This window comes from Pogoniulus pusillus, chromosome Z (assembly GCF_015220805.1).
Source record: "Pogoniulus pusillus isolate bPogPus1 chromosome Z, bPogPus1.pri, whole genome shotgun sequence".
Lineage (NCBI taxonomy): Eukaryota > Metazoa > Chordata > Aves > Piciformes > Lybiidae > Pogoniulus > Pogoniulus pusillus.
The window spans coordinates 70486712-70630890 of record NC_087309.1 but is presented as its reverse complement, the minus strand read 5'-3'; the positions used below and the strand labels follow the sequence as shown (position 1 = coordinate 70630890).

The window sequence follows — 144179 nt, the reverse complement described above, 5'->3', positions numbered from 1 at the left end:
GAGAGGTGAGACATCAAGCCTTCTTCAAAAAGACTCCAAAAGATTACAATGACATGTCACTGAGCATGTATGAAGAGACAGGATGTTATAGAAATGAGTTCCAGGAACTGATTGTAATAACTCCACCTATTCCCTGAACTAATTGTTCTTACACTAACCCTGTACTGAATATGTATGATTTTGAGGCATAAATATTTCACCCGAACAAGGTGAAGGGGCAGAAGGAGTTTGGAAGATGCCCTCCCCTTGTCACCCAGCACTGATTAAACATACCTTACCTGATAACATTTTGCATGTTGTGAGGTGTCTTTCCACAAGTGGAACAAGTTGTCCACAGTGTTTCCACAGTGGGGCAAATTGTCTCCAGGGCCACTGGCCTCCTGAGCTGGCAGATGGAGTCAGGGATGAATATAGTCCCCCTGTAATCCAGGAGGAACCAGTAGGGGACCTGCTGAGCCACGTGGATCCTCACAGGTCCATGGGACCAGATGGGATCCACCCTAGGGTGCCGAGAGAGCTGTGTTGCGGAGGGCAGGAATTAATTCGTGGCCGAGTCGAGAATTTATCAAAAATAGTTATTTTTTATTTTCCCAAAAACCCACCCCCACAACTATATATACAAAGATTAATTTAGTTTAATAAACAGGTTCAGTTGCATGAGAATTAATCTACAAGGATACCATCAATAATCTGACTATATTAAAAGTCAGAAGTTGGAAAAGGACTCAGCTATTAATTAATAGCGGTTTCTTACTAAATTAAGCTAAGCCAAATAACTCACTCAGGCTGGCTCCTGCGGTCTGTGTTCCTCTTCCTTTTCAGCGGCTGCAGGAGTCGTTAAGGGTCGTTAAGGGTCGTTAGGCACACAAAGGTGTCGACAGGAAAGCGAATTCCTGAAGGTCTCTCTGCAGTCCAGCTGAAGGGAGTGTGTGAGCTCAGGCAGACACATACGTCCAGGCACGGGCAAAATCCAAAGCGGGAACCCCAAAGGCGGGAAGACCCCCAATATTTATAACCTTCGCTAGACAAAGGGCAGAGTTACCACACCTTAGGCGCGAAAGCGCACGGCCAATACCAGCCTGGCTCCAGCGCGGGAACTCACGGGGCACTCACCCCCCCCTTCACGGGGTAGTGCTCCCCCCCTTTACGGCTGCAGGGCAGGCAAGGGTGGGGGGAAACCAGGCGGCTTTTCCCCTTTCCGCCCCGAAGTCCGGGCAGGAGAGGAATTTAGGGGTACAGGACTCCAGGACATCCCACCCCGCTGGTAATGAGCATCTTTGTCTAGAACTTGAGTGATAGGTGATCCCCCTTCAATTTAGTAACCTATTAATATATATATAGCTTAGCCTTTTCCAACATTAACAATATATAACACATTAATCGCCCCAACAATATTTAACAATACTTAACAAGGCTTAACAATAGCCCCAAACAGTATTAAATAAAGCTACACAGTCAATTGAAGATTGCTCTGCTCCTGGTAGAGCAACCAAGTTCATGGCAGAGCCTTAGATGCTCTGAGTCCATGGCTGGAGGTCACAGTCCGTGGGTCCTGATGCCATTATCCACTGGCCACCCCGGTGATATGACTCCATCTCTCGTGTAGCTGGCTCTCCCTTTCCCAGGTGCTGGTCAGGTGGTCAGGAACTGGTCCTCTGCCTCGACCTTAACCTATAAGGAGACAAAACCTGCCTCGGCCTATAAAGGCCAGGCTTGACAATTAATAATTGGGGACAATCCACCGTGCACTGATCCGGTGGCCTTTTCCATTTGCATCTAGGGCTTCCCAGGCATATAAGGCTCTGGGTTTACCCCGTGCCATTGGCACTACCCCAATAGGTTGGCCTTTTGTACTGGGGCAGGTGGTCAGTGACCACGTGGCTCACCTAGGCAGCAGGTCTTTATTCTGGGGGCTTCTGTAGCTCTCCCCGTGACTGCTGACCATTAAAAGCTGCCGAGCCACCATTAGAGTAATTTAATGCTTTGCCTCCCGTGTGGGAGACGAGAAAGGGTTAACCTTTCTGTCTGGGGGCGAGCTGCAGTTCCCAGCGGGGGGGCTGCCGCTTCTGGGCGAGCCGCTCCCGGAGCCACCGCTGGGCGTGCTGCTGCCGCTGGCCCTGGGCTTCTCGAGGCTGCCTCTGGATTTTGCAGCTGATTTCTGGAGGCACCACACTAGATCCTTCAGCTGCCAGTCTGCCAGCTGCTTTAAGGCAGTTTTTGGTACCCCTAAAGTCAGGGCTTGTAGATACCAACTGTTCTTTCCTCTGGGTCTCCAGTCACTCTGTTGGTCTCTGCCCCTTCCCCTCGGGGAGAAACCTGTAGGACCCATCCCCCGGCGGGGGGGGGGGGGGGGGGGGCAGTCCTGCACTAGCCGGACCTGCCTGCGCAGAGTCCTGGAATTTTCTGGGGGAGAAGCATGAGACTGTCTCTCCCCAGCCGCTTTTCCTTCAGGAGACCCAAACCCAAACTGCAGCCCGTGGGCATTCAAGTCGGTTAACAGTTCAGCCCAAGTCATTACGTGCTCTTTAGCATCGTCCTCTGAATTCTTTGCAATCACACGTTCAATTTTCTCAACATTCTTCATTACTTGGATTTGCAGAGTTGCTGGCAAACCCTTCATAATAGGGTGCAGTCTCTCCGGGTCCACAGGGGCATAAAATGGGCAGTCATGATGTCCCTTATCATAGATAGCCTGGACACAGGCAAGTCTGCGGAGAGCAGTGATGAGCTCAGAGGAGCTGGTGACTCTTAGTTCCGTCGGCTCCCCCCGGTAGGCTGGGCGGACGCTGCTTGCCCAGTAAGCTATCCGGGTGGTGAGGCTGTGTGTCCCCTCGGGTTCATGTGTCAGGAACTCATCATCCCTCCAGTCTCCAGCCACTTCCTGTGAGTCTAGAAGGACCCGGTCCCCACCGGCTCGGGACACTCGATACACATAATCAGCGATTGAGTCCCCAGGATCTCTCGCATATTTGACTTGTAAGTCACTGAGCTGTGCGTCTGTAAACTGCTTTTTGATAATGGTGGTCCCTACACTGCCTTTTCTGCCCTTCACGGACTGAGTCCTTATTACCGGCAGCACGTGCTTCTGCACCATGGCGCCCTCCTCACCGGAGCTCTCTTTGTCGCTAGCCACGGGGGAGTCCGGTTGGGACCTGCGCTTTCTGCATGGCTTTGAGGCTTTCTGCCGCACCGAGGCATGTGCAGAGGAATTCTCTGAGTCATTAGCAGAGTCTTTTCTGCCTGGTTTCGGGGAACTCCTCTCCCCCGAAGAGCCCCTTGGGGCATTCTCTGCCTTTTTCCCCGATTCCTGCGAATCACTCCATTCAAATTCAGACACGGAGACCGAAGAGGTAGTGTCTGCAGGCATTACAAGCCTTTCTTTCATCTGGGCAGTCAGTGCCGCGGTCAGGCTCTTTGTCTGCACCAGCATGTTCTCCCAGATATTTTGGCTCTTAGCTTTTTCTGCTAATAAATCCTTTTCCAAGGCCTGAATTCTTTTTTCATAATTTTCAAATTCGGCCAGAGTCTGGGTCACGACTGACCCCAGGACAACAGAGAAATGCTCCATTGGAGACTCAGTAATCACAGGGTCTGAGCACTCAGCTAATTTCTCCAGGATTTTCTCTGGATTTTTACAATTTTTCTGAGCCCAAATTAAATCAAGTCCTGTGATTAGGCATCCCTTTTCATGTAGAAATTCTATGATTGAACTACCCTGCATACATTGCACCATAATGTTGCGGAGGGCAGGAATTAATTCGTGGCTGAGTCGAGAATTTATCAAAAAATAGTTATTTTTTATTTTCTCAAAACACCCACCCCCACAACTATATATACAAAGATTAATTTAGTTTGATAAGCAGATTCAGTTGCATGAGAATTAATCTACAAGGATACCATCAATAATCTGACTATATTAGAAGTCAGAAGTTGGAAAAGGACTCAGCTATTAATTAATAGCGGTTTCTTACTAAATTAAGCTAAGCCAAATAACTCACTCAGGCTGACTCGTGCGGTCTGTCTTCCTCCTCCAGCGGCTGCAGGGGAATCGTTAAGGGTCGTTAAGGGTCGTTAGGCACACAAAGGTGTCGACAGGAAAGCGAATTCCTGAAGGTCTCTGCAGTCCAGCCGAGGGGAGTGTGTGAGCTCAGGCAGACATATACGTCCAGGCACGGGCAAAATCCAAAGCGGGAACCCCAAAGGCGGGAAGACCCCCAATATTTATAACCTTCGCTAGACAAAGGGCAGAGTTACCACACCTTAGGCGCGAAAGCGCACGGCCAATCCCAGCCTGGCTCCAGCGCAGGAACTCACGGGGCACTCGCCCCCCTCTTCACGGGGCAGTCCTCTCCCCCTTTACGGCTGCAGGGCAGGCGAGGGGGCGGGGAAAACAGGCAGCTTTTCCCCTTTCCCCCCCCGAAGTCCGGGCAGGAGAGGAATCAATCGCTGATTATGTGTATCGAGTGTCCCGAGCCGGTGGGGACCGGGTCCTTCTAGACTCACAGGAAGTGGCTGGAGACTGGAGGGATGATGAGTTCCTGACACATGAACCCGAGGGGACACACAGCCTCACCACCCGGATAGCTTACTGGGCAAGCAGCGTCCGCCCAGCCTACCGGGGGGAGCCGACGGAACTAAGAGTCACCAGCTCCTCTGAGCTCATCACTGCTCTCCGCAGACTTGCCTGTGTCCAGGCTATCTATGATAAGGGACATCATGACTGCCCATTTTATGCCCCTGTGGACCCGGAGAGACTGCACCCTATTATGAAGGGTTTGCCAGCAACTCTGCAAATCCAAGTAATGAAGAATGTTGAGAAAATTGAACGTGTGATTGCAAAGAATTCAGAGGACGATGCTAAAGAGCACGTAATGACTTGGGCTGAACTGTTAACTGACTTGAATGCCCACGGGCTGCAGTTTGGGTTTGGGTCTCCTGAAGGAAAAGCGGCTGGGGAGAGACAGTCTCATGCTTCTCCCCCAGAAAATTCCAGGACTCTGCGCAGGCAGGTCTGGCCAGTGCAGGTCTGCCCCCCCCGGGGGATGGGTCCTACAGGTTTCTCCCCGAGGGGAAGGGGCAGAGACCAACAGAGTGACTGGAGACCCAGAGGAAAGAACAGTTGGTATCTACAAGCCCTGACTTTAGGGGTACCAAAAACTGCCTTAAAGCAGCTGGCAGACTGGCAGCTGAAGGATCTAGTGCGGTGCCTCCAGAAATCAGCTGCAAAATCCAGAGGCAGCCTCGAGAAGCCCAGGGCCAGCGGCAGCGGCACGCCCAGCGGTGGCTCCGGGAGCGGCACACCCAGATGCGGCAGCCCCCCCGAGATTGTTTCAGCTGCTTCTCCGGGCAGGAAGGTTAACTCTTCCTTGCCTTCCCAGCAGGAGTCAAAAAACTAAATGAGGCAGTGACTGCGTCAGGCCTCTGTCACCGCTTTGTAAACATCTGTCAATGGTCTGACAACGATGAGCCCTTTATCCTAATCCCGACTGGACCCAGTAGAACAGCCGTAAAATTCCTAATTGACACAGGTGCTCAAATTAGTGTTTTAAACTTAGAATTGGCAAAGAGCCTGGGGATATATCCATCCCGTAAAAGGATAAGAATACAAGGTGTTACAGGGGCACCTGATAGCTGCTACCTAGCTAAAACAAGGGTGTGGCTCCCAGGGGACAAACGCAGCACCTTGGTGGAAGTTGCCTTAAGCCCCTACCTGGGGAATATATTGGGGTTTGATGTGCTGGCTGGCAAGAGGTGGCATCTTCCAAACGGCTCTCTTTGGAACTTTGGTGCCTACGGGGTGGAGTCAAGGAAGGTGAGAACAGCCCATGTAAACACCTTGCAGTTGGCTCCAGCGTTACCTCAAGCTGGCATCACCTATGCATGTCAATATCCCTTACCTGCAACAGCCAGGCAAGGCATCTCTGAGGTGATTGCTGACTTGGAGAGGAGACAGATAATCTGTAGGACTCACTCTCCATACAATTCCCCGGTCTGGCCCGTTAAAAAACCGGATGGACGCTGGAGACTAACAATAGATTATAGGAAGCTGAATGCTAATACTCCTCCCCTCGCAGCAGCAGTGCCTAGCCTAACCTCAGTGGTCACAGCCATTCAGGCTGCATCCCACTCGTGGATGGCTGCCCTGGACATCCGGGATATGTTTTTCATGATTCCCCTGAGAGAGGAGGATAAGCCTCAGTTTGCTTTTACCTGGCAGGGGATTCAGTACACCTTTAATCGTTTACCCCAGGGGTACAAGCACTCTCCTACCATTGCCCACAATGCACTGGCAGCACTTCTGGACACTATCAAGGTCCCAGAAGGCGTTGTCATTTATCAATATATAGATGACATATTAGTGGGTGGGGACAACAAAGACCAGGTGGGCTCCGTAGCAAAAGCCATCTGGGAACTGCTGACCCAGAATGGGTTAGACATCCCCTCTGCCAAGTGCCAAGGCCCAGGACAGGAAATCAAATTCCTTGGGGCCTGGTGGATAGCAGGAGCAGTGGCAGTGCCTGCTGACACCCTGGAGGAAATTGAAAAGGGCCAAATCCCCGGGAACAAAAAGGAACTGCAGAAGTTATTGGGAACCCTTGGATATTGGAGGAAGCATATTCCCGGCTTCTCGGTGATTGCCAGGCCACTGTATGATCTGCTGAAAAAGCACAGGGCCTGGGACTGGACAGCAAAACACGGTGAGAGCCTTAAAACCCTTAAGGACGAGTTAAAGGCCTACCAGAAACTGGGCCTACTACACCCACAGGACCCCTTAAGGGCAGAATGGGGCTTCTCTGAACATGCTTCCTATTGTGGAATCTATCAGAAGGGACCTAAAGGACCCACTACAGCGTTCAAGGACACTGAGAAGAGGTATTCTGAATGGGAAAAGGGGCTCCTTTCCCTTACAAGGGCTATTAAGGAGGCAGAGAAGCTTCGCACCACACAGGATATTGTGGTGCAAGGACCTTTCCTCCTGCTTAAACCAATTCTCAAGGGATCCCCTCCACCAGAGGGGATAGCCCAAAAATCCACTGTAAGGAAGTGGTATGCCTACTTAGAGGGAATTGCCCACCTCATGCCTCTAAGAGAGGGCCCGGCCAAGGTGTCCAAACTTCAGCAGCCAGTAAATCCAGATACAACTTTACTGGGGCAGCCCTATAAGCCATCTCAAATAGATGTAGCTCCAGAGATAACCACAGACTCTGACACGGAGGGAGCGTGGTTCACCAATGCCTCTTCCCAGAGAGTGGGCTCACAGTGGCACTACAAAGCAGCAGCTTTAGAAATCAGTACAGGCAGGACTGTTACTGAGGAGGGTGAAGGCAGTGCTCAAGTGGGTGAACTGCGGGCCCTCATGTTAGCTGTAGAAAATGGTGCCAAAGCCATCTACACAGACTCCTATGCCACCTTTAAGGGAGCTACGGAGTGGATTTGCTAATAGGAGGCAAATCAATGGGAGATTGGCAGCACCAAGGTCTGGAGAGCTGGAGATTGGCAGACTGCTGGAGATAGGCCGGTCGAGACCCATCAAGGTGGGGTGGGTCAAAGGGCACTCTAAGAAGGAAACCCCTGCTGCAAAATGGAATCAGCAGGCTGACTACCTGGCACGTATCCATGTAGTGGGCAGTGGGGAAAAGGATTGGGAGAGATTAGCTGAATGGTTGCACCTTAAAAGGGGACATTCAGGCAAAGCTGATCTCTACTATGAGTGCAGGTCTCGGGGATGGCCAGTCTCACTCTCAACATGTGAGACCATTGTTTCAGCCTGTCCACAATGCCAGATAAGGCTGAAGGCCAACCACCCAAACCTTGCACCAGCCCAGCATATCCGCCAGGACAAAAGTCTCTGGAACACCTGGCAGGTGGATTATGTGGGACCCCTCAAGCCATCACATGGAAAAAAATACATACTGGTTGGCGTAGAAGTGGTCTCTGGTCTAACCATGGCCACTGCCACCAGTGCAGCCTCGGGAGCTCAAACCGTTGAGACTCTCAAACACTGGTTCGGCATCTTGCCAATGCCTGAGTGCATCCAGAGTGACAATGGATCGCACTTCACTGCAACCTCAGTGCAAGACTGGGCACGTAGTGAAGGGGTGAAATGGGTGTTTCATACCCCGTATTACCCCCAGGCAAATGGCATTGTCGAGAGGGCAAATGGCCTGATAAAAAGACATGCAAATGTGTCTAAGGGTGGCTGGGACTTGCGTTTGGCCCAAGCAGTCTTTACAGTCAATAATAGTTGGGGAAGCTATGGAAGCCCCAAGATTAAGGCCTTCTGCCCAGCTGAGACAGTAGTGGACAGTGACCTTGTACCAGGGGGAATTAAGGATAAATCCTTGTCCCAGATGCAAGTGGGCCAACCTGTGCTTGTCAGGCTACCCTCTATAGGGGTGGTGCCAATGACACTGGGTAAACCCAGAGCCTTATATGCCTGGGAAGCCCTAGATGCAAATGGAAAAGGCCACCGGATCAGTGCACGGTGGATCGTCTCCAATTATTAATTGTCAAGCCTGGCCTTTATAGGCCGAGGCAGGTTTTGTCTCCTTATAGGTTAAGGTCGAGGCAGAGGACCAGTTCCTGACCACCTGACCAGCACCTGGGAAAGGGAGAGCCAGCTACACGAGAGATGGAGTCATATCACCGGGGTGGCCAGTGGATGATGGCATCAGGACCCACGGACTGTGACCTCCAGCCATGGACTCAGAGTATCTAAGGCTCTGCCATGAACTTAGTTGCTCTACCAGGAGCAGAGCAATCTTCAATTGACTGTGTAGCTTTATTTAATACTATTTGGGGCTATTGTTAAGCCTTGTTAAGTATTGTTAAATATTGTTGGGGCGATTAATGTGTTATATATTGTTAATGTTGGAAAAGGCTAAGCTATATATATATATTAATAGGTTACTAAATTGAAGTGGGATCACCTATCACTCAAGTTCTAGACAAAGATGCTCATTACCAGCGGGGTGGGATGTCCTGGAGTCCTGTACCCCTAAATTCCTCTCCTGCCCGGACTTCGGGGAGAAAGGGGAAAAGCCGCCTGGTTTCCCCCCACCCTTGCCTGCCCTGCAGCCGTAAAGGGGGGGAGCACTACCCCTTGAAGGGGGGGGTGAGTGCCCCGTGAGTTCCCGTGCTGGAGCCAGGCTGGGATTGACCGTGTGCTTTCGCGCCTAAGGTGTGGTAACTCTGCCCTTTGTCTAGCGAAGGTTATAAATATTGGGGGTCTTCCCACCTTTGGGGTTCCCGCTTTGGATTTTGCCCGTGCCTGGACGTATGTGTCTGCCTGAGCTCACACACTCCCCTCGGCTGGACTGCAGACCTTCAGGAATTCGCTTTCCTACCGACACCTTTGTGTGCCTAACGACCCTTAACGACCCTTAACGATTCCCCTGCAGCCGCTGGAGGAGGAACACAGACCGCACGAGCCAGCCTGAGTGAGTTATTTGGCTTAGCTTAATTTAGTAAGAAACCGCTATTAATTAATAGCCGATGCCTTTTCCAACTTCTGACTTCCAATATAGTCAGATTATTGATGGTATCCATGTAGATTAATTCTCATGCAACTGAATCTGCTTATCAAACTAAATTAATCTTTGTATATATAGTTGTGGGGGTGGGTTTTTGGGAAAATAAAAAATAACTATTTTTGATAAATTCCCAACTCAGCCACGAATTAATTCCTGCCCTCCGCAACAGTAGTAGGCTGAAGATGAGCCAGCAGTGTGCCCAGGTGGCCAAGAGAGCCAATGGCATCCTGGCCTGCATCAGGAACAGTGTGGCCAGTAGGACAAGGGAGGTTATTCTTCCCCTGTACTCAGCACTTTGTCAGGCCACACCTTGAGTGCTGTGTCCAGTTCTGGGCCATTCAATTCAAGAGAGATGTTGAGGTGCTGGAACGTGTCCAGAGAAGGGCAACAAAGCTGGTGAGAGGCCTGGAACACAAACCCTGTGAGAAGAGGCTGAGGGATCTGGGGCCGTTTAGCCTGGAGAATAGGAGGCTGAGGGGTGGCCTCATTGCTGTCCACAGCTACCTGAAGGGAGGTTGTAGCCAGGTGGGTGTTGGTCTTTTCTGCCAGACAACCAGCAACGGAACAAGAGGACAGTTTCAAGTTGTGCCAGGGGACATAATGGCTGGAAGTCAGGAGGAAGTTCTTCCCAGGGAGAGTGATTTGCCACTGGAATGGGCTGCCCAGGGAGGTGGTGGAGTCATCGTCCTTGGAGGTGTTGAAGAAAAGCCTGGATGAGGCATTTAGTGCCATGGTCTGGTTGATTGGTGAGGGCTGGGTGATAGATTGGACTGGATGATTTTGGAGGTCTCTTCCAGCTTCATTGGTTCTATGATTCTATGATAAGCCACTGGCTTCCAGCTGGCTACTGACGTGGATGTGTGCTGTCCGTGGAAGACGTGAGGCTAAGGGCCTGACTGTCTGGCATGAGCTGCGGCAATCCCTGGAGCAGTTGGGCTGATCAGGGAGGAGCAGCCAGCAGCAGCGGGAGGAGGAGCAGTGGGCAGCCTCACGTCATCTTCCCGAGCTGTGTGTTTCCATGGACATGAAGAAGGTGGTGCCGGTGGCACTGCCACAGCCACTGTGGTTGCTGTGTGATAAGCCTCAGACTGTGCTGTCTCCTTATCCTGCCACCCACCTGCCCGCCTGCCCCCACACCTGCTGTGAAGAACAAGAAGATCTAGAGGCAGGGAAGGCCAAACTTGCCCTGTTCAGGCCGAGGAAGGCATCAGGATGTACTTGATTTCTGTAAAGAACTCGCCTAAGTCAAGTTCCAGATTTAAACAAGCCTACACTTTCTCTTTTCCTCAATAAAGCCAGCTCCCAGTGAAGTACTCTGAATGTTTGCAGATCGGTTAAAGGACACTGCCGTCTCTTACAGTTGCTGGGTTTGGGTGTGTGCTTGTGAATGTGGTACCACCAAGAGGATGGTGTTTGAGTGTTTTTTCATGCCACCTGATTGTAATTGTGGTGTTAAGTTCTTAAAGTGCCACCTTTTGTTTGTGGCTTTGGAAAAAGAAAAGGGGTGGGGGTATGTTGTGGTAAGCCTCATAGGCCCCAAAATAGGCTTGTACATGTCCTGCCTTGCCTAGGCATGATTTTCTGCTCCACCAGAGACGTAAGCACAGAAATGGACACAAAAGGACCTGGAGCCATAGAGTCTGGCCTGCCCAGGGTCCTGTGGTGTAAGGTACAGACACTCAGCTTGTGCCTGCCTAGTGCAAGGCCTGTGCTTTTCTCAAATTAGGGAAAAGCAAGCCTGTGGCTTTGCCTAATATGGTATGGTTTGGCTAACTGCCATCCTGATTGGCTATTCCTGTGTCCAAAGGGCAATTAATCTCAGCCCACTTTGATAAAAGGAGATATGCAGATGAACAACCTGCTTTTGCTTCCCTGCTTTGCTTCCCTGCTCCTTGCCTGCTCTCTCTGCTGTGCCCAGCCGTGCTGCTGTTACACACTGCCTTATTGCTTGCCTGGTAAACTCCACTGCTGTGAGTTACCAGGAGCAGACCCTGGATGTCTGCACGTAATAGGCCTGTGTGGCCAGTGTGACATTGTGCCAAGACTGCAGAAGTCTGCCTTCTGCACCTGAAGGTCCTGCCTAGAATTCCTGGACATATATACACAGATTGTCCAGAAGAAGCCAGGAGAACAAAGTCCTAGGTTGTCTGCGTCCTTTCCCCAGAAGCCAAGAAGATTCAAGCCTCAATGTCCAACAAGACAGAGTCCCTGAAAGCATTTGGGCACTGTCTGGACTGTGGCTAACCCCCACGAGGGTAATAGTAATAATTTGTGAGTAAATGCTTAAATGCCTCTTTGTAATTCTCTACTGCCTTCTGCCATAGAGCAGAAAGAAGTCCTTTAGCCCATCTAGTGGGCAAGTGGAATTTGACCACGGGAATAGTCTCTTCCAGTTCAATTATGTTTCTATATTTTGCTGGTTATATTAGATGTAGATATTGTCCATAGAGTGTTTCCATAACCGTGTAAGAACCACAATATTATTAGAATCAGTGGTCGGGGGTGGTGAGAGTTCTGAATAGCAAAGTTAATAAACAATATTAATTTTGGAAAATATCATCTCACATTAATTAATTTCCCCTCCCCAACAGGGTAGAAGTTGCCCATGGAACCTCCTGATAAAAACATTCAAGTTGTAACTTTGTAACTGTTTTGCTGTATTGAAATGGCTGTAGAAAAAGCTTGCAGCTAATCAGGCAATGTTAAGCGTGAAAAGTCTTCTTCTGTTTTGTTAAAGAGAAACTCGGAATTTAGGTTTTCTCCCTGTGTGTGTGTGGGAAGGACTGAAAAGCTGAAGCTAAGTGTTAATTGTCCCAACCAAATCATTAAGACCTTGAGATAAGTAGAAGTGTAAAATACAGGAAAGTATAGTAGTAAGGAATATTATATAGAACGTAGAAGCAATAGCCACCAAATGTTAAGTTTAGTTTGAAGTAATTTAAAGATAATAAGTTTTGAAATATTGTGTGGGTTATCAATTGGGGAATTTTTGTCTGCAAAATAATGTTCTCTTTTAGGGAAAACAATTGAAAAAAAGCTGTGAAATTGTCTTAGGAACCAGAGCTGAAGGACCACCTTGTTCACCCCTTCAGCCCTGGGAACTAAGTCATTTTAAGAATTTGGGTGAGAAGTGGAGCAGATCCTACCGGCTGCTATGAACTGCAATCAAGACAAGAACAACCAGGTGGGACATATCACCCCTGAGCGGAAAAACCTTCAGATATGGAAATGAGCAATATCTGACTTGTGTAAATCTGTAAATACCGCTTTAATTCTGTATCTAGTGAAGAAAGGAACACTCTATTTAATTATTGGTTGTTTCTAACAGTATATGCAAGGTTCCTGTATTTGTATTTCTTATACAACTTTGACAAGAAAGCTTCTTTTCTGGGATTTAACTTGCTGTTGATCGTATGAATGGTGTTACAGATCTGCTTGTTGTATGTGAAAGAGGTCTTGTCCTTTGAAATGTAGTGATGGGTGAAACTAGCATTTGCAAGTTGAACTTTTGAAGGCAGTCATCAGAACACACATGTATATCAAAGTATCACACAGTATCACAGTATCATCAGGGTTGGAAGAGACCTCACAGATCATCAAGTCCAACCCTTTACCACAGAGCTCAAGGCTAGACCATGGCACCAAGTGCCATGTCCAATCCTGCCTTGAACAGCTCCAGGGACGGCGACTCCACCACCTCCCCAGGCAGCCCATTCCAGTGTCCAATGACTCTCTCAGTGAAGAACTTTCTCCTCACCTCCAGCCTAAATCTCCCCTAGCACAGCCTGAGGCTGTGTCCTCTCATTCTGATGCTGGCCACCTGAGAGAAGAGAGCAGCCTCCTCCTGGCCACAACCACCCCTCAGGTAGTTGTAGACAGCAATAAGGTCACCCCTGAGCCTCCTCTTCTCCAGGCTAAACAATCCCAGCTCCCTCAGCCTCTCCTCATAGGTCTTGTGCTTGAAGTCTCTCCCCAGCCTCGTCGCCCTTCTCTGGACACGCTCAAGCATCTCAATGTCCCTCCTAAACTGGGGGGCCCAGAACTGGACACAGTACTCAAGGTGTGGTCTAACCAGTGCAGAGTACAGGGGCAGAATGACCTCCCTGCTCCTGCTGACCACACCATTCTTGATGCAGGCCAGGATGCCATTGGCTCTCTTGGCCACCTCTCTCTGCTAAGTTTGTGCTGGAATTAAGAACTTACTGGCTATTTTTATCTAAGTTTTAATTTGTACACTAGTTTTTAAGCTCTTTTGAGGCAGACTGGGTGGAAGATTTACAGTATATGTTTCAGTCAAGTGTTGTTAATCCTTACAATTGAAAATGCTGCTTTAGTTCATAAAAATATAGGGCATATCAAGTGATTGCTACAATATTATATTTAGGTAAGACTGCCCAACAAATGTGTCAGTACTGTGAAGGTAATAGCTGCAAGTTGACTTGTAAGGTCCTATAAGCTTTTGCATTCAATGTGTGTTGTGTTTCCAGCACTTTCAGTCTCTAAAGTTAATAAAGTAACTTGAGCTGTGTTTCTAAACACTCCTATTCAAATTTACATTACATGGGATGGAAGTGCTGTAGTTCATGCAGCCAAATTACAGTGTATTCTGAACTGTTTGCTTAACTAGAGGCTTTGGATGGGTCAGAGGAGTGAAGATGTAATGTATTTGTACTGACATGAGTGATCATGCCAGAATGCAATTTAATTCCATGTTGAGATAAGTATTTCTGCCTCTGTGATGGTTTGGGTGTTCCCCGCCCCCCCACACTTTAGAAATCACCCAGACTAGACTTTGTTGGCTCTGGAAATATGAATGAAGCTATTTATTTACAGCTAGCACAATATACAAGCAGATATTTACAGTAGGTACAGTTATATACAGAAATATACAAGGTGAAAGGTAATACAGAAACACAACTCCCCTCCCAGAAATATGAGTCCCCAGGAGGGGCTCTCAACCACCCCTGCTCCTTCCCCCTGCCCCTCTCAACCTTACCCCAGTCCTAAGGAAGAAAAGAGGTTCAGCCAAGAGGTTAAGAAGCAAAGGTTGAGTGGAGGGTGTGTTAGAGAGATGCAGCTCAGTAAGCAGCCCAAGCCAGAGTAAGAGAAAAATGGCGAGAGTGTTATCTAATGTTTTTGTTTCTTCTTCCCAAACTCCTCAGCAAGACGGTGAGGGGAGCAGACATCACCATTGTTTTCCTTTCACAGCCTGTGATCTACTTCTTCTCACCAAAACATTCTAGCTAGCTTCAAACTAGCACAGCCTCCTGACTGTAACTGTTTGGAAAAGAGCACTGTAATAGAAACACTAAATATCTCAAGTGAGTTTTCAATTCAGATAAAGTTAGAGAAGAGAATTGAAGACACTGAGGGAAAAAGAATCAAAAATAGTTGGTTGTTTTCTTTTTTTTTCAATCAAAACAAAAGAAGAAATGCAGGGGCATGACAGCTGATAATTCTATGCTTCCCGCCATATAATATACCCCAAAATTTATGTTCAATGAAATTGAAACAAATGTACTCAGGAAAATGAAATAAAGTCTGAGAAGCACCTTAAAATTATTTTTTTCTGCTACTAGATAAGATACCACAACAGGTGGGGTTCCTGATTTTCTAAGGAAAAGCTCTTAAGATTTCAATATTGCAGAATCTACACTAATGCAATTATATGGTCTTCCACCAGAGCACACATTTCATCAAGAACAAACACCTGCCCGCAGCTATTACACAGAGCTACAATGATGACACATGGTTGAACCAGCCCAAATGTGATGTAATGTTCTAGGAAACACTTTGACCTCGATAAAATGTGAGGGACATACTTAACCATCTGCGAATCTGTATGAACTAAGAGCATTTTGACTATTTTGAGTAGAGAAATAAGACTATACTGAGGTATTTAGGGGGTGAAGGAGATTTTGAAGTGTAGGAGGAAACAAAATCAAGTACATTAATGTCCACCTTTGCTAAAAAAAATATCCACCAACACAGAAAAAAACCCAGCATTGTATTTTTATTATGCTTCAATTGGCTTGTACCCCTGTACTAGGATTGCTTGGACAAAGTCACTTTTTTGCATTATCAGCTGGTCCAGTACTGTGGTTTATAATTTTAACCAAAAGAGCACTGATAACATACCAGTGCTGCAGTTTTTGATGAACAGCATCATAGCCTTCTCTCTTCCTCTGTCCTTCAATAAACAGTTTAGGGACTGAGAAATAGCTGGGAGAGCACACAGCCAAGCAGATGACCTGAGTTGGACACAATACTCCAGATGAGGCCTCACCAGAGCAAAGGGGATGGAGTACCTCCCTCGACCTACCAACCACAGCCCTTCTAATACACCCCCAAATAGCACTGGCCTTCCTTGCCACAAGAGCACACTGCTGGCTCATGGCCATCCTTCCATCCACCAGGACACCCAAGTCCTTCTCCCCTTCACTGCTCCACTGCAGCTGTTAATGCAACTCTTTATGTGTATTACAACCCTGTCATATAGTTACGTAATGGTTATTATAACTTGTCTATATAAAAGACCCAAAGTTAAAAAAGCAATCAGAATAACCTTCCTTAACAATTTTTACTGATATTTAAGGTCACCGTAAGGGTAATAAAACAATCACAGATGTGTTCCACTACTTCATACAGTATTATGTTCTGCAAGACATACATCGTGTTGAATCCTACAATTAAGAGTAAAGAGTTATAATGAGCTAATAGCTACAGAGGAAAAAACACATCTCTTGCTTGGCTAGAGTGAATCCTATTTACTCTGAGTGTTTTAGAAAATCCCATTTCTCTCATGGTCTTTGGTTTATAATGTAGCAAACTATTAATATATGCTGGACATATAATGTAGCAAACTGTTAATATATGCTGGGTAATTTCAGTTGCCCTTTATTTTTTCAATGCTATGGCCTGCAAGGTTTCCTGTGGGAAAAAGGAATACTCCATGCATGTATCAGCTTTTGTTCCACTAACATGAATGAAAAGATGCCAACTAGGAGTTGTCTCCATGTCAATTTAACATTGGAATATGAAACTAGTCTCTTAAAATACTGTTCAAGTTTCTTCCTTGACCATTGACTTTTAATTGTTCAAGACCATTATTTGTGCTTTTGACTAGGTCCTAAACAAGACGTCAAAGCTGCCAAAGCTGTATCGAGATGTCCTGGAGTCCTGTATCCCCCTAAATTGCTCTCTCTGCACAGCTTGAATGGGAGGGAGAAAGGCGTGAAGGGGGTGAGCAAAGGGGTCCTGCCCGCACGAGGAGTGCCCCGTGCAGTGCCCGCGCTGCGATCGGGCAGGGATTGGCTGTGCCCTTTCGTGCCTAAGGAAGTGGTAATTCTGCTCTTTGTCTAGAGAGGGTATAAATATTGGGGGTTCCCGCCTTGGAGTTTGTCCCTGCCTGAACCTTCGTGCCTGCCTGAGAGTTCTCCCCCCGCCTCTCGCCCGCCTGGATACTGAAAGAGCTTCAAGGACTGCTTCACCCATTGACATCCTTTGTAAGCCTAACGACCCTTAACGATCCACCTGCAGCTGCTGAAAGGGAACGAGAGGGGCAGACTGCACGAGGAAGTCAGCCTGATCGTGAGTTATTTTGGCTCAACTTTATTAGTAAGAAAACACTATTAATTAATAGCTAAAGCCTTTTCCAACTTCTGACTTCCAAAATAGTCAGATCATCGATGGCATCCCTGTAGATATTCTCAAGCAACTAAATCTGTTAATTAAACTAAATCAGTCTTTGTATATATAGTTTTGGGAAAAAGAATAATTCTATTTTTGTATAAAAATTCCTGACTTGGCCGCATTAATTTCCTGCCTCCACAACACAAGATCAGGATCAGACAAGTAAAAAGTAATCTGCTCCCACTTCACTTGTGCCACAGACACCAAAAATGTTCATTTTGTCTTTGCTGCTGTTGAGGACCCAATCCTGCAATTAAACCTGAGGGAGTTCAGCATGGTTTGCATTAAAAAACCCGTGTCTGCAATCCATGTCTGCAGTCACAAAGTGTGGCTTACTCACTGCACAGCCTGTGTTGATAAAAAAAGAGGTGTCTCTTGAAAAACCATTTACATAAATGGCAGAAGTTATATTTACTGAAGAAGTATAGATGAAGTTTAGTTAATGAGTTTCAAAGTTTGCTTTTTAAGCTGTAAATTTAAAATACTGTGTTCATGCTTTCTGTATTAGTTTTGTTTGTGCAATATTTTCTGGCAGCTGCGGAAATTAACTACATTTAGAAAAACTTACATAACTACACTGCTGTCCACCTAGTATTTTCTTATGATTTTTCAATTACTGTTATTGTAAATGCTAAAGAAATAAAATACAACCATAGCTTATAAAATTCCAAGATGTGATGCCTTCAAAATGACAAGTTAGTGTTATTTTAGGATAGTTGACATTTTCGTGCTCTTGTTCTATGCAATCATAGAATCACAGAATCAACCAGGTTGGAAGAGATCTCCAAGATCATCCAGTCCAACTATCACCCAGCCCTATCCAGTCAACTAGACCATGGCACTGAGTGCCTTATTCAGATTTTTCTTCAACACCTCTGGGGATGGCAAATCCACCACCTCCCTGGGCAGCCCATTCCAATAGCAAATCACTCACTCTGTGAAGAACTTCCTTCTAACATCCAGCCTATACCTCCCTCTGGACAACTTGAGACTGCATCCCCTTATTCTGTTGCTGGTTGCCTGGCAGAAGGGACCAAGCCCCACCTGGCTACAGCCTCCCTTCAGGTAGTTGTAGACAGCAATGAGGTCCTCCCTGAGCCTCCTCTTCTCCAGGCTAAACAACCTCAGCTCCCTCAGCCTCTCCTCATAGGCTTTGTGTTCCAGGCCCCTCACCAGCTTTGTCACCCTTCTCTGGACACGTTCCAGCACCTCAACATCTCTCTTGAATTGAGGACCCCAAAACTGGACACAGGACTCAAGGTGTGGCCTGACCAGTGCTGAGTACAGGGGAAGAATAACCTCCCTTGTCCTACTGGCCACACTGTTCCTGATACAGGCCAGGATGCCATTGGCTCTCTTGGCTACCTGGGCACACTGCTGGCTCATCTTCAGCCTACTATCTACCAGTACCCCCAGGTCCCTTTCTTCCTGGCTGGTCTTCATTCAGTCCCCAGCCTGTAGCACTGCTTGAGGTTGTTGCAGCCAAAGTGCAGCTGCACTTGGCCTTGTTAAATCTCATCCCATTGGCCTCTGCCCACCCCTCCAGTCTGTCAAGATCCCTCTGCAAGGCTCTCCTACCCTCCAACAGATCCACACCTGCTCCTAGCTTGATGTCACCTGCAAACTGACTCATTAGTGGGAAGACAAGAATAATCCTATTACACTTTGTTAGGAGCACCTCTCAGTAGCCTTGATAGGCCAGCCCCATCAGTGTCCTAGGACTCATTACAAAGGATTAATTCCTGGCAACTCTTGTGTATCAGTGCCTTCATCTGCAAGTGCTTTATGAAAATAAAGTATATTTCATAGTAAATAAATGACAGATAAAGATCTCAGAGGCAGTCCATGGAATTAATATTTTTTTCCTGAAGGGCAAAAGTGTTTCTCAAACAGCAAGATATTTAACAAACATTCTTGGTATTTGCTTGGTATTTGCCCAGCTGCAAAACTCTCCACTAAAGATGCCAGCACCACTCATAGCTCAGTCAGTTCTCCTATACTAGGTCAAAAATTCTCATAAGTATGAAAACATTAGGGTAGTTCTGAAAACTTTTTTTACGCAGGCAGAATTCACAGTAGTCATTAGAACCTGATGAGCTAATCCAGAAACATTAGTAAGAACATGATTTGGTAGAACAGTTTGTTATTAGCAATAATTCAGCCCTGAAGATGTACTGAGGTCCACTTGTATTTAAATAAATTAAAATTCTATTTTTTCCAAGAAGAAATACTAAAACCAGTATTTTTAATCAACAGTATAAAATAGCAATTTCTATGCAGCACAGAAAAAAAATCAAGCTATATTGATTTTCCAGCTTGAGTACTGCTTCTTGTGTATTCAGCTAGTTTAATAGCTCTTGCAGTTTAGTCCTATGTAAAGCACATCCTGACCTTTCACTGCCCATAAAAATGTTTATTGTTCCCCATAATCAATGTGACAGTTCCTTTTTGTCCAGCAATAAAGTATGTCCAGAGCTGTTTCGGGTTGCTATGGAGAACAACAACCTCTAACATTTGATTCATTTATACTTCCTTTAGTGTTACAACAAGCAGTCGAAGGCTCTTCTTACACTGCTTTAATGCTCTCTTCTGTGAGGGAAGTACACAGATCCAAGCACGTAAATGGCAGTAATCAACACTGAGGGAACAGTGCAGTACAGCTTAGGACAAGACAAAGGTTGCAGCGCTGCTTGCTGAACAAGAAGCAGCAAGGGGTAGTGTCAGAACGGAATAAAACAGCATGTCTGCACATTCCATCAGTTACCTCAGATGTCATCTCTACCCTGCCTCAGGAGTACTGACATCATGGTTAATCCTCAGACCTGCTGCCCTGAACTAATCATGGTTACTCAAAAAAAGAGTTCAAAAGCATTTCTTGTCATACGATCTGTACATATTGGAATCTTAGTTTTCCTAAGAACTTCAGTAACATGAGCAGATGAGCAAAAATTCTTTTTCTAGGGCAGCAGATTTGATGAAGGAAAGCATATCACATGCCCAAATGATTAAAGTACTTGATCCAGTTTTGAGCCACTTGAGAACTGTTTGATATAGTAATATTAAATGCAGTGATTTTATAGAATTGACTGACTGTGATATTATACTGTGGAGTACAAGCCAGGGACAGGCGAGAGTGCACGAGTTCAGAATTACTGACAGAGGGCTGGAATGACCTTAGAGACTGGTGTAACAAATGCAAACAAATGTAAGCCTGGAGTCTCTGGTTTTCACCTACCTCTGCTGACAGAATTGCCTCAGACACAATACACGTGATGTTGAGAGAATATGAAGAATGTCTATGCCAATTACTGTGTAATCTTAACATAGTCCTAACACAAGTGTATGTAGCCAACTAGAGTCTGACATGAGTTGTAACCTTATATAGCCTTCTGATAGAAAGTATATACACCCATGTTTGGGGTGCAGTAAACAGATTTGGATTGGATTGGCTTGTATCAAGCTTGCTTCTCCCTGTCTAGTCTTCTGATACCATGGTATCTCAGCCTGTGGTAGAGAACTTCTGAGAAGATGTCTGTTTAAAATCTTAGCCATTTCATATCTTGAGTCAAGATTTGACATCTATGTGAAGAGCAGAGAGCCTGACTTTTGGGAGCACAAGCTTTGCAGATCGTGAGACAGTTGGTGTTTTACAGGACCCATCATTATAAGAATGCTTTTCTTTCACACCTCACAACCAACATTAAAAAAAATATTGAGACCAGTTATCAAGGCAAACTTCAGCACATAGTGCTCAATCTGCTTGATGCAAAATGGAATGATAAGCCACAACAACAAAAAACCTGAGACACACACAGAGCAAAAGGAGAACCCAGTTTCCCCTCCTTTTTTGCCTATTAGTGTTCTATTTCACCATGCCCATTCCAGCAGGCATTACTTGTTTCAGCCTCTGATGTATCGATCTGGAGATGATGAGTTAATATAAATAGCATGGACGCTCTTTGATTCCTTGTAGGAAGAGGCTTAGGAGACTCAAAAGCTGACTTATATTGCAAGAGTACCTAGAATTTGCCCTGAGAAGCATCAAACCATCTTTATAAAAATACTGTGTGCTGTGAGTGGAATTTGAGATCCTTAAATCGCCCTTGCAGTTGGAAGAGCAAATCGTGACTTAGATCAGGGCTGCAACTCTTAGCTCAAATAAGGCTCAGGCTCCTAGGTGATGCATATGTACTGCATATGCCAGCCAGCCAACTCCTAATTAATTCCCCCATAAGAAAAGCAGGCAAATCCTGACTAAAAGAATTACAGGCAGGGAAAAAATACGTCAGCTTTTTGCTAATTTGTTGAGGTTTAGACAGAAAAGCATAAAGCATTCAAGAACTGCATAACCAAACTACAGTAATTGGCATTTCAAGAGAAGATGACAATAAGCACAAATATTTTTCTGTACAAAAACATGAAGTGCTTTGTAAAATTTTTATCTGCATAGTGAAACAAGTGTGAAACACATGAAAAGCAAATCTAGGTCAGAAACATTTTGCACCATATCTGAGAAAAATTACAATAGACAGTGTGTACTTTCAGTTTTTTTCACCAGCGGTTCCCACACTTATTAACCCTGTTCTTTTTAAGTATACAGTCCAGATTCCTCAAAAAAAATCCTCAACATCCATGGTATTGAATTAATTACTATAACAATATGCACACAATAGAGAGACTGACAGCTCTTTCACCTGGGAGCCTGGTTTTAGCAACACGTTTAAGCACAGAACCTGAGAACCTTCCTTGGCAGATAAATTGATTAACAGATGGGTAGGGTAGGGGGTGGAAACGAGCTGTAGCCACCTGGGTGGTGAGTGTTTTACTGGTACTGACTGCTTCTTTATGCTGTGTCTTCAGTGAAGACACTTCACTTTATCTGCACTTTCACTGCAGATAAAGAGTTGATATCAACTGTTAGCATTTCATGATGGAAAGAGGTACTGTGGAATGGTCTGATCTGCTGAATATACATCACACTCTTGCTTTGTACTTATGTGATTCCAAGGAATGTGGTCTTTAGGTACTTCCTGAATTCAAATGTAAAAGACTCAAGGAGGGGATGGAGGAAATTTCCTTAACAGTTTTTGTGGAGCAGTCTCATTCTCAAGCCTAGCACAGTATCAAGAAATATACACAAGTCAATTTTTTTAAACATCATATGGCTACTAACAAGCCACATCACTTAGCAATCTTTAATTAGAATATGTGATCTATTTAGTCAAACTGTTTTACAACTGCACAGTAATTAGGAAACTTAGAGTTTTCAATGCAAGAATATGCTGTGTTAAATTTTAGCCACCACTACAGCTCCTGAAGGAATTGGTGGAAAAAAGAGGGTGTATCACCTCTGGAAGGAGGGGAAGGCTTCTCCTGATGTGTTTAAGGAGGTAGCCAGATTATGCAAAAGAAAAATTAGAGAGGCTAAGGCCCAGCTAGAACTTAGGCTGCCACTTTCGTGAAGGCTAACAAAAAACACTTTTATAAATTTATCAACGCTAAAAGGAAGGGCAAGAAGAGCCTCCACTGCTTACTGGACCAGGAGTGGAACACTATAACTGATGATGTAGAAAAGGCTGAGGTCCTGAATGCCTTCTTCGCCTCAGTTTTCAACAGTAAGGAAGGAGGAGGAGAAGAATGGCCTCTTGAACTGGGGGATGGGGTCGGGGAGCGGTGTGTTCCCCTGGAAATTCCTGAAGAATTAGTTCAGGACCTGCTGAGCCACCTGGACACCCACAAGTCCATGGGACCAGATGGGATCCATCGCAGGGTGCTGAGAGAGCTGGCAGCTGAGCTGGCCAAGCCACTCTCCATCATTTTCCAGCAGTCCTGGCTCACCGGAGAGGTCCCAGGAGACTGGAAAATGGCCAACGTGGTCCCCATCCACAAGAAGGGTTGGATGGAGGAACCTGGGAACTACAGACCTGTCAGCCTGACCTCAGTGCCAGGGAAACTGATGGAGCAGGTTATCTTGGGGGTGATAAGAGCACACCTAAGGGATGGCAAAGGGCTCAGGTCCAGCCAGCATGGGTTTAGGAAGGGCAGATCCTGCCTCTCCAACCTGATCTCCTTCTATGATCAGGTGACCCACTTGGTGGATGTGGGGAGGCCTGTGGATGTGGTCTATCTGGACTTCAGCAAGGCCTCTGACACTGTCCCCCACAGCAAACTGCTGGCTAAGCTATCAGCCCATGGCTTGGATGGCAACACTCTGTGCTGGGTTAGGAACTGGCTGGAGGGCCGGACCCAGAGAGTGGTGGTGAATGGTGCCACATCCAGCTGGCGGCTGTCACTAGTGGTGTCCCTCAGGGATCTGTGCTGGGCCCCATCCTCTTTAACATCTTCATAGATGATCTGGATGAGGGCATCGAGTCAGTCATCAGCAAGTTTGCAGATGACACCAAGCTGGGGGCAGATGTGGCTGGGTTGGAGGGGAGAAGGGCTCTGCAGCGGGACCTTGACCGCCTGGACAGATGGGCAGAGTCCAATGGGATGGGGTTCAATAGCTCCAAGTGCAGGGTGCTGCACTTTGGCTACAACAACCCCATGCAGAGATACAGGCTGGGGTCGGAGTGGCTGGAGAGCAGCCAAACAGAGAGGGATCTGGGGGTGCTGACTGATACCCGCCTGAACATGAGCCCGCAGTGTGCCCAGGTGGCCAAGAGAGCCAGTGGCATCCTGGCCTGCATCAGGAATGGTGTGGTCAGCAGGAGCAGGGAGGTCATTCTGCCCCTGTACTCTGCACTGGTTAGACCACACCTTGAGTACTGTGTCCAGTTCTGGGCCCCCCAGTTTAGGAGGGACATTGAGATGCTTGAGCGTGTCCAGAGAAGGGCAGCGAGGCTGGTGAGAGGCCTTGAGCACAAGCCCTATGAGGAGAGGCTGAGGGAGCTGGGATTGTTTAGCCTGGAGAAGAGGAGGCTCAGGGGTGACCTTATTGCTGTCTACAACTACCTGAGGGGTGGTTGTGGGCAGGAGGAGGTTGCTCTCTTCTCTCAGGTGGCCAGCACCAGAACAAGAGAACACAGTCTTAGGCTGGGCCAGGGGAGATTTAGGCTTGAGGTGAGGAGAAAGTTCTTCACTGAGAGAGTCATTGGGCACTGGAATGGGCTGCCCGGGGAGGTGGTGGAGTCGCCGTCCCTGGGGCTGTTCAAGGCAAGATTGGATGTGGCACTTGGTGCCATGGTCTAGCCTTGAGCTCTGTGGTAAAGGGTTGGACTTGATGATCTGTGAGGTCTCTTCCAACCCTGATGATACTGTGATACTATGATATTAAACTTTTATTGACTGTATAATGGGTTTGTTATTTGCGGACAGATTGTTGGAAATAACTCGAGGAACAAAAGACCTTAGTGACTTGTTGAGTATGTCAGCACATTTTGCGAGGTGCTAAAGATTCTAAGTAGCAAATGGTATACATACAAAATCTTATAGGTGTTAAAAAAAGGATATATTTGTAAGAATTTGGTTATTTGGCAGAATCACATTAGGCTGTTGGTTTTTTTTTTAATATGGCAACAGAAAAAAAAAAAACCCAACACTTTAAAGGGAGCTCACATGTGTAAGTGTAGTTACTAAAAATGCTTCCTTATAATAAATCGTAGGTAAAGGTTAAAATATATATTCCGCTTTCACTGAGGTTCCTGCAGAAGAAGTTTGACCTTGTGTTGTCAGAGAAAGGATTTGACTTGTCAATTTCTAACCATGAAATTCCAAGTAACAGTATTACTTTTTATTTAAAGCAGCATATAAAGTAAATAAGTCAATCACATCCCAGTCAAAATTCAAATTGACTTTATTCAAGGTGAAGAAGAGGTTGGGTTGGGATGGAGTGTGCAATTGAAAAGAGCCGAGCCATGCCATGCAAAGGCATGCAGCAGAAGAAAAAGAGGTGCAGTTAGACTTAAAAATATTTTAGCAGTATGTCTGGCATCTTTGATTCTGTTTAGTTTGTCATTGATTTCTTAGATTCTAAGCCTTAACTCTACTGAGAGCCCAAGTGACATTTCTCAAAGGTAGCAAGCTTAGGTAACAGTTATTTAGAAGATACATTTTTCTTCAGTCCTTTAGTAAAGCCCATGGTATAGCTTTAAACACCACAGCGGGCAGATCTAAATGGCTACACTTTTAGTTTTCTTGAGATCCCCTTGTCTAATTGCATACTGCAATAAGGAATGGAGCACAGCAGACTGGGCATCTCAAACAGCTTGCAGTAATCCAGGAAACTACACAACAGCAGCAGTCTGAATACCTTTCTTCCTGATATGTAATTAAAACAGAGACAACTACTGTCTGCCAAAGATGGGGAAAATTCATTCATGACTGTATGGAGAAAGTGTAAGGGGAAAACAAAGGTAAAACATACCATTTACTGAGTAGAAAAAGGGAACTACGGAAAATGATGTTGTCATTAGGAGTGGAGACAAGGAGGGAGGTGATGGAACATGCTGACTTCTGAACACTTCATTTTAATTCTTGGTGTTAGCACAGTTAACCAAAATTATTTTATACTGTACAGGGAAAATGTAATTATGGGGGAATTGTTATGTTTTCCAAAACAAGAGCTTAACTGAAGACACATATTTTAAAGCAATCCTTCAGTATTAATGGTTAAAATTCATCACAGATTACTGAAGAGCCAGTTGAGATTGGAGAATCAGGCGGCTTTTGGCAAAATAAACATAACTTATGATAACTTATACAGAAATGGGAGTGTATGAATTACTTGCAAGAGGTACTAGAAGTGAAAGTTACAGCACTCAGTAAATACTGGGGCTAGAAAAGAGGGGACAACATAGTGATCAAGAATAAAGAACTTGATAAGGCCATTAATTGAACTAACATGCCTAAAATGAGAAGTGGCAGAAGAAAAAAAGATTACATATATAGAATATTACTTAATGTACCTACTAACACTACTTGTCTAAGGCAAAGTGTTCTGTTAGTTTGGCATGATTATAACCTGACTCAACACTCTTGGTATGTGCTTTGTGTACAAACAAGCAGAGTAACACAATTAATGTCATATTCCTGGCATTCTCTTAAGATCAACTTACATGTTGTGGGGGAAATTACAAGATTCCATATATTTCAGCACCCACTAAAAGGTTACTCAACACCAAAAGCAAGACTTAAGAGTAATTTAAAGAACAGGAATTGTAGGTGAGCATGTGTCCTGGAGTCCTATACCCCTAAATTCCTCTCCTGCCCGGACTTCGGGGGGAAAGGGGAAAAGCCGCCTGGTTTCCCCCCCCTCGCCTGCCCTGCAGCCGTGAAGGGGGCGGGGACTGCCCCGTGAGTTCCCGCGCTGGAGCCAGGCTGGGATTGGCCGTGCGCTTTCGCGCCTAAAGTGTGGTAACTCTGCCCTTTGTCTAGCGAAGGGTATAAATATTGGGGGTCTTCCCGCCTTTGGGGTTCCCGCTTTGGATTTTGCCTGTGCCTGGACGAGTTCGCTCACTCTCCTGTGCCTGCACTGCAGAGAGACCAAAGGACTTGCCTTGGTGTTAGGCACACCTTTGTCTGCATAACGACCCTTAACGACCCTTAACGACTCCTGTAGCCGCTGGAGGAGGAAGACAGACCGCACGAGCCAGCCTGAGTGAGTTATTTGGCTTAGCTTAATTTAGTAAGAAACCGCTATTAATTAATAGCAGAGTCCTTTTCCAAAAACTGACTTCCAAATATATATAGTCAGATTATTAATGGTATCCTCGTAGAATTCTCATGCAACTTAACCTGTTTATTAAACGAAATTAATCTTTGTATATATAGTTGTGGGGGCGGGTTTTGTAAAAAATAAAAAATATCTATTTTTGATAAATTTTCTTCTCGGCCACGTATTTCTGCCCTCCGCAACAGCATGCTAGCAATTTCAGATTTTACCATAATGCAGTAATTTGGGTATCACAGGCACCACCATCAATGTCACAATTATATCATGTATCTGTAAATACTCTAAACAGTTGTCTGGAAAGAATATTTTGGCAGCAGGTACTTACTGTGTGAGATCATTTAAAGGCTTTGATACAGGAATTTATGGAAATTCTCATGTAACAATGTGCTGTTTCTTGTAATTTTTTTGTATCCACTGCAGCAAACATTCATTCAGCAATGCCATGACTACCCTGTCTAAGAAATTAAGCAGAACTGCACACATTCAAGCTCTCCCTATTAAAGTTCTGTTGTTTGAATGTGAAATGAAAAAAGGTTTCTTTAGGTGCAAAAAGTTGATTAATGCAACTGTGAAATATTATATTTATTATTTAATATAAATTTGATTTTATTAATCAAATTAGCACACAATACTGTGTAATCCAAGGCATTTATTTTTGGTATGCAACAGTGCACTTATAACCCCATAGACTCCTTCATGATATGCAACAACGCTAATAACATTTACTGAAAATAATATGCTTTGTTATTTTTAGTGCAGCAATATATTAATCGTCCCCATGATGCATTTCTGTAAACAGTTGTATTTTCTCTGAATATTGACAGAGGTGCTGCAATGTTTCCTTAAAAAAAGGTTTATAATAACCGTAATATTGTAATTTTAATTCACTGTCACCTGGTCCATTCATGTACAAAAAGAAAACAACACTATTAAATAAGCAGTCATTCCTGTGATCATCCAAATTAGACCAGAGGGTCAGCAGCCTCCTCCATGGAATTTGAGTCGTAATTCCAGTGATTATTAACATTTCCTTTGCCTAAGAAACTGGAATTTCATCATGGCCTGAAGTCATACGAAAACTAAAACCAGAGTATTGACTTTCAGAATCAAATTAAAAGATTTGCTCCAAATAGTATCATAAGAATTATTCCAGAGTCCAACTGAACTGTAACAGTAAAATAAGTTCCTTTTACACTGTATTTATATATATATAAATTAAAAAAAAAAAAATCTGGAGTTCTAGCATCAAAAGAAGCCAAAATTTGGCAAAATGTTTTGATCACTACATTGTTTTTTTAACTTAACAGCATCTATTTTTGTGATATAACTACAGACCACTGTGACCATAACAAATAACTTCATTGCTTTTGTTGCTGATATTCAGGCAATTCTGTTTGTTAGAGAGGAACTACAAGGTAGCTGTTCGGTGTTCTTCGCATCTTGGTGCTTCTCTTTACAATTTTGGCTGACTCTCTCTCACTTCTTCTAGTTTAGAAAGAATCCACTGTATGAGGGAAAAGTAAAAAATAAAACATTTCCTTGGTAAAAAACACACAATGCAGCTGAAAATTAAACTGTGTTGGCCAGACACTTCACAACCTATTCTCTTCCTAACTGAATTCTAACACAGTGCTCAGAATCCTACTATAGCCTATAATCCCCTGATACTCTGATATGAAAAGGTACCAATGGAAGTACTAATATCTGACATTGGACACAACAGGTAACTGAATTGTTTAGGTTGTTATTTCAGTTTCCTCCTCTGTATTTCAATGAACAATATTGTGAGAAATAAATTACATCTTCATTTCACCCACGTCATTATTAATGCACTGCATTAGTCTACAACTCTAGACAAATCACAGTGGTAACAAAAGATAGAGGTTGCAGCAGTGTGCCTGTATCTAGAAGACGTCTTTTTTTAACTAGAAAAAGGGGAGGGCAAAGGAGGCACTGACATGGAAATCTAAGGTAGGAGATGAAGTTACACAAAGGGATTGCCACGAGAAAGCTACATAATGCTTTCAAGGAAATCAGATTCTGTTGCACCATCAGGCTCTACGTTACAGATCTCCACATCAAAATTGTGTTAGTTTGAGTTTAGCTGGGGTATTTTAGTGAGAGGAATTGGATTATAGGCTGTGAAAAGGAAACAATGGTGATGTCTACTTCACTCATAGGCTTGCTGAGATATATAAAAACAAGAACACAAACACAGATAATACAGTTTGTTCCCTGGCTTTGGGCTGCACTTCTCTCTCTCTAACTTGCCATCTGTCTGACTATTCCTTCTGCTTCCTAAGCCCCCTGGTCGATTCTCCAAACTCACCTTACACATAAGGCAAAGGTGGAAAGGAGGTGGAAGGGTTGTTGGGAGCCTTTCCTGGAGACTCTGATGTCTGGGAGGGCTGTTGTGTTTCTGTATTACTTTTTAACTTGTATATTTCTGTATATATCGTAAATACCTGCTTTGTATGTTGTGCTAAGATGTAAATATAGCTTCATTTTTTAATTTCCAGATCGGCTGAGTCTACTCTGGGTGATCTTCTTAAGTGTAGGGGGGTGGGTAACACCCAAACCATCACGTCTTTATTTTGGAATTTCCAAGTGGGGCTAATTAAATTTGATTGGTTTTTAACTCTGGAAATTAAGATGAAGCTACTGAAGTTACTTTACATTTTATTTTCTATTTTGTACCCGATAGGGGTGTGGCTCTTATACAATTTTTTGAAAGCCAGAATTGGTGCCCTTTTGTTTGACCTAGCTTGGAGGAATATTAAAGGAATGTTTTTTTATTTCAGAGAGGGTTGGCTTCAATATTACAGATGCTGTTATTGAATCTGTTTTTAACAAGTCAGGAAATAATACAACTGCTGGGATTTATTCAACACCTTTAGTGCAAGTAATTTTGCCTAGAACAGAGTTACCAAACCCCTGTGCCAAATTTTACACATGTGATACAGTGGTATATCTGTCAGGTGTGATCTTAGGTCTAATAATTCTGGTTTTGGCGTTAATGCTGGCATTATGCATGAGACATTTGAATGTGGCTCCTTTAAAAAAACACAAAAAGAGACAAGTGTCCTTGCACAGGGAGACAGAGGTAAGCCTAACAGAAAACAATGTCAGTATGGGGGGAGAGCAAGGGAGGGCCACCATGTGCACCACTGCACCTCCTCCTGCAGATTCTGGGACAACTGTCAAAGTCTTGGTTGTTGACAATAACATAGCAGGCAGCTGAAGAACAAGTCCAACTGTTCAAGTCTATGTTTCTTCACCTAGTTCAAATCCTCAGACAGCAGAAACCTTGAGCCCTAAACCAGATTCAAACTTACTGGCCAGGTCAGACACTTAATAATTCAGATCTGCTAGAAGGCACTTCCAAATCCTTTTCAGGTCCAATTTTTCTGGCCCCAGCAAAAGCACAGGCTAAGACAAAGCATTTGGTAAACAGTGGTTCAAGAGAGGATTTAAGGGAAGGGGCGTCTGGTACACAAGAGGAGGAAGAGGAGAAATACAGCCTTTAAGACTTAGCCAACATACTCAGATCTCAATACTCTGATGAGAAAAGCTTTGTGAGATTGGCTGCCAAGAAGGAGGATGGCTCTGAGAGGTTTAAGAGTGCTCTTAGGAAAGTTCTGTTTCTAGGCCAGGGACAATCAGGACAACCAGAGGAATAGGAGAAGGCTGACATCCAGGATTCCAATGATTCCCTTAAAGAGGTCAGGGAAGCTAGAAAGGAATACTCAAGGGCATCAGGAGAGCCAGTCCTAAGTTGGCTGGTGAGACGCCGTTCTATTGATGCAAATGCCCTACAGGTAGGAGACAAGCCTGCAAAGCAGCTAAGGCTGCTCAGCAAGGACAGTAGAGTGGACAAACACCTAGCAAGTCCTCTTGCTTTGGTTAACTTGTGGACACATCTCCTGTTGGCTGTGGCTATGAAATGTCCTTCCCAAGATGATATACCATGGGCAGCTAAGAAGTGGAACACCACTGAGCAGGGAATTAAGCTTCTGAAGGAGTTTGCTGTGAAGGAAGTGCTTTATGGAGATCATAGCACACATGAGCCTGATGACATTACTCTTGGAACAGGTCTCACAAAGAAGCTTATTAGAAGGGATAGTGGAGAAAAACAAATCTATTGGAATGTATTCATTAGGTGGCCTGCCAGTTCAAAAGTTCGGAAATACAGGGCTTTAGTTGACACAGGTGCTCAGTGTACTTTATTGCCATCCAATTGCAAAGGGACAGAGTCTATCACTATTTCTGCAATCACTGGTGGATCTCAAGAGTTAACTAAGTTGCAGGCTGAAATTAGTTTAACTGGTAAAGAGTGGAAGACACATACTATTGTAACTGGTCCTGATGCGCCTTGCATTCTGGGAATTGGCTTTTTGAGACAAGGTTGTTTCAAAGATCCTAAGGGTCACAAATGGGCTTTTGGAATAGCATCTGTAGAGACTGAGGATGGTAAATTGAAACTGTGCATTAGACCTGAACTTTCAGATGAATCTGCAGTTGTGGGACATCATGACATAGAGGATCTGGAAGTGCCAATTGCTACTCAAACTGTGCACCGCAGGCAGTACAGAACTAACCGTGACTCTTTGTTGCCCATTCATCAGCTGATTCGTCAACTGGAGAGTCAGGCTGTCGAGAAAGCTCATTCACCTTTCAACAGTCCCATCTGGCCTGTGCACAAAGCTAACAGAGACTGGTGTCTCCCAGTTGACTTCTGTGCCCTCAGTGAGGTGATTCCACCTATGAGTGCAGCTGTATCAGACCTGCTAGAAGTCTAGTATGAGCTGGAATCAAAGGAGGCCTAATGGTATGCTACCATAGACATTGCTAATGCCTTCTTCTTGATTCCCATAGCAAAGGACTGTAGACCTCCATTCACATGGAGAGGAATCCAAGACCAGTTAAACCATCTGCCTTGGGAGTGGCAGCGATATGTCACTTGGTGATCCGCAATGCATCGGAGAAAGGTAAAGCTCCAGAATACATACAGTTCATTGATTACATCATTGTCTGCAGCAAAATTGCTGAGGAAGTCTTTGAGAAACATAACAAAATCATTGACATTCTGTTGCAAGGAGGTTTTGCTATTAAGAGAGACAAGGTCAAAGGACCTGCCAGAGGAATTCAATTGCTGGGAGTGCGGTGGCAGGATGGTCGCCGTCACATTCCATGGGATGTGAAGAAGTCTCCACCATGGCAGTTCCCACCAATAAGAAGGACACTCTATCTTTCTTGGGTGCAGTGGGATTTTGGAGACTACACATTCCTGGATTCAGTCAAATTGTCAAACCTCTGCATGATGTGACTCGTAAGAGAAACAGTTTTGAGTGGGGACCTGAATAATGAGCAGCCTTTCATCATCAATAACCCAATGAGCAGGAATGGGTAATCTTGACCGACCTGGTCTGGTGGAGTTGATCACCAACTGGCCAGAAGGCACAGACTGTACCAAACCTCCAGAGGAGAAAATAACTCGTGCTGAGGAAGCTCCTCCCTATGGTGATCTCTCTGATCAGGAAAAGAACTATGCTTTGTTCACAGATGGTTCCTGTCGTCTTGTTGGGAACAAGCGAATATGGAAGTCAGCGGTTTGGAGTCCAACCAGGAAAGTTACCGAAGCAAAGGATGGAGAAGGAGAATCCAGTCAGTTCGCTGAGGTAAAAGCTGTTCAACTTGCTCTTGATGTGGCTGAACGTGAGAATTGGCCTATCCTTTACCTCTACACCGACTCATGGATGGTAGCCAATGCTCTATGGGGTTGGCTGAAGGACTGGAAGAAGAATGGTTGGCAGAGGAAAGGAAAGCCTATTTGGTGTGCTGATCTATGGCAGGACATTGATGCACGGATGGAGAGAACTCCAGTGAAGGTGCGGCACGTAGATGCACACATGCCTAAGAGCAGAGCTACTGAGGAACATCAACATAACCAGAAAGCAGATCAAGCTGCTAAGATTTCTCAAGTTGATACCAACTCTGATCTTGACATCGACCTCGATTGGAAACACCGTGGTGAACTGTTCTTAGCTTAGTGGGCCCATGACTCATCTGGACATCAAGGCAGAGATGGAACATACCGATGGGCTCGCGATAGGTCAATTGACTTGTCCATGGACGCTATCACCCAAGTCATCTATGACTGTGACATTTGTGCTGCTATTAAGCAGGCTAAGTGAATCAAGCCCTTATGGTATGGTGAGAGATGGTCAAAGTACAAGTATGGTGAGGCCTGGCAGATTGACTACATCACTTAAGCACATACTGCTTGTCAGAATGAGACCAAGGTAACAATAAAGGCCAGCACCGGATGGCTGGAAACCTATCCAGTTCCACATGCAACTGCACGTAACACCATTCTTGGCTTGGAGAGACAGATCTTGTGGAGACATGGAACTCCAGAGAGAATCGAGTCAGACAATGGTACTCATTTCAAGAACAATCCTGTGAAAAATTGGGCCAAAGGGCACGGAATTGAATGGATCTATCGCATACCCTACTATGCACCAGCTTCAGGGAAGATTGAGCGCTACAATGGTTTGCTGAAAACCACCCTAAAAGCCATGGGGGGTGGAACTCTGAAAAACTGGGACAAACATTTAGCACAAGCATCCTGGTTGGGAAATAGTAGAGGTGCAGTAAACAGAGCAGGACTTGCACAATCAGACTTGGTCCAAATAGTGGGTGGTGAAAAAGTTCCTGTTGTACATGAAAATAATCTGTTAGGAAAAAAAAATGTTTGGGTATTTCAGGTGAAGGGAAACCTGTCCGAGAGGTGGTTTCTGCTGAAGGTCCTGGTCACACCTACTGGGTAATGCAGGAGAATGGTGAAATCCAGTGTATTCCACAGATAGGTCTTTTAACTTGTATATAACTGAATATAATAATAACTACATATATTGCTTAATTCCTTAACTTCTAGCCAGCTGAGTCTGGTCTGGGTGATTTCACTGTGGGGGTGGGAGGGGCAGGTTAACTCCCAACCCATCACACCGGGGCATAGAGAATACTGGAACTCAATGCTGCCCCCCACCTTGCCACAGCCAAAACTGGAAAAATGAGGAGTCTCCAATGAGGCTCCATAGAGTACAAGCAAGGCAAATTCAGCACAGTGCTCTCAAGTACCTTGACAGTATTTATAATGCTTTTAGGCATAAGAGTCAAACAGTATCACTTAGCTGTGGTTAAAAACCTACACCCATGAAGACAAATGCAACATAAAACTGATGAGATCACAGAATCACAGAATGTTAGGATGGGACCTTGAAAGATCATCCAATCCACCCCCACTGCCAGAGCAAGACAACCTATACCAGGTCACACTGGATTGCATACAGGCAGGTTTTTAATATCTCCAGAGGAGGAGACTCCACAACCCCCTCAGGCAGCCTGTTCCAGTGATAAAAGTTTTTCCTCATGTTTACATGGAGAGATGCAACTCTCACAGACTGTTTCAAAGTGTAATCACAGGTTACCATATCCCACCAGTGTGAATATATACAAGACTAACTTATTGTTTGTGAAAGTGTAGTCAGCAGTTAGTTATGTTAATAAAGACAATGCAGGACTTTCACAACCTGTCTACCTCATAGTTCTGGTAGCAGACCTCAACCACTCATACCAGCTACTGTCATCAAAGTTAGTGATGTCAAAATGAAGAGATTGTATAGAACAAGATTATAATAGTAGTAGTAACATCATACAGCAAATAAACTATTTCTGCCTCTTTTAGGGACCTTCTTAATTCTTCAACTCAAACTGCATTTTTAAGATCAGAGGAATGTCAATCCACCCTTACAATATAAAAGTAATGATAACTTACAAATATGGTTTGTTCTACTAAAATGACCTATTTTAATTCGCATCCTTGATTGTGTAGGTTTTAGTAATGGTAGTTCTAACTCAGCTGTTTAACAGCTGTGATTCCAAGCATTTATGTAAGGAAAAGTTTCATTTTGTAATTGAATGTTTCTGAAATTCAGTACTGAATAAATCATTAGCATTTCCACCTGTGCTATGTGCACATGGCTAGGTGCAAATACTGAATTTTAAATATCCCATGAGTGTAACAGTATTTTGACTTTACCTTTGCATCCTCTGGACTTTTAAAATTAATAATTTTTCCAAATTCTTTGGCATGGAACACAGACTTAACTCGTTCCTAGAAAAAAAAAAAACACAACAGAACCCCAAACACACAGTAATTAAAAACTGAAGTTAGTTTCTTCAAAATTACAACCAAGAAGTTACTGACTATTAAAGCAGCTATATGGTTAAGACAGCCACACGTAGCCATTATACTAATCAAAGTATCTTCACATCACATTCACACACCCTGAGAGACTTTATTTTCTGCATGAAAGCACAGTATAGTGAAAAACTCCAGCAATGACAGACCTGCCCTTTTACCATGGAGTGGACTGTAAAAGTGTGTAGGAATGTACAGGGGTTAACAAAGTCCAGTATTCCACAAGGTTCAAATTTGTCATTCTCCTTTAAGCCACTGCCTGCATGGACATTCCACCGTACTGACTTGCAAGTAGTGTTATTAGGTAGTGAAAATAGCAACTTAGGCTTCAGAAACAAAATACAGTTTTCAGCTATTAATTTCAATAAGGAACATACTGCAGGCATGTGAATGGACACTGACAGGATTGCTGCATAGTGGTAAAGATAGGTATGTTATTCAGTACAAACTGAAATGGTATAAGTTTGCTTGCAGTCAGAAATCCAGTTTAGAGGATTCCAAACCAATGTGGTTCTGCCTTTCATGCTTGCTGCAACAGAAACAAATAATGTGATTGAAGAACTGAATAACTTTGCACCCTGTCAAGACTGTTCTGGTAACCAAGATGTGTTAATTAGACACATGAAGCTTAGTAAAAGCAGAAACAAAACAGAACAGTGGCAGGTACATTTATCAACTGTAATTAAATTCAGTTAGCATCTCAAGAATCTAGGAATTATTTTTTGTAAAGGAACCCTGGCTCTTTATGTACTCAGTCACTATCATCATCTTTTTCCTTATGTCCTGCACCAATTCACCAGGGAAAGTAAGTTTTAGTTTATTTTAAAGAAAAAATTGCAACTGACAGTAGTATTCTTCACTTTGTATTGACAGAGATAAGCATATGTCATTAGAATTTTTATGAAGATATTAATACCTTGTCATACTTTTGAACAATTGGATTGCTAGTGAATGAAACAAAACGCCAAAGCCTTCGAGGGTGGCATGTGCAAATGTATTGTTCAGATATTGCACTCTTAGGGACTGCAAGAAGGTAAAGGTCCACATATTAGTGTATTACCCTAGTGTCAGAGTGCATAATGAAAATACCCTGCAATCTTCTGAGAAACTTTTGTGGTATCACTATTTTCCAACCTATGAATACAGTACAAACTGGTGCATCACAAGAGGTTCCCATGCTCAGAGAAGAATCTGTAAACACCAAGTCACTGTTCTGCTCAGAACAGTGAGAAGGTTGCTCATGTCAAGTTTCAGCTCCCTTTTCTGAATGCATTGCAACTGGATGAGAGGTCAAGAATTGAAAGGGAAAAGAACAAGAATTCAAAGCTAAATCAACAGTAACACAAAGGGAAACCAAAACATTAGGTCAACATACCTTGGCTTCAATGCGTAATCTTCTGCCATCGATGATAAATGGTTCTTTGGTAAACTCATCATAAGTGTATTGCCATTCACATGTCAGCTGTCCAAATGTCCCTTTAGTCACAAATAACACACCACTAGGCACCAGAAAATACAATTAGTATTTTAAAAAATAACCTAGAATTACTTACAAATTGTCCTACCGCTAGTGAAGTCACTCCTTGTTCCAAAATAGTTCTCATCTAATAATATACAACAACCACACAGCATAATCTCCAGAAAGAGTGAATTCTGAACCTTCCTATTTAAAGTACTGTCTTTATACCAAAAACCTAACACTAATCTTAGCTGTACTACAGAAAAAGTTGTACAGATCTATGACACCAAGCTGTGTGGCACAGTCAAATTGCTAGAGGGCAGGGATGCTATCCAGAGGGACCTGGACAAGCTGGAGAGGTGGGCCCAGGCCAACTTCGTGAAATTCAACAAGGCCAAGTGTAAGGTCCTGCACCTGGGTCACCACAATCCCAAGCACAAATACAGTCTGGATGGCAAATGGCTGGAGAGCAGCACTGAGGAAAAGGACCTGGGGAGTCTGGGTTGATGAAAAGCTCAACATGAGCTGGCAGTGTGCACATGCAGTCCAGACAGCAACTGTGTGCTGGGCTGCATCAAAAGCAGCGTGACCAGCAGGGCAAGGGAGGGGATTCTCCCCCTTTACTCTGCTCTCCTCAGACCCCACCTGGAGTACTGTGTGCAGTTCTGGAGGCTGCAACAGGAGAAGGACATCGAACTATTGGTGTGAGTCCAGAGGAGGGCCACAAAGATGATCAGAGAGCTGGAGCACCTCTGCTGTGAGGACAGGCTACCAGTGTTGGGCTATTTCAGCCTGGAGAAGAAATGGCTTCGAGAAAATCTGATGGTAGCTTTTCAGTATCTGAAAGGGGCCCATGAGAAGGCTGGGGAGGGACTATTTACAAGGTTTTGTAATGACAGGAGGAGAAGTAATGGGTGTAAACTGCAAGAGGGGATCCCTGACAGTCTACTGTACAAGACATTACAGACTGTTCCTGTATTACTCTTTTTTCCTTCAGTGTGCTAATTTGTAAGTGAATCTCAGTTTCACTGACATCAGCCTAACCAAATTTCTTCCTCATTTAAAGAAATCATAAACCAAACATTCATTTTCTTTCCTTAACTGCAGAAACTACTATGACACTCAAAATAACACTCGTGTGCTGAACAATGGTGCTGCAGGACAAAATTAACAGCGCACTAAGCATACCTTCCCCATCATTCTATCTACATCCATGACAGACAGGTCAAAGCAGTTACTGTTCAATAATTATCAAGGCATGCAAATTTGGATTATAGTTTTGAGCACTTCTTATTCAGAGTCGAAGCTGTTTACCTTTTTGTTACCATTAAGAGATCTGTACTGTTGACCATAGCATGTGCAATGTATCTGAGTTTTGCAAATCTTCCATTTTCAATTTTCTAGAAGAGACAGAAGTTTTACAGCTTTGAATAGGGAGGTGCAAATTACTGTACTAATTCTGTGCTGAAAAAGTATTTATGCTCCCAAAGGCTAAGTTGTAACAACACACCTAACACATACTTTAAAATAAAAGGATCCTTTTATAAAGTCAGACTATGACAACAAGATCTGTGACAGCTAATCTGCACAGCTACATATTATATTCAGCTTTTGTTAACACAGATATGCAAATAAAGATCAGTGCTACCCAAAACTGGCAAGGAACAATGTAATTTCTCAGAGTGTTTCAGGACTCACTTTTTTTTTTAGTGCAGCAGCTTCTGCTCATACAGGTCTGAGATGACAGAAAACTAAGGATTCATTTCCTCATTCCTCATTTCCAAGTCACTTCCAAAGCATTCATCTTTTTACTGAATATTTTCCTACACCTGCCATGAATATTCTTTTAATGGGCAATAAATTTTAAATATGGTTGGTAGCAGGTTAAGTGAAAGGCTCTATAACTACAACATGACTTGGCAACTACAAGATTTCTGACTTTCTGAGCAGTAAGTGATTAAATTAGTGATGAAATTAAGACTGCTGCATTTTAGTTGGAAATAGCAACATGACTGCTTGCATACTTCCTATTTGTTACAAACTGGAAGGTAAAACAGGTTAGTATAAACCAGCACCATTCAATAAACCTTAGCTACAAACACACTGCTTCAGATATGTATGCTAGTATTTAAAAACACAAATGTTAGTTCTCAATGAACTTAAAATAGCAGAATCATTTAGTAAGTATTTCTCACCACTGTAAAATGATAAAAGACATTTAATAAGACATATTCTACAGCTTCTAATTGTGCTGCAAGGACAACTCCATCTACCCAAACAGATTTAAATTGTGCCTTGCCTCAAAGACATTGATCCTTCAGTGACCAAAATGGAATAATATTTGAGTAACAGATTTCCAAAAAGTGAGCTTTCCAGAAAGCTCTCAGAAAGTTCAGACTATTTCTCTCTTCTCAACTCTATTGGCTACAAAAATCACAGCTGTTGATTAGGTACTTACTTAAATCACTGCTTTATTTCTGCAAGAGCGAGTCTTAGGAGCAGGATGAATGCAGCAAGAATGGTATAAGAAACAGAAACTATAGGCTTGGAAAATGGATTATTTATTGAAACTTACTGAAGCTTTGTCTAGCGGTTGCCATGCCTTATGCCAGTCCTTCCCTTCTCTTTTACATGTAAGTTCAAGGGTCTCTTGCAAAAATAACTTAACAACAAGAGCAAGTGCAAGTTTCTATACCTGGGCTGGAACAATCCTTACTATCAATACAGACTGGGGGATGAGGCAATAGAAAGCAGCCCTGTGGAAAAGGATTTTGGGTTCTGATGGCTAAGAAGCTGGACATGAGCAGACAGTGTGAGCTTGTAGCCCAGAATGCCAATCACATTCCGGGCTACTTTGAAAGATGGAGCTCTCAGTACAGGAAGGACATGGAACTGAGGTCAGAGCTCCTCTGCAACAAAGACAGGCTGAGGGAGCTGGGCTTGTTCAGCCTGGAGAAGAGAAGGCTCTGGGGAGACCTAATAGCAGTACCTGAGGGGGGCCTCTAAGAAGGATGGAGAGAGACTGTTTACAAAGGCCTGTAATGACAGGATGTGAAGCAATGACTTCAAACTAGAGAAAGGCAGATTTAGATTGGATATTAGGAACAAGTCCTATACTATGAGGGTAGTGGAACATTGGAACAGGTTGCCCAGGGAGGTGGGTAGTTGGCTCCTATCCCTGGAGATACTGAAGGTGAGGCTCAACAGAGCTCTGGGCAACCTGGTCTAGTTGAGGATGCTCCTGCTGAGTGTAGCAGGGGGTTGGACTAGATGACCCTCGGAGGCCCCTTCCAAATCAGACCACTCTGTGATTCTGTGATCCTTCTAGTTTTAAAAAATACTGTTAGTGTGATGCAAGAGTCATAACATTTGATAGCCTTCTTTAACTCAACTGAAAGGACGTGTAAAAAACAACACTGTAAAGATCATCACTGCTTAAAAACTGGTTGTAAAACTGATAATCTGAACACTGAGAAGAGCAAGGTGAAGTTTTCAACTAGATTATCAGTCTTTCCTTACCAACCAATTACTCTTCAAAGGGGCAAGTTCTGAAGGCAATTCATGGTTGCTGTTAGGAACTCCAAGATCCCATGTATCACTCAGCTCAAACTGTAGTGCGGCTTCTTCAAACACTATAGAATTGCTACTTTTAGCAGGCTAACCCAGTATAATTACAAGTCCTAGTCACAGTAATGCTTAATTCTAAACAGTACTCCAGTCACTTGTTAGATCCAGCTTGAATGTGTGAATAAAGTTGAAAAAATACCAAATATAAAACCCAACCCACCCTCCATTATGTAAAATATTCATTTTTCTGCCTTCTTCCCTTTTATCAAAGAGAACAAATCTTTTATTACCCACTCCCTCATTCCAGTTATCTTAATGTGCAATCTCATTCCCAAAGTTTTTGTCTATGTGTTAGTGCTTGAATTCCAGGTTCTATTCAGTTGTGCTGAACAGTAATTCAGAAATCAACATGGCTTTGTTCAACAGCAATTTGCGGTCAAAGATAAAATTTCAGTTTAAGGCCGCAACATGCAGGGCAGTAGCTTTCTTTTGGAACACAGTTTCTACTTCACAACAGAGCTATTTCTCTATGCTGAGTGGCAGAACTGTCTTGGTCATTTTTTTTATCCAAATGCCAAGAGAATTAGTTTGATGAGCTGAATAGCTTATTCTTACTGATCTACACTTTTGTTATGATACCCACATCTAGACGTTCTATTTCCTGCATTGACTTGTAGCATCTATAATCAAAAGGGAAATTAAAAAATACTTCCATTTTCTCTTCTGTATTCTCTGTGAGCAAATGAGCTGGTGTGGGCTTTGGCTTTGATACTTTGTTTTTGCCTGCTTTTCCTCCACAAATACACATTTACACTTCAAGCACAAACAAGGTAAAATGAAACCGAGTCACTCAAGTTACTGTTACTGTGTTCCTCTGAAATATGCCTAAGCCTTCCATATACATACGGGCTTACATGCTACGGATCATGCTCTTCCCTTTAACCTACACTACAGGTTTACCAAAGGAGGATGGAGAGTCAGAGAATGTTAGAAAGAGACTTCTAGAGATCACTGAATCCAACCATGCTGCCAAAGTGGGATTGCCTAGGCTGCACAGGAATGCATCCAGGCAGGTTCTGAAAGTCTCTGGGGAAGGAGACTCCACAACCTCTCTGGACAGCCCATTCCAGTGTTCTGTCGTCCTCACCACAAAGAAGTGTCTCCTCACGTTGAGGTGGAACCTCCTGTGTTCCATCTTGTACCCACTGTTCCTTGTCTTATCACTGGGCAGAACCAAAAAGCAACTATGACCTTCATCCTGACACCCAACTCCCAGATAATTCAATTAAGGGACCAGCAAGCTAGATGGCATTCACGAATGGATATCCGGTAAAAGCAGTATCAGCACACTGTTGGATAAAATGAAGTTATTTTGTACTGTGGAAAATAATTTGTGCCTACAACTTTATGATTTGAGCCCAGCCCTAAGGTGGGTGAGGGATGGAAGGAAAGGAAGAGAATAGCACACTTTTCCCACTCTGCAGATGTTCTTCATAGCAGACTGAAGTTTGCATACTGAGAAACAAGAGTCCATTCAGCCCTGCTCCAACACTGTCACCTGAAGTTTACCTTGCAACCAAAAGAGGATCACTGAATTGAAAGCTGAATACCTCCAGCACAGTAGGACACAAGATCGAAGTGCAGCTTTTTGAAGGACTATCTTCTCTACAAGTTTACACCCACTGCAGCATAGTTGGGCAGCAACATAATAAAAGCACCCTCACAAGCTTATAGAGGCAAATTAAACATAAAAAAAAGGTTTTGAATTTATTTTGGTTTAGGTTAGGCTATGACACAGAAATCTCCATTGATGTCAGGATGCAAGTCTCAATGACTTATAAGCCTGAAAGCAGTGAATAAAGGTGAAAGATAGGCTGACAGGAAGAAGGTCAGTGATTTCTGTCAGGTCTACAGCTTCTGTAAATGACTAACAACACCACAGGTATAAACACTATTAAATGATGCCAGAAACTGCCTCCCGTATCTCTCTGCACTAATTGAACTCTACAGGATCTCTTGAGAAAACAAAAGACCAAAGAGCCCTGATCAAAAGGGGAGTAGTGGGAAATATTAAGGATAAAAAGAGAACAGTCACAAGGGGACACAGTCTCAAGTTGTGCTGGGGTAAGTATAGGCTGGATGTTAGGAGGAAGTTCTTCACAGAGAGAGTAATTTGCCATTGGAATGGGCTGTCCAGGGAGGTGGTGGAGGCACCATCCCTGGAGGTGTTCAAGAAAAGACTGGATGAGGCACTTAGTGCCATGGTCTAGTTGACTGTCTAGGGCTGGGGGACAGGTTGGACTGGATGATCTTGGAGGTCTCTTCCAACCTGGTTGATTCTATGATTCTATGATTCTATTCACCTCAACAGGGAGGAAGCCTATAAATTCAAGGAACCATCATAGGAGCCACTAAAAGTGAACACTCTGGAACGGCTGAATCACCAACTTGAGCTGTAGCTGACAGCAGGAAGAAAACTTGGCAACTTTAGCTGAAGAGATGGCAGTTAGTCTTGGTGCTTTCACTAACAGCACTGGACTTCAAAATTCATCAGTGAAAAAGTGAGGAAAAAAAATCAATTCTGCAGGACAAAATTAAGCTATTAAAATACATTAGACTGCAGGAGGAAAAAAAGGGCATCTGGACATATGGCCTTTTTTTTGATACGCTACTTTAAAACTCTAAAGAAATAAAGGCAAACTGGGTTATGCGGTCTTTTGGGTTTTGGTTGTGGGTTTTTTGCATTTTTGGTGCCGCAAAAGATTATCACTTTCAACTACTTAGCTATTTTGACAGGTTTTTGTTGCATGACTTACAAATAAGTGAAATACTAATATCTCAGGTGATACATTTTTTGTTACTCTAAACTTAAATATTTTTATTTTCTCAACGTACATTCTGAAGACCCTAGGTTCAGTACAGAAACAAGTAAAATACTTGTACAAAATGATATGAAAACTTCAAAATTAGAAATATATTCCATCAAAGAAACAAATTACTCTAGGGCATATAACAACATTTGCCCAGCTACACTGGCAAATTTTTTAACTGTATTGGTGGTGTGGGGTTTTTTGGTTTGATTGCTCTTGGTTTTAGAGGAGTTAGGATTCTACAGTCTTTCAATCAAGTGATTATTTTTGAATTACGTTGCAACAGAATTTGCAATATAACTCTTTTTAATTATACTGCAACAGAATTTGAAGTAATGAAACCTGACACAGAAGCACTACCCCATTCATGCTAAATTTTACTTCTACATTCTGTAATGATTCGTGGTATTGTAAGACAAAAAGCTTAAAGTTTGCACAATGTGATAGAACAAAAAAGCATTGTTTCTAAAAGCCAAAAGTCTTATTTCTGCATAGATGGCTTTTTAGTCTGTGCTGGTTTAAGGCTAACTGGAATATTCTAATGAGATAAATTAGATCATTGGTTGTGAAAAGAAAATAATGATGATGTCAGTATCATTCACTGGTTTGCTGAAAGGGATAAAAAGCTGAAATGTAAATAATCTCAGTCTGGTCTGTGTTGATGGATCTAATCACTTTGTCTTGGGCCATTACCCTATTAGTTTTTCCTTTGATCTAATCTAATATCTCTCTTTTAATCTCAGCTAACAACTAACATGTAAGTTTTGCTTGGTTTTATTATTGCTTGCCTGTCTGAGATAGAGAGGGAGAGAGAGGGGGTAGATTTGAGCCCTTTCTTTGTCCAGAAGGGAGTCTGGATTTCTGTATTATTTCTAATTTGTATACAACTGTAAATACTGTGTGTGTATATAGATACATACCTATATATATATGCACTCATACTTGTAAATTTTGCCATGATGTAAATATAGCATCATCTTACTTTCAAGACATCTGAGCTAGTCTGGTAAAATTTCAATAGTTGGGGGGCTGGGGGAAGTTCCTAACCCACATCACAGTCAAAAAATTGTTACGCTTCTTTCTAAAGCATTTTTTTGAATGAGGAAAAAGTATATTCTGTTATAATTGCCTTGTAAGACAGGTCATTACAGAAGAAAACAAAAGTCTTATAGGCTAAAAAAGATATCATTAAGAGGCCAAGAAGAAAAATGTCAAGTAACATAAACAAACGTTTCCCAAACCTACGCATAGAGTCATGCCTAACAATTTCATCAACTTTTAGACATGTGTTCTCAGCATTGAAGACCAAAATGATTTCCTGTATTCTTCAAAGAAATACTTGAAGCCAGATTCTGCCTGAAGTATTCAAAATCCGCACAACATTGTTTCAGGCAGCAACCGACTACAATGCAGTCTTCCACCTACTTTGCCAAGACATCCTTTTGAGGTGATTGTAGCAATGCACTACCTGTAGAAATCTTAAGCACCAACAGCTAAAACAAGCCCCAAAGTTTAGTTTGTCCCTTCTTTCATCTGGGAGATTACAGGCATCTATTCCTTGGCACACTACCCAAGAGAGCAGACTGTACAGCAGCTTTTGAAGGGCACTGAGCCAGAACAAGCAGTCTTACAGAATTTAGTGGCTCTTCCTTCATCAGAATTCTGACAGCTGGAAGACAGCATACAATGAAGGACATCGCACCCTCTTTGGTAAATACATTTCATCAGTTCTTACTGCTTTATAGAAATTTTACTTCTTCAGATGTTGACCAATGAGTTAATTCTTGCTACAGTACTTACTGATAGGTAAACATCTATTGCAAGATGTCTTTAAAATGCAGTACAAAAATACAGATTTAGCAATAACACCAAAACAAAGAATGAGAAAACCATGCAAGCATTCTTGTGAATACAAAGTAATTTTTAAAGAAACAAGTAATTTGTAATGCTGTAATTTATAATTTACCATACAGAATTACAGTGGTTCATTGAGGCATTTCTCCCACACACACCCCTCCATGTTTAGGTATGTAAGGATAAATACTTTGGCATGTTAGAGGTGTTTTACTACATAGAGCTTTGTGTATGTACTATTATTTTCACCAGCTGTCTGGGATTTTGTACAGACTTTAGTTCTGGGTTAGACTTCTTATGTTGTTGTTGTTGCTTCAACAACGAAAATGTTCATTTAGGAACCAAATTAATATGGCTACAAACAAAAATAACTAAATAAATAATTATTTCACACATCTAAGCATTCCACAGAATATACAGAATAAGTATTTTAAAATTATGGGGGGAAAAAAAGTTAAAATTTAAAAGTTTGTAAAATGGTCCTTGCAAAATATATGTATTTTATCATTTAAAGACTTTCATAGACCATTTCATGCTTTTACATAGTCTAGTTCCAAGAAACAAAGAAACAATGTTGGAACAGAACAGATGAATCCATTTTAGATCTACTTTTGATTTGTTTATTGTTAAAAAGAAAAACAGACAAAATACTTTAAAAATATGAGATCAATAAACAGTCAAACAGCATTTTAACACCAGTAATGACTGTACAACTCAGTAAAGTTTTACTAAACACATTTTAAAGCATTGCATTCCATTCCATCTAGCAAATTAGAAATAAAACCTGTCAGACACTTACAGAATTTCAGAAACATTAAATACACTTCATAGAAACATTACTGAAAATAAATGCCATGGCATTACTACTTCTTCATATTATTCAATACTATTTTCATCTAATGTTCAGTTTTATCTATAAAACTACTTTTATTTTATTTTTTTGCTCTTCCACTTAGCACTCATCATGATACAGTTTATTTCCCCACAGTTGTTCTTTGTTTTTTTTTTCCCACAGCTTTAAAGGTAAGAATTTAGTATAAGACAACTTCAATTTCTCTATGGGAATTATAGCAGCAACATTTAATACTTAAAGGTCAAAAGAATGTGACAAAAGCCACGAATATATCCAGTCCATATCATCCTAACTCATCATCATCATCATCACTACTACTGTGAGTCTTAGTCCATTCCCTGTAGGCCTGTCTTTTCTGAAAGCATGGTAAGGAAAGAAGAAAGCAGAAGTATTAGTTTAGAAGTATTAATCTCTCTAGCAAATTTGCAAAACAAAATCTCACAAGACAAAGAAATTAATCAGTGACATCCTAGTTTAGCACACAGCTTGAGAAAATTAAACCACCTATATCCTATCACCTCTAGTCGTCACATAAAATGTCTAAATCACAAAAAAGTTTTATTCTGATCTAATCCTAGAACACAGTGGGGCCAGTCACCAGATCTGCACATACAGAAATAGCACAAAAAGGGAGAATCATCTTTTTTGCCATGTAAGAATATATTACACTATGTAAACTGCTTCAGCTAGAGGACATGTAATGCACTGAGTCTCATGCAAAACAAACAAGTACCTCTAGAGCCAGAAATATTAAGAATCAAAAAGATTAGAACATTGAAGGGTAAAATAAGATTCAGACATCAAGCACACTGTGTTGGAAATTAATAGCTGAAAAACTTTTATGTAATTCACCATTATCTGACTCAACAGTCTACAGGGAGACTTGCAGCCCTGTCTGGGGATTCAAAAAATGCTTCTTTTTAGTTTTGCTTTAGATTCTTCAGTAGTGAAAGCTAATATGAAACAATTTCCACCCTTAGCTGCTCTCAAATCGTGGTTGCCACCTGAAAATAAGACTAGAGCTACACAAGGCAATAATACCTTTATGCTTTTTTAAGCTGGAAAATGGAAGTTGGTGGTGCTGTCCTCAACATCACCAGAGAAGAAATAGAATTAGATGTTACATCACATTTTTTCTGGGAAACTGGTAGAAATTCTACTAAAACGCAAACATACAAACATTTGAAGCAAGAGCTCTGTAAATTTACTAGCTAAGTCTGTGCACCAGAGCTGACTGATAGCTTGCTAGCATTTTTCGGTGGTACTCTAGCAAACAGAAAAACTGCTATTTCAGAATTAATTTTCTTAACAAAAGAAGAGAAAGAGTTAACAATAAGCCTGTTCCATTCAGCAGCATGCCTTAGTTAAGGTAGCTTATAAAAGTAGATCTGCAACAGTAGCTTTAAACTGGAGAGCATGCGAAAAAGCGACTTCATTAGAAGAAAAAAAAGACATGCCAACTGTTACTGAAGAACTTTCACAGTCTGCTAAACCAAATCATCAGTGAATATTAGGGCGAGCATAGCTGAAATGTCTCAAATAGGACCAACCTCTTATACTAGAAAATAAAAGACACACTAAAGAAATGGAGAAGAAACAGAAACAGAAACAACCAGATTTAAGCTCAACATAAACCAAACAGCTGTGGGTGTTTTTTAAAGAAATAAACCAAACCAAAATAAAACTCCAAACCCACAACCCACCAAAGGCTGTCTCATTCTTAGCTACTTCTCCAAAAAAAGGTTATTTCTGTGTGACTTCTCCGACAGATCACTGGCAAACAGTGAATCCTTCAATGTGTATCTTACAAAGTTTTTACATTCATGCAATCACTACCTACTTTTATTTCTTATGGTTGAACATTTCGAAAATGCAGATTTCACTCCAACAGAGAAATCTAAACTTTCTAAGTAACATAACAGCTGGAGTTATTTCTCTTGATACCCGTCTCAAATTTGCCTAACTGGCAGCTGAATTATTAAATAGTAACTGTTCTTCATGTAAACAGTATTCCACTTCAAAACTGTTCACTTGCTTTCAATGGCTGTAGCATGACATATATGCAGCTACTCTAAGTGTATTTAAAATGCTGGCTTTCATAAAACTTGGATTTAAAAACCACTGCTAAAAATGGGTATTATAAAATTACTGAAAATAGATCTTTGTGTTTATCATAAAAATATCAAGACATAAACTTTCCAAGATGCTCTCTATCTTGCACAAGCCTCTACAGATATACTGGTATAAACGATGGTGTCTTTCTCAAAAGTTGTGCCACAGAAATTGAATCACCAAGGAGGTCACAAGCCTAAGAAAGTAAATGAAACTTTGTGCCTACTTAGTCCATTGGTAAAGGGTCATAGGGAATTTGAGAAATGGGAAATTCTGTTAAATATTTATTTCAGTATTTGAGTTGTTAAAATTTATGTCAAATTATCTTTCAATGTCTTCACCTGTAACATCTGACTTCCAGTTCCATCTCTTAATCTGTAAGGTCTAATAACTCCATCTTCACCAAAGAAGCGAGGTGGACGCAGGCTTATTACATCTTCTGATGAATCTGCGACTCTGACAACAAAATAGCAAATTTAAGGTATATGTCAATATCTCTACTCAGCTATAATATTTAGGAAACGTTCTAAATTAATTTATGAAAACTGAATTCAAGTACAGCTGCTGTAATGTATCATACTTTTGTGTATGTATCAACATTGTGCAGATACTCTATCAAAGACTACCAGATTTTACTCAGAAATCTATTTCAGAGAATGGTTATTGTAAAATTAGCTGGCACAGGGTAGCACACAGCTGCAATACTTAGTGTGTAAGTACTGTACTTCCAAACTACAAAATTAAAGACATCTGTGCCACACAGAACTTTTCTGAAACTTTTCTTGCATTGCTGTGCTAAGGAATTTAGTTGAAAACAGAGACTGGCAACCTTATGGCACCAAAAATGCTCCAGCTCACGAAGAACAGGGCCATTAAATAGCTGTACTCAGATGAAGCTACTAAATGTCCCCTCAAAACACTTTCTCCTACTTTACATATTACAGTGTGACACAATCTACAGCAATGCATTTATTAAAGTGAGACTAAGTATTCAATACGCAGTCCTAAAAGTTCTCAGACTGAACAACAGTAGATGGGCTGGCACGACCAAGTAGTCTTGGAATTCATCTCAGAGTAGTAACAACATAAAAAGTAACTTTTAATACAGCTGAGAAATCCTTTTTACCTGTCAGCAAATTAAGGAAGATCTGATGTCGTGTTTTTTGAACAAGTTTACCATGAGCCAGCAGTCTCTTCAGGATGCAAGGCCAGCTGCATCCTGGGATGCATTAAGAGTATGACCAGCAAGTCAAGGGAGGTTCTCCTACCACCCTTCTACTCTGCCCTGGTGAGGCCACATCTGAGTACTGTATCCATTTCTGGGTGGGCTACGATGATGATTAAGGGACTGGAACATCTGAGAGGCTTTGGGGTTCTTTGCTTGGAGAAGAAAAGACTGGGAGATCTTATGAATGTTTATAAATACCAAAAGGACAGGTGTAAAGAGGATGGTGCCAGTCTCCTTGCACTGGCAGGACAAGGGGCAATGGGTGGGGGGTCCTCCTCCACAAAGACTTTCAAAATCCACCTGGACACTTTCCTGTGCACTCTCATCTTGGTGAACCTGCTTTATCAAAGTGGTAGCACTAGATGATCTCCAGTGGTCCCTTACGAACCCTACCATTCTGTGATTCTGTGAAATGCTATCAACTATGCACGTTTTTAATGAGCCACCTACTTATTATACAAATAACAATATGGGTGAGGTCTTTTTTCCTATCTCATCTATATTAGTGACAGAATTGAAAGATCCAGAAACACTGATGCAGAAGTGGTATGAAGACAAGATACACTACTGCTTCTACTGCTGGCTGTTTCATGGTGTATGTCATTCTTCATAGTTATTTTACTTACTTTTTAATACCCTGGAAAGTGCTGCTTGCCATGTCTATGATTCCTCCAGTGGGCCTGGCTACTGCTCCCACTAAGCCTTTTCCAACACCTTTGAAAAACCCAGCTGCTCCTTCTTTCTGAGCTCCTAAAAGAATTTCATACATTATAAATTGTTATGAACCACTGAGTTTTCTAACAATTTTAGCAAACTTTATTAATATTTAATTACATTACCTGGTATGCCTCCTCTACACAAAGTTCAAGGAAACAACATATATACAAAAAGCCATTAGGAGTAACAAAGATTTTTATCAAGATTTTTAAACTCAAGGTTTATAATGTCTCATCAAATATTAAAAATGTACTATGAACTGTTAAAGCAGCAGAAGATCTAAACTCACCTCTTATTGGTTTTGTAACTATTCCTGTTATGCCACTGACAAAACCCTAACAAAAGAAACAAGAGACATCACAAATGTGGTTTCATATTGTATCTTTTGGTTTTCTTCACGTTTTTTTTTACTACTTCCATGCTGAATAGGCTAAAATTATATGTGTTGCAGCATTCCAAAATTCACTACAGGTTAAAAGAACTAGAGGCACCTACTTCACAGCTCCTTGTATATTTTTCTTTAAAACTAACACTTGGCTGTGTCCTTCTATTTGCAAAACCAAATTTAAGAGTAACTAATAACTACAGCAGCCTCTATGCTTGTTACTTTTGTCTGAATAAAATTCACTAATCTTTGCATAACTATTTGCCTCCTTACAGAAACTAATCCTTTTCCACCACGAGTGATACCCTCTCTCAGACCAGTGGGCTGTTTATTCATGGCTTCTCTCCTTTTCTGCTGGTAATCTTCATCCATAGTTATTGCAGCTACTCCTTTTGCCATAGCACCAGTGATTCTTGATGCAGCACCTGCCAATCCACCTAGTGTAAAATAAAACAAAGCAAAATGCCAGTGCCATTTATATCTGCAAATATCAGTTATATTACTTATTATTAGGTATGCTACCATGAAGACACTAAAACTTACCAACAGCTCCCCCTACTAGTGCTTTAAGTCCTAGTGCCATTCCTTCTATAAATTCCTCAGGACCCTGGATGGCTCCCTAAGGAAAAGAAGAATCCATTTATGCTAAGCTTCAAATAATATCAGCTGTGTATTTAAAAAAAAAAAAGTTCTTTTAGAAAGTGCACCTGTGAAAGGAAGGCTGAAGTCTGCTGATGTTAAGGCAAATTAAAAAAAAAAGAAAAAGGTAGGTTTACTTTAAAATTAAGTACACTAAGGAACAGTCTTCTGTGAATTAAGTTAAATGGACTACTCTCTCCTTTTTATCTCACTTGGATTTTCCAGTAACTTTCCTGACACTTTCAATTTATTTTTTTAATTTCTAATCTGCATTTAAAATCAAAAAAGCTCTTAATATGCCTGCATTTTCAGTACAATCCACATACTTCATTTAACAAGAAGGCAGCAGAGAATTTTACCTGGTAAGGTTCATAGAAAAATGCTTCAACTCCTTCAGATAAGCCTCTGATGAATCCAAACGGATTACCCAAGACATCAAGGCCAAGAATGAGAACATACATCTGCTTAATAGCCTAAAATATAAATAGTTATTAGCAAAAATATTTCAGCTACAATAAAACAAAGACAAAAAATACAGTATACTCAGACTGAAAAAAAGTGAAAGTAACTTGACCTAAAACTATTTTAACATTATTTTTAATTGTTTTAAACCTGCAAAATTATTTGGAAAACTAAAGGACCTTACACTGAGTATCACAGTATCACAGTATCACAGTATCATCAGGGTTGGAAGAGACCTCACAGATCATCAAGTCCAACCCTTTACCACAGAGCTCAAGGCTAGACCATGGCACCAAGTGCCACGTCCAACCTTGCCTTGAACAGCTCCAGGGACGGCGACTCCACCACCTCCCCGAGCAGCCCATTCCAGTGTCCAATGACTCTCTCAGGGAAGAACTTTCTCCTCACCTCCAGCCTAAATCTCCCCTGGCGTAGCTTGAGGCTGTGAATGAATGTTACTTCTGACCAGCATTTCACAAATAACTGCCACTGATGTTCTCGAGGTCTTGCATAGCAAGCACATAATCTAGATTTTGCTCATACTGCAAGTCATGATTTGGTCTGCTAGCATCATATGCTAAGGAAATTTAGGTAGTGTTTTGCAGTGACATTAATCTATGTGAAACATAATTAAGTTTGTATGAAACGCCTGAGAATGTCCTAGGAGATTTCAAGGTTTTCCTTCGAGAAAAGGAAGGGGTAGAGAATAAGAGATAACTCACTGCCCAATTACACAACTCCATCTGTAGGCTTTTTCTCCTAGAAGATGGATAAAGCACTAAATCAACAGGTCCAAAAAATCTTCACAGAATGGCTTATCAGTGATGGCTGAATGGAAAGCAACAAATTCTTTTATGTAAAAAGAGAGACAATTGCTGAATTGTCTCCACTGAACGACAAGACTTCAACAGTACAAAAAACCCAAAAAAGGAGCATAATTCATATTCTGCTAATGTCCAAGGGGCAATGGGTGGAAGTTGAGGCATAGAAGTACATGGAAACATGAGGAAAAAATTTTTCACTGCGAGGGTGACAGAACACTGGAACAGGCTGCCCAGGGAGGTTCAGGAGTCTCCCTCTCTGGAGATATCCAGCACCTGCCCAGATGCATTCTTGTGTGATCTGGTATAGGTGATCCTGCTGTGGCAGGAGGGTTGGACTTGATGATCTTTTGAGGTCACTTCCAGCCCTTAACATTCTGTGATTCTGTGTGTTCAACAAAAAGCATTAATATTTCAAGACTAACTCTGCAGAGCTGCATTGTGCTTGCTCTCACTATCCATTCCTGCAAGTTTTGTTATTCATGACACCTTGACTCTAGTCATAACTTGGAAATGGCACTTCCCACCAAAATAAAGGCAACAGGATCCTGAAAATGATGTCATTTATTTTCACAGTACCCAAGCACACTGTACTTCTTTCAAAATATAAATTAACAAATATATGGAAATGTACTAATTCTAACCTGTTTTGAATAATGTCTTGTAACTGATGACTGGAGCTGTTGTCTAGTACAAAAGTGATAGTTGAGCTCAAAGAAAGCCAACCTAAACAAATACAAAAGTAAGTCCTTATTGTGCAAAGCAAAAAAAAAAATCTAACATATGCAGTATTAGATTAAATTTTGGAATTAAAACTTTTTACCATATACTTAACCTACTTAAAGACTACATCTTGTACATCAGTGAGGGTGGCACCTATACTCTTCAGCAGGAGATTCAAGGACTGAAGTGGTATCAATTCATTCTTTCTTTCTTCTTTGTTACTGTCTTCTCCACCCGTACTGAGTGAAAAGCTTAAGTGTAACTAAAGGATAAACATGAGATTGGGAAATAACATGGTTGGTTATTAGAAGTACTGCATTTCTATTTTCACAGTCTTCTAGATGATTTAAAAATTGAGATTAGACTTTTCTAATCTGGCTTCAGCACAGAAAGCGTAAACACATTATGTTGTAGGGCAATGAAAAACCATTCACATTCGACATCAAAGTGGATTACTGCAATGATCTTTCAGAAAACAGCAACTTGAAAATGTTTTACTCATGTTTTCACATAAAGGCTTCAGGCTATTTCAGCTATAATTTAGATTATTAGCTTATTCCCAAAACATTGTTTCTGTAACTAATACCCAAAATCAAAGTAGAATGAAAACGTTAACACAGGGCGGTATCCAAGCATGAACGAAAAACAAAAGCCTACAAATTAGCAATTATTAGCACACATTTCACAGATGCTAAATAAACACTGGAATGTGTTTATAAGAAACCCTCCACCTGCGCAGAATTGAATTAGTCAAAGCACTTGTTTCAGAAACTAAAGTGACAGTCTCAAAACAGAAAAACACCCAAGACAATTACTCAAAGGCCTCTGTAGTGCTTGAGTGTATTCAGAGGTTCCCAAAACTGCCTGTTTCTGATTAGCTTATTTAAAAAATACATTGCCCATCCTGCAAAATCATTGCATTTTAATATACAACCCTGTATTGACTTCAGAACTGTTAAAGACCGAGCTTAGACTGATATTCTGTCCTATCTCCTCCATGTAATTTTTCTTGTCAAATATGACCAAGTACACTAAAAAATAAGTTTTTGTTTACTTTCTTTTAAAGTGTTTGCTTAGTTATCTTAACACATAAAGGGCATTCTACGTTGTGATGTCCTGAGCAGTTCTTGAGAACTAGAGGCATACCTATGAATACCTAAACCCAGACAAGCCTAAATAGTTACTCTTTACATATAGCCAAGCATTTCCTGACATTACCTGTTCTAATAGCAGACTGTTTCTAACATCTTACCAGGTACTTTAAATTAGAGGTGAAACTCAAACTGTTCTTTGATCTACTTTCCATTGGATGGAGGAAAGATCCTCTTATTAAAACTGCTATGGACCCTACAATTACCATCACAGCTTTCACTGTGTCATCTATTCAATAATCAAATCAGCCAGGAAAAACAAAGGCTAGGAAGATAAAAATGCATGAGTTAGATTTGGACAAACAGGCTGTTATTTTCACGTAAGTAGTCATGCTATCCAACAGCTGTACCTGAATGTTTATGGGAATGCAGAAATAGTAAAAAAAAAAACCCAAAACTGCTTTTCTACTTACTAAGTAATTAAAAGGCAGATCATGTCACTGCACAGTAATGCTGGCTGTGTATCTTTTTCAGAAATAACCTAATTCCCTCACACAGTCTGCACACAAACAACAGCATTTTGCAAGGATATCCTAAAGAATAATATCAACAAAAGAATTAATGTGTAGGAAAGGGTCATAGACAGGAATGAAATAATGAAAATTAAAAATAAATATTAATGTAGACCTCATATAAGTTAATGGTTACAATGAAAGCACTTTCCCAGGACACTGAGTTTATTTTTGATCACTTCTTCGCATCTTTATTTCCAGTGCCTACTATCCTGCAGGAGACAAAAAAATGTTTCAGTTAGAGAGCAAACACAATCTGTACTATGAAAAAGGCATACCTTAATGGGAGAGATATGGAAGTATTCATACAAGCTGATTTGTGACGTATCCATTGATGACACACTCATCAGTTCTTCCTGAAGAGATTCAACATCCTTTTTGAAAAGATCTAGCTGTGGACACATTTAAAAAGGAAAAAAAATATTTTAAATGTAACAGTAAATAGAACCATTATGCATTTGCTACTGAGATGCAATACATTGACTAAACTGCTTGTGCTTTGCTGATCTAATTTTTTTTACTTAGAGCCAACATTTTACAGCACTTTAATTTGTTGCCTTTTTTTTTTCCCTGTGCGAAGAGGACGAAACATAAAAAGGCAATCCTACACATGTCTATTTAACAGTAAAGAGCATTTTAAAAGATTAAATCTGTTTTTATATCAAAATCAAATATCAAATACTTTCAAAGTAGAATTGGGGCAATTTTTACCTGTGTCAGAGAAAACGCATACACATATATCCTTCTGAACACCTCGTAAGTTGTGTAAGTTTTTTACTACAGAAACTAGACTAAAGACTGATTTCCTTTCTATAGAAACCAGATATTCATATACTCTGAGAAGACCTCCATCTAGCCCTTCTTTCCTTCAAAAGACAGTTCCTTTAAAACAGTTTTTGTAAAATCCTTCATAGATTGGTCAGAATTTTAAATAACACCATTTCTAAACACCTAAAAAGAAAAGACTCAACCAGTCAAAGAGAATAAAGTTGCAAACGAAAACAGTGTCAGGTCCTTTCAGAACAGTAAACCCAGGTAACACCTTGCTATGTAAACCAATCAAAACAGTTAACATACTAAATGTTAAGTTGAGATCAAATCCTAAAAGTACGTCTTGCAATTCTACTAAAAGTCAAAGTACAGAAGAGGGCCTTCTATAATCTCTGGATTCCAGTCACACCGCTCCTGATATAGGCCAGGATGCCATTGGCTCTTCTGGCCACCTGGGCATACTGCTGGCTCATCTTCAGCCTACTATCTATCAATACCCCCAGGCCCCTTTCTGCCTGGCTACTCTCCAGTCACTCAGTCCCCAGCCTGTAGCTCTGCTTGGGATTATTGTGGCCAAAGTGTAGAATCCTGCACTTGGCCTTGTTAAATCTCATCTCATTGGCCTCTGCCCACCTATCCAGCCTGTCAAGGTCCCTCTGCAGGGCTCTCCTACCCTCCCACAGATCCACACCTGCTCCTAGCTTGGTGTCATCTGCAAACTTACTAATGATGGACTCAATCCCCAATTCAAAGATATTGAACAGGACTGTGCCCAGCACTGACCCTTGGGGAACACCACTAGTGACTGGCTGCCAATTGAATGTGGCACCATTCACCATCACTCTCTGGGCCCAGCCTTCCAGCCAGTTCTTGACCCAGCACAGAGTGAAGCCACGAGCTGCCAGCTTTGCCAGGAGCTTGTTGTGGCAGATGGTGTCGAAGACTTTGCTGAAGTCCAGGTAGACTACATCCACAGCCTGCCCCACATTCACCAGGTGGGTAACCTGATCATAAAAGGAGATCAGGTTGGTGAGGCAGGACCTGCCCTTCCTAAAGCCATGCTGGCTGGGCCTGATCCCTTGGCCATCCTGTAGGTGCTTTGTGATGGCACCCAAGGCAACCTGTTCTATAACCTTGCCTGGCACTGAGGTCAGGCTGACAGATCTGTAATTTCCTGGGTTCTCCTTCCAGCCCTTCTTGGGGATGGGCATCACATTGGACTGCCTCCAGTCTTTGGGGACCGCTCCAGTGGGCCAGGACTGTTAGTAAATGATGGAGAGTGTCTTGGCCAGCTCAGCTGCCAGCTCTCTCAGCACCCTAGGATGGATCCCATCTGGTCCCATGGACTTGTGAGGATTCAAGCAGCTCATCAGGTCCCTTACTTCTTGCTCCTGGGGGACTATACTGGTCCCTGACTTCATCTGCCAGCTCAGGAGGCCAGCTTCTCTGGAGACAACCTGTCCCACTATTGAAGACTGAAGCAAAAAAGGTGTTGAGTACATAAAATACAACACTTTTTTTTTTTTTTTGCTAAACAGTCATGCACTGAAAATCAATATTATTCATTAAACTACCACAATAATCTAGAATTCACAGGTATTGCCAGTTTAATCTACATTCCCTTACAGAAAAATACAGCAACATTTCAGAAACAATTCTAAAGTAACATTACTAATGTTCACCATAACTAAAGTAACATCACTACTGTTCACCTGCTTTAAGGAACTCTTCAAATTTCCTCACAGGTCACCACTAGATTTACTCTTCCTCTGACCAACCAAATGATCAGGCCCAGTCAGCATATGTTGATGAAGGGCAGGTCCTGCTTAACAAACCTGATCTCTTTCTACAATAAGATGACCCGCTTAGTGGATGAGGGAGGGGCTGAGGATCTCATTTATCTGGACTTCATTACCACTGTGTATCACAGCACCCTCCTGGACAAAGTGGATGCTCATGGCTTGGATGGGGCAGATGCTTTGCTGGGTTAAAACTGGCTGGACAGTCCGGCCCAAATAATGGTGGTGAGTGGAGTTAAATCCAGTTCATGGCTGGTTACAAGCAGTGCTCCCCCAGGTTCAGTAGTGGGGTCACTTCTCTTTAATATCTTTGTCAATGATCTGGATGAAGGAATTGAGTGCACCCTCAGTCAGTGTGCAGTTGACACAACTGGGTGGGAATGCTGATCTGCTCGAATTAATCTGGATAGGCTGGATCAATGGGCCAAGGTTAACTGCATGACATTTATCAAAGTCAAGTGAAGAGAGCTGCATTTGGGTGACACCAACCCCATGTCACACTACAGGCTTGGGGCAGAGTCGCTGGAAAGTTACCTGGCAGGGACAGATCTGGGGGTGCTGGCTGACAGACATCTGAACACGAGCCAGCAGTGTGCTCAGGAAGGGCAGCAGCATTCTGGCCTGTATCAGGAATAGTGTCTCCAGCAGGAGCAGGGAAGTGATCATACCCCTGTATTTGGTACTGCTGAGGCTTTAGCTTGATTACTGTGCTCAGGGCCCCTCACTTGAATAAGAATATCAAGATGCTGGAGAACGTTCAGAGAAGGGCAACAAACCTGGTGAAGTGTCTAGAGAACAACTCTCGTAAGAAACAGATGAGAGAACTGGGATTTTTAGTCTGGAGAAGAGGGGAGACCTCACTGCTTTCTACAACTACCTTAAAGGTCAGCCTCTGCTGCCTAGTGTCAGATGATAGAACGAGAGGAAAACAGTCTGGAATTACACCAAGGGAGATTTAGATTAGATATTGGGAAAAAAATTCTTGACCGCAAGAGTAGTCAGGCACTGGAACAGGTTGTTTAGGGAGCTGGTGGATCCCTCATCCCTGGAGGTGTTCAAGAAATGTGTGGACGTGACACTCTGGGCCATAGTTTAATAACATGGTGGTCCTAGATTGACAGTTGGACTAGATGACCTTAGAAGTCTTTTCCAACTGAAACAGTGCTATGACTCTATAATTGTGTTTTTAAAGATGTTTAGTTAAGCTTATGATGTTTAACAAAACTGGACTTGAGAAAAAGATACACTGGTTAGTTGTGCTTCAAGAGCTTGTAATGAGAAGACTACACAGAAATACACATTTAAGTCTTGATTTAGTGAAAGATGCTTCTCACTGGAGAGGATCCAATTCTTAACTTAAGACCAAGAGACAAGAATTCCTAAGTCAATAAGCAATTGGTATGTGTGTGAATCTTTCTGAAATAGTAGTGCCACTAGGACTCTGCCAAGAACCCATAGGCTTCAAATTACAATATTGGGAAAGACAGACAGAATTAAGAAGAATCAACTAGATCTTCATGCCTGATAACTCCAAACTCAAGTTAATCACGTAGGTATTCTGAGAGCTGGGCAGCACATTTTGCTTTCCTTTAGTACAGGCCAGAAAACAAGCTATAAAATATCACCAAAATCAGTCTTCTTTTTAAAATTCAAAACACAGAACTCCATATGCTTTATGGAATTACATGGAATCACGGTGCTTGGAAAAAACTCTAAGGATTGAAAAGTTCAAACATTCTCCAACTGTACCAGGACCACTGCTACACCATATCTAGGTGACTTAAGTGCACGCAGGGATGGTGATTCAACCAGTTCCCTAGCCAGCCTGATCCCCTGGTGTAATCTGATGTCATTTCCTCCTGTCCTATCACCATCAGGAAACTGAGGGTATATTTAATACAACAGCATAGTGCAATGTATTTAATATAGCATGTAATATAATGCATTTCACATATTATACCATACAAATTAACTGAGATGAAAATACCTACTGAACTACAATCATTACCAGAAAAGTCTTGCATCACTTTATCCTCTGTAAACTTAATATACTCTAACAAGATTCCTATCTTGCTTGGTTGGAATGTTGTTCTAGAAATCAGTTCTTTTGTTGTTGCACACTTCCTTTTTTCAATTTATATTTACACTGAAGTAACTTTTTAATCTTCTCCTTATTCTATCATAATCCCTGAGCAGTAGTACCTGCACATCAGAAAGTATGGGGGAATGAAAGCCAGGTAGGGACATCCTCTACTATATCAGGTTGCCTAGAGCTCTGTTGAGCCTCACCTTGATTATTTCTGGGGATGGGGCCTCATACCATACAAATTGAGTGTAAAAGGTTACTGTTTGTCTTGGGCAATAACCTCACAGCTAAAAAAGGTCTCTTAAAAAATCTCACAGCTTGATATTAGTCTCAGACAAAATTTCATCAGTGTCATAGGCACAGAAGACCAACTTATTTTTTCATGATTTAAATAAAATTTGAATTATGACAAACTTTAAAATCTATTGACCTTTAAAAAATAAAATAGTTCTACCTCTTGGTCACTTGGCACATCAGTCTGTGTGAAGAATTCCACTAGTGCATACAGGAAGCCAAGATCTAATCGGAGATCCATTTCTTGTATCAAGACCTTAAAATACCTACACATCAAACAAAAAATAAAGGTTTTAAGATGTTCTACAAAAATCTGTAACACACAAAACATGATCCAGTGTATTTAGGCCACTTATGTACTGATTTCAGGTGTGACTTTTTGCTGGTTGCTTTTGAGGGATTTGCCATTACTGGTGAAAAAAATGCTTACCATAGTATAAGATAAATAAATCTTTTAAAGGTGTCTTAAAAAGGCATTTAAAAATCCCTGTTTTGGTATGCAATTACAGGAATAATGAAAGGAGCTGAGTTTACTACTGTTGAAGTGCATTGATCTTTCAAAAAATCATTTGGCATAAAATTCTGTCACATTATGTTTCCCCCTATAATAACTTCATGTTTAAAGCTTGATTAAACATAATCAATAGCAAAAAGAGATGGAACATGTCAAAATACTTACTTAATATGAGATATCTGTGAATGTCCTGCAGTTCTCATGACAATGCTGACGTCAGTGAATGGTTTTGGTGCTATGAAGTTGTAAAATAAAAAGAATCAGGACAGATTTTTGTATGATATACATACCATTGTATTTTTAACATGAAAATGTCATATATGTTCCTGATTTTATGAATTCTGTAAATCAGGATTATTTAATGGACATGACTGGCAAACAGCTAAGTCAGGAAAAAGAGCAGGAAAAGAAAGGAAAAGGAAAAGAAGGATGAAATGAAACACCAAATTCTACTTCACTGACCTCTGAAAATGCAGCATTTCCATTTAAAAGCAAACTAGTAGAAAATTGACTTAATTAAACTTCAGCAATTTCTCTAGTCACAGAATATGATTTTTCAATGGCTGATAAAAAAAATATAAACTAAACAAAAAAAGAATTCTGTAAATTTATTCACTGTAGTTTGAAATTGATCATACCTAGAACAAAGACCTGACATTTCATTAGCTCTTGTGCAAAAATTACAAGCAGTATTCTTTATCTCAATCCAGATTCTCTGGAGTTTGGTCTTCCAAGTGACTTTTCCCTGAACATGACGATGGAAGACTGAAGCTCATCACATAATATATTGACATAGAGCTCTACACTACAAGCAATTGGGAAGTTGGGAGCCTACACACAAAACAGCTAAAATAAAATTTGCCCTCTACAGAGTTTATAAATGCTGCCTCACATAGCAATTCTGAATTTAGATTGGCCTTGGCATGCATTTCTTTTCTTAATAATTAATATTATTTCAGATAGCTCACTAAGTTGTCTATTCCATGCAAGGAAATAAAAAAATTAACTACATGATTAAGATGAACAATTTATTTGGTGCAGAAAGAAAAAACAGATAAGTAAACATGAAAAGTGAATCCTTACTACAGCCAAGCTCCAAATGCACGTAATAAGGAAAGAGTGCAACAGATTCGCTACTATAAAGACAATCAAGGATTTGACCTTATTTTCAGCAGGCAACTTTCCACAGTTTTAGTTGTGGTCTAAACGCAGCTGCCAAGAGCCACTTTTAAACTTCATCCAAATATAATTTTCATGTTATACTCACCAAAAGCACTGAAATAGTGTGTCAAAAAGATGAGTTTAAATGTCATGGTTTTGGTGGAATATAGTTCCATTTTCTTCTGATTGTTAACTGGGTTTCTGTATATACCCTTCTTAGAAAAATTGCTTCCTTATCTCTACTATTAGAACTTATCTGTGGTCTGTAACCTTATAGAAAACTTGTCTGATAAAAGTGACACAGTTAACCTCAATTCAAGCAATTCACCCTGTCACTTTAGGAGTAAGGATTATGTGAAACTAGAACAACAAACCTGAATCCAAGGTGATGGACTTTGGAGGTTTAATAGGATAGAACACAAAGGGAAATATGGCTCCGGGAATCTGGTTTTGTATCTAGTAGGGGTAATGACAGGACAAGGTGCAACACATTAGCTTTTCAATAGTGAAATATATTAAAATTAGGTCAAACACAAGATCTATGAACACTACTTGTAGCATTCCATCAATTCGAAAGGAGAAAAAGTCAAGCTGCTGTTGTGGTTCAAAATATCCTTATTTTCAGAGTTACATCATCCAGTTCAAGCAGTCCAGAAAAGCTTCTCTAAGTCAGTTATAACGCATGGTTCACGGAATTGTTGCAAAGGATTTCTTTTTAAAAACTGAACATAAGTAAGACAACAAATTGTAACTATTTTTAACTGGTTGTAAAGAAAAGCCATAGGAAAAATCATGGAAGATGAATGGTTAAGTATTTTTGCTGAGCAGTCATAGCTGACAGGGTTTTCATTCTGGAAGTACTTAAGTAATACTTCCAAAGACTGAGAAGCACTGATGTAAATACCAATGAATACAATTAAATTAAAACCATGACAAATCCCAGCAATTCTGAAATTAAATCTAAGTTTCAACAAAAGTTCCCTTTTTCAATAAATAACTCACTGTTTCTTGACAAAACTCACCTGTATTCTGTAAATTTGAATTCTGAAAGACTTCTGATGTGCAGATGAACTGTACTCTACTTTTAAAGCTGGCAGATAATTCCTTCTGATAGGAATCTCATTTGGTTGTTGAATTTTCATGTTCATTCCATTAGGAGTTAAACATACCTATTGTATTATTAAAGAAAATTTTATATTCTATGTGTTTCAAAAGACTGCTTATAATATGCTTTAAAAATTGCACTGTTAATGAACACTGCAAAATGAACAGCAAAAGTTTTGCAGCTTTTAAGTCAGATGTCATAACCTCAAAAGAATAAAATTTTGTCATAAATTTCAACAACATTAAATCCACAACATATTGCATGATTTGGAGCATTACCAGCATTTAACAAACAACTTTCTAGAGGAAAGGTAGAGTAGTAAAATTATCTAGGACTGAAATAAAATTTGGCCCACTTGCCACTTCCACATTAATTTGTCTACAGTTTTCATGAGTACCTAGAATTTATTTACAGACTCAGGCAACAACATTTTGAGCATACTATGCCTCTATATTCAGCAATAATTTCTAGAATTATTTTTTCATATTTATGTTCTTGAATGACAAAGTTAAACTATCTACAATAAGGCATTTAAAAAAATACAGTATTTTGTGCTACCAACCAACCCAAAACTAACACCCTTTCCACTTTCCTGATATAGCAAAGCAACTAAATGCAAAGCTACTATAAAGTGGCTTTATGCATTCTCAGTACCATGACCTGCAAAAATGTTACACTTTGATTTCAAAGTTAGCTTCTATAAAAAGTTCCTACTTGTTTATGGATTATTTCCAAAGGTGGGTTTTTATTTTTGAGACAGTGATAAAGAAGGGTTTTCAAATGGATATGGTAAGTCAATCATCTCAATTTTCACTGGAGGCTTCTTAAATGTATCAATTTTGATATATTTGATCTTTTTCCTGTGTATATGCATAAACAGTAGAATAGAGAACTATCTGTATTACCAGAACATTTGATTCCAACTCAATGATCTTATTTTCTGAAGGAGTTAGCTCACTGTAGTCTTTGAATTCTTGTTCTAATTTATCTGTCTGCTTAACACTCATTGGTCTCCATCTTGATTTCTTCTTGGGTTTTGTCTCCCAAACCACATCAGAGCTGTGAAAACAAAACCAAAGACCAAGAGAGAAACTTTAGCTGTTTCAAAACATGTTTCACTCATCATAATTTGGCTTTTAATAGGTTATAATTATGTAATGAAGAATCATATAGCACTACTGTAATAAGTGTGACCCAAATCACCCACTGGCTTCTTGGTATCAGGGGAAAGCCAATCTCCCCAGTATAATGGAAACAAAAGCAAACTCAAAAGCAAGTCTGTGTAACTTCCCACTTTGATGAAGATGGGTATGAAAGGATACATAGTCAAGAATTTCAACAGTACTGCTATCCCCCATTCTTAGTGTGTTTTCTTTTTACATCTTTTTTTTTTTTGCATGTACTCCTGTGTGTATTTTGACATAGTTGAATTTATCAGAAATTGAAAATTCAAGTCAAGACAAAATGCTTCCTAAATTACCTCTTTTTTTGGTAGCTAGTTTCATTTACATAGAAAGAGGTTTTGTTCTACAAGTGTCCTCTACTGATTTTATGGTGAGAGTTTTTGGTTTTGATTGTTGAAGGTTTTTTAAATTTTCCCACAAAACCAGTTATTTTCTTTTGTATCTTACAACAAAATAATCACCCTTAAAGGTAACACTCAGGGTTTAACAGGAGAAGAATCTGGGCCCCCCAGTTTAGGAAGGACATTGAGATGCTTGAGTGTGTCCAGAGAAGGGCAACGAGGCTGGTGAGAGGCTTTGAGCACAGCCCTACGAGGAGGGGGTGAGGGAGCTGGGATTGTTTAGCCTGGAGAAGAGGAGGCTCAGGGGTGACCTTATTGCTGTCTACAACTACCTGAGGGGTGGTTGTAGCCAGGAGGAGGTTGCTCTTGTCTCTCAGGTGGTCAGCACCAGAACAAGAGGACACAGCCTCAAGCTACGCCAGGGGAAATTTAGGCTTGAGGTGAGGAGAAAGTTCTTCACTGAAAGAGTCATTGGACACTGGAATGGGCTGCCTGGGGAGGTGGTGGAGTCACCATCCCTGGAGCTGTTCAAGGCAAGATTGGACTTGGCACTTGGTGCCATGGTCTAACCTTGAGCTCTGTGGTAAAGGGTTGGACTTGATGATCTGTGAGGTCTCTTCCAACCTTGGTGATACTGTGATGATATAACAGATTACTGACTATGGATGACTACTTCCAAAAAACATTGGTTCAGTGAGATCTCAACACTACTTTGAATCTAGGCAATGTAACTGCCACTTTTATGGGAGCGTTTCCACTGTTCAGATAGTTACCAGATCTCAGTTTCTCAAGGAAGGCAAGGACTGGGGTTTTCTTTGTGAATGATGGGTATAAATACTTAAAATATACATGCATGTGTAATGCTGGCTTATTTATTTTGCAGTGCAGTTCAAAGAATTAATCAACAGAAAAAAAACAATCTCTATATCAACCTCATGTCTATGAAAATACAGAAGCCTGCAATGATATACAAGCAGCCCTTCAGTATTCTAAAAAGTCATCATTTGAATATACAATAGTACACATTTTTTAACATGACATTGTTTAGTCTCTGCTTCCCTCTCAAATGTTACAGAAGACACCATGTCACAGTTACCATTTCTCAATCAAAACTAGTAAGAACCACAAGCTCCTACTGCATTAAAATATTCGAAGTATTCAACAATTTGATTCTGTTATGAAGACAGAAAAATCCACTGACCCATACCACACAGAGACCTTACTCCTTAAAAGTCTATTATCAATCCTCAAACCATGGACAAAAATATTTCTGTTCAATGTATTGGTAAGTTTGCCACACAGTTACAATGATGTGTTGCAAAATCATGTATGACAAAATACAGAAAACATATGCCTTTGTATAAAACAGTGAAAACTTTTCCCTTTGCAACAATAAAAAAATTATTTAGTTCTGGATGTTCTTACCCAGACCTCATTTTTCTCACAGCCTCTTCATCACAGTCTAAAATGAAATTCAGTGAATGAAAATACCTTAAGTTCACATTACCTTGTAATTCCAATGTAGGACACCTCTTGCTTTGTATAGTTATTAACCAACGAAATTCCAACATCTTGCAAAGACAAAACAATTTCTTGTTCTGCTAATTCTGCTTTTACACTTTCATATGTCAATTTAAATACATTCTGATCTTCAGTGATCAGGACAATACGCTGCAAACCTTCAAAAAATGACACTAAATAGACCATTTTTCTATCATCCAGAATGAGTATTTCCATTTTGTCCTGCAAACAAGAACAGAAGGTTCATTCTGCTCTATAAATAAATGCAAAACTTTTAGCAACATAAAGACATTTTTAAAAGGTATACAAAAATAGTAACATTTTTAATTATGAAGTCTTACAGAAGTTTCTGTCATGCACACATGCTTATTGGCATAAGGTTCAGTAAAATGACTTCTTACTTCTGTGCTTGGATTTCATATATGAGATGCTGAACATATCCATTACACATGGAATTTCATGCATACACTGATGAACAGGGTAACAAATCAAGACAGAATTAAAAGGTGACTTAGTAAACATACTTCTTTTGGGGTAATTTCCTCAGTTCTGTTTCCACACCTCCATTTCAATTTTCTAGATCCTGCTGGGTCTGCCCAAGTATACAGTACTGCTTTATTTGGCTGAAGACAGTCTTCCAGCTCACTGAGGGAGCTGGAACAAAGTAATATTAAATTAAAAGGTCAATGATTTTTGCATTCTAGAATTTCAACAAGAACCCTTTTTCAAATAATGAAAACACTTAAATCATCACTGTGCATTAAAAAAAAAAAAAAAGAGCAAATCTAATCTCCATTCTGCAATAAAATCAATATTTGTCCATCAAAATATAAACACATACTTTAGTAACAAAGTATGCACCTTGTATTTCAGATATTCATTTTCTTTCTTGTTTATAATTCATAGGGAAACATGTAATGGAGAGTTAAAAATATCTCCCCTAGATGAACTACTGAAGGAAAAACGTGCAGTCTTTAGTATCTGGGTAGAGCCAGTATTCTCAGACAAACAGATTTTAAACTCAACATCTCTCCTTACATACAGTTAAAAACTGGCATATTTGTCTTCTGTAAATCTCTGAAAACAGTGTAAACCAGGAGGGGAAGTGGAGAGGGAGGTGCTTAACTCCTCTCCCTGGAATCCAGGGACAGGATACCTGGGAATGGTACAAAGCTGTACCAAGGGAGATTTAGAGTGAACATGAGGAAGCATTTCTTTCTCAAAAGGGTGGTCAAACACTCAGACTTCCTAGAGATGTAGTCAATGCCATCAGCCTGTCCTTTGAACAGTACTCTTAACATGTTTTAACTCTTGGTCATACCTGACCAAGTGTCAGCTAACAGATGACCACATAGGTCACTTTCAACTGAACTATTCTCTCCCCCAGAGTTTTTACACAAGGTACTTGTTAAATTTACACTAGGGATGCTCCAAACCACCTATAAAGATAGAAATTACTCATCTCTACAGATATAAACCCAAGCAAACAACTGTGTATACTCTTCAGACAAAGAGGAACATACAGCTGCAAGATTAATTGGACTATCAAGTAAAAAACTTTCATTAACACTGCTCTGACTGACTGAAAAGGAAAAATGGTTTTCCAAAACAAACATGTAAGCGTCAAAAGGTATTCTTGGCACTTCTCAGAACTGCACTGTATTTGCAGGTAGTAGCTAAGCATTAAGGAGAAATGCCAGCTCAAGAACAGAACCACTAAAAGTGTATGCAGAAGCAGAACCACATTTTCACCAATTGCAGATAATTTGCATTTGTCAGAATCATGTTTGACCTGGCTTTGACAAAATTTATATAGTTGCTTACCCATTTGCACTCCCTTCCCTCATCTCTAATATTTTAACACACTTCCAGCTAAATCTCAGCCAAATGACAGAATAGTGAAAGTCTCAAATGTAATTACATGTATAATGAATTTGTTAATTATTCTCAACAGTCACTACTTGCATATTTGCAGAACAATCAAGCCTATCATTTGCCTACACTATGAATTGAAAAAAATGTGGAGGGCAAGGTCACAAAATGCATTGTGGATGTCACAAAACGGCTCCCTCTCGCAAAGCAAACCAGACAGCTTCTTCAGCTCAGAAAACATCTTCTTTACTTATAGAATTAGTACTATATAACACAACTCTGTTAACAATTAATAGATTTTTGGGTACTCTAAGCGAGACAGTCATTTCGTTTAGGCTTCTTAAGAAATAGGTACAACTACAATACATGAAGTAATAGTTCGCATGTGTCCATGCAGACATGCATACACTAAAACTCTTCTTAGATACCTTTGTCCATACTCAATAACTTCCTGTTTAGTATGGTTTATCAACAGAAACGGAGCTGCGCCGTCATGGTAATCAGAAAACGTGATCACTGTAGAATGTTCAGACATGTTAACATCCACTGTAATTCCTCCGAGCTAACAGATGGAAAAACGAAGAACGTTAATAACAGAGGTATGAGTTTCTAGTAAGATAAATATAAATACTTTTGAAAACTTTTACTCTTGTAAGATAAAATTGTCAAAAACTCAAACAACCAACCTCTTTTAACATATCTTTAGAATATTCCCTGCGCTATCCAGTAGGTAACAGGCACTGCACTTTGTAATCACACATATGGAGTTCTGTTCTGTCAAAATTTAGACTGGCAGAAATCAAATCTCCCTTGAATCATTCATATGCTTTCAGGCCCTCCCACGAATTCTATTATTGAAAACATTCACATATTTAAAAAGTGTTGTTAGATGAAACTCTATGCAACACAGAAGCACATTTAATGGAGTCAAAGTTATTTTCAAAGTAAGTTAGTGTTGCTTTAGAACTAATCGGAATACTTCTCAGCTTAGTGAACAGTAGCTAAACAACATCTGTTTCAGCTGTTATAGATCTGCTTCATAGAGAACAGCTTAAAATAAAACACCAGCTGATAGCTGTATGTACACACACAGGAAAAGAGAGCATGAGAATAAGACTTGCATGTACACAATCTTTGACCCAGCTAAGGTTTTGCAACATTTGATTAAATGGAAAGACAGTTTTTGAGAATGGAAATAAGTTATTTGTTACCTAATTTCTGAATGTAACCATTTACCTTGTTGTCCAAATGCAGTAGCAGACAGTTTTCTTGATTATCAAAACTTATCTTCTTTGGGGGGAGGTCAGAATTTTCAACTCTGACAAGCAGTTTGTTGGCATCACTTTCAGGCCAAAAGGGAATACACTAGGAAAAAAAAATGCACTATTTTAAACTATGTGGGAAAACAAACTAGACATTAAATGACATTCACTTTAGCACAAAGTTCACCTGCAAAGATTCTACCCGAAAGTACAGTGAGCTGGATCAGAAACGGTACCAAAAAATGCAAGAGTAATTATTTACCTGAACACAATAAATCAAAAGGAAGTCAGAAATAATTCAGACTACAGTGAAGCTAAACGTAAAAATAGTAAGACTTCATATTCACATGAAGTAGATTTGAAATAGATAAGGCACAAGGAAACCAAACACTAATTACAGAAAGGGATACTAGCATTACGTCTCACAGTAACTCAAGTATAGAGGACACCAGCATACAAGCTGTTCTTTTGAGGTACTTTTCATACATTAATAAATATACATATACACATACATATGTGCACACACATACATACACGGGTATAAAACATACAAATAAAAAGGTGAAGCATTAGGCAGATAAATCACAGAACACGTTCTGCTCCTTATATCCACAATTAAAGCCACAGCCATTCTGGATTTACAAATACCACAAACTATCTCTCTTCAATAGTTTACACACCAAATGGATAAGATAAAGAGACAGGGAAGACGAAAGTTTTAGTTGTAACTAACGGAAAGTTTACAATAATTTAGATTGTTCCTATGGCAGGGCTATTTATTATTAATAATAACTTTCAATCAGCAAGAGCCAAAGTCTGTCTACATCTAACAGGTTTCCCATAGTTCAAACTGTTCACCTGCAGTATCCAGGACTTCAGCATCATTCCCCAGCACAGGTTAAGAAGTAAGATTTTTCTATTTAATTGCACATTGAGTCCTAGAATTAAATCTTCAATGGTGAAAAACTAATTCACTAACTTACCATGCCACTAAGTTCCCTTTCCCATTGTTTCTCACACCACAGGAAGCAGGAATACAAAGGAAAAAAATATGGTTAAACAGTAAGACTGAGGGTGTTACCTACAGCAGCATGTATTCCGCAGACAGGAAATTTAAACTGTGTTGTAAAGTAGCATAAAACACAGCAAGTAAATCTTAACATTAGAATGAAGAGAGTACACGAAAATTCAAGAATCAGTCAACAGCAAAGGGAAGCCTAAAATCAAACTGATGTTAAGTAAAAAAGATTGGCTATATCCACAAAATATGGATTTTTGCTTTCAGCCACAATGTCACAAAACAACAATGCTCTCCTTCTCTCTCCCTTTCCTTCTCCCTCCCCCTTCCGCTCTCTCTCCCCCTCCCAACCCTTTCCTTCTCCCCAACTCTTCTCACTTTCCTCTCTCTTTTCTCTCCCTCCTCCTCCCACTCTCTTCTCTCTCTCACTCCTCCTCCCTCTCCCACTCCCTCCCAAGATGTATAAGATGTTGTACATCAATTGTCTGCCACTATGTCCAACTGAAAGGACTGTCTTTTCAACAGTTCAGAAAAGTGTAAAGTGCAAAGTATTAAAAAAAAAGACCCTGAGACATTAATTTTAAAAATAAAAATCTATGCTATCTGGATAGCATTGTTCTGTAAGAACAGGATCAGAACTGGAACTTGTTCCTGGAAGTCTGTCTCAGCTGCCCAAAACCACATCAATAATGTGTGGACTTTTCTTAGATTTAGGAGAGACAACATCGTGGGGTACAAAAGCATCAGCAGACTTATCTGTCACAGTACAGATCTTTTAGAAACTGCTTATCATCAATGTGGAAAGAAAAGCAACCTTGGGAATGACATTTAGAATAATTTAGGAGGGAAAAGGGGTTTCTCTGTTGACCTCTACTACTCCTTTTGATAAATGGCCACAGCTAATCTTTTCAAAAAGACTGATCTTAACATCTACAGAGATTTGATACATAAGAACCAAATGAAGATTAAGATCAATTAATACAGTTAGGAACATCTAAGAAACAATGTTTGTTGGACAACCTAGAAAACACTGTAAACATCAATAAAACACCTGATTCAAGAAAATCACAGATTATATATGTAGCAATGTATCTGAACTTCAAAACTATTACCTTTGAATAGCTTTTGCAGAAATTTTCTAAAGTTCCTGTAAAATAATTTATTCTAATAACTCTATATGAAATATAAACCACAGAACATCACAAAATAAAACATCTGACTATGTTTTCCAAGAGGAAGAAGTTGAGTATGAAGAGGCCCATGCAACTTACACATTAAACTTTGTCATTTCAGAGATTTGTCAATTAATTAGTTGAGAATTATGCATGTGAATAACTCTATATAGCGTAAAAGAAGTTTTGGTTGAGAGAAACATTAAGAACATTACAAAATAGAATGAATGCACAGAAATAAGAGAATGAGCCTACTTTTCAGTAAAGCCAAACTTTTTCAAAAATAATGTTGTTACAGAAAGTTGACATGACTCAAACACAAAGATCCAAATATCTTTGTGTACATTTAGAAGTTCACAAGGGAACAAGGAGAACAAAAATCAAGCAAAGCTATATCAATTTAATAAATTAAAATATTTAAATTGTATAACTATTCCATAACTGTTAATGATAAAATGCACACTTTCATTCTTCCTATAATTTAACATAGATCACTTTCAGCTTTAGTAGACCCTCTAGTACTATTCCAAACAGATGCTGCTTTTCCTACATGCCCTGAGGAAAAGCACAACTGTCTCAAAACACGTGGAAAATATAATTTTGGGATACTGCAGTGCAAACAGTCAAGCTGCACACCCATTCTGCAACAGTCTGGACTGCTGCAGACAAACACCCAAAAGCCACTTCTGTATCACTAGAAATCATGCATTAAGCTCTAAAAAACTTGCTGTGAGACTAATTCAGGAACCACCATTTGAAGCTATCTGAACTGATCCACACAAGGTATTCTGCCCTTGAAGGTAGCAGAACAAGTACTAGGTGAGGCAAAGCCCTGCACTGGAAACCACTGCAGAATCTGATCAGGAGTCTGAGTGTCACTACAGAGAGAGATAATGTAATAACAGCACAGGTCTTTTCCTCGTTCTATTTATGATGCAAGTAGAAGAAAACATCCAAATTACAATGTAATTACAGTATGTCCTACAGCAACGTGGAGAAAAAATGGGATACAGATCATTTACTGAAAAGGCACAGCACATTCAGACATTTTCATTGAACCCTATGCATGGTTCACGTTCTCCATTACTGAGTGTTTAAGCCAACTGTGTTGGTTTGTTGTTTGGGTTAATTTTTGCTTTTTTTGCCTTAGAGAAATAACTCAGAATAGCTTCCTTTATAAGTTTACCTGTTGCAAAACAATAGGAATCCACTTTTCCTTGCCTTCCTCAGCTACTTCCAAAGTGTACTTGCTTCTATTTGAGATCATAAAAAATGGAGTGAAAGTCACAATTCTAGTAATATTAAAACTGCTGTTGTTTATGGTGATACCAACCTGGGAATAGAAAAACATTGTTAGGAGCACGCCACTTTTTTCTTACTTCATTTCTATCTTCTGAAAGTAATGAAATTGAAAAATAAATGAACTCACTTGGTATTCCTTTTTGTGACTCTTGCATTTCACAGAACCATGACTTCCAACAGTGTCCAGAGAAAACGGATCAGACAGTTCACTGTCAGTTACCATAAGCTGCACCTATTAAGAAGCATTCACACAGGAGATTCAAATGGTAAACTTCATCTCAACATTAGCTTACTACCAACTCAGACCTAACCTACCAACCACAACAGCAAATATTCATTTTTCAAGTACCAGAGCTTTTACATTTCTTACACAACTTGCATGTCTTATTTGGAATAATGACCTTTACTGATGAAGTTTAAATGGGATAAAGGAAGTTCTTTGATTTAGCAAACACTTCTCAGTGAATTTCATTTCTCTCAAAGATAAGAATCTCTGCCTTAATGCCTCTAGTGGTGTAGATTTCCCATTTCAAGCATATCAGGCAGGACACATTTAAAATCTTGTCCTTAGAGACAGTCATAGGTTTTATCACTTTTACAGACAGGGCAAAGCATACTGTAGATAACTTTTACAGTGTTAAAAATGCTTTCTTACAACTACAAGAGGGGAGTAGAAAGCTGTCACATTTTACAAAATATAATACCTTGTTATTTTGGAGGAAGTTTTTTGGCTGGAAAGAAAATAGAAGTGGCTTTTTGTAATCCGGGGGATGCTTGCGGTGAATTCCATCGGCTTTGTACTGCAGCATTCGACCTGTTTTATTTACCATCCAGTATGGGCTGTGAATTGCTATAACCATCTGCCCAGTCGTGTAGGTCACATGGACAGCAATATCCAGTTCAGTTTTATCCAACTCTGTGACGCAGTAAAACGTTGTGAAGCTGATTTCTGGTAGATTGCTTTTTATATGGTACTCACTTTTCCAATTTTGGGCAAGATAATTAAGCAACTGTAAATCTAGTTTTGTTTGATCCAAGACTGCATTATGAATCTGGGCTGAACAACCCTCTTGCAGAGTGTTGTACTTGTTCTCATTTCCCTTCAAAAAAAACCCACACAAACAGTGTACATTACAAGTACAATCAAAAGTCACAGCAACTTTTACATTCTAGCTAGATTTAAAAATTAAGATACTAATTATTTACTGAACTTCTTAAAACACTTATCATGCTACTGAACCTGAAATACCTTACAGAAATAATCCATGCATGCTTATCATATTTAACAACAAAAACAAAACAAAAAAGTCACCAAATTCAAATATGTAAATGTTTCAATGAGAGCCTTCCTATTCGGTATTTCTTTCATTACATTTAAATTTGTAAGACACATACATAACAATAACCCTGCTATTTCCATGTATTTTTTAAAGACCATTGTCTGTAGCTCTAGTAATTGGGCATTTATGACAAAATTTTGATTAAATCCTACTGTTTATGTTCCAATGCTAAACATTAACACCAACTGAAAAAAATGTTTCCATATCTCCAATCTGTATTGCTATTATCCTAAGTTGAAATCAGTGAGCAGCGGGCCACAACCATATCAGATCCACAAACTAAAACATCCAGCGCTGAGTAAACAATGTCCATACTGTACACTTCCAAGGTGTTTTACTCATGAGTGGCTCTCATCTGGCCCTGGAATGAAGGTCTATTAACAGTCAAAATAAACTATTTAATTTGATCTGAAAATAATATATTCTTAAGCCTGACACTACACTGCAACTCAAGTTGAAATCTGGTAAAAAGTCAGGCCTGTAAGAATTTATTCAAGGCAGGCTTTTGTTATGTTGCTGGCAGTATGTAAGATGCCACTGTAGGCTGACCTACCTGTGTCGCTTAATGCAGTCATAATTTAGAGATACTGTTTAATTGGGCTCAAGCTGCTTCTGAGCAATTGAAAATAACTATAAAGAGGCCAAACTTGTACAGTTCAAGTTTTACTTAGCATATCTATCTAATGTCTGACTTATTACTAGTTATTAATGCCACCACTTTTCACATACTGGTACTGTCTCATTTCTTTAGATACAGACTTGCATTCACAAGATTGTAAACTTGCCTCACAAATACTCTAACAGAAGCCTTTTTTCTTAGTATGTGTTTATAAACATATCTCAACCACTTCATCACCTTTCATATCATAGGTGGGAAAAATAATTTTTAAAAAATTACAGAAATACCTCTGCAGAGTAAGTTATTTGATAAGGAAGAAGATTGTGGAGAAGAACAGAAGGCCATAAATGAACAACATATGGAAAATCCCATTGATCTTCTGCACATGATGAAGATGTCAGTGTGTCTTTTACTGGAACAATATTGATGATAAGTGAATGGTTACTTGATCTCACAGACTGGCACTTCCTTTGTAATAAACTGTCAACATTTTTCATAATTTCATCAAATGTAATTCCTTCACACATATCATATTCTCCATCCACTCCACTTTCATTGGCTAGGGGCTGCAAACTCAGCACGGATCTGTAAATGAAAACGTTTTTTAAACACTCAGTGTGAGGTTTCATTTTTTAATTATGAAAGAGTACTATGAGTATCAAGCAAGTATTACATGGATTTTGGAAGTTTCTGACAGTATTTAATTGCCTGACTTTATCTTGCTTGAGGGAGGAAGAAAAATGTGGTCTGGATCTCATAAGTTAATAGAATTGTCCCAGCTGGCTGTGGGGTTTCGGGTTTTTGTTTGTTTGTTTTGGAGTTTTTTTGGTTCCCTATCTCCACATATTTCCCTTGCAAAGTAAGGGCCGCTGGAAACTGTCTGGAAAAGGCAACTGAATTCCCTTTCGAGTGCTTCTATATTCCTTTTTCAAGCAAAAGGTGTGGGTAAACAATCACTCCCATGACAGATCTGCAAAATGTGTCCTCCTTTCCAGACACATATAACATTTAATTTATGGATTATTTACACACACAGCTTTTGCAAACCAAATGCTTTAATCCAATCAACTGCTCCCTCACTGAGGAGTCATAAACATTCCATTTATGTCTAGTGGAATCAAAGTATCTATGTCCAGTGAATCATAATGTCACTAGACAATGCTAAACAAAATCCAGATAGCCTGAAATATTCATGAACTTACATTAACTACAGTAAAATTTAACCCATTTGCCAAAAATATACACTGCTACCATGTTAAAAAGATATGGAGTGCTTTGGGGAAAACAGAGGGAAAAAGCCTCTGGTAATTATGAAAAACAAACAAAATTTATCTTCCTAGAAGCTAATGACAGCTCAGTTAAATTTTTACAAACTCACTCACTGCTGTTTTCAGTGAGTATTGGCCTGAAGGTGCTAAGAGCATAACTACGTTGGAAGCCAAGCCTCAAGTTGGCGTGACTTTTTACGCATAACCAATAGAGTGTAAGTGTATTTGTTTTTTACTTCAGGATCACAAAAAAAAAATCTAAAGAAGTCTTGGAGAAAAAAAACCACAAAAAACCCACCAAAAAAAAACCCCAAACCCAAACAAAAAACCACCCACAACCAAAGAGAGAGAAATCCCTGAACTGTAATATATCACTAGATGTGACTCCAACAAAGAAAAAAAAAGTCTGTACTGTGTGAACAACCACTGTGTTCCTGGAGCACCTGAGCTCAGATTCTTAAAGTACCTTAGTTAATTTAAGTTGTTCAACAAAATAGATTTCAAAAGAGTTCCAACTAATGAATTAAATAGTATTCTGTTTAACTCTGACTACCCAACAATCATAGTACGGTATTAATTACAATATTAGGTAGTAAAAGGTAAGCATTGTTTTTCTAGTGCAATTATTGGATACAATAACGAAGGATGTTAAAACACACTCCATGATAAAAGAGGAATACAATAACGTACCTGTAAGAAGACAATGGTATGCTGAATTCATTTTCTGGTGAAGCAGTTCCCAGACATTTTCCTTGCTCAAAAATATTTAGTGGAATTGAAAAATGATTCCTTATCTATGTGAAATAAAAATCCAGCAACATATATTAGGAAAAAATGGAAAGAAAAAATGTTTTGAGCCTGCTTTTTAAGAAGTTTATTTAAAGGCCATAGGATGGTTTTCATTTGGGGAAAAAAAAAATAATGTATGGAAATGTAATTACCTGAACAGGAGAACGTATAGTTATCATCTTGCTTCCTTCAACCGTATCAATTTGGCAGACAATAGACCTTTCAACACCTGACTCCTCATGCCTCACTCTGTAAATACATCGACCCACTTTTGTCAGTGGAATCTTTTCCACAGTGGAATGATTATGAGGATCTAGAATAAACAAGATGAGAAATGAAAGACTCAAGAATAAACAAGATGAGAAATGAACGACTTAAAAGAAGCGTGAAGATGCACTTGTAAGACAGAAATCTGCATTTAATTGAAATGTTTTTAATAGATTGAATGGTGCATAAAAAAAAATAAAGCAGATAAAATAGCACAATCACCACTTTTAATATGCCAGTCTTGCAGTGTGACTAAAGAGAAAGCAAAGATTTTTTTTTTTGCCACAGGAAAAACAGTAAATGAATCCATCACTCAAAATATTTAACTGGGTTTTGCCATTGTAAATAAAATCACTGACTAAAGAAAAATGTTTATGAGATGTAATTATGTATTAACAAGGTATAGCTCATATATATGGCACAAACAATTCAACTAATAAACTGTATGATCAAGACCAGATTGAAAAAAAAAATCAGTTTTGGAAAATTATCACTTGTTACAATAAATCCACTGAAATAGTTAACACATTCACCATTAAAATCAGCTAAATTTTACCTTTAGCTTTAATTGTGTTTTACTTCATATTTTCTGCAACAATCTTTTCTTAAAAATATCCCCCTTAATAATAACTTCTTCTACAAACACACACATACAGGCCTCAAAAATCTACAAAAAGACATTGTTTTAGGCATCTTAACTCTGCACTAACATGTAAATAGAAACAAAACTATCTCATTCCAGTAAAATTATGAAATAAACATTTATGCTACAAAAGTTACCAAGCATGATAAATTCTAGCTGTGAAGACTAAAGCATGGATTTCAAATAGTACCACCCATCTAGAATCTGAAGAAACACTCCTTTCATCTTATGTAACTCCTCAATACTTATTAATGTATTGAAGAAGTATTATACAACATGCAGTATTTAAAAAAAAACCCAAACAAACAGAAAACAGAACAGAATACGTACGAACTTGGGAACTTACAGATCTGAACGTAAAACCTCTTGCTACTCAGAGTTGTCATTGCTGTGAACTGGTCACTCTCATTTTTAGTTCTGACAAATTCCATATTCAAATTCTCCCCATCTTTTAAATGAAATATTTTTGCTCCAAATTCAGCATTTAAGACACTAAATGAATCACTAGGTGAGACAGTGATGGGAAGTCCTAAAGAATTCATTATTACAAATGGTGCTCGGTCTTTTTTGAAGATGTCTGAAGTTTGACTAGCTGCTTCAGCAAACGCCTAGAAAGCAAAGAACAGATACAAATGCACTAAGACTCCATCAAGGCAATCTATGCAAACATTCATTTAACAATTATGACACTGCAGAGCTACATAATCTTTCTTACCGTGCCCAAGTTACTTAACATCTGTAGCCCACATTTGGACAGCGTAATGTTTAGCTGGTCTTTTGAAGAAATGTTTATTACTGTTTTATATTCCGGAACTTTGTAATTTTCTTCTTCTGCATCTGATTCAACCAAGGCTTTTTTAGCTTTTTTCTTCATCTGAAAGAAGATTTTAAAAGAATTCTTATTTACTACTCCTTCTTAAGAAGCAAGTTTCACCTCAAGATCCTTTTTCTCTCCCTTTCTATGTCCTGCCATATTTTTTTCTGGTTTTGTTGTTCGCAAAACAAGAGAGAAGGCGGCAAGAGGCAGAAGTTATATTTCAAAAGTCAATGAAATTTCAAATTACAGCAGTTAGAACTATTTTTATTAAAAAATAAAGAACATACAATTATATCCTACAAATATATCCAGTAAATGCAGTGTGTGAAAACGTTCACCTTAATGTATCCACTAAATAATTGATCCATTTCCTATTATTGAAATAGAAAGTAAAAATCTAGTCTTCATATTTTTCCAAATCAAGCACTCACTTTGTATGCTTCCATTCATTTCAACGTAAAAAAAAAAAAGAAAATAATAAAGTCATGTGGAATGAATCTTCCTCACCTTGAACATTTTTGGAAATTACATATTTCCAAGCATATTTTACATGTGGGCAAGAAGCTGATTTGAGTCACTATCTTTCACATTTCTCATGCATTAGGTCTCAAATTTTCTGGTTCTTATTTTTAATAGAAATTTCTTAATATAATATTTCGGTCCAGAATCTTTAACCTTCAGAGTTTATTACAACAGTCCATTGAAAGATTCTGTTCTATTTTGAACAGCCTCTCAGGTTATGAATATTTGAAGAGTTTTGAGAAAAAAAAATCAGAAAACAAATGCAGTAAAACAGTTAAGAGAAAAGGAAAAGAGTACCTCCCTTCCTCAGATAAATGCTTACCTACTTAGTAATCAGAATCTAGACTATTTCCTATGAAAGATGGAACTGAATGGTAAGAGAGCTACGCCCCCACAGTGCATTTTGTGCTAGTTAATAGCAGTATCAGTTTTTCCAATACACTTCTGCTACAGATACTGCTGTGGAACAAGATGAGTGGGTTTTCATCTTTCAGAAGTGACTGAAAGCATCATTAGCATACCACCTAACTTTAAGAATGTGATAAAAATCCATTCCATCCAGTGCAATTGGAAAAATATTTTCTTACCACCTGAAAGACAGTATTATTTAACAGACCTCTGAGTCTGGATCTTAGCTTGTCCAGGAGGTGCCTTCATTCACTAACTGACAGAAAATGAATCTAAACAATCAACAAAAAGGAACAAAATTCTTAGCTAAACAGTGAAAGCTGCAGACCATTTGTTTCTTCTGTGGTATTGAAATGGAAGGTTTGAGTTCAGCTTTGGGAATGTACCTTGATTTCAAGAATCCATGGTTTGAAGAAATCAGTCTTCTCAACTTCTAGTGGTTCAAGCAAAGGTTCCCATACTCCAAACATCTCATTAAAATAGTGTACCTACCAAAATTCAGAAGTCAATTAGTAAATTACATACAACTTAGATCAATAAAAGCTCTACAGATCTTAGAAGACTCAAATTATTATTTACATGTATATTAATTATTTTGGTAACGTAAGATTTATAACCAGTTTGCATTTTCTGCTCCAGTCATAAAATGAAAAATGCATCAGAGAAATAAACAAAGCAGCTAACTATACTACAAAGATCCACTTCCAAATACACGGTATGAAGTGTTTCACTTACAATATAATTTTAGCTTAAACTGTAGATACTGGAAGTCTGAAACACTATAAATAAAGAAGAATCTACCTATTACAGCCACCACATTTTGGATCACTGTTTTCCAAATATAAGCCAGTCTGGACATTTTATGTGCAATACTGGTACCACACAGTATTTTATAGACATGATAAACAAATACATTCTACTGTAATCTTAAACTAAAATTTGAGTCAAAGTGTTTTAGCCAGAATTGGATGCAAGAGGCCTTTGGGAATTTATATAACTGTAAATGTGAGATTGCCTAACACTAAATTACTGCCATTAGTACACTACATATAATGCATAGTATTTTCATTTTAGCTACCCTAACACCTCATTCCCTTTCTGCTCCCAAAACACTTATCTACAGTTTAGTCATTAAGTATATGGATTATTTTTATTTTCTAAATAACATAATGGGTTTAAGTACTAACAAAACTTTTCTTTTCTAAGACTCCTCACCTCTAACTCAAGATGAGAACGTAGGTTGATTAGTGTACTCCAGTTTTTGACTTCCCCCAGAAATGAGGACTTGGCTAAAAGCATTGGTACAGTTCGGTGCCCAACTCCAGCTTCAAGTGTTAGACAAACAGATTCAACATTTATTTTCAATGACTCTCCTGTAGGAACTAGTTCAGCAATTGGATTTTTTTCTTCATTTTCCTTTGACTCTTCCAGAAACCACAATTTTAGATTTTTTATATCTTTCTTATTCCACAAGTCTGGAGGAATTTGACTAACTTCTTCTTCTGTTGTTTCTGCAGTTTGATAAAGAGCTGAGGTAATAGTTATTACCGTGTTTATGATTATTGGTGAAACCTACAAGGAAGAAGTTGGAATCATTGGAAACAAGAAGCTAGTACAGAAAACAGTCATCTACTTTCAGATACAAAATTATAATGACTATGTAACACTAATAAAACACTTCCGCTGCCTGTTATGTTTGAAAACCCATCCAGTTCCACAAGCTACATCAACTTACTCAGATTTTCAAACCCCACCCTTATTCCAGTTGGGAGCTTTCTAAACTGCACGATCCAGCGCTGTTGTCTGAACACTTCAAAAGTTATCTCTTGCACTCCAGGCCATTATACAAAACACAGACTCCAAAAGCAAAACACTGTAACATGATTGCTAATTTTTAATTTTATTTGCTTCCACATGCTAAACACCTGATGATGAACAGAAACAATTCAATCATTCCTGATTTTTTGGTTTTTTTTTTTCCCCTCTTTCTTTTTTCTTTTTTTTTTTTTTTTTTTGGTGGTTTTTGGGTTTTTGGAGTTTTGTTTGTTTGTGGGTTTTTAAAGAAACATAACCTACAAGCAACTTAAAAGCCTTCTGACGAGGAAGCAGAGGAAAAAAGTCACAGTAAAAGTCTACCTACTTTTATTGTGAGAGATTTAATCGTTAGATCAGCGGCCTGTGGATTTGTACCTGACTTTTTCACCTCAAAGAAGAAGTCACAAGGTTGTAATACCTATATAAAAAGAGTAAAACCAGGTTAAATGGGGGGAAAAAAAAACTTGCTAATCATGTACTTTTAAATTACTGCATGCCAAAGGTTCCAAAAGGAAAGGTTACATTTTTTTTGTTCTTGAACATTAAGACTAACCTGAACAACAATAACAAGTTCAAAAATTAAAAAAAAAAGTAATCAAAAGCATGACCTCAGCTGGTTTCCATCAGTAAAGATTCAAATGTCAGCTACAGTAATAAAATGCACTACACGTTAGTAACTCCATGTTTTAGGTGAAGCCTGTAGACATGTTCACATACACTGCATCATCACACCTGTGACTTTTGAGAATCAGACCCTTGGGTTAAGGGCAACACACCAACAACAGTTAAGTTTTCCTGAATAAAGTATCACTATTTGAATCACCATCACTCAGTTCCAGCTTTATTTTACAGTCAGTCCTTACAGAGTCAGTCTTGTCAAGGTTCACCAGAAACAATACAGGTGGAAGTTGGGTTTTGTTTCCTGCTTTATGCGTTGTTTTTCATACTGGTCCTGCATTTCATTGTGCTTCTTCTGCAAGTAGGCTAATCTAAGGTAATTGTGCATTATGTTATTAGCTAAGGTTATTACTTGTTTTGCTCAGTAGAACTTTACCTCAACATTCTATCTTAGCTCAGAGGTTTGTTTTTTTTTTTATCTGTTACTTTCCCCTTGTTTCGGTGTTGGAGGAAACCAGACAGGTTGACCTGTCTACCTGTTACATATATTAATGAAATAGAAGACTGTGTCCACCCAAGGAGTAATCTGAGCTGCTATGTTCAACACAAGAACAACACTGAGTTGTTAAGAGTGGGCCCAGGTAAGGGCCACAAAGAAGATCAGAGGGCTGAAGCACCTTCCCTATGGAAACAGATTGCAAGAGGTAGGGCTGTTCAGCCTGGAGAAGAGAAGGCTCCAGGGAGACCCTATAGCAGTATCTGAAGGAGGTCTTCCAGTACCTGAAAGAGACCTACAAGAAAGCTGGAGAGGAACATTTTACAAGGGCTGGTAGTGATAGGACATGAGGTAATGGCTTTGAGCTGGAAGAAGGCAGGCTTAAATTGGTTACTACACTGCACCTGAAATACTGTACACTCATAAAACTGTATTTTTTTTAATATAAAAGATTTTTGACATTTTACTTCTCTGGATTCTTCATTTTAGCTTGCCTTACAAAACAAATTTGAAAGTCACAGATCAAGATGGTGCTTTCAGCATACCAGATAAAACAGAATAAATCAACAAAATGTGCTGGTTTGAGGCAAATCAGAATATTTTAGTGAGAGAGCAGATCATTGGCTGTGAAAAAGGAAAATAACATGTCTATATTACCCACTTGCTCCACTGAGCCATATAAAAACATGGACACAAACACAAATAAGGCAGTCTCTGCCTGACCTCTGCCTCATTAACCCTTCTGCCTGATCCTGCACACTTTCCAACTAACCGTTCTGTTTCTTAACCCCCCTTGCCACCTTATTCCAACTTACCTTGCACGTAAGAGAGATCCTGAGATAAGGGAGAGGGTGGGAGGGGGCAGAAAGAAGGTGGAAGGGTGTCTGAGAGCCCCTCCTGGCCACCTTGGCTGCTGGGAGGGGTACTGCGATTCTGTATTAGTTTTAACTTGTATGTAACTGTATATAGTTGCAAACAATTGCAATATGTTGTAAACATATGCTTGTCTATTGTGTGTGTATATATATATATATATACAATGTATATAAATATATATATATATATATATATATATACAATGTATATATATATATATATATATACACACACTATATATGTGTATATATATATATACACAAGCTGTATATATATAAAGCTTCATTCCTTAACTTCCAGCCGTCTGAGTCTATAGTCTGGGTGTGTAGAGGGGGGTAGGTGATGCCCAGAACCACTACACAAAATAAGTCAGCCTCAGAATTTTCCTCAAATGTCTAATATACATTCCAGTGACAGAAGTGTGTTCTAGTAGCAACTTTCAAACACAAACTGGATGTTTGCAAACTCACCGTAGTAATGTTCCCTTTCCTTTTTTCTGGAAGAAATGGACATGCTTTCATTTGGATCTCTTTAACAGCAGCTGTCATGTTGTACCTCTCAGGACTATTTTTAATGAAGATTTCACACTGTGTTGTAACCACCAACGCAGGAGCATCACTTCTTGTTAAATCAGCCACAAACACAATCTCTGGATTTTTAACAACAATGTTCATTTCCATTGTAGATACAGGCTGCACAGGCGCTTCAAAACCAGAAATTAAATTAGATTAATTGATTGAAGATTAAATTACCATTATGTGACATCTGTCTTACAACTTACAGAGAAGTCTTAAAGACATATTAATTAAGATCTACCATCATTAGTGTCAGAAAACCTGTAGATTCCTATAGCATCAGACAGCTACAATATGCTCTTGTGAAAACGTTATGACACATTTTCTGCTCTCTGGAAAAGCAAAGCAGTATATTAATGCACTCTTCGCTAGTGTGTGACTTAACTATTTCCAGTACCAATATACTTTTATGAAAGGCTTCTAAATTTGTTTAGATTTTGATCACCTACTAAGTAATCACAGCAGGCCTAGTTAAGGTGGACATGGTTAAGATATTTAGGGTATGGGAAAACAAAGCAAAACAAAAAAATGAGTCACTTTACAGACTTGATGTGAACTACCTGAGGCCTGGAAGCATAAATTGCCCATTTCCTGCTCTGATGGTCTAATTTCTGTCAAGTACAGGATTCTGCATTAGAAAGACAAAATCGGGCACACAATCTAAAGCCTGTTTCCTGATATAGAGAGAAATGCACCTCAGTGGATAAGTGAAATGACATTTCTAGGCAGCAGTATCTGCCAGGATGAATTCATATTGAAGTACACTATAGGCAGCTCCACCATTTTATAAAAAACTTTATTGACACTCCAAGACTGTTAAACCCAGAGTGCCAGCTAGACTTCTCCTTTCCATTTTATTTTATACTAGACATCTATTTGTAGGTATTTCCCTTGTTTTGTAACACAAAGAGTAATCTGGAAATAAGGAACAAGGGACATACAGGGACATTGTAGCCAGGTGGGGGGTGGCCTTTTCTCCCAGGCAACCAGCAACAGAACAAGGGGACACAGTCTCAAGTTGTGCCGGGGCAGCTATAGGCTGGATGTTAGGAGGAAGTTCTTCAGAGAGAGTGATTTGCCATTGGAATGGGCTGCTCAGGGAGGTGGTGGAGGCACCGTCCCTGGAGGTGTTCAAGAAAAACCTGGATGAGGCATTTTGTGCCATGGTCTAGTTGCCTGGATAGGGCTGGGTGCTAGGTTGGACTGGATGATCTTGGAGGTCTCTTCCAACCTGGTTGATTCTATGATTCTAAGAAGTAATTTCCATGATGCAAATAAAGAAATATCAATGGTCAAAAGAAGATGCACTATGCACATAAGCACAGGAAATAGCACAAAAAGAGCATCATATTTTTTAAGATAGAATACCAAAATTAAACAGATATTTAAATACAAATTCTTAAATATTTTCAGCATATACCTTGCTCCTTTAATGGTAAGGACTGTTTGAGATTTCTCTGTGCAGCAGCACTTTCTGCATTTGCCTTTAGGAATATATCCGCAACAGTAAGTAAAAACTCCATGCTTGCACACAGGTATATCTCTTGAACAATAACATCAAGAACAGTGCCATCTCTTCCCTGCTTGTAGCTTATATCCATCATCACTTTCTTTTCAAATCCATGTTTCATTTCCACCATCCTGAAAGACCATTAAGACAGCATTTAATGACACCATAAAAAAAAGGCACAAATACCAAAGCGTTCTAAATTCTCCCTCCAGCTGCAACACACTAACAGGAGTGAATTTTAGAAGTAACACCAAGAAAATACAAACACAATCTAGCAAAATATAAATTGAGCAAAACTTCAAAACTACATAGTTACTTATATATGGGAATACAAAGGCATTCATATTTCTGAAAAGCCAAGCCATCATGATTTATTGTTTACAAACAAAAGTATTAAGTATTTTTCTTCACTGAAGTTCACTACTCTTCATGAAAAAAAAAACCAAACCAAACAAAAACTTAGTGAGTGGTTTATTAAAGCTGAAAGTGAAATTTGTTTCTATGTGCATTTATTAATTTCATACTTAAAGTTTGGTTTCTTTCATATTTGAAATCTGTTTCCAGCATTTACACATGTTCAGGGAAAATGTATGAAAAGGTAAAAATAACAAGTCTACAGTAACATACACTTTAAGCACCACTACACCATACAACTGCAGTTTTAACAGAACAGAAAAAAAGAAACACTGTGTCACAGTCCAATAAACAGTAATTTATGTCAAAATACAGACCTTGGTGTAGCCTTTTGGATTGACTGCCTTTTATCGTCTAATGTACAGTTTGCTAGCTTGACTGATGCACTCATGGAACCATCTGATAACATTTTGACAGCAGCTGACATCAAAACTAACTTAAATTCTGCAAGCTTCAAAAGGTCATGTCTCTGATCCAAATTTGTAACCTGCTTAAATCAAATCAAAATACATTGGTAGGTTTGCTTACATGTAAATGAAATAATACACAGGTGTGACAAAGAGCTTTATCCTAACCTGTAAGACTTCTAAGAACAGCATGATAAATAAACCCACTTGTAACACAAAAGACAATAAAAATCAGTAACACAGGGAAAACTGAACAAAAGGAAAACTTTACCCTTCTACCAGCTTCCTACATCAAGCTTGTATTAGTGAGAAGGAGATGATGTTTAAAAGACAGTACAGTTGTCATATGCAGGTTTGAGTTGTTCATTGTTTAAAAGACATAAACACCAGTAGTCTCTTATGACTACATATGACATGGTTAGTCACTTTCTAAGAGTATTCAGTCAGATATTGGAAAACGGTTCAAACTCCCAAGATAAAAGGCTGTAAGTTTACAATAAAATATTACCAAACTTTTAGTCAGAAATTTGCTGTCAAGTACTGTAAATTTAAGCCATTAAGAATAAAAATTCATTCATACTGCAAAACAAATTTTAGATCTCTCCACAACAAACTGAATTTTTAGTTAAGCTAATTTTTCTTCTGATTCAGCATCACAGAAGATGCCACGTGTTACATGTTACCACTAGTTATTTCTTTTTCCTGTAATATCTGAAACAACTTAGTTAAAATAGCTATTTATCATTTCCATCATTCCTAGAAATCACTTTCTCTGCTCATAAACTATTCCTGTTCAGAATCTTCAGGACTCTCAGCTATCTTAAAGCTATTTCCCTCTCTTCATAACAAAAAGTGTATTTACCTGTTTTGAATTTGGACTATATAATACTAAAGTCAGAGAGTCAAATCTGAAGTCCAATTTCAGTGTTGTTTTTATTTTCACAGGTGAATGCAACTCCACCACAGCTGATGTTACAACAGTTACACCTTTCAGAAATGGGAAAAACGATATTAAAGAAAATTACTAACTACAAATAATAAAACAAAACTACCAACAGCAAAATAACCCCATAAAAAAATCCAACCAATCTCAGCATCCACTAATTATTATAAAGACAACTTACCTTTTCTTCCACATGCAAATCCATCTACTTTTAGGATATGTTTTTCTCACACTCTGTATTCATTTTTGGCAACATCACACAATGAGAAAATAAAATGCCTTGCTTATATATTCTACATGCAATTTTACCATTTTTAAGACATAAATGTCTAAGTTGTCTTAATGTTACAGGGTACTGCATGCAAGAATGTCACAACAGATACAAGTTTACTTTCAGCGTCATTTTACCAGAGTTTTTCCCATTTTCACATTTAATAAAAGGGTTTCCATGTAAGATTCTTCTCTTAACCTTGCTTTTATTTAGTGTGTGCTAAATGGTTTATGGGCAACGATGCTACTGAATAGGAACAACTTTCAGAGACACCAACATTAAGACAAGGCAAACAGATCTATAACTGAACAACAGCAGAACAAGCACACACAGGAAAGACTAACATAGCAGCTTTCCAAACTTGGGAAGTTATCAAGTCCAGCTGACAGACTTCGAAGTGCTCATTTCATTAATGCCAGCAGAACAAGACAGTCCTCAAATTAAAACACATCATGCTACAAAACTCACTATCGCAGCCCAGTTGCTCCTATTCGTTATCATTACTGTTGGGTATAGTTCAAACCACCATGTCAAGATAATTCAGCAATACCATTAAATACAAATTAATCTGGCACCATTTCCTAAAAGCAATTCCCACAGAAACAATAAACAGACAAATGCTAGGCCACAAGTAACTTTGGAATTACTACCTGCAGAGTGTTGTGAAGTACTATGCATGTCACTACTATGGCTAGTTGAGTCTTTCAGTTCTGGTGAAGACGTTGATGCACCAGAACTTCCACCAATATTTTCATTTAGTGTCCTCAATATTGTAGTAATATCTTCCTGACTGAGAATTAGCTTAAAAAAAGAGTATACTGTTATTAAACTCAGTTTATTAAGTTATTAGTAACTAAAAATCTAAGTTTAAAAATTAACATATAAACCAAACTAATCTCATATGAGGAGAACCAATTTAAATGTTTGGGGGTTTGGTTTTTTTTTGTTTTCCTTAAATTCACAGATCCCCTCACAACAACTTCTAGAAACCGTAACTGGTTCACATATGATTCTGGTTTGGCCAACAAACTGTCTTACAAAGCTAGAGTTTAGAAGTTGAATGTCAGACGTCATGCATATATAATTTGACTTACAGGCACTCAAAATTGTTATCAGCATTTAATTACCAGGTACTTTACAGTAGCAGTTAGCAGTTTTAGTTCAAAATTTGGCCAACTGGTTTTCCTCATAGAGCTGGCAAGCTTCCTATTTTTTGATGCTGAATTTAAATAAGCATGTGTACTAATATACCCAGGTTTTTCATTGGTACGAACTCAGCAGGAGATCATGCTGCACAGGAGCAGGCCAGCAAGCTCCAAGTTTTTCCAGTTCTACTTTGAAAGAGACTAACAGACAACTATGAGAACATTCTAACAGCATACCTATTTTAGCTAGTGGCACTCATACACAGTATAAAATCTGCCTACAGTATTGCAGACGAAACACAGTTATTAGAATGAACAGAATCATCTTTAATTCCTTTTTCCCTATGAAACAACAAAATCCAGTCCACCTACGTGTCTTGAACTCAAAAATACTCTAACAAAATTGGATTTCCATGGACAAAAACCATAAATCCATTTTCTACTGATATGTTAACTGTTTCTTGTTGCAGGCCACGCTGCCTGCTATCTCTGCTTGCTGTGGAAGCTACGGTAAACAAGCCCATAGACCAGTATGGTGCAGGCCAGCCGCGAGGGTCTTCAGACTATTCAATGCGAATTATGCAGAAGCCCATCTTTATTGTTGTAGCAGCCCAAATGTGCCAGTAGAGCACACACCTACACATTAGCATAATTAATCAGGGACAACCCACCACATCTGCATACATACACGCTTGTTATTCTCGTTAGTGAAGGTCCATTATCTACCCCTTCTGAGATAAGGTGCCCAGCTGCATGTGACAACCAAGGTCTGTTACTACAAGGATCTGCCTGTTGTCATTTCTCTTCACATCCTTTCCCATGGCTCTCCTGCACCTGCACCCCACAACTCTTCTGCATTCTGCATTCCCACAGCTTCTGACAGAAGTGAGTACTTACATTCATAGGCTTGAGTCTGCCAGATATTTCAATATCAGGAACTTCGTTATACCACGCCGCAGCTAAATTTCGTTCAACAGCTACTTCTAGATTGAGTGGCTGCAGCAACTGCACTTCAGTTTGCAATGACCCCTGCTCATAGCATGATCTGTGAACAGAAAAATAGTCCCAGACTGACATGCTTCGCATACACATTCTAACAAACACAATCATATTTCTGTCTTTTCCTCATCTTTTTGAATAGTACTGTAAAACAGTATTCACAACTCTCATAGTTATTTCTAGTTAGAGCCTTACTCCACCAACTAGACATCTTCTCTTGGCATGGAGGAGGCCTTAGACACATACCACACATTCAACACACTAACTTCTTCCAAGTTACTACCTCTTAGACAGGTTACAGCCTGCTCTCAATTGGAAGGCAATTCCTTTGTTCAGAGCTCTTCAACTATGGCAGAAGAACCACTTCTCTTTCCTCTCCCTCTGCCAATCTCCAGCACCCCAAGGCTCATTTTCAAACACTTTTTTTACATGTGTCTATCTAATTTGATACCTTTCTTGTTATACATACCTTGAAAACTTCATCAAAATAGTTATTTGCACACAGTTATAACCTGCCCCAAAGTTAAGTGTATTTTACACAATATTCTGTAAATTAACATTTGCTTCTATTTAAAGATGTGTAGATTGCTATTTCTCCTAAACATCACTTCCTAACTGCTTTTACGAAATGTTTATTAACTTGATGTTATATTTCAAAATAATGTATCAGTCAACCACCACCACTAACTAATTATTTTGATAATTTATCAAAGCTCTCCAACTGAAGTATCTCAAAAGGATTACATGAATTTTCACAAAAATCTTGACACTACATTACCTGTATAACTTTAGTTCACTCAGTTTCACTGTCATGGAGTCAACAACAGGTGGGAGGTTGTACCGTGTTTTTGTTTTAGCAATAAAGAAGCAGTTCTTCACAGTGATGAGACCAAGATCAGCCACCAGGACATTCACAGACATTGCTGACTGTGGAACTATCACAACAGGGGCTTTAATATTGATGTCAAGAGCCAAACGAGAACTACGTTCTGCTAGTTCTTTTACACCTGTAGCTGCTTTCTCTGCAGCTTGAACAGTTGCCTCAGTAAGAGCTTCTTTGGCAGCTTGGAAGTTATTTATAAAAGCCTAGGAAAATAATACAGATCTTGGTAATTTTATTAACAGTTACAGTACCTCAAAAACACTAGAAATGTAGTTTTTAAAATAGCAAACCATCATAAGATACTATGTTATGCACTTTCTCCAAAATCTCCAATATGATAATCTCCTCCCCCTAAAATATGGTAAAAAAAAATATTTCCATACTAAATATTTGGCAAATCAGACAGCATCAAGCACTGATATTGTAACAATACTTGCAGTAATTAACACTTTGTTACAGAGAGTACATGATGGACTTACTCATTTTCATAAATTCTGCTAAGTAACTAATAAATCATGAGAGGTATAATCAATGAGCACTGTGTATATCTAAAAGCTCCACAAGTTATTTAAAGCAAAAAACCACTAACAATAATAGCAAATTATAGAATGGGTTGAGCTGGAAAAGGTCAACCATTCACTTTACTTCTCTATATGTTTGTTATTGTGAACATCCTGTCAATGACACTCAATTTTTTATAGCAGTATGTAAAAGTTCTTAAAAAAACAGCTTCTACCATATATGGAACTCTTTATCTTCTTCCAGCTCTGACAGCATTATCTGAATGCTAAGGAACAGTCTCCAAAAAAATTAACTTACCAAAATACATGAAACAAACTTGTTGACGAAAACTACTTGAATACATCCTACAGTTAGGTAAACACGATTGTCAACAACATCCATATTTGTATATGCTGCACCATCTGTAGCATTGACATATGATACCATTCTGAAGTTGAAGACTTCTTTTCCTGTGATGTAAAGTGGCTTAGAAAGAGAAAAAGAAAAAAAAATATTATCTCTACTGGAGAGACTCATGGAATCACATCTTGAATAATTCTGCCCACATACGTCTGCAAAATACAGAGTGTAATGAACAGCTGGGCACCACTGCTGTACAAATTCACTATGAGCCTAACAATCACCAGCCATGGGAGCAAAGTCAATCTGCCTATAGACAATAAATGCTCTCATAAAACTTTATTTTTAAAAATTAAAAAATAAATTTAAAAGTCAGAGCTAAAGAGTAGAGTTCACTAAGTAAGTTCTATTTAGCATCTCTATTCCATTCAGAAATCAATGGTACATTCAAATGTATACCTTTTTATACAGTGCCGTCTCATCAGAATCCACAATAATGATGTTTTTTAACTTTGCAGTGACTTCTGTGGCTGCTTTCTTCATGATCACTTGGCTATCCAGACCTCACAAAACAAAAACAAACAAAAAAAAGACATAGAACATCTAGAGACCATTCAGTTACAAAGCTCTGTGCCTTTGGGATTAAAAGTTTGGTTCCTACCTTCAATGTGAATTTCAGCTATTCTGTGTTTTTTCTCTCTAATAAAAATACGTAAACAGGATAAATCCGCACAGATATTGAGGTCAATGACATCTTCATACTTCGACTTTTTTGATGCTGTGGGAAATACAAAATAATAAAAAATATAATTCTTAAAAAGAAGAGATGTAATGTTTCAGTATCCTTTCTGGTTTACATCAAGTCTGCAGCCCTGGAAAAACACATTGCACTCTTACCAGCAAGTATAAGACAAAAGGACTGTACACACAAAACTGTATATACAGGGTTTGTCATGTGCTCTGTGGACTGTAGTAATCATCATTTACAGCATTCACTGCAAAAAATGCAGTAAATGAAATATACACCTACAGAGCACAATGCACAATTAGTAACACATTATTCAGGACTAAGCAGTTTACATCCAATAGTGGCAACATGATGGGTACAATTAACACACTGCTCTATCTGGTCTGCTGGTTTTAGTCACCCGCCCTAAATACAGGAGTCAATAGATAAGGGACTCAACCAATAACTTAGTTCATTTTCCCCATGCTAAGTACAGCCAATGTCTGCATATCAATAAATTCCTAAATTAGTATCTACAGGCTGCAAATCTAACCAACAGAAATATTTTGGTAACGGGAAGAAAGATAGCATATAAGTTACAGAAAAGTGGTGATTATGTTATTTGGAAAATACAAAAGCATCTATATTTAATACACTCACCAAAGAAAGTCTGACCTTTATGCTAGCTTTTCTAACCCTTTTTTTTTAATATATTTTCTTATTTTGTGTAAGCATCTTTTCTGCATAAATGCTGTAATGCAAAAATATTTTTCTCATTATAGAAGAGAACATCATTAGAAGTATCATCACTGACAGTAATCCACCATTCAACATGGATTATCATAACTAAGTGAATTTCAGTATCTTAAAAGCATGTGCTTAGTGTTTCCACCTCAAAGAAATGTCAGTGGCTGCAGCATTTACCTTTCTATATTAATTACACAGTTACTCCTCACATACATGCTGCTAGTAAGATTATATACCCTTGCTCCTCTACAGCACTTTTATGTCTAACATACTTATTGCCACTGAAATAAAAAAGGCCATGAAGTGGAAAAGTAAACATACCATGAACAAAATTTCACATTTAAAAAGACATTGACAGGCTTACAGGACCAGAAAATATGTCTGGCTTGCTCCTTGCTTAAGTAAGTGAAGAGAGAATTGAACAGAGAAAAACTAATAAAGAATCATACTTAATTTCTTAAGAACATCCTTCTTCTCCTCTGCTCTTTCAGGGATTGATTCTTCTGCAACTTTAGTTTCTTGTTTGGGTAGAAGATTATTCAAATAATTCATAGCACTCAGCAGAGCTTCAGTATGCAAATGAATATCTAGAGATGAAAAGTTCACCTAAAAGAACAAATTATGTTTATCCAATGTTTCTCTTCTTATAATGAAAAAAACACATTAAAAAAAAAAAGAAATCTCATACCTTTACTTTCTGTAGTACGTTCTGATAGGCAGTTTTCAATTCTGGTCCATTAATATCAGCCTATTTCACCAGAAGTGCACATAAAACAATCAATCAGGATAAGTTTGCAAATTCCATTAGAGACTATTTCAAAAACCACTGCAACTTAAAGTGTACAAACTAATCTGTTTAGGAACCAGACACACTTTGCACATGACACTCAATAAGTCAAGGAATTAACAAGTAGAGAAAAGCCTTCAACAACTCCTCAGTAATACTGTTTCTGGATACAACTCGCTTACAATTCAAAGGTAAAGCCTGCTTGTTCCTCACCTTTATGTACTCCAGAGTGAGAAGATCATCTTCTACATTGTCCAAAGTAGTAATTATGTAAACTGGCTTCTCATTATCATCTTAAACAAAAAAAATACTCTTTGTATAAAATTGTGTAAAAGTCACAAATTTGATACAATTCTTAATTATCTAAATTATCTACTAGCTGCTGTTACTGTGTAATCACAAAACCTCTTCTGCAGTCCTAAAACAGATGTCTCTACTAAAATCAACACCAGAACATATTTACCAAAGCATTACTGAGAGAATGGGCTCCTGAGTTCCTTTTCATTTTCCTTCCTCACCTTTAATTTTGAAAGCAAGTATCTTCCTCAGTGGATAAAAAGAAAGCCCTACAAGCCTTTTGAAAACAGTTTCTTGGTGTTACCTGCGAATAAGTTTCAATCAGATTATAAATACTTACCCATATATTCTGGGCACAGCAGACAAACTTCACGAAGGAAGGCATTTGCAGTCATATCAAACGTTCTTAATTTAAGTTCAGTCCCTAACCCTACAACATCAAGTTGTAGCACAGGTGTTTCAGTATTACCAGTAAGACGACATAATTTAATTAAGACCTGGGGGGAAAAAAAAACAAAAAGGATCATCTTTTTAGTTTTTAGATATGAGTATGTATTTACACACATTTACTGGTTAATGTGTATTGATCATTTAACTTTATACATCAAGGATATATTAAGCCCTATCCTGAAACAGAATTTGTGCAGTTAACTGAGTATGTATGTTTTATTTGTAAGGTTATACAGCAAGTAGTAGCACCAGTGGTCTAATGATAAAGGTCATGATACAGCAGCAAGAGGCCACTTTTACTAGACCAACTGATGCAGTTAGAAATACTGTCTTGCAATTGGATAAAATCCCCTTCCCAAGTCTGAAATAGCAAGAACAACACATATAACTCCTCACAGTGAATACAGTATGGAGTAAAGTGCAAAGCCCACAGAAAATAGGGTGCTTGTTACAAGATGAAACATTTATGAAGTTTTTGCAATGACCACAATGATACCCGGAAAAAAAATGTCAGGCATACATCTTAAAGCAAAACAAATCCATGTGATTTTTTGATAGTGTGGAAATTCAGGGATAAAATGAGTTGGGAAATCAAGTAAGTTTCAGTGACAGTAAGAATGCAGAAGTATAACCATGACTTGGAAAAATACAGTCTACAGAAATAGCTTTAGCAAAAAATGGAGAATCAACATATTGGAAGACAGATTCACAAACACAATAAGGAAAAACTATAGCTCAGATGTGCCTCAGAGAAAAAGTAACTTCACCTCAGCTACTTCAAACCTCAGCTGGAATTCTGTCATATTTTTCAAAGACTCTTGTTTATGTAGTTTTTTTCGCCTCGTACTACTAGCTCGCTTGAGGGAACCAGATGCGGCTTCAAAAAATGGCATATCTTCCACAGGACTGCTGAGAGCATCGTAAAATTCTTCTTCTGATTCTAAGGATCAATGCACAACAATATGAATTTTAGGCAGCCAGTTACATACACGTTTTAGATAGCCAGTACTTGCAATACTATTACCCTGAATTTTAATCATTACATCTGTTGCTATAATTATCTCCACTCATATCGCCACAGTTCAGCACACCCGCAGCCTCTACCACAATATCATAAATCAGTTTTCAAAGGAGTTGTCACAGACTCACAGAATATCAGGGCCTGGAAGGGACCTCAAAAGATCATCTAGTCCAACTCCCTGTTGCAGAAGGATCACTTATACCAGATCACAAAAGAACATATCCAGGAGGGTCTAGAATATCTCCAGAAAGGGAGACACCAAAACTCCCCAGGGTGGCTTGATCCAGTGTTCTGTCACCCTCACAGTTCAAAAATTCCTCATGTTTACATGAAACTTCCCATGACCCAACTTCCACCCGTTGCTGATTTCTCTCTGATTTCTTTCCTTCAACCAATTCACAACCCACCTCACTGCCTGATCACTCAGACTACACTGCTTCAGTTTAGCTGCAAGGATGCTGTGGGACACAGTGTCAAATGCTTTACTGAAATCAAGATAAACCACATCCACTGCTCTACCATCATGGGTCCACCTGGTTATGTCCTTATAAAAGGCTATCAGGTTATCCTTTGTCAGCATTCTCTCATTTATTGGCTGTGCAACGGATAGCACAAACCATGGTTCATCTTGCATTCAGTGTGCACTTACTGCTTAGCAAGACTTCTTTGCTGCTGACCACACAGAAGCCTATTCCTCACGCTCAGTGGGACTGCCTTGGATATCTCGCTGCTGAAGTCTCCCACTTCAGGAAAGACTCCTAAGGACTATCGAGCACTTAATGTACCTGTCATTACTACAGAAGTATAACCACAACAAATTGCACATCTTTTACGGTTCTCTTCCTTCACCTGACAGTAAAGTCAAAGGTAACTATGGAAGTATCCTTACTGAACAAATGATGATTTGAGGTATTTTCTAAGGCTTAACAACACCATTGAATGTGGGAGGTGACGATAGAGAAATAACATAGATTACTTAAAACAGCTGCAAAGCTCTATGTGCTATGTAAATAAAAAACAGATGAGATTCCATCTAAATCTAGGTTACTCTCTTGAATTAACTGCTGCTGGTTCACTCTTATCTCACCCTAGACTTCAGTAACTCAAAGACACTCTCCACCTTTGAACACTTAAAAGAAATTCATATAAAAACAGGTGAAGATGCACAGATAACATATTTCTGCACACTGTACACATGCTGAATCTAAAATAATAAAGCAGATGCAAAAATTAATTTTGCTGGCAATTCTGCTAGTGTTTGCAAGCCACGTATCTCACTAACTCGAGAGGGGGGAGAAAAGTAATGTTCTCCATTTCTCCAGCTGAGACTTTTTCGCATGACAAAAGTAACTGACACTGAAACGCTAGTTTTATTATTCTTCAAATGTAACTACTAGATGGAATGTTACAGCAAGGCAGTATTAAACATGACCAGGTTTTCCACAGACAATCCTCTGATCGTGCAGAAGTCAAAACTATGTTTGTTTGTGAAAACAGTAGTTTCTAACAGACGAGGCTGGTGAGAGGCCAGGAGGAGGTTGCTCTCTTCTCTCAGGTGGCCAGCGCCAGAACAAGAGGACACAGCCTCAGGCTGCGCCAGGGGAGACTTAGGCTTGAGGTGAGGATAAAGTTCTTCACTGAGAGAGTCATTGGACACTGGAATGGGCTGCCCGGGGAGGTGGTGGAGTCGCCGTCCCTGGAGCTGTTCAAGGCAAGATTGGACGTGGCACTTGGTGCCATGGTCTAGCCTTGAGCTCTGTGGTAAAGGGTTGGACTTGATGATCTGTGAGGTCTCTTCCAACCCTAATGATACTGTGATACTGTGATGACTTCAGCATTTTCTAGTTTAAATAAATCCAGCTAAGTAGAAGAGGAATTCTTCACAGGAAGAAAAATAATTAAAACCATCCTCAGAGGACTAAGCACATACAAATGACATACATACTACTACAGATGCTCTGAATAGAGATTTTTTTTAGTAACACACAGAAAGACAAAAAAACCCCAAATCTGCTCTACAAAACATTTTACTGCTTTGTGTCAGAAAGGCAATGGAAAGAAGCAGCATACAAAATTTTACTGCTATGAGAAAATTATAAATATTTTGTACAGAGTGAATTATTGTAATATTATAATTAGAAGCTCTACAGAATGTAACAGTTCTCAGCTTTGAAGAACTTCAAGCTACAAACAACAAATTACTCTAAGATAAACAAATTCATTGAGGAAAACTTAAAAACTTCAACTGTTTATGAAATGATACTCTAAAACAGATTGTATTACCTGACTCAGCAAGTGAATGAAGATCCAGTACAGGACAGACACTTTGTGACAAATGTGCTGCTGAGAGCACAGGCGATACTGCAGCCTGAAATAGGAGACACAATTTTTTTTGCTTTAGTTCATTGATCATGCATATATGCTTCACAAACGTTTCACAAATGAAGGAAATCTGTCTTAACTGCAAATGATTACACACCCTTGTTTCTAAAATGAACATGGGCAAAACGAGGCCTAAATCAGGTAGAAGCAGCAGGTAGTGCACATTAACTCAAAAAGAGAATACATTAGAAAATACAGTGGAGAGGTTCAAACATCTAACTTCACAGATCAAAATATGGACAGAAACAGCACATCATATGAAACCTAAGGAAAGGCAAAGCCTAGTTCCTCACATGACTACAACATGATAAATTCAGAGAACAGTAGAACATCAACTGTTCCTTATAAAAATCGCAAGGTACCAGTGGCAGATGAGGAAAAAACACCAAGCCAAAACATAGAGAAAACATTAGAGAATTGTTTCTGTGAAACTTAGAATCACATTGATTGGAAGAAATAAAACTTGAGTACAGGCATGAACATAGCACTGCCACCACTACTTAATCAACCACTGAACTATGTCCCTAAGTGTCACATCTACAAATCTTTTAAATTACCTCCAAAGTTTGGTGACTTCCCTGAGCAGCCTTTTCTAGTGCCTCAGACCCCTTTCAGTGAAGAATTTTTTTCCTAAAATCCAATCTCAATCTGCCCTTGCAGACCGTGAGGCTATTTCCTCTTGTTCTTACTTGGGAAAAGAGAACAACCAACATTCACCTCACTACAACCTCCATTCTATCTTCTTTCAGCCTCCTTTTCCTCAGACTAAACAAACCTCAGTTCTCTGTAGATTGCTCCTCAAAATATTTGCTCTCCAGACCTTTATGGTGGTTTGGCCCTGGCCGGGGGGCCAAATGCCCACCAAAGCAGCTCTATTGCTCCTTCTTAGATGGACAGGGAAAATGGGAATATAGAACAAAAGCCCAGTAATAAGGTAGAAGCAATTTAATGACGCAAAGCACAAGCAAAGGTTACACACGGAAGCAAACGCAAAGAGAGGTGTTATTCTCTATCTCCCATGGGCAGATGAACGTTGGTCGCTCCTGAAAAGTTCTACGCATAGTTGTTGCTCTGGAGGACAGATGCCACATCTGAGCTGATGTCACATGGCATGGCATATCCCTTTGTTCAGTTTGGGTCAGCTGGCCCAGCTGTGTCCCCTCCCAAGATCTTGCCCCACCCTTAGCACACTCTTGAAGAGGGAAAATGTTGGCAAAACACAAGCCCAGGTGCTTGTTCAGCAGCAGCCAAAACACTGGCGTGTTACCAACACCCAGCAACAGCACTGCAAAACACAATGCCAGAAAGATGCTCTGAGGAGAATTAGCTCCATCTCAGCCAAACTCAATACACCCCTCACCAGATTTGTTGACCTTTGGACACAATCTGGCACTTCAATGTCTTTCTTGTAGTAAGTGACCCAAAATTGAAAGCAGTAGTCCAGGTGTGGACTCCTAAGGCCAGGTACTCCCAATGGCCACACTATTCCTGATATGGGCCAGAATGTCACTAGCCTTACTGGCCACCCAGGCACACTGCTGGCTCATATGCAGCTGGCTGTTGACCAGCGCTCCCAGATCTTTACTGAGCAGCCTTCCAGCGACTCTTCCCTGAGCCTGTAGTGTTGCATGTGGTTCTTGTGACTTAAGTGCAGGACCTTGTAGAATTTGGCCTTGCTGCATCTCATTTCTTCATCTATCTGGAAAAACAGATGCTAGTCGATACTTCAGAGCTGAGAGGCATTTATGCAAAACTCAGAAAAGTAAACGAAAATACATGAAATGTCACTGTTTGCCACTGGACTGGACAAAAGGACAAGAATTCTTGCTCTATATAGTATTGTATGAGAATCAAATTCTGTTAATGGAAGTAACCAAATGGCTTATTCATCAGACAGGATTTTCCATCAAGCCTCAGCAAGTAGTCTTGGTGGTTTGAGTTTGTAAAGAGCATGTGTTCTATGGGCATATTTAGTATATACCTGCGCCTTGCACAGAATACTGAAGTAAGGAGAGACGTACATTGTCAGTGTGCCTATTCTACTTAGAGTGCCTTTGACTTTGGACTGCACAGATAACAGTAGTCTGGGATTTTTTTTTCTCATGCCATTACTGCTACTTCCAAACCCCAGTTTCAGGAAACTATACAATCACCCACTGTATCTTACAGAGATCTAAGTGTTAATGGCAGCAAAGAAACATTAATCTTTGAATATTGTTTCTAAGGCTCTATTTTTCATCTCATTCTCTGGATTTCAGTCTGTATAATGCAACCTTACTGAAAGCATCCATATCTATGAGGGCCAGATACACTAAATCTTCAAGAGCCTTTCAACTGTGAAAGTGTCTTATCTGTTAACATTTTCTCATTCTAAGATGACAAGAAGAAACTGTGAGACTTGACTTCACAGTACCAAATCAACACAAATGAAGCTAAGTGGACAGTCTTCTTGTAATGAAGCACAAGAAAGCAAAGGGTGCAAAACCCCAGAAGAATCTATTCTGAAGAGACTTCTGTTTTCGCAGCCCAACAGTTTCTCTGCTAACTCAAAACAAAGAATGCAGTTCACATGAGAAGATCTGAAAAAGGATTCTATACCCATTTTGGTTCAGAAGTAATGAGGTGACAAAAATTCAGAAGAGTTTCAGCTACAAGGACAAAAGCAAAGGAGTGTATCTGCCATCGCCAAAGCAGCAAATCCATCCAGACTAACTGAATTTAATATCAGCAATTAGAGTATGTCATGCTCTGCAGTACATGGAAACTTAAGCATACAGGTTTAACCACAGCTTTTAATATGGACACTAATATAATGTAAATAGGCTCAGGAGGCTCAGGGGGGATCTTATTGCTGTCTACAACTACCTGAGGGGAGGTTGTGGCCAGGAGGAGGTTGCTCTCTTCTCTCAGGTGGCCAGCGCCAGAACAAGAGGACACAGCCTCAGGCTGTGCCAGGGGAGGTTTAGGCTTGAGGTGAGGAGAAAGTTCTTCACCGAGAGAGAGTCATTGGATACTGGAATGGGCTGCCCGGGGAGGTGGTGGAGTTGCCGTCCCTGGAGCTGTTCAAGGCAGGATTGGATGTGGCACTTGGTGCCATGGTCTAGCCTTGAGCTCTGTGGTAAAGGGTTGGACTTGATGATCTGTGAGGTCTCTTCCAACCTTGGTAATACTGTGATACACGTTTACACAGACTGTTTCCTCATCTTACCTTGCACATTGCATGTACAGGTAATACTAAGCACAAAATTACTTAAAATAGTTTAAATATACTTGCTGAATTCTGTAATTAAATTCAAGTGCAGGCAATCTTATACAGCACAGGATAAACACAGTAACTTGTATAATGATAGAAAGATAACTTATTAAAAATAAAACAAACCCCAAAGATAACCATTATATCTTTGTAACCAAGTACTCACAGATAATCTACAAATCAGCAAAGACGGATAGTCCAGTATTATTTTTGACCTTGAAGATTTCACATATGTTCACATGATAGAACTGCTTTAAAAATACATTTAAAATAGCTACATCTTGCAGACTAGAGCAATGATAAAAATTAGCAGTTTGGAGTTTATTTCCTACTTTTGTTTAAAACAGCTCACATCAAAAGAAAAAAAAAATCAGGAAGTGGCAATACTCTGAAGAAAGCAGTAAAGAGTGACCTGAAACATCTTCACTTAGGAAAGGGCATAGAGAAGAAGCAAGAGAACACACTCCATACTCCTTAATCTTAGAAGTGCAGAACCGCCACCCACTCAGTCATGTTGTGTAACTGAGTAAAGAAAATCTGGCAAGAACAATGAAGTCGGCTGAAATGAAGCTGCTACATTTGCCAGGCAAGCAACTGTTTAACTCAGGTTAGCCACAGACACTGCGTGTGTTTTATTTTGCTTTTGAAAGCTAAATTTATATCAGATTAAGATCCACATAATCCTTTGGCTTTTAAAACCCCAAGGTTCAAACCTTTTCTTTGATAAACAACACAGATGAATTTGAATTCTGCAGCACTCTTGATACATGTGTAAATTTGAAGGTACAATTAAATTAATCCTCGAGAAAAGCAAGTATGTTTTTTCATCAATAATTTCAACTATGAAGTAATTCCCCAGAGTAGTAAAAGGGTTTTTTTTTATTTTAAATTCAGCCACTGGGAAATTATTTAATAATTATTGCCTAAAGATTGTAACAAACTAACAAGCAACATTTCTACAACTTTAAAGAAGTACTTAGTAATACCTCTTGAAAAACTTAAGCAAATGCTTGTTCTTCAGTTTCTTGTCCTCCTTTCAAAACTGCAATGCCAACAACAAGAAGATATTTTTGGAGAGTTACTAATGAAGTATTTTGTAAGAACCTTACCTCAGCCATTTTTGGAGGAGAACTGGTAACAGGCGCACTTTCTGGCTTAGGAATGCTATCAACTAGCTCCAAAATACTTGTCAGCTTCTGGTCCGATATTTGAATGGAAAGTAAAGGCAGCTGTCCAGATAGTTTGAACCTGTTTGGTGTACAATCAAGGTAACCTTAAAACTGTTTCATTCAAACTTTACATTGTCTTCTAATGATCAACACACAAATCTTCCTAGTCAGAAAATCATCCATCTAATCATCATTTGTAACATATAAACATGAACACAGAAATACGTAACTTCTGTTATACACACAAACTTGACCAGCAAAAACCCAGTTATTAACTTAATTTGTATTTCCACTTGATACAGTGTCTTGTGGATCAGAACTGCAAATAATACCAATAACTTAGGATTTAGTTATATTATATAATATCATATTATATAAATGTCACAATCAGATGTTTTTTCATTCTTGTTTGTGTATTTCATTACTTGAAATAAATCACATAACTGAGTCTTTACGCAGCATTTTACAGAAGAAAAGGTGTGTGCTTTTTTTTTTTTTTGCATAAGAATGTTTACCACTCAAAAGAGGTGACCTCAAAACTAAAAGACTCACTCATAAAATTTTACTACAGTAAAAAAAGCTATTTTGGTATTATGTTCTAGAGCAAACATTTTCCCACTTCTTAACAGACCGGTGCTGTTCTAAACACAGTTCCAAACATTAAGGTAAAAAAAAAAAAGACAGGAATGATAATTCAAGTCTGGTTTTATATGCAAGTATACTTATAAAAATTTGAATATAAAAGGAACAGTTACCTATACTAGCTACATATATACTAAAAATATCTTCACATTGTATGAACAACAATGATGTGTAATACCCTATTCAATTATAATTACTAACATTTACCCTCTAGGGGATTTTTGCTGACAGAAAAATTATCAGTTCATTTTTATCATCTGCCTGATGTCATCATATGGGCTTAAATATTTGTACATAAACACTCTTTAAATAACAAAATTCTAAAAAAAAGAGGTTACACAGTAAAAAACAGAGATTTGGCATTTAAATTGTTGAGCTCTGTGGTAAAGGGTTGGACTTGATGATCTGTCAGGTCTCTTCCAACCCTGATGATACTGTGATACTGTGATTGAAGGGTTTGAGCAGAACATTTGTAGTTTTAACCGATTTGGGAGATATCTAGCCAAACATCATCATATGATCTTTTCAAAGAGCTCAAAGCAAGAAGTAAGAGCAGCATGCCCTTAAAGAAAAGCCCAAATCTCCCCCATCAGGTAAAAAGGTGCTGTATCAGGCACATCAAGACTGGTAGAGGGCTCTAGAGTATTATAATACCATCTGCAGAATAAATCCTGGAAACTATTGAAGATTGAACTAGGTACAAAATGAAAAGGTTGTTAACTATCAACATGCTAGATGGAAAGAGTTAACCTGCATTGAAAGCGAGAATTACTTATCATTATAATTCACTGTGGTGTATTCTTATCTAGTACCAGAAAGCTGTTCATGGCATTCCTAACAGTTATTGACAGCACAGGCACTCAGCAAGAAGTGACAGTTAATCCCCAAGAAATATTATTATCTCAGAGTAAGAAAAAAAAAAAAGCCAATTTGTAGACATGAAGAAGGTTTTTTTTATCAAGTGACTACATCTGTATTCTAAATTCTTATGTAATATCCATTAGGCCAAAATTTCCCAGCATCAGTATAGACTCAAATGGATGAATGGAGAAGCACACTTTGTAGCCAGGACAGTACTACAGTACTGCAGAAGATATTCTCATTAACAGTAGATACTTCCTTAATTCAGTTCACAAAAGCACTACTTGAAGAAACGTCAACTACAAACCCACATTAAAATGACATCTGTTATTCAACCAGAAAAATGAAATCTCATTTTCCTCTCTGGACTTTCTTACATAAAGACTCCTGGAAGTTGTGTTCCCTTACGCCACCTTCCACACCAAATGGAGAAAAGGTAACCAGAGAGAATAAGTTTTGCAGAGTCAAGCATCAAAACTCAGAATGTAGCCTTTCAGCTTTCCAGAAGGTGGCATCATGTTACCATACAATCACTGATCCGAGTCCACAATACATAACAGCACTGGGATTTTTAGGTTTGTGGGTTTTTTTTTTCCTCAAACTAAGCAAATCCGAGATTATTCTTCTTTTATTTCATAAACTGCTCTTGATTTTGCTGAATTTACTAAATTTTTTTTTGCAATAGCCTATTTTAATGCCATTAATTTTCTGAAGTGCCTAGCTAAAATTAGAATATCCAACAGTACTAAGAATTAAATAAGCATAAACTAGATTATTGTAGCAAAATCTCTCTGGATGCCCTCTGCTCAACTTCTGGCTGTTCTATTTCTGCTCCTAACCTTGTATTAAGCCATAATAACCCAACTTTGCAAAAGGTACAGGGCAGGGAAGTAAAGGCAGTGCGCTGGCTGGAAATAGCCTCTCTGGACCTCTTTGTGTCCAGAGGCGGGGAGAGAGCTCAAATACTGTACAAGAGGGTATTGCGTTGTTACTGAACTGTAAATACATGTGAACTTGCCTTGTATATGTTTATTGCCTTTTATACCTAGTCTACTTTTGTAAATAAAATTTAACTTCCAAAATTCTGAGTAAATGTCATAAATTTACGCCAGGGAGTAAATTTCCAGTTTCTTGGGGTGCAAACCTAAATCACAACAATTTTCTTTATCAGACATTAGCAAAGATGCCTTTTCAAAATAGATGCAAAGTTGATTTTTTACACTTCGACTAAGTGATCTGTAACATAAAGGTTTCATACTTAATAGTAACATACATTTTCTTTTGACTACAACTCCCACAACAATATTGGAGTTTTGCTAAATGAGCCTCAGTGCAAACTCAATGCATTAAGATCTGCTTCCTTGAGCAGTGATCTCCAGAACATAAACAAACACCAATAACCAAACTGAAAGAGAAGAAGTATGACTGCACATTACTTTTCAGAATATTTTTTGTGATGCTTACAAAGGAGATTTTGTGAGATCAGCATTGTTTGTCCCTTAGTATTTCCAATAAGAACTGAAATGCAGCCATCAGAAAGACTCAGTAAGAACAGGTATTAACACTTTAATAAAAATAGATATTTACTTTTTCATATTCCATCACCTCTTCAATATCTGACAACTTCTTGGATTTACTCTCTGTTTTTTTCAATTAATGCATTTTACTTTGAAGATTAACACATGATCAATGTAATAACACAAATATAATTAGATTTTTGTTTTTCTTATCTCAAAAAAAAGAGTATTTTACCATAAAATTTCAGAATAGTAAAAAAAAAAATACCCACAACAAACCACCAACACATACTTGGGCATTCTTGCATCTGTAACAACCATAGCCCTGCTAAGTTCTACTTTTACATCCAAGGGCTGCAAGATATGTTGGGATGAGTATTTCAGCTTCCGAGCCTCTTGCCAGTTCTCATCTACAAGATATCAAGAGATTATTTCTTGTTACACATATCACAAAATTAAAGTATCTGGTATTAGAATCTAATGCTAGAAATGTAGGTGATTATCTTTTTTACAGTACTATCAATACATATATACCAAACTTCAGACATATAGAAGTACTTCAGAACTTGTACCATCCACAGATGAACAGCTACCCCATATACACTGGAGACGTCTAAGGGTCAAATTTCTAACACGCACAATACAGGGAATTTAGGATGCAGATTCCCTTCTGGAACCAGATGATTAAGAATCAAATGCTGAAGGCATCTTTCTGTAACGTTATGGCTTTCTATATTGTTAGCTCCCAGAGTACTACTAAAAGTTTCCTCCATTAAAGGATTGTCCTGGTTTAGAGTCCCCAACACAACAAGGACATTGATCTGTTGAAGATGGTCCAGAGGACTGGAGCACTTCCCCTATGAAGACAGGCTGAGAGAGTTGGGTCAGTTCAAGAGAAGGCTCCAGACTTTATAAAGGCCTTCCAGTACCTGAAGAGGCCCTACATGAAAAGTGGAGAATGACTATTTATAAGAGCCTGTGATGATAGGACAAGGGGCAACGGTTTTAAACTAAAGTAGGGTAGATTTAGATTAGACATTTGGATGAAGTTCTTTAGTCTGGAACAAGTTGCCCAGAGAAGCTGTCAATGCCTCATCCCTGGAAGTTTTTAAGACCAGGCTGGATGAGGCTCGAGCAATCTGGTATAGTGGGAGGTGTCACTGTCTATGGCAGGAGCATTAGAACTAGATGATGTTCCAAATCATGCCATTCTACGGTATGATTCTATGATTCCGATCCTTTATTTGCACTCACAACATGATCAAATCCACAACTACTCATGCACTCTGCTTTAAATTTAGAGAGAAGGAAAACACACTCAAGTAAAACAAATAAATAAATAAAACAGATTTTTGTATTTATGCAAGAAACTGAATCATGTATCTTCAAAAATAAGGGATTTACTATAACAATTATTATTAACAAAAGCTAAAGCTGGAATCTAATGCCTAAAGAGATGTTTCAGAAATTTACAACACATTCATAGGATGAAGTTCAGAACACAAGTTTAAAGTGGTACATTCCAAAGATTCTCCACTACTAAAGTGGAAAAAAGTGCATCGACCACCAAAATATTTTTACACATACAGAGAAATACTACTTTCATGAACACTTACCATGCTTGCTGTACAGTAACTGTATACTGCTAAGCTGGATATCAAAACTGTCATAAGCTCTTGACATTATATCTTCGATAGTGCTTTGTCCTACTTTGAGTTCTGATAAGTCAGAACGGCTTTTGCTTTTCATCTTTAAGAAAAAAATCATTAAAAAGTGCAAGTCATTTTCTAAAACATTCAGAGAACTAATTCTACACATACTTGATCCTACCATGACAAAAGATTAAATACAAAGTCCTCATAATAAAGGGACAGAGTCTTACAAATATCACAGCAGGGGAGATAGCTAAAATTAGAAGCCTTTATCAAAACAAAAAATGAGAGTATTAAACTCTTTCTCCTCCAAGAAACAAAAAATTACTATCCATTAGGTTTCACACGATATATTTTTAATTAATATTTTCATTTAATAAGTGGCTTATATCCTGAAGCAGAAAGTCTCAAACTCTTTGTAAAATAACTCTTAGAGACTTTATATTGAAAAAATATTAGTTTTAAATGCCTCAGAAATACTAAATCTGTTTTTGAATCCTGATAAATTTAGTTCTCTTATTACTCTGCTACACTTTCATCAAACAGAATAAAAGGGAAAAGGAGGTTTGAACTCTTGATCATCACTGTTCAATGTCTCTCCTTCAGTATCGTCAATATTCCCTTGACATGGCTTTGTCCATACTGCTTTGGTATCCCTCATCTTCACATACTTTCTTTGCTGTTCACCTCTAGTGAATTGCTACTGCACTCATCCCTGAATGTCTAACAATTTTTAATCCATTTCTGTTTTTCTTACTACATTCAGATTATCCAACCTACTGAACTATAACTACCTTTAAATTAAAAATAACCTGCATATTGAAAATTCAGAATTATCAAATTAATATTGCCTGTGGAACCTTAATTAAGTTCACTTACATATCTGCACTAAGATACAGTTTTAATTTTATATGCTACTTTTCCCTTGGGACTTGAGAAAAAAAGCTATTTGTTTTGCATTAACCATATTCATTCAACAAATTACTTGCGTCTTAAACATGTATTGTTCAAAGTGAAAACAGAATTAACCATATCCTGAGAGGCATCTAACTTTTCTCTTTTGGTGTTGCCCAATTCCTTCACAATGCTTTCTAATTTTTACTGAGGGACAGGAACCAACCCAAGAGTTATATCCACTGAGAAAGTTACTCATCCATTTCAGAAAAAAACAAAAAAAAAAACAACAAAAAAAAAAAATTAAAAAAAACATAGAAACGTTTGCTGGATTCTGATTTCCCAACTTACTCATCTACAAATCACCTTGACAGTAATTCCCTGCAGGTGAAAAACAGCAGTTAGGCTGCCCTGCTCCCTGCCTCCGCCAGACCTAGCAGGCTGTGTCAAGCACCCAACCAATAAACAGTTTGACTATAGACGTCTGCAAAGGGCCTAAAAATTATCAGAATTCACAATAGCTGGCAAAAGTATTAGCTACTGGAATAAGTGATCTGGCTGTAAATCCAAATTGTTTTTACTACGTACCCATCCAAGTTTTTTGCTAATTCCACCTGCCAAAGCAATTGTATTGCACCTGGGGCCAAGCAACCCCAGGTATAACCCCTGTTATCAATAAAGGCTGAGGGACAGATTGAGAATACCTGTGTACTTGGGGGTATGGGTGGTTGAAAAGCTGGGCTTGAGCTGACAGTGTGTTTTCAGAGTCAACAAAGACAGCAGTATTCTAGACTTCATCAAAAGAAATATGGTCAGCAGGTCAAGGGAAGTGATTCTCCCCCTCTAATCCCCTCTGGTAAGACCCCCATCTGGAGTACTGCATCCATCTCTGGAGTTCTCAGTACAGGAAAGACATATTTGAACAAGTCCTGAGGAAGGTCACAGACACGACTAGAGGGATGGAACACCTTTCTTGTGAAGAAAGGCTGAAAGAGGTGCAGTTGCTCAACTTGGGAGGAAAGAAGGCTCAAAGCACACCTTATTGTAACATTTTGATACTTACAGGAGGCCTCATAAAAAAGGTGGGAGCAGGTTTTTTATCACAAGGCCTAGGGATACCAGTTTTAAACTACAAGCCTGTAGATTTAGACTAAATATACCAAAGACATTTTTTTACAATGAGGGTAGTGAAATATCAGAACAGGTTGCACAAAGGGGTGGTAGGTGCCCCATTCCTGGAAACATTCAAGGTCAGGTTGGACAGGTCTGTGACCAACTTGATCTAGTTTTCACTCTTCACTGCTGGGGAGATGTACTGTACAGTCCCTTCTAACCTGACCTATTCTATGACTCTAACTGAAACTCCTGTTCTTAGAAGGTCATTCTGTAGCAGAGACATCGAAAAAATATCACATCAGTAGATTTTAAGCTTTTGTGGCAGATAAAACTGCCCTGACAGAAACATAAAACCCTGAAACACCTGAAAAATTGCTGACGCTTACTACAGGCTGGTAAGGATCAACTCCTTGTCTCTCAGATATTAACCAATGTCTCTGTGTTCCTTTCTCTTACTTGTGTGGTAACCCACGGGCTACCACATGGGCTCAACCCTTCAACTAGTAATTACTGATGATATTGCACTCTCAAGGCAAGACTTCTGAGGAATTCCTGCTACAAAGCCACTTTGAGATAGTCTCCTTGATGCAAGCAATTTTGCAGTTGGATCTTCTCCCATCAGAATGGAACATCACCTAAAGATACTTCCACAAATGTACTGAGTCTTGACCTCATCTGTGGCTAGAGCATATTTTGGGTACCCTTGAGCAAAAGGTTTCCCCCTTTATAAGTGAGGACACACACATTTTGGTTCATCTTTCTAGAAACAATATTCTTTTAAAATTATGGGTAAAGCTAATTGGTTGTGCAGAAGGATATTCCTAACTGACATCACAAGGATTGTCAAGTAATTCTACTTACAATAAATACAATTTTTGGGTAGCTGTTGCTGTTTGTTTTGTTTGAATCTCTATAACAGCTTTAAGACAGATAATAATCTACACGAACAGTAAGTGGCAGAACTATTCTTACTCTGAGTACAAAAATGATTGTCTGCATACATGTAAGATCATTTGTCCAGAAAGAATACAAGTCCACCCACAGTGGCATTCTGGCTGTATCGGGAACAGTGTGGCCAGCAGAATAAGGGAGGTTAATCTCCCTCTGTACTCAGCACTGGTCAGGCCACACCTTGAGTACTGTGTCCAGTTCTGGGCTCCTCAATTCAAGAGGGATGTTGAGGTGCTGGAACGTGTTCAGAGAAGGGCAACAAAGCTGGTGAGGGGCCTGGAGCACAAACCCTATGAGGAGAGGCTGAGGGAGCTGGGGTTGTTTAGCCTAGAGAAGAGGAGGCTCGGGGTGACCTCGTTGTTGTCTACAACTACCTGAATGGAGGTTGTAGCCAGGTGGGGGTTGGTCTCTTCTTCCAGGCAACCAGCAATAGAACAAGGGGACACAGTCTCAAGTTGTGCCGGTGGAGGTATAGGCTGGATGTTAGGAGGAAGTTTTTCACAGAGAGAGTGATTGGCATTGGAATGGGCTGCCCAGGGAGGTGGTGGAGTTGCCATCCCTGGAGATGTTCAGGAAACGACTGAATGAGGCACTTAGTGCCATGGTCTAGTTGACTGGATAGGGCTGGGTGCTAGGTTGGACTGGATGATCTTGGATGTCTCTTCAAACCTGGTTTACTCTATGATTCTATAAGTAAGAGGATGGCTAAGAATAAGCAGAAATTCTCTTCTATGATTTTATAGTTTTAAAATATAATTTAAAATATGTAACTACCTATCTGACTTTTCCCTTTATATTTCTCATATATCTCTAATTTTATCTGTTATTTCAGATATTGCCCATGCTTGTTTACTTTTCTGGTTTTTTAAGTAAGTTAAATGACCAAAAGTTAATCAGTAACAAGAATAGCAATAATATTAAAAACAAGACCAACACTCAATCCTGTAAGAATTTACTGGTTTATACTCTGAACAAAAAAAATTGTTTACATTCTACACATAGCAGTTCAAAGAATCAAATGTGGTTCATTTCAGGGGAGGATTATTTTCCAGCTATTATTTTGAGCTGAAAGGATCTATTTAGAAGAGTTCTGCAATTTATGGCTCAGCTGAAGAGCAATTTAAAATAAATACCCAATACAGAAACTGCAAGAAGAAATTTTACTTAACATAACAATGAAATAGAAGTTAAGAACCAGGAAAAATCACATTAAGGCCAAACTATTATTGTTAGTAAGTAACTTCATAAAGGAAATAAATACCATAAGACTACCAAGATCCAGAAGTAGTAAGTTTGATGTACAGTCATAGAATCCTTTTTGTGGAACAATGATGTATGAAGCCATGAGATTTATTTTGAGGTCAAGAACTTTCTGAGTTTCAATGACATACAACAAACCTGAAAAATAATATAAATAGTAAATACAAATAAAGTGATCCATACAGAAGTTATGGAGTTAAAATAAACTATAGGAAGAAATTCATGTTCAACTTTAAATGAGCTGTGAATGCCAGATAACTTAAGCTTATTTGATGTTATGGATGCTCTTCAAACTTCTTCTGAGCCACTAACTAATAGGTAGTCTTTAAGGAAGAACCACAAAGATGAAATGATGATAGCAAACAATACTAATGGCAAGCAGAAAGGATCACAGGACGTTAAGGGTTGGAAGGCACCTCTGGAGATCTTTGAATTCAAGTCTTTTGCAGAGCAGGACTACATAATCCAGTGGAAGTCTCAAATGAATGAATTTAGACAAGTCTTCAGAGTTTCCAGAGAAGAAGATTCTACCACCTCTCTGGGGAATCTGTTCCACTGTTCTGTGACCCTTACAGTACATGCAAATGCAAAAAAACTTCATACTCAACAGAGATTAAATTAGAAGAATTTAAATGTGTAGTGCAACTTGGCAATTGCTGAATTAATCCACTGCACTCTGTAAATTAAAAAAATTAATTCTTCTGGAAGTTCTTACTGTGACAATCAGTGGCACTGGCCAAACTTCTAGCATTGTTACCACTGAAATATTGAAGTCTACACTGACTGTGCAGACAAGAACTTCCATCTTGAGATACTGAAGACAAGTAAATATAAGGACTTACAACAATCCTGTTAAAAAAAGCATGCAATTATTTGGAAAATTCAGACTGTTGGAATATTTGAGACCAAATTCTGGCCCTTAGGCTCATCTGAAGAGGAATCAGTGGTCTTGCTTCAAGTTAGCACTGAAAAATGCTTTAGGACACAGCCACAAGCCAGGTGTGCAGAAATAGAGAGAATAACTCACAAACATTACATGACACTGCATCACACTATAATGGCAAGAAAGCAATTAGAACTCTTCCAATACTATCAAAGGTAGTCCTGCTACAGGAGAGCTAGATTGTTAGTCAATGAAAAACTGGCTGGCAGGCACATTTCAGGATTTGCAAGATGACATAACTTGTATTAACAAGATTAAGGTTTTTTTTTCCAGTTTTGAAACCTAATTATATTCAAGAGTAGACTTTATTTTTTCTTCCATTTGGGAAGAGAATGCACTTGAGTCCATAAATTGAACTCAAAGCTTCTGAAATGTCTTTTGCTGGTGCTGAAAATTGCAACTCCTTTAAGGTGGCAAGTTCCTTCACTGTGGTAGTCTGCAGCTGCCCAATAATTTCCAGCTACAAAACACTGCTTGAAAGAAAACTGATGAATGTCCTGAAAAGAAACAACTCTGGAAAGATTGAAGGGTTTCACTGGAGGACCAACATCTCTGCAATATTTTTTAAGGAGTGTTTTGGAGTACTTCAAATTTCTTCCTTGCACCAGCCCAACATATCTGCCAGGACAAAATTCTCTGGCACACCTGGCAGGTGGATTATGTGGGACCCCTCAAGCCATCACATGGAAAGAAATACCTACGGGTTGGCACAGAACTGGTCTCTGGCTTATCCATGGCCACTGCCAGCAGTAAGTACAGCCTCAGGAGCTCAAACAGTTGAGACCCTCAAACATTGGTTCAGCATCCTGCCAATGCCCAAGTGCATCCAGGATGACAATGGATTGTACGTCATTGCAACCTCAGTGCAAGACTGGGCACATAGTGAAGGGGTGAAATGAGTGTTTCATACCCCATATTTTACCCCCAGGCAAATGGCATTGTTGAGAGGACAAATGTCCTAATAAAAAAGACACAAAAAACATCTCTAAAGGTGGCTGGGACTCTCATTTGACTCAAGCAGTCTTCACAGTCAATCATCATTGAAGAAGCTATGGAAGCCCCAACTGAGCCAATGCTGGATGGTGAACACGTGCCAGGAGGGACTAAGGATAAATCCTTGTCGCAGATGCAAGTAGGCCCAACTGTGCTTGTCAAGTTACCCTCTATAGCCCAGAGGCTTATATGCCTGGGAAGCTTTGGATGCCAATTGCAAAAGCCACCACATCAACATGCAGGGGATTCTCCCCAATTATTAATTGCCAAGCCTGGCTCTCAGGTGCTGAGGCAAGTTTTGTCTCCCTACAGGACAGAGTTAAAGCCAAGGACCAGTTCCTGACCAACACCTGGGAAAGAGAGAATCAGCTGCACAGGAGACGGATGGCCAGTGGGTGACGGCATCAGGACCCACAAAGCATGACCTCCAGCTATGGACTCAGAGCAGCTAAGGCTCTACCATGAACTCTATTATTAGTCTATCAGGGACAGAGCAATTAATTACTCAGTTAACTGTGTAGCTTTATTTAACCTTGTTTGAGCTATTGCTAAGTGTTGTTTAACATAGTTAATATTGGTATTACACATGGGAAGGCTAATACATATATATATATATATATATATATATATATATATATATATATATAATGCACAGCTCACTAAATTGCAAGGGGTTTACCAATCACTCTGACTTTCTAGACAAATCTGCCCATTACCACTGAGGTGGAACACTCCAGAGTACTTGAAATTCCTTTCTTCCCTCTCCACCACACTCCCACACTCCCCTATGCCCCCACACCTCCTACAGGTTTGAATGGGGAGAAGTTGGCACGAAAACTGCTTTCCCACCCCCTGCCCTGCAGGTTTGAAGGGGGAACAGCAAAAGGTGCATTTCTGCATGTGCGCTGACCCATGGGGAAACACTGGAATTGGGATGGCGGTTGGCTGGGTTTTAACACCTAGTATAAAATGGCAAATAGACACTTTGCCTAGAAGAGCATAGAGCAAAGGAGAAGGCATGAGGAGATTCCTGCCTTGAAAGAGCTCCTGCCTTGACAGAGTGCCCAACAGGACAGGTTTCTGCTGTCACAGAATTCCCATTTTTGACAGCTCCTACCTTTTTGCACATCTCTCAGTTTTACAATGTCCCGCATTTTGGACAGTTCTCCCCACTTTTGCACCATTCTGTGCAAACTTGCAGGCTTGGCAAGCCCTGAGGTCCTTTGAGAGACCTGCTGGCAGCACTCAGACTGGGTACTCTTGGACCATATCAGCAGCCTGGCTGCCTTCCAGACTGGGGAGACACTAGCAGTTTGGCTTCCCTCCGCCACTGCAAAGGCAGCATTACTTCCACGAACCCTTGTCTTGTGGCAGCTGTGCCTTGAGACACTTGTGAGTTTGGTGGCAGTGCCACTTGCCTTGGGCTTCTGCTGTGTGGATCTACATTACTGGATATGGCTTGCAGGGTCAGGAGACCGCTGAGAGCAGAGAAATCCAGCAAGGGATCACTGTCATATACCTATCTCAACTCCCAGAGTAAACCTGCTGTTCCCTTAATTCTTTGCCCAGCCTGATAGTGGGGTAAAGCTGTGTTTATAGCTTAGTCTTTTTCATTTCCTGACTTCCTAAATCTCTAAATTTGTCCATAACATCCTTTTGAAGAATTCCTGATCAAATCAGAATCTGTAAATACACAAAACTAGTTTATGTTTATAGTTCAGGGGCAGGGTTTCAGGAAAATAAAATATTTCTATTTTTATAATTCCTGACTTGGCCACATTAATTCCCTGCCTCCAAGACAGTAAGAAACAATTAGGGCTACTTAAATACTCAGATGAACACAACAGCAAGGCTGGAAGCTAACAAACTGGTTTTAACCCTGCGTGCAGTACAACAGAAAAATCATTCAAATACTACCTCAGGGTGCAGAGCACAAAGAAAGCTGAAGTCAAAAAACATATAGATATAAAATTACCCAAAATCTAAAACAAATGCTCTGTAGTGAGAGTGAAGAATTAAAACTTCTTCAGGTGCTGTGTTAGAAAGCTAAGAACTTGGACCTACACACCTCCATATGGAAATAGGTAACACTTCCATATACTCCTAGTATCTAGAATTTATTTGTGTGTACAATCAGAAGGACATGCAGCACTTGCCTGTCGAAGTTTTTTCACGGAATTCTTCAAGTTTCATCAGAGTTGCTGATGTCAGTTGTTCTAAATGTACATCTTTTGGAGGCCTGAAGAAATCCACTAAGCTATTTATTGTCATCTATTAAAGCAAAAAATAATACATGGCATGTTGATTATTAAGCAAAATTGTTCAAGATACAAAACTTCATAAAATATTTACTCACTGCATCATATACTATTTCCAGTGGCTGTGATTCTATTCGAAGCCTCTGATCTGCTTTCTCATCCAAAGGATTAGTCTCAAACATTATGCTTAAAAGTGAGGTACTCTTGTCTGAATACACTGTTCGAGAAGACAGGAGACAGGGTGTACACTTTTCTCGGGACACGCCTGTAACTTCAAGTGAGGTAATCTTTGTTTCAAATCTGTAAAAAAAGATGAACAGCATGTTCAGATATAATATCCTTCTGGCTAAGCACAATTAGACAGGAAGAGTAAAGGAATGAGCTGAAAGAAAAAAAACAAAAGCCAAACAAAAAAATTCATCAATGACATATCTCTATCCATTCCCAAATACAAACAGCTCAGCCTAAGGTTGTAACAAATAAATGTATGTATGTGTTTTCCATTTCATTATCTTTTGTGTCTACTAGCCACTCATGACTAATAATAAAGGGAGTCACTGGCTTCATACCATACACTTTTAATAAGGATAGCTGTCAGCACAGAGAAGACACATACAAATGGAAATTCTGAGTATGACCTCAGGAGTTAAGAGGGGGAGAAGATACAGCAGAGAAGAAAATGTTCCAGTGTAGAAAAATAAAACTACACCTTAAGAAGTGCAGTGCTACTTTGAGGCTCATTTTTACTGACAGAAATTAAATCCTTAGCTGTGAAAAGAAAGAAGAAAAGAAACCCAGATGCTCTGTATCACCATTCCTCTGCTGAGAAATGCAGCTAGTCAAAATATAGGTAAGTGGGCACTTCACACACGTGCACACTGCTCAGCTCTTCACTTCAGGCTGTGCCTTCTTTCTGGCAGTCTGGTCTCTGTGGCTGGAGGGAGGGAGGGAGGGAGGGAGGAAGAGGGGGAAGGAGAAGGGGGTTTGGTTCGGGAGTCCTCCTGGGGACTTTGATTTTTTCTGGGAGGGGTTTTGTGTTTCTGTGTTACTTTCCACTTGTATACAACTGCATATATTTGTGAATGTACGCTTGTATATTGTGCTAAGCTGTAAATAAAGCTTCATTCCTTTATTTACAGCCGTCTGATTCTAGTCTGGGTGACTTTCTTAAGTGTGGGGTGGCGAGTAACCCCCAAACCGTCACAAATGCACATAAAAGTGAAACATTTTCTTCCCCGTTTCTCAGTACAATAGAATTACTAGGACCATTTAGATGGAGAGTGGAACAAACAGAAAAGTTGCAAACAAAACCTTACAAAAATCATGCATAAATATCAGCAAGATCAACAGCATCTTAGTAGACTATCAAGCCCCAAAGTAAGAAGGTCAAATTTTAAAATAGGAAGGCTACCTTCCCACGGAATGAATTCATTATATTTGAAACTAAAACAAAATAATTTATATTGCTGCTTTTTGTCATCTACTGAGAGGACAAAATCAAGAAAAAAAATCACCAAGTACAGCTTTCCTCTGCAAATCTAAAATCTCAGCTGAAAATGCAAGAACTTTTCACTCATGTTAAATGCCTACACACAAAAAATTACAAGGTCACCATGCTCAGATTAAATTTCACAAGTACCAACAATCACTCCTGAAAGTAAGAAACAATTTAGTAGCTGAACTACTTGTACATCACAATGGTAAACTGAAAGGCAGGTGAAACTCTGTACTGCCAGGAAAAAAAGAGACCTGATTATGGAAACAACATCCATTCACTCTGTTCATCAGCTGCAGGATAATTCTCATTAACTGCACAAGAATCACAGAATTGTTTCAGTTGGATAAGACCTCTAAGACTCGAGTCCAATCATCAGCCTACCACCAATGTGGCCATTAAACCATGTCCTAAAGTGCCATTTCTACACAATTTTTTAATACCTTCAAGGACAGCAACTCCAGCACTTCCCTGGGCAGCCCATTTCAATGCCTGGCTACTCTTTTCTTTTTTTAATGTGTTTCCTAATATTCACTCTAAACCTCCCCTGGCACAATTTGATGCCATTTTCTCTTGTTCCATCACCTGATACTAGGGAAAAAAAGGCAAACATCCACCTCACTGCATCCTCCTTTCATGTTGAAATGACACTGAAAAACAAAAGTTAAAACAGCTACTAGACATCATTCACAACTTATGAAGAACAAAATCAGTTTGGTAGAGAAAGTTCACCTTATTGCTTGTGCACCTGGTCGCTGGGTGAATACTGTACTCAAGCCAGTTAACGCAAATTTTACCAGCTCAGGAGTTTGTTTGTTTTCCCTTATGGATATAGACATGCTAAATAACTTCACAGAGAACTTCATGGCTTCATACTGCATATGAAGGAAAAACAACAGTGCATTATAAAATATATTCATATACATTTTTATACAGTTTATAAAAAGATATTAAAACCACAAACGCAGTCTGACACTATTTTTTTCGTGCTACACATAGGACTGCATCACAGCTTATGTAAAATTTCCAAAGAGTTACTACTGAGAGACAACAACACAGTAAGCATACACTATGCTTACAAGTAGATGTGTCTGATGTGCCTACACCAAAGGGCCTGTAATGCACAGCTGGAAGGCAGTCCACTGTAACGTGCATGGGATCTTGACTATTTCAGAACAAATAAAATACGTTGCCATTCCTCACTACAATCCCCCAATCAGCTCCTTCCTTACATACTTACCTACACTATCTCATGTACACTCATTTAAGATTTCAGTGAACTACTTAGTACACTCAACGGTTTCTAAATATTGTAAAAGGATATATGAAGCATCTAATAACCTATTTAATAACAATACAGTCCTTACATAACTTTATTCTAGCTTTAGTGAGTGAAATTTCATTCTGAACCTTTTCAGCACATACAAAGTGAGGTCTATAACCACTTTCCTGAACTACATCTAAAAATTATCTGCTCTGCACAATGGCAGCACGCAGTAAGCAAACTAAAAGACACCAGAATATTAGTCAAATACAGAGACAGAGCACTGAGTAATTTTTAAAATGACATTCTAATTTTTTTTTAAGTACATAAGCTACCAATTGTTAGGTATTGTAGGTGGTTATGGCTTAACTGATTTTGGAAGAGTAGGATCCACAGCTGTTTCACTATATCCAATTGCTGCATAGAGTTTAGCCTTTTCTTCAAGCGTCATCAACTCTTCAAGACCTGTCACATTGCAAGAGGTTAAACTTAATATAGGTATCCGAAAAAACGCAAATACTGTTACACATCTTCCCGTGCTTGGTAGGTGTCTGCCTTACAGTAGATACTGTCAACACTGTCCTGAATTTGTAAAAACAAAAAAAACAAGGTTTAAAGCAAACTACTGAATCTTCTAAAGTACGCTTTAAAATGAAGTTATACTTTCACTCTGATTTACTCTATTTCCTAGCTTGCTAACCATAGAAGCAACCTTTGGGATTTACTTTCTGTGTCATAGAGTTTGTTAGGTGCCCTATATTTAAGTGAAGAAAAAACTCTAAAGGCACTGCATGAAATAGACAAATTATAAAATAAATGGATGTAAATTGTTTACAGTCCATTAGGTGCTAAGGTTTCCTAGCACTTCCTTCAAATCCCCATAAACAACACACCATGGAGACAAACACAAAAACCTGTGGTAGAAGGATGTACATATTGAAGACAGCTCAGAAAGACGTACAGAAGGAACAGTAAAATACCTCTGCAACACACAGTTAACAACTTCATCAAGAAAAAAAAAGAAATGTAAAGATCAATAATTGTGTAGCCCAAATATTACACAAATCCAAACTTACATTGCTAAAGACTTATTTATTATTCTAGTAAGTTTGGTTTAATAATAGAAGAAAACACCAGTAAACAAACATACTTGAACCCTTTATTTCTTGCTTCTGCTCATCCTTTTTTTCACCTGACCAGCTCCATATCCAACTAAACCAGCCGCCAGAATTTTCATCATCTTGTTTTACTCCTGGTCTGTAGATTTTTAATTCAGCCTTGGTTGCCTGAAATTAAAATAAAAGTAATTTTATTTCTGCTTCTTTATCAATTTTCCTAGGAAAAATATAAAACCAAGGTATGCTCTACCACACTGAAGCATCATTATGCCACGTTATTTTTTCAGTTCTCTTCTAATAATTTCAAGTACATCATGCTTGAGGAGACAATTCTTACTTGCATAGAATTGGCCACTTTTATAAACAAAAAGATCAAGCAAGAGGTACTTGATTTTAAGTCAGATGTTTCTTACACAGCAGACTGTCTCTACAGCTCTCACCTCAACAAAAATATTTCACTGTATATAAGGCTGTACACGAAGCAATTAAATACCCAGCAGTGGCCACATTTTAAATACTCCCTCTATTTTTCATTTCAAGTTATATGCACAGAGCAATAATAACTACAATAATAAACTCCACTATTCTTGTGATATTTAAGGAACATGAAAAACTACTCTTGGATCTGATACATATAGCGATAAGAGTACAGAAGCATTTCTTTCTCTTACATTTATTATTTTAACAACTGTGGGATGTCCTCTTTGGTGACAGTGACAATTGAATACTAGGTCCTTCCAGAACACACCAGCTACATCCAAACTTGACCACCAAAAATTTAGCATAACAGATGGCAAACAACCACACAGCAATTTAATAGACAGACAAGTTCTCAAAACCATAATAGATTACACTAATTATTTTCCTTTGTGACTAGTATTATTTGAAAAGATACAAACACAAATAAATCCAGAATTTAGAGATGCTCTAATGAATGTGATCTCCCAAAGCAATTAAAAGAGTGATCCTTTCTCAGCACTAAAAAAATCCCAAGAGCTCTCTGCAACACAGATAGGGAAAGCAGCTTCCTGCAAATCAGAACTTTATAAGGACTTGTCACATGTATTCACCCATAGGCCAATGAAAGGCAGGCCCCAACACAAAAACAAAAGCTTCCAAAATTATAATATTAATTCACTTTTGAGAGATGAGCAACACCACAGTTTGTTTGAGCAAAATCCTCCAAAGTCCTCTTCATAAAGGATATTGCTTACTTTTCGTCACATTGATTATTAATGGAGAAAGACCACACATTTCAGAAAGTCTACGTAGCTTTCAGTTCAGTTTCATCAAATGATTCTCACACACCATACTGGAAACTAAATAATTCACTAAGCTAGAGAAAACAAGGCTAACAAATTAAGTCTACCACGTTATCTCCCCCAGCTGTGATTGTCTGTTTAAACATATTCTGCGCTTGCTACATTCAGAATACAATGTGCAAGTAAGTAACTAATACACATTCAGATGTTCAGTCTATATAACAGGGCATCGGGAAAGGAAAGGAATAAACTAATAGTCTAGCTAATTATTAGGGAAGCTTTGCATGTAATCATTTCCAACTTAACATATCATCCTTTGACTGTAATGTCCACAGTAGATCTTACCAAAAGTGGCAAGAAATTTATCCCAGATCAGTTATTTTGAAGCGGGAGTATACAGAGCTGTTTAATTTTTGTTCAATTACAACATGAAACTAACTACGCCTTATAACAATAAACATGAAATATAGGGAAAATATAAAGACTGTAGGGTGCACAATTCAGGGCATCTGCTTAAAATCCCCACAATCTCATGCTAGTTATTTTTAGACTCAATTAAACGATGACATTTTACCTCAACTTCTGCTTGTTGCCTTGCCAGGGTGATGTTAAAAATATCCAACGACTTTTCGAATTCCTAGAAAGGAGGCAAGAAATTATTTTTGACAATTACATTTGGTTAGATTTCACAGCTCAGTTTCACATGAAATGACAGTAAACAACTCTTTCACTGCAACCCAAATTATCTTCTTCAAGACAAAAACTTAAACATGGAAAAGCACACCAACTAAAGACCTTCTTCACTGCAGTTAGTAATTTAAAGAATTATCTAATATATTTGTTAATAATTCTCACTGAGAAAGGTTACAAGCATGTCAACTGAAAATTTTATGTTAACTTACTAGTAACACAGAAACATGTAAATGTTTAAGAAAATAGCAAGATGGACAGCATTTAAGCCTTGAATGATACATGGCTAACCTCCAGCAGTTTTAAGAGTTCTTCATTAGGTTTTTTTTGATGTTATCTTTGTTTTATACATGTCTTTATAGTTCTTCACTTGCTTTCTATGGTGCCGAATATGTTCCCATGACCACATTTGGAGCTTAGGTTGAACATTTACTTCAAGGATGCCGTAGATAACATACTTCCACCTAAAAGCAAAGATGAATTAAATATAGTTCACATTTCCTATAGTACACTGAAGCGACACCAAGAGCTATGCAGACTCCCACTACTTGACAGGTTGCAAGTTCCTAAAAAAAGTAACCTTTTACAGAAAGTGCCCACATATATACACTTGTGAACAGTCAAAACTTTTGTAGTTACTCTTCTGAAACCAAATCTCTACCGTGTTGAAAAGGTTTGTCTTTTTTAAGGTAACAGCTATGCTCTTGCAACAGTACCTAACATACAGTGAAGTCTCCTTCATTAAAACAGTGAGGGCATCAACGCAGTAAACATCTTAAGTTTCTGATAATGGTCAACAAATCCAGACTTTCAAATGTTGTGTCTTTGCCTTTGCTCTGAGGTCCTCACCAATGTTCTTTAAAACTCCTATCTTAAGAAAACCAAACTAAACCAAAATAGTTTTTTCAGGATGGAGTTCTAACTTCCTTAAGTAAGAAACAATCTGCTGGAAATTATTTTAAATGAATAACTAACAAATTATTTTTAAAGCCTGAGGTGGCCTACCATATCTTGGCATTGTTATGTAATGGAACATCAGGTCTGTACTTCCTATATGGCAGATTTCGAGTCATCATATCAATAGACTCAAGAAGCTCCATAACACTGAAGTACTGAAAAACAAAACAAACTGCATGTTATTCTGAGCACAAAACGAATCAAGTTTCTTTTTGAAATTAAAATAGATTTTACAAACAAAAAAGATTAAGAAGTGAATTCACTATGCTTATTATTCATATAAATTGATTTTCTTTTTACCACATTACATATCACTTCAGGAAAACAATTTGTACCTGTGGCTTATTGAATTCAACAGTTATATCCTGTAAATTGACATCTAAATCCATTTTCGGTGATGAAAAGTCAACATCAGATCGAGGATTCATAAGAAGTTTGGCTTTAGCTGTAATTGGGCGGAATACTAAAAAACAGAAGTTGATACAGAAAGTGCAATTAAGTTATTTAAGACTGCTGTAAATTATATAGAATATTTATCAAAGTTATACCAGATTAACCATTTAAAAATGCTAGACTTCAAAACATGAAGACTTCAACACAACTTAAAATACAAAATAATCTATACAGAACTCCATGTCTCCCTATGGCAACATTTATCACACATTTTCACAAAATTTCCTGTATGCAGCACTACATGGCAAATGTTTAATTTAACTGTTTAGATCTGCAACAAATCTGGTTTTTTACTAAAATATAAGCTACTTATAGTATGAAATGGTTCCAGATGTAACAATTCACTATAATCCTTATTCCATAAGGATTATTCTTAACATTGCTGAGGTTTTACACTGTTCGATAAATTATACTCACAATAGAGGACAAAACCAAACATTCCACATTTCTAAATCCAAGCCCAAGTTAGCATGGAAAGAAAATCAATATAAATCCTATGTAAAACCAAGCATTTCACATGAAAAAAATATTCAGAGCAGAAATGTTCTATCCTTCCCACAATTTGGCAGTATCAGGCATTCAGTATAGCCCTCAGAATCCATAGTTAGTTTCAATATGATGAAACAGATGGAAAAAATTATCTAACAAGAATTTGTATATGACTTGGATTTGTATAAATCCTGTTTCTATCAAATAAAATTCCTTCAATTTCAATTGAAATATTTGTAGACCACCTACATAACAAATATCCTAAATTTGCTGAACATTCATACAAGTGGAAACAGACATTTTTGACACCAATTTTTATTTGTTTCATTTTAAGACCTGTATTCCCATGAAGAGTATTTTACTTCTATGTACACATTTCATGTGGCAGAGTATCTATTACTCCTCCCCATATTTAGCTTCCTTAATTATACTTTCCATCCTTTCTATGTGTAAGCACTTTGTATTTACACAGAACAACAGAAACAGACTTTGTGCTTACATCCTTCCTATCAATGTCTCAGTCTAAAGAGTTCCTCTAGAAGAGCCAAAATTTTAATTTACTACAGAATATCAGAATGGTATAATTCTTTAAATATCTGTGGCTCTCATGGCACTGCTGAACTGTAAAACCTATATCCTGCAATTCTGCATACAACTATTCTGGACTTCTATGAAAAGATTTAAACAACTTATGGTGTTTAAACTTGTTTCCTTCTAAAAAAGACAACCTGCAGCATGGCAACACTAAATAAACAAATTGACGGTTCAGAGCTGCATGATCACCATTACCACCTCAATAAAAAAGATACACTTAACATAAGGCAGGTGACCTAAAAAATGAGCTACTACTCTAAACAACCTGATTCACGGAACTTAGATGATGCACATTAGTTGTTCACATCAATAGATGGGAATTACAAGGCATTATGTATGACATTTGAGTAATACATGACTCAAAATCATATTTTAATCAAATCCTTTTTTAATACTACACCTATGACACATTATTGACTGTCACAGAGAGTTATTCCAACGAAAGAACTAAACTGCATTCCTTATTAAGATTTTTGAATAAGAGCCAAAGAGGGAACTAGTAGTATATATATATAGATTATAAATAAAAACAAAATACCACTCACCAAAATCATAACCTTCTGGAATCAGATTGTGGCTGGCAACTCCCTGTTTTAAGTTAACCTACATATACATACATTTAAAAATAAGTTACATTTTTGTTTCATAATATGTTTTAAGTATAAATTGTTAATATTTAACACAGATTTCAAACAGTCCCTTTGATACACAGTACAATTCAAAATATTCATCTATTTTTTGAAGAAAGATTTCTATTTTTAGCTGCTAAAAATCACTGAACAGTAAGATAACTACATATTGTTTATAATTCTGTAACTCAAAGGATTTTTTTTCCAGCTTCCTCAGATGAATGTTGTACTTCTATCACTTAAAAACCTTAACATTCAGCCTTCTTCCTAAAGAACCTGTGAATAACAAGACAATTCTCTGGAATTCTAACACAATACTGACATAAATGGGAGCAGAAATGAATCTGAAGTACATTCTATTTCACAGAATGAACTAAAATACTAGATACATTATCTCATGCTTTACTTACCAATGATTCCTCACAGCCACCATGGTAGAACATCTCTGATTTCACATTCCAGTAAGCAAAAAGGTTATCCAGTCGTACAAGCTGAAAATTCAACAAAACACCTGCTTTAATACTTAAAAATAAAATATTCAGAATGTTCCTTGCAGACTATATAGGCTCTAAAATAAAAGGATGTTTTCTTATCTCACTTTCTGTGCCTAAGACTCTTAATTCATCTTGTTTTATTAACAATTCTTTCTTTAGCATAGAGTTTATAATGTACCTTGTAAAACAACTTGGCAGTTTCATCATGTAAACATGGATTCCAATTCTTATCTGAGGTCTGAAAAAAAAAGACACGTATTTCAGTACCTATAATAACCCAGCATTTTATCATCACTGAAGTAAACCAGGAATAAAGAAAAAAGGACATCATAAGTAACAGGATACTGTCTTCTGATTTAAGATGATTAAGCCTTCTGTTTTACACCAATATTGTTTCCAGGCAGGTTCTCTGGAAAGAGATAACAAGGTACTACAATTCTTTTATAATTCTAGAAGTAGCATTTTAGTTTGCGCCCAACAGAAACAACATATGCTACTGCACTTTCACAAGGCTAATATGCCTTGAAAAAGTGTAGTAGTAAGAATATCAGAGCTGTTGTTCACTATAAAAAATGGTTTAGGGGACAGGGCTAGCAAATTCCTTTCAATATATTAGGAATAAGTGTTTATATGACACCTACTTCATCCAGGAGAGTTACATTTACTTAGACATATTCTCTTTATCAGTTACACAGAAAAAGCTACTGAATCAGAGCAACTCAGCAGAACAACAAAACTGCTTTTAATAGGTAGTCTTCCAGAAAAAAAGACAAAGTATAATCTACAATGACTATTTTGAAGTCTGAAACAAGATGTCATCCTCTGAATTTTTTTTCCCTCCCTCCCCAGTACCAAGTAGTAGCTTCCTTTCTTGGGGCTCATGGCAGTTTCAGTAGAATATTCCTGAACAGCCCAAAGCCAACAACTTGGCAACTGCGAAGTGTATCAAGCAGAGTAATAACTTCCTCTCAAAGGTCTGTTTTAATGACAGTACTTTACCTTCAATGGCATCACCACCACAATGATGCTTAGTTTGCTCAATCAAGGTAGTTACCATTGAGCATTGCTTATGATTATAGGTATACTTTCATTAGGCAGTATGTTACCAGATGCATAATAATACACAAAAATGTAACTTAACCTATAAGCACTCACAACATGCTTTTTAGAGGAAAAACAATATTACCTGCAAACTTAGATTCTGAAGCGAGATGCCAAATGACAAGGGGTTATTTCGATTCGTGATCTAATAGAGCAAGGGGAAATACCAAAAAAGGATTATCTTATACTCTATATTTTGATCTGAAAGTAAATAGGCAAGAACTGAAAAAAAAAATATATAGCAAACATCTGATAACTGTATATTCTTTGTACCCAACTATATATGCTTAAGTATAGCTATGCATTTGTAATAGCTTTTTATCGGAGTTTTTTGGTTGTTGGATTTCTATAACTATGACATTTCCAAAACTTTACTGGGATTCTCTTAATGTGGAAGGCAACTAGAAAAAAATAAATCAGGTTCTTAAGTTCAGTTTACAGTGTGCAGAAGTACTTACATCATCCTCATAGCGAATATGGATGTTGGAAATTTTCACCTGAAGATTTTTGATGACCTGAGTGACTAGTTTTTCTACAAACGTGTCTTGTTTCTCTTCTTTTACTTTATCTATGTTAAAGAACATAACATTTTGTTTGCATTAAAATAAAAAACTAGAGAAAACAATAATCAGTTTGTACGTAAGATCTGTACATTTCCCATTACACTGTACTCCAGTCATATAAAAACATGTCCTTTATAAGCCGTAATATTTATATCCTTACACTAGGCAGTCTTAGTCTTAGCTTTTTCATCTGCTACATAAACAATCAAGTTGTTCTAAAGCATGACCTGAACACATCGATACTCAAGGTGACCAACACACATTTTTTGGAAGTACTAGAAGTTGAATTTTAAATCATAAAACATATACGAAAGAACAAATTTAAAGAGTCTTTAAAAAGATCTAACTGTAAAAAGTCTTTGTTACTGGAGACAAAGTAAAATTATTTCTAATGATAGAAGGAGAAAGAAAATGTCAGCCAAATGACGACAGAAGCAAACAATACTTCAAAATCATTATTTATATCTCATCACGTAAATGCTTGACTCTACCTTCAGGATGCCTACTTAGCAATATTTACAGGCAGATACACCTAAAAATCTGTAACTCATAGGTTAAGCATGAAGAGGAAAACAGGAATCTAAACACTAAGTGACAAATCCACCATTTTTCTGGATTAAAGTAAAGAAATAGTGGCATTTTTGTACCTTTTCCCACTCTTACCTTGGTCAGCTATTTTCTGCTTTGCTTCCTCTATCCTTTGCAATTCTCTTTGTCTTGCTTCCAAGAGCTGCCTGGCTTCTTTTTCAGCATCATATTTTATGCCTAAATACACAATGTAAAAAGATACAATTAAAAAAAACAAACCTTACACAGTTTTGGGAGGTTTTGTTAGTGGTCACATAACAACAAAAAATTAGATAACCAACTGCAAACTACTGAAAGACATCACTTCCCCATTACCTAATTGTACTTGTTAGCAGTATCTAATAGGATTAAAGCTCATGAAAACAACATCAACCCATTACAAAATACTTCCAGAATCCCACCCTCAATACTAATTCCTTTAACATTAACTTACTGGCTGTGGGTACAATAAGCAAATAAACTCCATCAAGAACTGCCTCAACAGGTTGAGTATAAAGGTTTTGCCAAGGAATCTGTAAGTTAAGTTGACCTACAAACACAAAAGGAACAAGGTAAACAGTTGGCAGGAAAATAGAAAGATAACAAACACTGACCAACAAATGTCTTAATTATGACAACAGATGGAGAAAAACTAGAGCATCTGAGGCACATGTCCTTTGGACACAAATGAGCATAAGGTAAGTTTTTCCATGAGCTCAATGACTAGAAGTCCTCTTCTTACTTGAATTACACTTCTTCATAACAGCAACCTCTCCTTCCTTACAAATCCACTATCACACCCTCAAACAAGAAAAACATTGGCAGCTTGTACCTAATCAGTCAACTAAATACAAGGTTTTTTAAACATGTATTTTCCTCTTCTTTTGTCTTTCCCTGGGGAGAAGTCTTAAAGTATTGTGTTTATTTTGTGAACACATAGACCTTGAGGTTATAGTGTCTTCTATTCTTCACACAAGCATCATTTTTAATAACCTATGAAATCGGACACAGGAAAAATACACATTTCCAGGGCATGTTTAAGGAAAACATGATGGCTTTAGACTTAGTGTGCTGTAAGAAATCACTAACTTCTACATGACCATGTGCTGGTTTGAGATTAATTGGAATATTTTAATGAGAGAAATTATATTATTGACTGTGAAAAGAAAATTCAGTGATGTCTGTATTATCTATACGTTCTGCTGGGACATACGAAAACAAGGGCACAAACACAGATATGACAGACTCAGCCCAGATTTTGCCATATTAACTCTTTTGCCATTTCTGACTAATCATTCTGCTTCTAACGCCCCTTGCTGCGCTTTCCAGCTCACTCTGCACATAAGAGAAATTCTGAAATAAGGGAGAGGAAAGAAGGTGGAGGGTGGTTGGGAGCCTCTCCTGGGCACTCTGACTGGTAGGAGGGGTTTCATTTCTCTGTATTACTTTTGTGTATTACTTTATATGGTTGTAAGTATCTGTAATATATTGTATATATATGCTTGTAAATTGTGTTAAGCTGTAAATACATAAAGCTTCATTCCTTAACTTCCAGTCAGATAAATTTAGTCTGGTTAATCTAGTGTGGGGATGGAAACTCCAGAACCACCACGGACCATCAACTGGCAATGAGAAAAGTTTCCATATTAGGAAAAACACGGAAGGAATATAGCAAAGGAATGCAAAACTCGTAGTGGAGGCCTGCTGATACAAGGGATACACTCCTGTCCTGCTCAGTTCCAGAAACTAGGAAAATTACTTGTTAAAGATGCCACTTGCAAGGAAAAAGAGCAGTTTAGTAACTTTTGTATGAGCGTATGACAAAATGCTACTTACCAATATGTCCTGCTTTAACCTTAAATGGCACATCCAGCTGACTCTGAAAGAAAGTGTTTTAGAATACTTAAGCTCATTTCAGCAACTTGTGAAATGTTCTGATACAAAGAATAAAAAACAACGATAACCTCAGCAACAAATTTTCAACTTCTGGAAGAAGCCATTTAACACAATGGAATAAGTAAGCTCTTGGTTACCGATTTACACTGTTATACCATGCTAGGCTAAATACATCCCAAAGAGCAAGCTTCTAGCTTCATGAACTATACAGGAAAAACAAACAAAAAAAAAAACCAACCACACCACAGGTCTTTCAGATCCATTTTTGACCAAAATACATTATTTTACCAACTGCTGCAAGTTTTGTCTTAAAACAAAGGAAAATTAAGCCAGCATACTCATATTAATTAGCTAATTCAACACAAGTATAGAGAAAATAAAACACTAAGTTTTCACTTAAAAGGCAGCATAGGAATCTAAAGTAGTATGGACAACCCAATATGTTCTTCAAGAATCATTTCTGCAACAGTTGCTTTTATTTTCATCAACTTACCAGTGCATTTTCTTTTATTTCAAGATTCTTCAGTGCAACAGCACCTAAAAAGAAAGAAGGGAGTAAATAAAACTACACTAAGTAGTAGTAGTAATGCACACTAAACATGTCCGAGTCACTTGTCCCGGGCCTGTGATTCTTTAACTCTTTGCTTTGAAGAGATCTACAACCTACACATCAAATATCCATGGAAGATTGTTATGAACACACTGTTCATGCTACAAAGGAACACTAAAGTTTTCTTATGGAGCTCATATGTCCATAAAAAGAACCTATGATTCCTAAAAGTAAAAACGCTGGAAATTACTGCCACATTTTGTAAGGATAAATTTTTAATTTAAAAGTTTGCTTCCTTTTCCTCAACCATCTGTTTCTTATGCTTATGGAAATTTAGCAACATTAAATTTAGTGTGGATTTTTAGCTCTCAAAAGATCTAACATCTGCAAGTTATATTTATAGGCTGATTAAAGCTCACAAGAAGCACTTCAGTAAATTTATTCTTTAAATGTCTTAACAAATCCAGCACCTTCTAAACACAGAAATTTTGAACTGCATTATCTGTTTTTACCAATCTCTCGCCATAACAAAGGACCATTGAAAGGAAGCATGAAACTTCTAACCTAAAAACATGCTCATAGTCTGAAGCAATTTCTTCTTCTGGAAGTTTTGCAGGAAGGATATAACACCTGCAATGGTTACCTCCAAATTAGTTGTACAGTATTAACATACACATGGAAAGACATCTGGTACGGCTGAGCAGAGGAGTAAATGAGATTCAGGAAAACAGAAGCAGATTACAGGCCTGGAAAGGAATACAACTTGATTGCAAATGATAATTTGATAGACCAAATAATTCTCTGGTGCAAGAATTATTCATGCAACTATACAGTACTGCTGGCGTTGGAAATTGGACCCTCAAAAAAGCTTTCATTAGCATGGAGTCGTTCAAATTGTTGAACTACTGTAGTTGAACATATAAACTAATCTATCTCTCCTGTATGTGCAAAACACTCTGAACTTTTAATTAATTTATCCCTTAGAACAACATACTAGCTCTTTTTAGTAGAGCTATATATATATATGACATGTGTCAGCATCAGCAGAAAAATACTACATGTGGAAGGATGTTTTTTGAGAGCCAAGAGTTCTGCTTTTAAGTCTTCCAATCCACACATATTGACAGGTACATTAGGAAGGGGGAAAAACACAGAGACAGTACTACCAGCAGTATTTTAAAGCTATCATAGTAACTATAACTAGTCTACACAATATTCATAGGTAATAAGGTCACAATTGAGTCCAATTCTATTCTAAATTTATTTCCTGATATAGCTGACCCTGCACATATAATTGTAACACTGTAATTAAAAAAAAAAAAATACAAAACACCAAAAACAATCAAACAAACAAAAAAACCCAGCCAACGTCACTAACTGTATTCTTACTAATTTTAGGTATGTTTACATCAAGTAATAAGCAATTCTAATGATATCCAGAGCAAAGGTTCACAGAATCCTAGGGGTTGGAAGGGACCTCCAGAGATCATTGGGTCCAACCTCCCTGCAGGCTCACCTAGGAAAGGCCACACAGGAACACACCCAGGCTGGCTTTGAAAGTCTACAGAGAAGTAGACTCTACAAATTCTATAAGCAGCCTGTCCCAATGCTCTATCACCCTCACAGTAAAGCTCCTGATGTTGAGGTGTTATACCCATTATTCCTTGTAATACCAGGTGCCACTGAAAATGCCTGCCCCCTCCTACTGACACCTACCTCTCAGATATTTACAGACAATAAGAAGATCACCTCTTAGTCTTCTTTTTCCCAGACTAATCAGTCCCAGTTCTCTCAGTCTTTCTTCTTAGGAAAGACGTTCAAGTCCCTTAATCATCCTCACAGGTCTTCATTGAACTCTCTCCAGTAAATCTGTGTCTCTCTTGAACTGGGGGGTCAAAAATTGAATACAATATTCCAGGTAGTGGTCTCGCCAGGGCAGAGTAGAGGGGGAGGAGAACCTCCCTAAGACCTGCTAGACACACTTTTACTAAAGCAGCGGAGACATGTTGCAACCAAGTTACCCCGTATGTGAATTCTTGCACTTAGCTGAGACATGTCACCCAAAAATGTTCACAGGCAAACTCCAGGACTAGATAACACATGAAGCAGTTTAACAGGGTTTAGATTCTCTGCTTTCACTGATGGCTAAGTAAACATTACCTACTATTTACCAAGTGTTGCCACACTCAGCTGAGGCACAGGAGCTCAGTAACTTAATCTGCAATAATTTGGAAGCCCAAATGCTTCTAAAAAAAAAGTACCAAACTGCAAAATGAGTAAAGATTACCACAAGCATCCACAACTAACACTGTGTATTGGAGAAGTACAATTATAGCTGATCTTACCTCATTGGTAATGGCAGGGAAAAACACAGTACTGACACTCTTTCAAACAATTCTATATGAACTGTCAGGCTTGAGAAAGGGGTAAAAAACCTCCTTCACCTTTTTTTTCTATATTAAAACATTTAGCTAAATTCATGAGACACAACTCAGTAAAACTTACAAAATCTCAGCTTTTATTATAAAATCACTGAAACTCATTCTCTAAAACATCACAGCTTACTTACCAAACCTCTGACTGACCATCTGAACATGAATGTGTTATCAGAGTGAAATTGTGCAAGTGCCCACCTTACAGCAATACTGCCCTTGTCTTTCAAGCAGGACCATTGATCAGAGGATTTAGGGTACAAAGCGGTTCATCTTGAATAAACAATGCATGTGTTATTAGCAACTAAGTCTTGAAGAGTAGCTGGACAGATTGCTAACTCCTAGCCTGTGTGGAAGTTCCCAACAATATAAAACAGAAGGCTGTACAAAGATACCAAGAACATCAAGACCTAAACAAACAAAAACCTGTCAACAGAAGAAACTTTCATCAGCAAAGACTGAAGATGTAAAGATGTCGCAACTTATGTCCCTAACGAGTAAGCTTTACTCATTAACAAATCATTGTAATATTAAAACACACACCACCCTTGATCTGAGAAGACCCTTACCTACAAGAGCAACCCTCTCAATGGATGTGCTACTAATTTTATAGATGCTTTGCTTTAGTTGAAGGTGAAGAAGTTGCAAACCAATCAGTAAGCGGAATAACAAAAGATATGCATAGATAGGAAGAAAATGTTAATGAAAGTTATATGAAAGTTTGAAACTTTGTGGTTTTGGTTTATGCTAGCTTTGCAAAGGACCAAATCTGCCCAGCTTTGTTAATCAATCAGTATCTTGGCTCTGTGTATCTGTTGGCTGCTGTACATCAGGTTTTGGCAATGGACTATGAAAGCACACGAGCACTGTTTTTTTACGTTTATGCAACCACTTTTTACCACTTAAGTGAACACAAGAAAGGCTAATTAAACATTTCTTCAAGTAAGCATGATTTACTTTTCAAAGTCACACCACCACCTCAACTGAAAACAAATTCTAAACCAGAGGATTCAGAATGCCAATAACTGGCCATGTCAGCATTCTCATTCATTAACAAAATGTTGCTTTTATCAGACCTGATTGTTTCTTTTCCACTGAGCTGTAACTCCAAGTGCAACTGCACTGAACCTCACTGCTTATGCTAGGGACAGGGCAGGTGGGGGGTGAGGGGGAATCACACACATACACAGAATTAACCCCACCAAACTTTACAAACATGAGCAGGAAAATCAAGGAGCAAAGGCCTGCTACAGGACATAGCAGAGCTACTACATTTTACTGCCCTGGAGCCCCTGCCAATGTGCCAATACAGGAATTTGAAAATAAAATCAAGATTTGGATGTTTGGTTTTGCTAGGATTTGGTAGATATTTCCCTTTGGGAGGCAACTGGATTTTAATTTGTTTTGACTGCAGAAGTGTATCTAGATAAAACCCTATTTGGCAAATTAAAAATTGCCCCAACTGAGCAATACTTGCATAGACAAGTAGTTGGAGCTGTGTAAATACCTAGGGTTAAACACATAGGCTAACAGCCAAAACACTAATAAAAACGCCAAAACATTTACAAATACCTTCAGTACAGTGTAGTATTAAGGCTACATTATAAAGCAAATTCCTATCTCTCAACATTGTAAACAGTTTATTAAAACAGAACGTTCACCAAATTCTGGAACAAACAGATTTATCATTTTAGATACTCAGACTACCAATGATTTCGAGTGCATGAAGCAATATCTACTATCAAGGCCCTTGGCTCACAAAGATCTAGATAATAAAGTAACACTTGGTAAACCATTCAACGAAAAGGCCTTACTTACATTTTGTTATGGACTGTTACCAAAAATTAAAGAGAAAAAAATTATGCCATACAAAATCCTGCACATTTTAATCTATACGTTTAATTGTATTTCTGCTGCCTTGTAAATAGGAAGCAAAGGACTGATAATAGAGATACTCTTCACTGCTCAGTCAATTCGAACTACTAATATATAAGCAGGAGACTGCAACAGCTATGCCCTTGCACCTGCTATACCTAAACAAGGCAAGGCATCGAAAAGCAGTAGTTTTTTATTAAATAATTGGTGTAGGGAAAAATAAAAAGTGCTTGTGTGCTCACAAATATGTATCCATTTTCTCTCTATACCATTCTACGAATACAGTTGCCTCTGTAAGATACATTAGCTATTCAAGTTAACTAAGACATGACTGAGACATTATCTAATAGTAGGTGTGCCAAGACAAAAGAGAATTTAAGTATTTTAAATGGCATGACAAATAGTTTGACCAAGACACTGAATTATAAGCTCTTTAGATCTACTCAGAAGAAATAGGTAAAAAAATGCTTGGTCTCTGTGCTAGTTTGAAGCTAGCTGGAATATTTTGGTGAGAATTAGATTATAGGCTATGAAAAGGAAACAAAGGTGATGTCTACTTCACTCACAGAATTGCTGAGATGTAGAGAAACAAGAGCACAAACACAGATAACACTGTTTCTGTGTGTCTCTGCCTGCACTTTTCTCCCGGACCTGCTGTCTGTGTTATTAATCCTTCTGCCTTCTAACCCTCCTGGCTGATCCTCCAAGCTCACCTTGCACATAAGGTGAAGTCTGGGAGGTAGAGGGGTGGAAAGGGGGTGGAAGGGTGGTTGGCAGCCCCTCCTGGGGACTCTGGGAGGAGTGTTGTGGTTTTGTATTACTTTTTAACTTCTTGATTTCTGTATGTATCTGGTATATATTGTAAATACCTGCTTGTATATTGTGCTAAGCTGTAAATATAAAGCTTCATTCTTTAATTTCCAGCTTGGCTGAGTCTAGTCCTGGTGATTTCATAAGAGTGTGGGGGTGGGTTACACCCAAATCCTCACAGTCTCGCCAGAACGCTTGGAAACCTTAATGACACTTTTTTTCCAAAGGTAACCAGCAACATCTTACAATGCTTTGTTCATTCCATCAGATATTGTAAGTATAACGTCATTAGGTTAGAGCATTTTATTCTGCTTCATAATACTGAAGCTCCTAAGAAGTATGATTCCCTTCCCTATTACATTCTTTTCTGAAACTTGGCCTTTCCAGTACTGGCCTTTACTTCTTTATGTTTTTTCACTTGTAGGTTGTCCTACATTTTCCTTTCTGCACTGACTGCTGCATTACGTTCTTGCACCTCCCTCATGACTTTGTTACCAGATCACATTTTTCTGTAGTTCTGAGATAGTCTGCATTTTCACCCTTCAGTCTGGAGGAGTTTTTAAGGAGAAAACAAACAAGCAAGCAAAAACCCCACAACACATTTTAAAGCAACTCTGTAGCCTTAATCACAACTCTGTGTTCATGTATGATGTGTGGATCAGTGTCATCACACAAACTGAATCTGGTCAGCTCTGCATCTTTTAAACACCTCCAGGTATGGTAACATATGGCATTCTTTCACTGTGCAAGAAAAACAATTACTGTTAAGTATGTTCACTAATAAAGCTCCCAATTTTGCAGAAGCTGAAACTATATAAAGATACCTTTTATACTTACATACGGAGAGGTACCAGTCTTAATCTCAACAAGCTAGCTATTAATATCACTTGTTTTCTACAGTATATAAAAAATTTCCTTAGGTATTTAAACATTCAGAGGCAAAGATCTCTATGTCTTTTATATTTTGAGATGCTGATACACAGCACATGTGCAGTGCTGTTACATCCAAAAAGCGCTATTCATTTATTACAGGGAGAAAAACTTTTCTTTAATAACTACAAAAATAGTTGAACAGGCTTTAAGATAATTAAGATTTATGTCAAATTTAGCAAGTTCATAATGACACACAAACACTGCATGAAAACACAATGCTGTAAACACTTTCAGAGCATGCAAACAACCATAAAAAATCTCTGAAGTTTAAATAAAAACAAAACACTACTTTTCTTTTTTAAAAAAAGTCCACAATTTTCAGCAATTAGGAAGCCCATAAAATCACAAATAGATGCTAAGTAGACTTCAGATACACTACCAGTGCAGGAATCTACTACTAATCAAAGATGGCTGCATACAAAGACAGGAGTCTACTGCTATTACTTCTAATATTAAGTGCCTTTTAGATACAGAATGCAATTTTTAGCTCCTCCCAAGATCTGAGGAAAAAGGAATTTAATTGAAGGGGAAAAAAAAAACAACTAAAATCTCTAAATATTCCAACTACCTGAAGAGAAAAATCTCAAAATCAAGTTTCACACACATAAAAAATATGTAACAGCTAAGTATCAAGCACTCAAATTACAAATTAGTGAAATCTATTTAGCTGTTGCTGTTGTTTGGGGTTCTCTTGTTTTGGCTTTATTTGACTGGTATGTTTTAAGTGAGAGCCAATGTCTAGCTGACCTGGTAAAAGTTGCATTACAGAAGCGTAAACTGCCAAGAGTAACCATCAGCAATCCACTAGAAAATCAAGCTTTTATTACCTTTTGTAATGTACAAACATTGCCCCAAACATTTACAGAACACTCCATATCACAGAATAATAGAATCACAGAAAGTCAGGGGCTGGAAGGGGACCTCGAAAAATCATCCAGTCCAGCCCAGCTGCCAGAGCAGGATCACCTAGAGCTTAACACACTGGAATGCATCATTTTACGATTTTATTTTTTTTTGCTTGCCTTTCCCGAATACAAAGAAGCAGCCACAGTAACTGAAGAACTTAAGAACACCAATCAACTAGTTTGACACTTGAAAGACACAGTAACTCAATCCTTTCAAATAGGGTGCACATGACTTGTAATAAACTACTCTGTTAGTCCTTACTGTCACAGACCAAGAGCTACTTTCTCTCCAGCAGTTACACATGCTGTTACAGCACTACGACTCCAGATAGACGGAACTTTGTAAACGCCTTGACTAAGTGAAGGAAAACTACTGCAGAGAATTCCTTAATAAAGATTTCATTTCAGAAAATGGAAACATAAAACAAAAAAAGCACAAAGTGAAATACTGCATGAGGTTTCCAAAATCCAACTTGCATACACAAGTACCTTTGTAGGTAGGGAATACCTCAAGGGTGCTTCAGATCTGCAGAGGTATGAATGTACACGTAAAAAAACCCTGCATATCTGTGTTTGCTCTTGTAAATGCTATAGATATCTAGAATACATATTAAAAACTGAGCAAACAGTAGTCATAGCACATGCATCTTTTAATTTTATGTGTCTTACTCTTCTTCACTTTCCCCAGACACACTGGATAGACTACCCTGTATCGACATTTTCGTTTTCTTGTGCACAGATTACTAAGGGGATCTCAGTAGCGCACGTTGGAAGAATATTTAGCATTTCTCCGAACTGGAGGCATGCTAATTTATTTTTACAGACTACTGCCTATTTCATCTAGGACAACTAATCACAGCCCCAAAGATACCTAAGCCAGTCTCTTTGATTATTTAACGCTGAAAATGACAACTATTCTAGATCTACTGAAGGCAGCACCAAAAAAAATGGCCTGTCACTTCTGTTGGCAGAGAGCCTGCTGACTTCCACCAGCACACCACTGACACTACAAAGCTATCAAAACCCCCGGGTTTATTATCAGTTTATTTCCGGGAAGAGAAAAGTAAGGCGGTTCAGTTTCGCATTCACTCACAGACGGGTCAGGCTCTCGGCCCCAGGCCGCCAGCGGCGCCCGCAGACCGCCCAAGCCTCCCCAAACTTTCCACGAGTGACATTAGTACCGCGCGGACCCCTCAAGCTTCTCCCAAGGAAAGTCGCGAGCCTGGACAAGACAACAAAGGGTAACTCCCTATGGAAAATAAAATCCAAACGGACACTAGCACATTTCAAGCGCCTGTTTTCTTCTCTTCGGTTTTGCAGCTCCGCCTGGTCCCTCCGCCACGTCTCCCCGCCGCCCTCCCCCTGCAGCAGCCGCCTGCCCCCACGCTCCCCGCAGAGCCCTCCTCCCCAGTACGCCCGCACGCCCGCCCGCCCCCCACGATTATTTTTTACACTGCCAGGCAGGTGGAGCGGCCGCAGAGCTGCCAGGCGGGCAGCGCCCAGCGCGGCCGTGGGCGTGGGCACCTTGGGCCCGGCCGGGCCCGGCCCGAGGGACACTGCCCTGACCTCTCCTCCCTTGCGCGGTCAGCAGGGCGACCCCGAAGCCGAGCGGGCGAGAAGTACCGTTGGGGAGCTGAGAGTGTCGGTGGACAAGCAGGCGAACAGTCAGGATGTCCACCAGCACGGGCAGGCCGGACGGCGCGCCCCAACCCGCGGCCCCAACAGACCCGTACCTCCCCAGATGCCTAGCTTCAGCTGGGAGCTGTCTAGGTTCACCACGTAGTCGCCGAGGAAACGGTTCAGGGACGTCCACGACCAGCGACTCAAACACCATTCTGACCGGCGGCCGGGGCGGCAGCAGCGCCAGCAGCACGGGCCGCTCCAGAACGTGCCCCTACCCTTCCGCGGCCCCGCCCCACTCCCCGCCCCACACTGCGGCGCCCCGCCCCCACCGGCCGAGGGGGCTGGGCCTCGCGCGGGCTCCACCGCCTCCGGCCCGCCCACTTCCCGCGAGCCGTCAAAACCTCCCCCGAGATGGGCGCGCGCGCCGGCGCCCGCCGCCCGATGGCGGCCGCGGGTGGAGTAGGAGGGGCTGAGGCTACGGGAGCCGCTGCGGGCGCTGCGCGGGGGCTGCGCGGCTCTTCGCGGCTCTTCGCGGCTCTTCTCATGGCTGCGCGGCTCTTCTCGTGGCTGCGTCGTGCAGCGTCTGAGGGAGGTATGACAGTTTCGCTCTCGCTAGCCATTTCTTTCTGTTTTTAAAATGTCGGTTACCTTGTCCAAGGAGTTCTAACGTGGTAACCAGTACGGTTTCTTTTAGTACACTTGTGGGTTTTTTTCCCCGAAGCTGGGGAAATGTAAAAATTACTGCATTTCTCTAGCATTTCAAAGTGGCTGAACTGTTATTAGCGTAATGACTAAACCCAGCTGAATTTAAAATAATGCTCCAGAGAGTTTTGGCTGTGGTGCTGTTTCGGCTTGAGGATCTGCTGAGTCGAACGGACACCTAGGACGCATTTGCCAGGAATGACTCTGCCGAGGCCTCCTATGCTCATGAAGTTGTTCTACTAAACCGCCATAATGAATTTCTTTGATGAAGAATATAATGATCCTCCAGCCTGTTCCTGGATTTGTAATAACTACATTTTCAATTAAACTAAAGTGTTTTTTATTGACAAGCAATCCTCAGAATTCTCTTCTACCAGGCAGTTTTCCAAATTATGTTTACAGCTTCTTAACATGGATGTAAGACTTGTTTGTCCTTCTGAAATACTCTGCAGGAGACATTCTTAAGCTGGGAACAGAAGCATCCTAGGTTTTTGTTACGATAGATCTTTGCACTGCACAAAATCTGTGTGAGTCTTCCACAGCAGTCAGCTAGACTAGAAGCTGTCCTGAGGAAAAGCACTTGTTGCAGATGAACTGGCATGCCTCGCGTAGGCAACTCTGGATAAGCCATGTGATTTCCACTAGTGACTTGACAGTTAGAAATCCATAACATTGGCAGACTCACCAAGACAAGGGGGTTTAGTCCTTTGTTTTCCCTTGTCTGTCTTAAAGTCTTATTGCTCACTAGGACCCAGCAGGTGTAGTGTGATTTCAAGCCCACTTGGAGCAGTAGCTGGAAACTAAGAAGCAGAGTGTATCAGTGAAACACCTGTGGAACACCTGTCCAAAATTTGAGAACTCTGTGTGAGAAATATATATTTGATCCGATCAATTTGTGGCAAGAGGCCACAGACAGGGAGGAAGGGGGGTGTTGAATGGAGCTGCACTCCTCCTTGCACAACCATCACAAAAGCATACGCTTGGCTTAAGATAACAGCAATAAATAATTAGAAGCTAGAAAGATTGGTGGAAGAGACAGCCTTTGCACATGAGCAAACAGGACTGGTTTGAGTTCACGGAGAGGACACTTGACCCTTTACTTCATCTCTGAAGACCACCAGAGGGACCACTGGATAAATAGAGACATGCGTGGAAGAGACACCTCCCATTGTTAGAACTGATAAGGAAAACCCAACCTTTTCTTAGAATTAGTAATGAATATGTAATAGGATATAAAAAGAGAAAACTGAAAACAAAAGGTGTGCATTAGGGTAGAGCAGAGCCTCCCCTCCTACCCAGGCCTGTACATTGCTTGATTCCTGCAACTCTATTACAGCCTTATTTTGCATGAACGCCAGTTTATGCCTGTTATTTATTACATCTGTCTACATACATAACACAGTCACAGCCATCTGGACAGCAGTTCTCCCACTTGAACTCGTGTTATGTGTATTCCTCTGCATTGCCAGTTTGCAGGGTCAGCACAAGGGACACAGGCAACCAAGTTAATGAAATAAACTTATCTTATAATTATATATGAAATAGCAGAAAACTAAGCAAAATAATAATACAGCTGGGATAAAATAATACAATATGGATAAAATACATCAAGGTAATACACCTAATTATTACTACATAAGGTTAGCTCTAGTGATTAAGCAAGATAATCACCAATTGCCCTAATACTTTAATATCATCCAGAACCCCAGCCACTAAGGAACTCCAGTTACAGTAAGGATTTGGAGAACTTTTTTGGGCAATTGGAAGGTCATATGCAAAAAAATTAAAAGTTGAATAAACAAGTTTATGTGACTTCAAATGCAGAAACACCTGACTTCATCCTCCTCTTGGGATTCTCCCCCACAGCCTGCCCCGAGTTCAGGAAGAAACCAAGGCAGTGTCTTAATCTGTTTGGCTTTGACCACATACCCCCTCACAAGGTTAGACATCTGATTTCATGGCCTGGACAGTCTGCCTCTAAATAAGGAAGACTGAATACATTCTCATAAGCATTTGATCCTCACTAATAACTAAGCTACATCTTTCACTAGTAATCATGTCGCTAATAAGCATACATGTTTTGCTAATGATCAGATACTAGTGATCAATCATAAGCAGTAATCAACGATTTTTTTACATCCTACAGTCCCTTGGAAATCCATTGATAATCTCAGTACTTTTCCTAATTTTACAACCACAGATCCTGATGGCCTTTCATGCCCGTAACAAAACTGTTTCTGGATATTAGCAACCAGGTTTCTGGAATTCATACCATTTTTTTCAACCTCAATTTCAAGGCCATAGTCTTTTCTGTCCCACAGGGACCCATCACAGCTTACTGCTGGCATCTGGAGGAGCATTGTTGAGATTTCTACTGAAGTAATTCAACAACTTGCAGGTTTGCCAGGATGGCAGATCATTGTCAGGGTAAAGTGCTGTCCTCTGCTACAGGACAGTCACAGGCAATCTTGTTTTCATTCTCAAAAACTTGACATTTCTAATGAAGTCATATAACTCTAGGCTCACTGCCAGAGCTTAATGTATTTTCATGTTCATATATACAAAAATTCTTAACCTTGTTTTTTTCTATGTTGCAGATAGTGTTTTCAAAACTATTTTGGCTCAGAGAACAATTAAGAATAAGACAGGATGGACTATGAGCATCATGTAAAGTGTCCCCAAAATCAGAGTTGTATCAGTCTTACAGAGATGTCAAAATTTGTCGACTATATCATGAATATTCACTTTAAAATGCACTTAAAAACTGTGGTAAACCCACACATTACAGGTATGCTCTATTTCTGAATTTTTCATCACCTCAGTATGTTTATAGCACTAACCCTAAAACTTCTTATCTCTTTGAAAATCAGAAGCAAAACCACTCCTAAGTTTTCTGTCTTATCATCGTATGCAATAAAAAACAAGGTCTGCTTGTCAGTAAAATGTTTTAGCTTAATTTTAAAGCCAGTTCCTGAACTTCTAGGAACAAATTGGAGAGTAACTTTATTTTTGCTACAGTCATCAAAGAAATGCGTTCAGGAGCTTGGCAGAAAAAAAGACTTTAAAAGTTCAATAGGTTTGTGCACCTGGGAAAAAACAATCCCATGTATCAGTAGAGGTTGGGGACTGACCTGCTGGAGAGCAGTGAAGGACAGAAGGACTTGGGAGTCCTGGTGGGTGGAAGGATGGCCATGAGGCAGCAGTGTGCTCTTGTGCACAGGAAGGCCAATGCCATTCTGGGGTTTATTAGAAGGGCTGTGGTTAGTAGGTCTAGTGAGGTTCTCTTTCCCCTCTACTCTGCCCTGGTGAGGCCTCATCTGGAGCATTGTGTCTACTTCTGAGCCAGCCAGCTCAAAAAGGACAGGCAGCTGCTTGAGAGAGTCCAGCACAGAGCCACAAAAATTATTAAGGAAGTTGAACATCTTCCTTATGAGAAGAGACTGAGGGAGATGGGGCTTTTTAGTTTGGAGAGGACGAGACTTAAGGGGTGACCTCAAAGATGTTTATAAATATGTAAGAGGTGAGTGCCAGGAGGATGGATCCAGCCTCTTCTCAGCAGTGCCCAATGACAGGATAAGGGGCGATGGGTGGAATTTGAATCATAGAATCATAAAATCAACCAGGTTGGAAGAGGAGACCTCCAATATCATCCAGTCCAACCTAGCACCCAGCCCTAGCCAGTCAACTAGACCATGGCACTAAATGCCTCATCCAGTCTTTTCTTGAACACCTTCAGGTACAGTGACTCCACCACCTCCCTGGGCAGCCCATTCCAAAGGCAGATCTCTCTCTCTGGCAAGAACTTCCTCCTAACATCCAGCACTGTAACAGGCTGCCCAGGGAGGTTGTGGAGTCTCCTTCTCTAACGATATTCAAGAACCGTCTAGATGAGTTCCAGTGTAATCTGCTCTAGGCAATTTTGCTCTGGCAGTGGGGCTGGACCAGATGATCTTGCAAGGTCCTTTCCAGCCTCTGACATTCTACAATTCTTATGATATGTACAGTATTGAAGAAACAATAGGAAAGAATTTGGTGTAGGTGTTGATTTAATCAGCCACTGTAATCACTATGCATGGGGAATGGGACATGTGATCGGAAGACTAACCTGACTGAATAGAACTAAAAAATGTATATAAGCAAAACAGTAGTGCAAATTGTTGTCTTCACCTGAAAAAACCTGTGGAGTCCATGTCACCATTCACTACAAATGGTCAACCTCAACGTGTGGGTGTAAAGAACCACAGAGAAGACAGCAGACAGTAGTGGAAGCCCAGCTGAACTACAGAAGGCAGTGGACCACAGAACTGCTTCATTGTGACAATTTTATCACTTCTACAGTTTTGACAGAAAGGACAACTCTATCTTAAATGTTTTTAAACCTATTGTGAAAAGGAGGGGAATCAGATGTGATGAGCAAAAACCTGCCATGCTTTTACGATGGTTATGCAAAAATGCAGAGCGATGTACAACAAAAAACACCTTCTCTTTAGAAACTTGGGAAAAAGGGGGGATGCCCTCATGAACATGGCAACTGCTACATCTTTGCTCACAACATGGCAGGAATTAAAAGACTTGTTAAAGTGATTAAAGGAAGATCTCAAGGTTGCTACCACTGCCACCACCTCTCCCATCTGTCCTGCGACAGAAGCACAGCTGTCAGTGTCTTCCTGAACCTCCTTTGCACATCTGCGGGCTGGCCTTCGAGACTCAAAAGCATCTGTGGATAATCTGTCCTTGCTTGATACTCCTGTTCCACCTCTCAGGGGTCTGACCCTTTTGTTCCCCTGAGCCTCCGTACTCCTGTGGCCCAAGGACAGCAGTGGCGTATTTTCCCAGCCATGCCGTGACCCTGTGGCAGCATGGTCAAAGATCAGTCAGCAGGCACAGCAGGAGGGGGAAGGTGATTCACTCATGCTGCCTGTTTTCCTAAATGCACAAGGAAATCCACAGCATGAACCTGTTGCATGTGGCTTGTTACGGGATCTCAGAAGAACAATTTCAGATCATGGGTATTGGGGTTTGGGCAGAATTGAGCAGTCTGAAATAAGAAGAGCAGGAGGGGTGATGTTAGGTCATTCGATAAGGATTGCGCAGCTGCAGGGAAAATAACCTTGAGAAGGCTGCCAGAGAAGCTGCAAAGTTAGCTGCTATCTGCAGAGTTAGCTGTAGGTAGCTGTGCGAGGGGGATTTAGGAGGACTGGTTGGTTAGATCTGCCTCTAGGCATGTGGACAGCCCATATTTCTGCTATGTAACCTATCAGAATAATACACATTGTATTAGCCACTATATATGCATCACTCTTGGCTTCAATACACGGTATTGACTTACTCATCACATTGGTATAAGATGCGTCATAGTGGTCCCTTGCTATAAAGGGGTTTAAGTCTGCATTTGGGGTGAGATATGTGGCCGATTTGAAGGTTATTAAATGATTTATTAATATATACAAAGAGAATTTCCCCTAAACTTATGTACAGCTAACCCACACAAATTCTTTGTACATGGTTAGTGAAACTATTTTACAGAATGTCTGTTTACAGCCGAATTAAGCAATTTGGTGGAGGTTTTGGAAATGTTCTTGGTCAGTCTTGTGGCATTAAGTGCCCTGGTACAACGAAATTCCTTAGCAACTTGAATCAAGAGAGTTCAAATACTCACTAATTGAAAGTCTCAGTATCTGTGGTCCCAAAATATATATAGCAAAAGCCACGCAGTTGATTTCACATGGAGCTAATAGTTCAATTCAAATTTGGGGCATGCTGTCTGGGAAGATTCCACGGACACGATCAGGCTGATGCAGTGGACTGGAGCGGCGGCTGGCTGGGAACGCCTCGTTCGATGTTCGATCGTCCACTGGATCGGTGCAGAGTGCCGTGGAACAAAGGGTCATATATAGTGGATAAAGGTAGTGGTCCCAGGCAGCAGGCAGGGAGAGGTGAGCGGCAGGAGTGGCAAGAGCACCTTGTTTACCTGAATTGCCCTATTTATCAGATATGGACTGAGATTGATGGCCCTTTGGCCACAATATTGTCCAATAAGGGTCCACAAGTCTAGTACCCTCCAAATATGGGAAGAGCATAGGTGGGCCACATGCTAAGCATGGGCTTATGCAACCTGTTTATATCCACATTATATAACCTGGGCAGGCCAGACTTTATGGCACCAGGCCTATTGTGCCTGTTTTGTCCGTTTAATGTGTTTGCCTCTGGTTTCAGCAGAAAAAACATGTTTGGCAGGGAAAACATGTCCAGGTAAGTATAGGCATATGTAAGCCTATTTGGGCCTTATAAAAAATGCCTTTGCCAACAACCTGACTCCTTTTGATATTACCAGCAAAATAGGAACTCTACTAATGTCTATGCAAGTGGCGGGTTTTGATTCTAAATGGCAGTGTGCCTGCTGAGCTGTGGCTCTTGTGAATATACAACACGCGGCTGGTGATCCATTGCAAAAT

General features: G+C 39.3%; 1 protein-coding gene across 1 annotated transcript; it reads right to left on the bottom strand.

The window, feature by feature from the left end:
* Positions 1-27455: 27455 nt before the first annotated feature.
* Positions 27456-137233, bottom strand: VPS13A (vacuolar protein sorting 13 homolog A). The gene is given in 74 exon segments (XM_064140625.1): positions 27456-28402; positions 35000-35074; positions 36537-36660; positions 37935-38020; positions 48218-48332; positions 49731-49854; positions 50111-50156; positions 50480-50643; positions 50750-50825; positions 51205-51318; positions 52773-52854; positions 52968-53113; positions 54793-54906; positions 59625-59730; positions 60144-60213; positions 61514-61595; positions 62162-62308; positions 63150-63303; positions 65277-65512; positions 65815-65944; positions 67591-67724; positions 68399-68527; positions 71801-71947; positions 72044-72148; positions 72621-73016; positions 74163-74460; positions 75834-75937; positions 76085-76245; positions 77189-77450; positions 77558-77716; positions 78976-79077; positions 79805-80161; positions 80730-80822; positions 82865-83097; positions 84390-84610; positions 85211-85380; positions 86163-86287; positions 87165-87315; positions 88557-88704; positions 89437-89744; positions 90361-90528; positions 90862-90965; positions 91064-91180; positions 92326-92482; positions 92565-92624; positions 92877-92956; positions 93301-93457; positions 94178-94350; positions 96715-96799; positions 101176-101314; positions 104548-104665; positions 105872-106004; positions 110130-110266; positions 114221-114335; positions 114421-114622; positions 116550-116692; positions 117452-117546; positions 118232-118367; positions 120036-120098; positions 120443-120478; positions 120480-120615; positions 121157-121263; positions 121444-121571; positions 123190-123247; positions 123684-123764; positions 123946-124005; positions 124954-125013; positions 125327-125436; positions 126095-126196; positions 126453-126548; positions 127835-127877; positions 128388-128431; positions 137133-137202; positions 137204-137233. Coding segments are annotated over 74 exon segments (9588 nt in total). The 3' UTR covers positions 27456-28351.
* Positions 137234-144179: the final 6946 nt, after the last annotated feature.